Source organism: Oncorhynchus kisutch, linkage group LG8, assembly GCF_002021735.2.
Source record: "Oncorhynchus kisutch isolate 150728-3 linkage group LG8, Okis_V2, whole genome shotgun sequence".
NCBI lineage: Eukaryota > Metazoa > Chordata > Actinopteri > Salmoniformes > Salmonidae > Oncorhynchus > Oncorhynchus kisutch.
Window position 1 is genome coordinate 44002043 of NC_034181.2, and position 144179 is coordinate 44146221.

The 144179-nt window shown below is 42.5% G+C and overlaps 1 protein-coding gene across 1 annotated transcript; it reads right to left on the minus strand.

Annotated features, from left to right (window-relative positions):
- Positions 1-15632: 15632 nt before the first annotated feature.
- Positions 15633-100147, minus strand: vcana (versican a). The gene is made up of 11 exons (XM_020488525.2): positions 99784-100147; positions 97955-98129; positions 95960-96087; positions 93280-93573; positions 28651-28764; positions 28265-28378; positions 25534-25692; positions 24788-24870; positions 17273-17417; positions 16842-17024; positions 15633-16737 (listed from the first exon to the last, which is right to left on the minus strand). Exons 1-11 carry the CDS (start codon positions 100145-100147, stop codon positions 16574-16576), a joined length of 1923 nt encoding a protein of 640 aa, XP_020344114.1. The 3' UTR covers positions 15633-16573.
- Between the last annotated feature and the right edge of the window lie 44032 nt (positions 100148-144179).

The following is a 144179-nucleotide window of genomic DNA, read 5'->3' on the forward strand; positions in this document are numbered from 1 at the left end:
GACAGGATTGTGTAATGGCACAGATCTGGGGAAGACTCATCAAATAAATTCTGCATCATTGAATGTTCCCAAGAACACAGTGGCCTCCATCATTCTTAAATGGAAACGTTTGGAACCACCAAGACTCTTCCTAGAGCTTGACGCCCGGCCAAACTGAGCAATCGGGGGAGAAGGTCCTTGGTCAGGGAGGTGACCAACAATCCGATGGTCACTCTGACAGAGCTCTAGAATTCCTCTGTGGAGAAATTTCCAGAATGACATCCATATCTGCAGCACTCCACCAATCAGGCCTTTATGGTAGAGCGGCCAGACAGAAGCCACTCCTCAGTAAAAAGCACATGACAGCCAGCTTGGAGTTTGCCCAAAGGCACCTAAAGGACTCTCAGACCATGAGAAGCAAGATTCTCTGGTCTGATGAAATCAAGATTGAACACTTTGGCATGAATGCCAAGAATCACATCTGGAGGAAACCTGGCACCATTCCTACGGTGAAGCATGGTGGTGGCAGCATCATGCTGTGGGGATGTTTTTCAGCGACAGGGACTAGAAGACTAGTCAGGATCGAGGCAAAGATGAACGGAGCAAATTAGAGAGATCCTTGATGAAAAACATGCTCCAGAGCGATCAGGACCTCAGACTGGGGCATGGGTTCACCTTCCAACAGGACAACTACCCGAAGAACACAGCCAAGACAACGCAGGAGTGGCTTCGGGACAAGTCTCTGAATGTTGTTAAGTGGCCAAGTGGCCTAGCCAGAGCCCGGACTTGAACCCGATGAAACATCTCTGGAGAGACCTGAAAATAGCTGTCCACAATGCTTCCCATACAAACTGACAGAGCTTGAGAGGATCTGCAAAGAAGAATGTGAGAAACTCCCCAAATACAGATGTGCCAAGCTTGTAGCATCACACCCAAGAAGATGATGTAATCGCTGCCAAAGGTGCTTCAACAAAGTACTGAGTAAAGGTTCTGAACAGTCATGTAAATGTGATATTTCAGCTTATTTGCAAAAATGTACAAAATCCTGTTTTTGCTTTGCCATTATGGGTTATTGTGTGTAGATTGAGGGGAATTTTTTTTAAATATATTTTCTAAAAGGCTGTAACGTATCAAAATGTGGAAAAAGTTGTGTTCTGAATACTTTCCCGAAGGCACTGTAAAAGAAAGCTCTACTTTGTGCAACCCTGGCATGGATTTGACATAAAGCACTTAAATTGTGGAGGTTAGTGTGATCCATAATGAACTTGAAAAAATACAAAGTTATAAACATGTACATCTACATACTATCAAGACCAAACCTATAGGAAATATGTGTATTTCCCCTTTATCTCCTCTGACTGTTAATACTTCTCCATGGGAGACATGCCAGCTGTGCTTCAATTTACTCTTATCTAACAAGTGAGAAAGTAGGACAGACTACACTTCTACTTTCTTTGCTTTGGTAGGGAGCTTTATCTCCAAGTGGTTCTAACTGTGGTGAAACTGAATGGGGATACATTTGTGTTAGTGAAAAGAAAACCCAGAAGAATGTAAAAGGGTGTTAATTATATATATATTCTTTATAACTAGGCAAGTCAGGTAAGAACAGATTCTTATTTACAATGACGGCCTACCCCAGCCAAACCCTGACAACGCTGGGCCAATTGTGTGCTGCCGTATGGGACTCCTAATCACGGGATTTGATACAGCCTGGAATCGAACCAGGGACTGTAGTCTTGCACTCAGATGCAGTGCCTTACACTGCTGCACCACTCGGGAGCCCCTGTTTCATGCTCATCACTGAAATCCAGATTAAGGATGAGGAGATGCCACAGAAATGAATGAACAATGTACTCAGCGCGGGGGTGATCTTAAGATGGCGCCAACAGATATGGCATCTCTGCTTCCAGTTCATAAGGAACTTCGCAGTATTTAAAAAAAAAATAATGGTTCACAAGCATTTCGCAATAACATCTACTAAATATGTGTGTGACCAATTCAATTTGATTAGACTCAGGCGGAGACCTGAGACGACCAGGAAACCAGCGAACGCCAGAGCACATTTCCTTTCCAAAACAGAAGAGGTCCCAGAAAGCATCCGATATCCCAAAGAAACCAAGTGAGAGTCTTGTTTTCCGGAGCTTAACAGCGGGACATCTGCGTTTCATGATGGAGACCTGTAATCACAAATCAAGTCTGCTCTATTGACAGTGCAGCAGTCTACACAATGAGAACTTAACAAGCACCTTGTCATGGAGTGCATGTCCATGACTTGTAGACAATGACACTGAAACAAATTATTGGTTGAAGAAAGACTCTTTATTGTTTCTCTTCAAGGTATAGCCAAGGATCCTGAAACAAAAGATAATGTTGGATTGAGTAGTTGAGTAATCACGTTGGTAAAATTAGCTAAAATTAGCTATAACAAATAATTCCAACAGCACAGTCAACTTATTTTCCCCATTGGATCCAGTGTGTTCAGTTTGTTCCACGTAAGGCGTCAAAGTCAAGTGTTTGCTCTGCGTGCCATGTATAAACCTGCCCATTTAAACGTACATCTAGCAATGTGAAATATTACTAGAATAACGATTGAAGTGTTGGTAGAGTATAATCATATAATTTAACCTACCTCGCGGCGCTGTTTCCTTGTTGAAGTGCGGGTGTGCTTGAAGCAAATTAGTCTACTTCTTCTCCTGTGGGGTTTATTGGCGGTTGGCATCCAACGGTATGGTGCATTACTGCCACCTACTGTACTGGAGTGTGGGCCAGAGACGGGGGAAAATAATCCTACCTGACAGCCTCTTTTCTCTTAAAAAAAGATAACAAAATATTTGAGACTATATCTAATGATATCCTACTCAATATACTCTTTAAAATAATTTCCTGTATCCCCTTCTCCCTCAAACTAGACCTCAGCCTCTCTCTTTCCTTCTGATACTGCCCACACTGTAGCGATACATGCTCCACAGTCTCTGTTTCCTGGCAAAATTACACTTTCCTGTTGGATGCTTTCCTATCACATTTAAGGACTTATTCAACTGGCTGTGTCCCACCATTAATCTTGTAAGAATAGCCTCCTCTCTTCTGTCCCTGCCTGCCGTCCTCCCCTCCTTGACATTCCTCAGTACTTCAAATAAATGCCTGCCCTTAGTATCTCTGTTCCACGGCTCCTGCCATCTCTGCACCATCACTGTCCACATCAAGGCTTTTTGCGTCTGCCCTGCTCATTGAAACTATAACATCAACATCCCCACTTCTAAGTGCTTGTTTAGCCAGTATATCAACTGCCTCGTTCCTCTCCAACCCCAAATGGGCTGGGACCAAAGTAAATCTTATCTGTATATCTATCTGTCTAATCCTGCCATGGGGTTGTAGCACCTCATAAAGCAGGTCTTGTCTGCTACGTGACCTAAAGGACTGGAAAGGCACTAACACTGCACATGAATCAGAGCAAATAACTAATCTGTTTGGCTTGACTTCCTCCACCCACTGCAAAGCCAACCGTACGGCCATCAGTTCCGCTGTATATATACAGCCAGATGATCTGTAATACGTTTCCTGACTTCCATCCCACATTCCTGCACTACGAATGCTTAGCCAGTACGTGTCCTTGGATCTTTTGAACCATCTTTCTGTAGTCTCTCCAACACTTCTAGATCAACGACTGGAGGCGGGAGTAACCACGGTGGATTTACAGGAACAGATACCGTTGGACTAAACTCCCTTCCATACAGTCCCATCTCCTTCGCCTGGGTATTACCTACCCACCCAAAGCTCGTGTTTTGTCTTTGCTTATCTTCCCAGCATGCTTGTAAAATCCCTTTTGCAGGATGAGACACCCCATGTCCCTGTAGGTTGACCCAATAATGAATTGCCAGCTGCTGTCTCCTAATATGCAATGGCGTAGCCCCCATCTCCACCTGTAGTGCAGCCACTGGGGACGTCCGAAATACCACACTACATATTCTGAGTCCTTGTCGCTTGGTAAGGATGTCTGGGCTACTGAACCATACGCTATACTGCCCTAGTCTACTACAGATCGGATCAATGCAACATACATGGTCCTCAATGAGGAACGCCCAGCCCCCACATCCTTCCCCATCAGACAACGCATCACATTTAGCACCTTCTTACACTTTTCCACAGCTCTCTCAATGTGTTCTGCCCAGGTCAGTCTGGTTCTAGTGTCAAAGTACACCCCAAGGAACCTGAATCGCCCCCACCCTCTCTTAGTCTTGCCCATATAACCTCAAGCATACTTTATCTCCCACCTTCATCCTGGTAAAGAACACTGTCTGAGTTTTCTCTACAGAGAACCTGAATCCCCACATTAATGCCTAGCGTTCTACCTCATCAATTGCTTCATGTACCTTCCTGACTATGCACATTTATTCCCCTCTTCCATAAGACCCCATCATCTGCCCCATCAATAACGACCTCCCAATATCCGGTTGTACCTGAGAGTAAAAATCATTGATCATGATTGAGAACAACAAAGGACTAATCACTCTCCCCTACTATGGTGTACCGTTATCCACCAGGTGCCTGATAGTGACTTTCCCACCCTCACCTGGATAGATCTTCCAAACAGTAAATCCTTTATCCATTTGTAAGTTCTCCCTCCTACCCCCATAATATTAAGCTTGATTAACGATCCCTCTTTCCACATCATATCATACGCCTTCTCCACATCCTGACCTCTGTTTCTCAGCAGAGCACTGGGTCCATAGTTCCCCTTCCCTGCCTAAACCCACTCTGATGTGGTGTTACTAGCCCCCTGCTCTCCAGGAAGTAAGTTAGCCTCTCCCCGTAATCATACATTCCATAATCGTACATACATGTGATGTTAAAGCTATTGGCAGATAGCTTGTTGGCCTCATTGGGTCCTTCCCTAGCTTCCAGATTGGTACCACTACTGCCTCCTTCCAACTGTCTTGTAGTTTCCCCTCCTCCCACACTGTGATGTACAACACCAAAACCTTATCCAGTGCCTCATCACTAAGAAATGCAAACATAACGCATTATCTTTCCCAGGTGAAGTTAACACTGCCTTACCTATTGCCCTTTTGACCTCCTTTCCAGTACTTCAGGATGCTCCTCTCTCATTTTCTCTCTCCCCCTCTGCCCCTCCTCTGACAAATATCTAGAGCTATGCACTTCTACAAATGCGTTGGCCTTCATCTCTGCCTTCTCCTCGTCTGTTACTGCCACATCCTTCTCACTCGTGAACACTTTGCCTGACAGATGTTGGGCGTTATGCGTCATTTTCATTACTCTAAATGACCTGTCCCTACTCCTCACCATTTCCCCACACTCCTCCGTCCACCATGGGACTGCTTTCCTCCTCCTCCCCCTCCCTGAACTCTTAGGTGTAGTCTCAGTAGCTGCCCCCACTAATGCTGTTCTCAACCAGTTATTCATACTATCCAATGCCCACTCTACCCGAGGCCTCACATGCTCACTCAGCTCCTGAAACTGATCCCACTTTGCCCACCTCCCTCCGGCCTACTGGGCATAATATGGAGTAATGATCACTCCCTACTGTCGACTCCTCCCATACCTCCAACTCACAGATTCCTGGCATCGCACTAGATACCAGAGTGAGTTCCAAGGCAAACTCTTTCCTTGTGGCTACATCAATCCTGGTCCCTCGGCCATCATTCAAGCACACCAGATCTTTTTTTTCTATCACATTTTCTAACACTTGGCCATTTCCCTCCATCTGTTTCCTCCCCAGAGCGTGTTGAGGGCATTGAAATCCCCACACCATATTCTCTTACTTCTATCCTGCCCTCCACCCTCTCCAGCACTTCCAGGTCCAAATATCTGGATTATAGTAGTTCACTACCACTAGCACCACCACCACCACATACAGTAGTCCTGTTCAATACCTCTGCCTAGCATCCTGCAGGGAAGTCCTTGCTTTATGAAGGTGGCACCCCCCTCCCCTTACAGCTCTGTCCCTACTAACCACTACATATGATGATAAACTCCATATTCGGTTTGAGCAATGTTACCTAGACACAAAACACAGGTTTAGCTTGCATGTCTACAATGAACTGCTTGAATTCCTGCCCATTAGCCAACAGTCTTCGAGCATTCTATTGCAGTACTACCACTATAACTAAGATTCAGTAAAACATGACTCCACCCTCGGCTGATTGATGTCATCTCAAACCTCTTCCCATGTCAACGCTGTCATACTCAGATGTCTCCCAGCAGCTTTCACTATTTGGGTCAATATCACTAAAAGTGTTATTTTTTGTCCTCAAGATAAATCATTCAAAATTGTATATAAAAAATATACACTGGATCAAATTTCAAAAGTATCCTTATGTGTGTATGCCTTCATAACAATAGAAGCATAATGACATAGTCTTCAAAGTAAATTTGATACATTTTAGACTAGGGATGCACGATACAGTGCCTCCGCAAAAGTATTCACCCACTTGGCATTTTTCCTATTTTGTTGCGTTACAACCTGGATTTGGATTTGAATTTCATGTGATGGACATACACAAAATAGTCCAAATTGGTTAAAAAACAACTTGTTTAAAAAAATTCAGAGAAATTAAAAACGGAAAAGTGGTAGGTGCATATGTATTCACACCCTTTGCTATGAAGCCCTTAAATAAGATCTGGTGCAACCAATTACCATCAGAATTCACATAATTAGTTAAATAAAGTCCACCTGTGTGAAATCTAAGTGTCACATGATCTGTCACATGATCTCAGTATATATACACCTGTTCTGAAAGGCCCCAGAGTCTGCAACACCACTAAGCAAGGGGCACCACCACGAAGATCAAGGAGCTCTCCAAACAGGTCAGGGACAAAGTTGCGGAGAAGTACAGATCAGGGTTGCATTATAAAAAAATATCCAAAACTTTGAACATCCCACAGAGCACCATTAAATCCATTATTAAAAAATGGAAAGAATATGGCACCACAACACACCTGCCAAGAGAGGGCCGCCCACCAAAACCTCACGGACCAGGCAAGGAAGGCATTAATCAGAGAGATAACAAAGAGACCAAAGATAACCCTGAATGAGCTACAAAGCTCCACAGCGGAGATTGAAGTATCTGTCCACAGGACCATTTTAAGCCGTAAACGCCACAAAGCTGGGCTTTACAAAAGAGTGTCCAGAAAAAAGCCATTGCTTAAAGAAAAAAATAAGGTAACATGTTTGGTGTTCAATAAAAGGCATGTGCGGCCTCCCGGGTGGCGCAGTGGTTAACGGCGCTGTACTGCAGTGCCAGCTGTGCCACCAGAGACTCCAGAGTTTCCTCCGACACATTGGTGCGAATGGCTTCCGGGTTGGATGGCGCTGTGTTAAGAAGCAGTGCGGCTTGATTGGGTTGTGTATCGGAGGACGCATGACTTTCAACCTTGGTCTCTCCAGAGCCCATACGGGAGTTGTAACGATGAGACAAGATAGTAGCTACTAAACAATTGGATACCACGAAATTGGGGAGAAAAAAAAAAGGCATGTGGGAGACTCCCCAAACATATGGAAGAATGTACTCTGGTCAGATGAGACTAAAATTGAGCTTTCTGGCTATTTGTTTTTACCTTTAAAAAAGGTATAAGAACAAATTCTTATTTTCAATGACGGCCTAGGAACAATGGGTTAACTGCCTTGATCAGGGGCAGAATGACAGATTTTTACCTTGTCAGCTCGGGGATTCGATCGTGCAACCTTTCGATACTAGTCAAACACTCAAAACACAAGGCTACCCTGCCAGCCATCAAGGAAAATGCTATGTCTGGCGCAAACCCAACATCTCTCATCACCCCGAGAACACCATCTCCACAGTGAAGCATGGTGGTGGCAGCATCATGTTGTGGGGATGTTTTTCATCGGCAGGGACTGGGAAACTGGTCAGAATTGAAGGAATGATGGATGGTGCTAAATACAGGGAAATTCTTGATGGAAACCTGTTTCAGTCTTCCAGAGATTTGAGACTGGGATGGAGGTTCACCTTCCAGCAGGACAATGACCCTAAGCATACTGCTAAAACAACACTTGAGTGGTTTATAGTTATGCACGCTCAAGTTCAGTTTTTTTGTCTTATTTCTTGTCTTTCATAATGAAAAATATTTTGCATCTTCAAAGTGGTAGGCATGTTGTGTAAATCAAATGACACAGCAACCCCAACAATCTACTTTATTCCAGGTTGTATGGCATAAAATATAAAAAATCCAAGAGGGTTGAATACTTTCGCAAGCCACTGTATATTGGTGAACATATCGGAATCTGACAATATTAGCTAAAAATGCCAACATCGGTATCGGCCCGATGTGTAGTTACCGTGCATACCTATTTAACATAGGTACATGGGGTAATAATGGCAACACAGCATTCCTAACCTAGCCCACACAATGTCTGCTGTGTGGATCGAGCAGTCAACAGGGCAAAATCTATTAAAGCCAAGACTATGGAATTTGTTGCCCTTGACAATCAACCATTCTCTGTCATGGGTGATGTTGGATTTAGCCGACTGGTCGAGCACCGGTACACACTACCAAGTGCGCTATTTTTTCAGATGTTGCCCTACTGAAGATACACAGTAATAGCGTCACTGTATTAGCTTCTAAAACATACAGGTTAAGTCGGAAGTCGGATGTTTCACAATTCCTGACATATAAACCTAGTAAAAATTCCCTGTCTTAGGTCAGCTAGGATCACCACTTATTTTAAGAATGTGAAATGTCAGAATAATAGTAGAGAGAATGATTTATTTCAGATTTCATTTCTAAAATCACATTCAAAGAGGGTCAGAAGTTTACATACACTCAATTAGTATTTGGTAGCATTGCCTTTAAATTTTTAACTTGGGTCAAACATTTTGGGTAGCCTTCCACAAGCTTCCCACAATAAGTTGGGTGAATTTTGGCCTATTCCTCCTGACAGAGCTGGTGTAACTGAGTCCGGTTTGTAGGCCTCAATGCTCGCACACGCTTTTTCAGTTCTGCCCACAAATGTTCTATAGGATTGAGGTCAGGTCTTTGAGATGTTGACGCCAATACCTTGACTTTGTTGTCATTAAGCCATTTAGCCACAACTTTGGAAGTATGCTTGTGCTCATTGTCCATTTGGAAGACCCATTTGCGACCAAGCTTTAACTTCCTGACTGATGTCTTGAGTTCTTTCTTTAAAATATCTACATAATTTTCCTTTCCTCATGACGCCATCTATTTTGTGAAGTGCACCATTCCCTTCTGCAGCAAATAACCCCCACAACATGATGTTACCACCACCGTGCTTCGGGGTTGGGATGTTGTTCTTCGGCTTGCAAGCATCCCCCCTTTTCCTCCAAACATAACGATGGTCATTATTGCCAAACAGTTATATTTTTGTTTCATCAGACCAGAGGACATTTCTCCAAAAAGTATGTTCTTTGTCCCCATGTGCAGTTGCAAACCATAGACAGGCTTTTTTATGGTGGTTTTGGAGTAGTGGCTTCTTCCTTGCTGAGCTGCCTTTCAGGTTATGTCAATATAGGACTCGTTTTTTACTGTGGATATAGATACTTTTGTACCTGTTTCCTCCAGCATCTTCACAGGGTCCTTTGCTGTTGTTCTGGGATTGATTTGCACTTTTCGCACCAAAGTACGTTCATCTCTAGGAGACAGAACGCGTCTCCTTCCTGAGTGGTATGACGGCTGTATAGTTCCATGGTGTTTATACTTGTGTACTATTGTTTGTACAGATGAACGTGGTACCTTCAGGCTTTTGGAAATTGCTCCCAAGGATGAACTCAGACTTCTTCTGAGGTCTTGGCTGATTTCTTTTGATTTTCCTCTGACTTTGACAGTAGGCCTTGAAATACATTCATAGGTACACCTCCAATTGACTCACATTATGTAAATTAGCCTATCAGAAGCTTCTAAAGCCGTGACATCATTTTCTGGAATTTTCCAAGCAGTTTAAAGGCAGTCAACTTAGTGTATGTAAACTTCTGACCCACTGGAATTGTGATACAGGAATTATAAGTGAAATAATGACTGTAAACAATTGTTGAAAAAATGTATTGTGTCATGCACAAAGTAGGTGTCTTAACAGACTTGACAAATCTGTAGTTTGTTAATTAACAAGAAATTTGTGGAGTGGTTGAAAAACCATTTTTAATGACTCCAACATAATTGCATGTAAACTTCTGACTTCAACTGCACATACTAAAGATACAGTAGCACTGTCAAAGCTGTACAAAAAGTCTGAAATCAAGCAATCACCGGTTAAAAACAATGTGTTTACAATACCGCATTGGTAATAAAGCATAATTTGTTAAACTGCAACTTCTGGGGAAGCTAGCTTTAGCTTGGTACCTTTAGCTAGGTTGCCACTTGTTTTTCGCCTATTGCAATTGAACTTAAGGTCATGAAAATAAATAGCTAGCGAGCTACTTAACCCTGTTGCCCAAATCTAACGTTATAAGCAGCCAGCTAGGGTCAATTGGCTAGTGAGGCTCGACAGTTTCGTCTGGACTTAGTGCTCGAGCCTTGTGCATTTTGATTACTGGACTAAACGCGCAAACAAAACAAAAATGCCTGTGTTTTTCTGTGAGGTGCTGACCTAACATAATCGCATGGTGTGCTTTCGCAGTAAAGCCTTTTTGAAATTGGACACTGTGGTTGGATTTACAAGAAGCTTATCTTTAAAATGGAGTACAATACTTGTATGTTTGAGGAATTTTAATTATGAGATTTCTGTTGTTTTGAATTTGGCGCCCTGCAATTTCACTGGCTGTTGTCGAGGTGGGATGCTAGCGTCCCACTTGTACCAGAGAGGTTAAGAAAATATAAATTTTCTACAATGACATCACAAACAGGAAATTATATCACTTCCTTTGCGGGAAAACATCTGTGTTGAACCTGGTGAGTATCTAGATTTCATAGTATTACATTTTCATCATTATATGTTTGGTGAGGTGATGTGGGAAAGCATAACTTGTTATGCAAAAATACAAAAGACGTTAATCGAATTTCATAATTTCAAAATATTTTTGTCAAACAATGCAAATTCCTTTTCAAGTGGCAACCATTATCCTAGCTTCATCACAATCACTTGGAGCATAGTTGCTAATTTTAGCTCAAACTGTCCACACTGTTATTGTCCACCCTGTTATATATGTACTGTACACTGAACAGGGTGGACATTCACTCAAACAGGGTGGACAAATGGATATCTTGCATTAATGTGTTGCTAAATATGTGTTTTTTTCATAAATTGTGTTACATAATTAGAGTATACATAGCAGGTATAGTATTTTTAGAATAAATAAATATCAAATGAATCAGGTTTTTCTGAAGGAATGGCACCTCCTCTTAGTGCAGTTGAAAGTGGCTGTCAGGGAGTGTACGGGAGGTGAAGTCAGGTGCAGGAGAGCAGAGGATAGTTAACAGGCACACTTTTATTTTTGTTCCAAAACCGAGAGCACTACATAAATCAAACGAGCTCAAAACACAGAACATAACAAAAGTAAAGTGCGTAATAAAACATGAACATGAAACAATTACACACAAAGACATGATGGGAACCAGAGGGCTAAATGCATGTAGATTGATTGGGGAATGAAAACCAGGTGTGTATGGAACAAGACAAAACAAATAGACATGTGAAAAATGGAGCGTTGATTGGCTAGAAAGCTGGTGACTCCAGTTACCCAACTCATATACTGTTCTCTCTTGCTACCACATTACAAGCGGTAGCAGAATGGAAAAAGTTTTACACTGCTGCTACTCACTGTTTATTATCTATCCATAGTCACTTTACCTCTACCTACATGTACAAATGACCTCGTTAACCTGTACCCTCACACATTAACTCGGTAACGGTACCCCCTGTATACATCCTTGTTATAGTTATTATTATTTATTTATTTTACTTTTTTTTAAACTTGAGTTTATTACGTAAAGATTTTCTTAACTCTTTCTTGAACTGCATTGTTAGTTAAGGGCTTATAAGTAAGCATTTCAAGCATGTGACAAATAAAGCTTGATTTGATTTGATGTGGAGATGACTTGTGCTACAAAGTGTGAGGGGGTTGTTTTAGATTGTGAACTGTACAACAATACGGAGTCTTGCATTGGTAGCCATAACATTTCCTCTAATTAATTTGTTCTGTCATATCACTCGCATTTTAAAATACAATTTATTATGTACACCTTTCTAGTACTGGCTTGGACCCCCTTTTCCTCCAGAGCAGCCTGAATTCTTTGGGGTCCTTCTACAAGGTGTTGGAAGCATTCCACAGGGATGATGGTCCATGCTGACGCGATGGCATCACACAGTTGCTACAGATTGGACGGCGGTTCCATCTCATCCCAAAGCTGCTCAATTGGGTTGAGGTCTGTGGACTGTTCAGGCCACTCAAGTAAATTGGACTCGCTGTCATTCCAGGCAATGTATTTCCACTCCTTAATTGTCCAGAGTTGGTGATCGCGTGCACACAGGATGCGCTTCTTCTTGTTTTTAGCTGATAGGATTGGAACCCGGTGTTGTTGTCTGCTGCAATTGCCCGTCCTTGACAAGGATCGTCGAGATGTGAGTTCCGAGATGCCGCTCTGCACGGCAGTTGTACTGCGCCATTATTTGTCTGTTTGTGGCCCACCTGCTAGCTTGCAAAATTGTTGCCATTCTCCTTCGACCTCTCATTAATAAGCTGTTTTCACCCACAGGACTGCCGTTGACTGGATGTTTCTTTGTTGCACCATTCTCTTTAAACACTGTTGTGCATTAAAACATTCAGGCAGGAATAGAGTACCTCCTGGATACATGTTCAGGAGTTACTCAAGATTTTCAAGTGAAAGTAACTATCCCAGTTCATTGACAGTAGCTGTTCTTGTAAACAAAGATTTGAACAGTAAATGTCATGTCTTGCAACTACTGAAGTGCAAATGTTGAACAGTGCCACCAGTCTGTACTACTAACACAGAGTGGTCATGTTGACCAACAGATCAAAAAGGTCTAAGCTTAGTTCTGAACATTAATTAATGGTTTGGAATATGGTTTGAAACCTAGCCTCTACCAGACTGGTACTGAATGTAATGGTGGTGAGCTTCCAAACAAAAAGGAGCCTAAATAAAATTAACAAACATTTATTCTTTTTTCGGGGTGACGGAGAGCAGGTCTTGTTCTTAAAAAAAAAAAATCACAAACATCCCAGACATTAACATTGTAAAATAAAAGGTTATGCTATGAATATAAAACGTTATTATGTGCACTTTAATGCTAAATTGGCAAAACGAGACAAACATACATGACAAAAATGGTTTTAAAAAGCACAACTGTTGGGCACTCCATAAATTGATTACAGTCTTCAATTGTGCAACACAAAATCTCTACAAAGTGTTTGGTAATATTGTGACGAGGACAAGGCATAATCAGCTGTTTGAAGCCCTACACTTTGGTCCATTGTTGACCCCTAAATGTCAAACTATATGGTCAATTTAGTGTCGTGTGTAGTAAAGGAATATCTTCATCACATTGACTAATACTGTGATGATAGCTGTCTCCTGCAAAGCCTGTACAATACCTGTTCAAAGTATTGAGACTGCCGTCAGGCCAACTGATTGCATCATCAGAATATTTCACTGATGACATAATAGCATAGCAAGAAGAGGAAAAGCAGCTTGAAAAAATAAATTATATCGCATCTCTTGTTGAAAAAAGGTGTTTGTTCAGGTCTTTTGGAGTGTTTCACAGAGCAGATTCTCTCAATTGTCATTTTGCATTGACCTAAGAAAACGGCACCCATTATCAACGTATTATATATTCTATAAATATCTATTCATATACAGTTGAAGTCGGAAGTTTATATAAACTTAGGTTGAAGTCTTGTTATCAAACTATAGTTTTGGCAAGTCGGTTACGACATCTACTTTGTGTATGACACAAAGTAATTTTTCAAACAAATGTTTACAGACAGATTATTTCACTTATAATTCACTGTATCACAATTCCAGTGGGTCAGAAGTTTACATACACTAAGATGACTGTTCCGTTGGGTCAGAAGTTTACATACACTAAGTTGACTGTGCCTTTGAACAGCTTGGAAAATTCCAGAAAATGATGTCATGGCCTTAGAAGCTTCTGATAGGCTAATTGACATCATTTGTGTCAATTGGAGATGTACCTGTGGATGGATTTCAAGGCCTACCTTCAAACTCAGTGCCTCTTTGCTTGACATCATGGGAAAATCAAAAGAAATCAGCCAAGACCTCAGAAAAAAAGGTCTGGTTCATCCTTGGGAGCAATTTCCAAACGCCTGAAGGTACCACGTTCATCTGTACAAACAATAGTAAGCAAGAATAAACACCATGGGACCACGCAGCCGTCATACCGCTCAGGAAGGAGACGCGTTCTGTCTCCTAGAGATGAACGTACTTAGGTGCGAAAAGTGCAAATCAATCCCAGGACAACAGCAAAGGACCTTGTGAAGATGCTGGAGGAAACGGGCACAAAAGTATCTATAGCCACAGTAAAACGAGTCCTGAATCGACATAACCTGAAAGGCCGCTCAGCAAGGAAGAAGCTACTGCTCCAAAACCACCATTAAAAAAAAGCCAGACTACGGTTTGCAACTGCACATGTGGACAAATATCGTACTTGTTGGAGAAATGTCCTCTGGTTTGATGAAACAAAAGTAGAACTGTTTGGCCATCATGACCTTCGTTATGTTTGGAGGAAAAAGGGGGAGGCTTTCAAGCCAAAGAACACCATCCCAACCGTGGAGCACGGGGGTGGCAGCATCATGTTGTGGGGGTGCTTTGCTGCAGGAGCGACTGGTGCACTTCACAAAATAGATGGCATCATGAGGAAAGGAAAATGATGTGGTTATTTTGAAGACATCAGTCAGGAAGTTAAAGCTTGATTGCAAATGGGTCTTCCATATGGACAATGACCCCAATTATACTTCCAAAGTGGTGAGTCAAAATGGCTTACTGACAACAAAGTCAAGGTATTGGAGTGGCCATCACAAAGCCCTGACCTCAATCCTATATAAAATGTGTGGGCAGAACTGAGAAAACGTGTGCGAGCAAGGAGGCATACAAACCTGACTCAGTTGCACCAGCTCTGTCTGGAGGAATGGGCCAAAATTCACACAACTTATTCTGAGAAGCTTGTGGAAGGCTACCCGAAACATTTGACCCAAGTAAAACAATTTAAAGGCAATGCTACCAAACTTCTGACCCACTGGGAATGTGATGAAAGAAATAAAAGCTGAAATAAATAGTCTCGACTATTTCACATTCTTAAAATAAAGTGGTGATCTTAACTGACCTAAGACAGGGAATTTTTACTTGGATTAAATGTCAGGAATTGTGAAAAACTGAGTTTAAATGTATTTGTCTAAGGTGTATGTATTCTTCTGACTTCAACTGTAGGTGTTCCTTTTGTCGAGGTCGGAAAGGGCAGTGTGGAGTGCAATAGAGACTGCATCATCTGTGGATCTGTTTGGGCGGTATGCAAATTAGAGTGGGTCTAGGGTTTCTAGGATGATGGTGTTGATGTGAGCCATGACCAGCCATTCAAAGCACTTCATGGTGACAGACGTGAGTGCTATGTGTCAGTAGTCTTCTAGGCAGGTTACCTTATTGTTCTTTTAAAACATGTTGGTATTACAGACAAGGATGAAATGTCAGGAATTGTGAAAAACATAGTTTAAATGTATTTGGCTATGGTTTATTTAAACTTCCGACTTCAACTGTATATTTATCTTTACAACACACGGATGAGACGGGATGAAGGCTGCAGCTGATGATAAGGAACTGGTTATTTGTTCAAAGCTGACCTCACAAGCACTCTAAATTGATTGGCTCGGCATCCTCCATGTTTCTTTTCTCTTTCAGTGATCTGAAATCTGATTGGTCAGTGATGTGTGCCATCCAATAGTCTCAGGGCCTGCTCCGTTCCTCTGGTAAAGATGAAATCTTGGATGAAAAACGGCATAAAATACATAGAGTAATCATGTTTAACAACAGGAGCTCTTTTGATGTTAAACCCAAGGATAGATCCTCTTTCTTTGAAATTGTGTTTCCGGATTATGGAGAGGACCTTAATGGGAGATGTATTGGTTACTGTGGATTCATTTCAGCGTTAGGAGCTGCGTAGCACAGACTATTTGAAAATGTTTTGAATTCTTTTGCATAACACAAGCGTAATAATTTCACAAAAGCTGGTATTTGCCTGTATCTTTTTCACCATGTAAGAATTGAACAATCTTCAGTCTGTATAAAATAGAGGACTGTCTAATGAATGCACTATTTGGTTCGAAGTTCTTCCCCAGCACACTCATGAGAGGTTATTTTTCTTTCATTTCCAGTAGCCAGTGGAAGGTATCCACTTTGGCGTTGTTATAAATTAGTGTCCCTATATCAGAATATTCTTTGAAAAGGCACTTCATTCCAAGATTCCATCATCAAAATGGGTAAGAAAATTTCACATTTCCTTTGGGTTTGTTTTTTTTGTTCAAATGTATTTTTCTTTTTTCATTCGTAAAAAAAAAAACATCTCCACATGAGTGACAGTCATGCATTCCTAATTGTGCAGATTGTGAGCAGGCGCAACCTAGCCTAACCACGGCGATCACTGTCGTCTGTTTCGCCTGTTCACTGATCTCCTCAATCTCCTTCCTCGATGGTGAGGACGGTGTCGGGCCTCTGCCTCGTCGGACCGCCACTTGTAGTTATTACTGCTGAACAGGCTGTAGTTCTGGTGCCTCCTTGAGAATTCCCTTTGGGAGTTTGATGCTGAGGAAGAAACAATAGCACTTTGTTGGAAAATGTGGAGTGAAAACTAGTAAACAAAGGTATCCTCACTAGAATCAGTCAATTAATCAATCTATTGTACTTACGACTCATGCAAGCAATTTTGGGGATGTCCCATCGGCCATCTCCACGGCAACGGATGGTTGGCACATGCCTCTGGATGAAGCCGCCCTTACACTGATACCTCACCAGAGCATTGATCTCATAGCGTGACCTCTTCCTGCCGAAGGTCTGAGCATTCTGCACCAGAGGGGGCTGATTACAGGCCACTGAGGAGAACACACAGGGGTAGATGGAAGAATGGATGGCTGAATGGATTAATGGATGGATGGATTGATGAATGGATGGATGAATGAATAATGTACACAGTCAGTGGATTGAAATAGTTCTCAACAAGGCACTGCATGTTTTACATTGTGTAGTTGTGGTGAAAACACTCCCTTTTTTAAAATATGGCAAAAAGTATTGTTTTCAAAGAAAATAAAAATAAAAACGACAAAAAACAACTTTGTCTTACCTGTGCCTTTCTTGCAGGTGAAGGTGAGGTGATAATTACAGGGCACATCGTTCCACTGGCCGTCCTCGTGCCAGATCATCACCACACAGTCCTCTCCAGATGAGAAGAAACTGTCCGGCTGGTTGGGGCGCCAGTTTTCGTATTGCTGGTGGGGAGGGAAAGAAAGAACAGAAACAAACTATTATGAAAAGATCATCATCATCATCATCATCATCATCGTCGTCCTCATCACCTCCACCTCAGCATCATCAGGTTTAGGATTATGTTTATTTCAACATCTTGGAGAAACATATATAAAATATGATGCAATACAATATAAAACACAAGTCAAATATATGATCAGTGTATCATCAATAAATCATAAGTCATAAACAACCAATTGGAATACCACAAAATCAAATAGGATCAGACCAGGATCTCCGTAAATACACCTTAGAGATTTTCCACTAGCAAATGTCTCACTTTGTCCTACCCCATACAATACAGAAACACATACTCTGTCTCCCTAAGAACGACAGCTAACAGCATGCTGACCAACACTGCTTATCTCTGGGGTACAATTGGAACAGTAGATATGGTCAGTGATAGTCCAGTCTTAAGGCTACACAATCAGTACATTAACTATCACAGTAAATCACACATATTTCTTACCCCTAACATGACCCACCAGCTCCCCCTTGCTATTGCACATAAGTGTACCAAGTTAGATTCTATTGATAATAAAGGCACTTGGGCTTTTACCAATAATGTGTAAGATGCATTGTTTGATGCAGCAGGAGGGAGCAACACTGCTGTTGAAAATATAAAACAAATGCCATAGGTTTCACATTTTCAGTCTGTGTTACCAATAGCCTTTCAGTATGTACTGTATACTGAACAAAAATATTGCAACAATTTCAAAGATTTTACTGAGTTACAGTGTAACGCTCAATGAGTGAATGGGTGTGGAGTCAGGCGCAGAGAGCAAAGGATTCGGGAAAAACACACTTTAATGTCCAAAAATACACAGGAACAAAAATAGTATACCCAACACAGGAGTAACTATAAAACAAAATAGTCCCCTGATGTGAAATACTAGGACAGCGAGAAAACCCAACAAAAACACTAACACCTCTCAGACATACAGGACAACAAGCACGCACAAACAGAAGCGGGCTAAACGAACTTAAATAACCCCACCCTAACAACCAAACAATAAACAGGTGAAACCAATTAGACAAAACCAAACGAACACGGAACAAAGGATCGGTGGCAGCTAGTAGACCGGCGACGACGATGGCCGAGCGCCACCCGAACAAGAAGGGGAGCCACCTTCGGTAATATTCGTGACATATGAAGAAATCAGTCAATTTAAATCAATTCATTTGGCCCTAATCTATGGATTTCACATGACTGGGAATACAGATATGCATCTGTTGGTCACAGATACCTTAAAAGAAATGGGCTTCACAATGGGACTCAGGATCTGTTCACGATATTTCTGTGCGTTGAAATTGCCATCAATAAAATGTTCGTCGTCCGTAGCTTATGCCTGCCCATACAATAACCCCACCATCACCATAGGGCACTCTGTTCACAACGTTGACATCCACAAACAGCTCGCCCACAGGACGCCATACACGTGGTCTGCAGTTGTGAGGCCGGGTGGACGTACAGCCAAATTCTCTAAAACGACATTTCAGGTGGTTTATTGTAGACATTAAATTATCTGGCAACAGCTCTGGTGGACATTCCTGCAGTCAGCATGCCAATTGCACACTCCCTCAAAACTTGAGACACCTGTGTTGTGTGACAAAACTGCACATTTTAGAGTGGCCTTTTATTGTCCCCAGCACAAGGTGCACTTGTGTAATGATCATGATGTTTAATCAGCTTCTTGATATGCCACACCTGTCAGGGGGATGGATTATCTTAGCATAGGAGAAATGTTCACTAACAGTGATGTAAACAAATGTGTACATTTGAGAGAAATACGCTTTTGTGTGTATGAAACATTTCTGGGATCTTTTATTTCAGCTCTTTAGACATGGGACCAACACATTCCATGTTGCGTTTATATTTTTGTTCAGTGTAGTTAGGTTGGTGAGGCAATTTCTGAATGTGACTGCTGTATGTGATTCTTAGATTCCCCACACGGGGGCACTATTTTCCTTTTTCCTGTTCAGATCAATACAGACTTTTGACACATCTGTAACTATTATAGTAGTCATGTTGTGGCCCTATATACATCACAGCAAAAACATTTTAAAATTATATTTATTATTTAAACACGTGTTTACTTATGATATGTACTGTCACTTAGGGTAAGCTAAATAACTTTTCATTTTCCCCAACTTTCAAACTGACCCCTCTGTCTCTCTGACCACCCTCTTAGCCTCTATCCTAACCCCCTCCTCCCCTCGGCCTCTGTCCTTACCCCTCTCCACCCCTCTGTCCTTTATCCTCACCCCCTCCACCCCTGTCCTTCATCCTCACCCTCTCCACCTCTCTGTCCTCACCCCATCCACGCTGCTGCCTCAGAGACCCCAAAGGATACTGCAAGACCAGCTACACTATGACATAATTGAGTTTTCTGAGAGAGGCTTCACTTCAAAGCCAAACAAAGGAAGAGAAAAGAGGTCAAAACACAAAATAAACTGAGCATGTAAGCCCTGCTCAGATACACATTTACACTGCTTACAGAATTTGTGCTGTGCAGCATGGAAATAGTCATGAGAAATATAAGGTTTCTACTAGAAATACAACGTCATGCTGCCAATTTGTAAGATGGTGGACACAGATCCATTTTGGAATACAGAATATTATCAATTCATCTAAGTATATTCCAAATGCTACACCAACAATATAATGTTCCTAAATCAGGATTTTTTTTCCCAACAGGTGAGAGTGGGGTTAAGAGACGGAGGCTTCTCAATGCCTTGCTATCGTCACTGTACAATACAATCTTAGAAAAGAAAAGGTGCTATTTAGAACCTAATACTGTTCTTAGGCTGTTCCCGTAGAAGAACCCTTTGAAGAACCCTATTTTGAAAAATCTTTTCCAAAGAAGGTTCTACATGGAGCCAAAAAGGGTTCTACATGGAACCAAAATGGGTTCTCCTATGGGGACAGCTAAAGAACCTTTATGGAACACTTTTTTCTAAGAGTGTACACCAGAGGAGGCTGCTGAGGGGAGGACGGCTCAAAATAACGGCTGGAACAGAGCAAATGGAATGGATTCAAACCATGTGTGTGATGTATTTGATACCATTCCACCTATTCCACTCCAGGCATTACCACAAGCCTGTCCTCCCCAATTAAAGTGCCATCAACCTCCTGTCGTGGACACATTTCCAACAACATACAATAGTGTTATGTCATCACATCCCACATACAATATATGCCTGGAATAATTAACTCTGCTTCTAGACACTACAATGCGCACTCACACACACACACACACACACACACACACACACACACACACACACACACACACACACACACACACACACACACACACACACACACACACACATACAGTTGAAGTCAAAAGTTTACATGCACTTAGGTTGGAGTCATTAAAACTCGTTTTTCAACCACACCACACATTTCTTGTTAACAAACTATAGTTTTGGCAAGTTGGTTAGGACATCGACTTTGTACATGACACAAGTAATTTTTCCAACAATTGTTTTAGAGACAGATTATTTCACTTTATCAATTTATTTATAAATCACTGTCTTACAATTCCAGTGGGTCAGAAGTTAACATACACTAAGTTGACTGTGCCTTTAAAAAGCTTGGAAAATTCCAGAAAAAGTTTTTCATGGCTTCAGAAGCTTCTGATAGGCTAATTGACATAATTTGAGTCAATTGGAGGTGTACTTGTGGATGAATTTCAAGGCCTACCTTCAAACTCAGTGCCTCTTTGCTTGACATCATGGGAAAGTCTAAAAGAAATCATCCAAGACCTAAGAAAAAAATCCTTGGGAGAAAATTCCAAACCCCTGAAGGTACCACGTTCATCTGCACAAACAATAGTATGCAAGTATAAACACCATGGGTCCACGCAGCCGTCATACCGCTCAGAAAGGAGACGCGTTCTGTCTCCTAGAGATGAACATTCTGTGGTGCAAAAAGTGCAAATCAATCCCAGAACAAAAGCAAAAGACCTTGAGAAGATGCTGGGGGAAACAGGTACAAAAGTATCTATATCCACAGTAAAAGTCCTATATTGACATAACCCGAAAGGCCGCTAAGCAAGGAAGAAGCCACTGCTCCAAACTGCCAAATATAGAACTGTTTGGCCAAAATGACCATTGTAAAGTTTGGAGGAAAAGGAGGGATGCTGGCAAGCCGAAGAACACCATCCCAACCGTGAAGCACAGGGGTGGCAGCATCATGTTGTGGGGGTGCTTTGCTGCAGGAGGGACTGGTGCACTTCAAAAAATGGATGGCATCATGAGGAAAGGAAAATTGTGTGTATGTATTGAAGCAACATCTCAAGACATCAGTCAGGAAGTTAAAGCTTGGTCGCAAACGAGTCTTCCTATTGGACAATGACCCCAAGCATACTTCCAAAGTTGTGGCAAAATGGCTTAAGGACAACAAAGTCAAGGTATTGGAGTGGCCATCACAAACCCTGACCTCAATCCTATAGAACATTTGTGGGCAGAACTGAAAAAGTGTGTGCGAGCAAGGAGGCAGACAAACCTGACTCAGTTACACCAGCTCTGTCAGGAGGAATGGGTCAAAATTCACCCAACTTATTGTGGGAAGCTTGTGGAAGGCTACCCGAAACGTTTGACCCAAGATAAACAATTTAAAGGCAATGCTACCAAATACTAATTGTGATGAATGAAATAAAAGCTGGAACAAATCATTCTCTCTACTATTATTCTGACATTTCACATTCTTAAAATAAAGTGATGATCCTAACTGACCTAAGACAGGGAATTTTTACTAGGATTAAATGTCAGGAATTGTGAAAAACTGAGTTTAAATGTATTTGGCTAAGGTGTATGTAAACTTCCGACTTCAACTGTACATGTAGAGTATGTATTGACACAGCTTCAGAGCTGCTTGGAATGCACTGCTGCATTGATCAGAGCTACCATCTCTCAGCAAGGCTTTTTGTTCAAATAGTCTGTTCAAAGCTGTGACCCCCCCTCTCTCCCCATTCCTTCCCTAAGGCCCCATGCAGGGACCCTGTTATTACGGTTAGCAAACACATCAGCTTCCTGCTTTGCTGACTGACTCAACAAACACCCGCTTGGGCAACCCCACATCAGCCCCCTGCATCCTCCACAAAATAATCAAACAGGCTCTTCACCCCCCCCCCCCCCCCCCCACCCACACACACACACACATATTAGAATGTATACATGTCCTTACTTAATTGAGAATCAAGGCTGTGCGTGTTACAGTTGAACTCAGTTTTTCACAATTCCTGACATTTAATCCTAGTAAAAATTCCCTGTTTTAGGTCAGTTAGGATCACCACTTTATTTTAAGAATGTGAAATGTCAGATAATAGAGAGAGAGAGAATTATTCATTTCATCTTTTATTTCAAGAAGTGACTCAGGGATGCTGGCCTTCTAGGCAGAGTTCTTCTGTCCAGTGTGTGTGTTCTTTTACCCATCTTAATATTTAATTTTTATTGGTCAGTCTGATATATGTATTTTTCTTTGCAACTCTGCCTAGAAGGCCAGCATCCCGGAGTCGCCCCTTCACTGTTGACGTTGAGACAGGTGTATTGGGGTACTATTTAATGAAGCTGCCAGTTGAGGACTTGTGAGGCGCCTGTTTCTCAAACTATACACTCTAATGTACTTCTCCTCTTTCTCAGTTGTGCACTGGGGCCTCCCACTTCTCTTTCTATTCTGGTTAAAGCCAGTTTGCGCTGTTCTGTGAAGGGAGTAGTACACAGCGTTGTACGAGATCTTCAGTTTCTTGGCAATTTCTCAAATAGAATAGCTATCATTTCTCAGAACAAGAATAGACTGACAAGATTCAGAAGAAAGTTATTTGTTTTGAGCCTGTAATCGAATCCACAAATGCTGATGCTCCAGATAGTCAACTAGTCTAGAAGCCGGTTTTATTGCTTCTTTAATCATTACAACAGTTTTCAGCTGTGCAAACATAATTGCAAAAGGGATTTCTAATGATAAATTAGCCTTTAAAAATTCTAAACTTGGATTAGCTAACACATCGTGCCATTGGAACACAGGAGTGATGGTTGCTGATAATGGGCCTCTGTACGCCTAGGTACAGAGGCCCATTAGTCGGTAGCCGTTTCGAGCTACAATAGTCATTTACAACATTAACAATGTCTACCCTGTATTTCTGATCAATTACGTGCTTTTCTTTTTTTTTTAAATGACATTTCTAAGTGACCCCAAACTTTTGAAATGTAGTGTACTTCTAATGTGTTTTTTTCTTCTTCTGTCCAGCTTCTTAAGCAAGAGATTATTTAATACCAGTTATGTTAATACACTCTGCTCCCAGATAAAGCCGAGATACAGTAAAGCTGACCACCCACCCAGGCCCACTACCCTACTCCCCTCCTCCCCTCCCCTTCTCTCTATCTGCTGCCGTGCACAGGTGCTGCCCATCTGTGTGTCTGGCTGCTGGTTGGTGGCCCTTCCCCCGGGTGCCTGCTGTGCTTCCTGAGGAGAGGGAGGAGAGGGGGAGGCCTGTACCTGTCTGTGCCTGTCAGCTCCTCTCGATTCCGCATCACTGACACCTTCATTCCTATCTCTCTCAGCTGAGAGGGGATCCTGCTGCAAACGGACACAACTTATCTCCTGCCCCCCAGGCACTCTCTGTCCCTCCCCCTTCCAGCCTCCCCTGGTGATGGTGGGCTCTTATCTTTGAAGTGAAGAGTTAATCTGTTTAACGTAGCTGAAAGTAGTAATTAACCACTTTCCTGTTTCGTGAGGGGAATCTGCAGTAAGTTTACACAACCATAAACAAACACACTTCCACTTGAGCAGACGCATAACGCTACATACTGAGGCACACCTAGTGGCTCTTTTTTTTTATTGTTCAAATTTGTGAACGACAGAGATTGTTGTCATTGAGTGGCACCCGATGTCACTGGACATATAGTGTAGCGTGACACCAAGCCAGTGCGCTCAACAGGGTGTTGAGGACAAAGTAGTGTACGTCATGGGAAAGTGACCACAGTGAGTTTATTTTTTCACTACTTCAGGATAATATTTTTCAATGTAACCTTTCTTTAACTAGGCAAGTCAGTTAAGAACAAATTCTTATTCACAATGACGGCCTATGCCGGACAATCCCGGGCGACGCTGGGCCAATTGTACGCCGCCCTTTGGGACTCCGCAAGCACGGCCGGTTGTGATACAGCCTGGATTTGAACCAGGGTGTCTGTAGTGACGTTGAATTGCAGTGCCTTAGACCACTGCGCCACTCGGGTGATGGCCAACCAGACGGTGGTGTCAGCAACATATTTAACAGGATTCAACACTGTTTATTGAGGCAAAAAAAGTGTGAGAACCCCTTCTTACCATGGGCATGCTGTCGGTCCAGCGGAAGTCATTATCGTACATCTTATCGTTCAGGCCGATCCATTGGTAGTCCTGTCCAAGACCTGGCGTGCATGGCACAATGAAACACAGGAGGTCAATGATTTGATTCCACTGCCTCATTTAGGCGTCTTTCAGTCCCTCCATAAACAGAGAAAGGCATTTTTTAAATACATGCACCACTCTTCCTGTTCCAACTGCCTGCCTCCATTCTCTCTCTCTCTCTCTCTCTCTCTCTCTCTCTCTCTCTCTCTCTCTCTCTCTCTCGTCTACTCTGCTGGCGCTGCCAACCAGCCAGAAAACTACTGTAGTCATCCACTATGCCTCTTTAACTTTTGCTCCACAGCCCATATACACTGATGAGATGAGCAAATGCTGACTTTAAGGCGAGCAGCATGGGGATACATGTGTTGGAAATCCCCACCAGGGAAATCCCCTGGTGTTTCTGGTAATCCGTTCCAGATATATATATATATATAGGATAATCCTACTATTGGCTACTACCCTGCAGGGGTTGTGCCTTAGGAGGTATAATGTCTATGACATGCCGTAGAAGTAACTTACAGGTTGTTAATACTGTGTTATTGAGCATTCTTCTCTGCAAGAGTGTCTTTCTGCTTGCCTGTCCGGTAATGCAAATGCTTTGAACTACTATTTGGTTGTGTCTTGTGTGCAACTAACAGTGTTGTTTGTGTGTCGTGTACGTGCGTGTGTGATATCACACTTACGGTTGACAAACTGCTGCTCATCATGGGAGAGAATGCTGGTGAGGTGTGCCCCCTGTACCCGACACTCCTTCTCCGCTGTATCCCAGTTCCTCCTCTGGGGGATGTACTTGTAGCAGTGTCCCTGGAACTTATGCCAGCCGTAGTCACACGTCTGAGTGTCTGAGAGAGAGAGAGAGAGAGAGAGAGAGAGAGAGAGAGAGAGAGAGAGAGAGAGAGGTAATATGATTAGTAGATACAAAGGTTACACGTATTCCAATACCCTTTCATTATTATTTCACTGAAAAATATAGAGTCTGCCTTAAGATTTAAGAATGTCCAATCTGTACAACACCTGTCGGAGCCTGGTCCTATCTGCATGTTTATCTTTGTTTGTTACTAATCCTCCAGTGCATAACAAACAGATTAAGGAGATATTTGGGAGAAAGACAGAAAGCAGGGTACTGTGCGTCTGGCTCTGCAGCTATCTCGGACACACTAATTAGCGCTGTCGTTCTCACTGTACTTCTCTCTCTCAGGGTCAGGATATGTCCGCTGTCTCCTTTACCTCCCAGCACCACTAAACGAGTGGGGAGGTCAAACAAAGAAAGACACTCAGGGTCGACAACAGCAGGAGTGTCACACATCCTGGATAGCTGTGTGGACGGTGTCTTCCCCAAATCTCAGGTCGACGCTAAACAATTGTAAGGTTATTGTTCTCAGCATAGCTAATTAAACGTGAAATACTGTAAGACCACGGTTTTGGAATGTAATTGATATAGCTCTGCTAGGTGAATAGTTACAGGGGTTCACAGGTCACATTCTGCATATATGGATAATTGTGTTGGGAAACCCCTGAATTGGTACCAATTAATATTTTAGAATATAGTTGAGCATCAGCTGGCAATTCCTAATATAGATTAGCATCAGCTGGCGGTTCCTACAGCCGTTACTGTAATTGGAACCAAGCCAGGCGTTTAACCAAAATAAGAATCTAAGTATGAAGCATTACACATTGTTTAGCTATCAATCCCCTCAGTTTCTAACAGACATAGTGGAAGAATAACATCTCCTAACCTCATTACACAAGGGCTGCATTTACACAGGCAGCCCAATTCCGATCTTGTTTATACTTATTAGTCTTTTGGTCGGCTCGGAAAAAGATCTGATGGGATTGGTCCAAAAGCAATTTGTGGAGAAAAAAAATATCAGAATTGGACTGCCTGTGTAAAGCACCGTTTTTTCAATATCAGATTTCATGAACCATTTTGATTGTAACCCTGTCATGATGCAATCATGTGTGTGTGTGTGTGTGTGTTGTGTGCTTGTGTGTACTACTGTGACACGTCTATTTACTTCTATTTACTATTTACTCTCTCTCTCTTGTCGTGGTTACTCCCTCGATACAGCTGCACAACCCGATGGATTCATCGTGGCCTTTTCTCTGTTTGTCCAACCTTACTGTTTCTTCTCTGGCACGAGACCCTTAGAAAACAGCTGGGTCTTAGCACACAGGATCCGGTCCTGGCTCGCTGATGAGTGAAGGCAGCAACATTCGAGGTGTGGTCAGGACAAACTGGCCAATGTGGATGATGCCCTTGGTCAACACTCTAGGGTCAAAATGGGGTGCGGCGAAGCTATAGACTCGAATAAGAGGCTATGAGTTGGTCTGGATGGCATCATCCTTAGTTATCACACCCATCAATGTCAACGAGTGTCCCGACCCAGGTTCTGTGGAACAAATCCAGTAAGGTCTACTGATTCATTTCACATTCACTGCTTAAGGCCAGTGAATGATTGCATCATTGTTGAGCTGATTAAGACTAGCACACCTGTACTGGTAAATTCCTTTACAACTTGACTGGGTGGGCATCAACCAAATGTCTGTGATTTCTTTATTAGGCCATTGTGTTTCCAGTCATGTGGAATTTGTAGAGACTGTAGCCCCTGGCAATGTGTTTAGTAACACTACCCTATATCTTAATAGTATGAGTGCCTGAGGCCGACACTAAGGCCTGTAAAATGTGGATGTCCTGAAGACATAAATAAAGATGTTTATGACTCAGAGACTGTCTGTGAGTGGAACGCAGCAGGTGTTATGGAGAAGGCACTTGTCACGTAGAGTAGGCTAGATGGCTAAACTGGATAACCTAACCTCTATAAAAATAAAAAGATGGCGGAACTTTGTTAACTTATGGTATGAATATGCCCGCGGCCAGTGACGGACTTCTACGTCACAGCACTGAATGGAGCTGTACTGTGAGGTGGGAGGTGACCATCCCATTTCTACTCTAACTCCAGTGTTTTAATGACTCGGACTCATCGTCTCACTCTATTTCCCAAGGGCTCAGGTAACTGATCACATATTAAGATGGATCACACATACACACACACACAATATCTGGAGATACGTCACTTTTCTCAAAACAATGCCGAATGTCTTTCCTCTGTTACCTAAATTCAATGATGTGTGATGTATTTCGGTGTGAATTAGAAACCAGCGATGGAGCACCTCACACCATTGCTACGAACAATGACGTAGTTTATTTTACTCTGTCATATTCTCCCTTGTATGTACAAGTGCTCTAATGTGTGGATACAATGTAGGTTAGGACATAACATTTAAAAAGCCTGAAAGCCTGGAAGCCTGAAACAACCTAAAACCAATATCTGATCAAATGATTTGATTCAGATGATATGTTCGACACGGAGAGGATCATACTGACAGATCCCATGGAAATTATAACAAACATACCTTCATCACAATACAATCCAGCATAGCTTGGGAGGCAAACACAGGTGAAGGAATTTAGGCCATCAATGCAGGTACCTCCATTGCGACAGGGGTTGGATTGACATTCATCAATGTCTGAAAATAATTTAAAAATAACATGGGTAGATTACACTGCATAGGTAAACCAGAAAAATGGTGGGGTGGGGCAAATACATATTTCTGGAGAACTCTGAATTCAAATATTATGCAGATCCTACCATTCGTCAAATGTTGGCACATGGCTAATGCACCCAACGCTACACCAGTAAGCCACCAAAATGTGTCCTCTTTCAAATGTATTTCATTAGCATATTGAGAACTGATCATCACACTCTACAACACTTAGTAAAAAAACATTCTTGGCATACCTGTTTCACAATGATCCCCACTGTAGCCAGGGGCACAGCTGCAAGATTGGAAACGTCCGCTTCTGTAACAAGAGCCCCCGTTCAGACAAATGTTCTCAGTGCAGGAGTGGATGCCTGTGGGTTAGATCAAAAGTAAAATGAGAAAAACAAACATTCAATTGATATCACATTCTAGAAGAAGACAAATGTGAAATGACAAATGTTAAAAAGTATGATATGATGATATTATTTCCATTACACACAATAGCATTGTATCATTGACCACCATTTTTAAAATGACATACCTGCAATCTCAACAACAGTCATCTGGCCCAAATCCATTCCAGTCTCAGCTGAAGTGATAGTTTCCACTACCTTGATGGGGGGTTCACCCTCTACTAATGTAGGTCCTGATACATTATCATAGTCCACACTTTCCTCCTCCTCAGACACAGATGAAGGAGTGCTTTGGATCATAGAGACCGATTCTGTCTGGCTCTGTGTTTCAGCTGGCGATACAGTTGTGTACTCTGGCATTTCCCACATTGGCATCTTAGTGGCAGGAGTAACAACTTCAGAAGCCGTCTTTCCTTCGGGACTGCTCTCAGAACCCGCTGACTCAATTTCAGCCCTAGGATGCGTGAGAGAGTGTGAATCAGTGATGGCGGTTGCAAGTTCTGCCTGAGTAACAGAGAGGGATGGGGTGGTCTCCTCTGCTGTGTCACTCTCCGGCTTCACAGGGGAAACTATGGTCACCTTTTTCTCCAAGCCGCTTCCTGAGCTGCTTTCAGAGCTGGAGGAGGTCAATGCTGACTGAGTCACAGACGGGTTTGACACTTCCTCCGAGCTGCTCGATGAACTGCTCTCTGAACTTGATGACGCACGCTCAATCTTCTGAGCCTCCGTTGGGACACTGCTGAGCGTGGTCGCTTCTACCTCAGGTGTCGTGGTAGTTTCAATGAGGGAAGGTTTCGACTCCACCTGTAAGGGCTCTGTAATACTCTCATAGTCCACTTCTTCATCAACGTCTGTCGTGGGTGTTCTATAAACTTTAGTTTCTAACACTTTCTCGGTTAGAGGAGAGCCAATGGCAGAAATGTCTGTTTCTTTGACCTCGGCCTCTTGTTCGGAGCTGCCCTCTGCACTAGGAGAAGCATCCTCTGTTGTAGGTACCTGGCTTGAAGCTTCAACCTGTTCCTCTTCCTCTGATGTAGATGGTACAGCATCAGTCTTCACTGGAGAGGCAGTGGAGACACAATTTGATTCAGAGCACTGAGCGGGTGTTGTGTCAACAGACTGGCTTGAATCTTCCTCAGGCAGCATGGGTCTGGTTGTGGGCATTGCCGTTTCCTCAGAAAATATGTCCGGTTGGGAACGATGGGTAAATGCAATTTCAGACAGGCCCTCTTGGAGCAAAGCCTCAGGTGTTGTCAAGTCTGGTTTGGGGGAAAAATTTGCGACAAACTGGATCATCACATTGGCCTCCGTTGTCACCTTAGTGGAATGGACAGAGACAATTGGAGGGGCTGTACTAGCCAGGAGAGGAGCTTCTGGTGCAAAACCATCTGTGGTGAAACTCTCACTTGTCTGGTCTCCTGAGCTCTTGTCATCTGTAGAAGGTAAGACAGAGTTGCTTTCAGTATCATCAATAACTGACGGTTTCTCAGAGCCTGCTGGTCTCTCTGTTTGCTCAGTGACTTCACTCTCTGCTGTTACAGATTCCTGTGAAGATGTAGCTTTCTCAGTGCTATACATAGAAGAAACTGTAGTAGTTGGTGAGTCTTTGGTAAACATATGAGGAGTCTGGTCACCTGAGCTCTCCTCATCTGTATCAGATAGGACTGAGCTCACAGTGTTTTCCATTGAACTGGAAACACCAGATGGCTGTTCTATGCTTGTTGATTCCGTTTGTTTTGTTTCTTCACTTTCAGCAGTTATTTCAGCAGAGGCGAGGTCACTCATTGAGTCGGGTTTCTCTGTGCTGTACAGAGAAGACACTTTTGTAGCTGCCATCTTTTCACTATCTGCTCTTGTGATCATTACGTGTGGCATTGCTGTGGTTGTCACTTGTTCAGTGGCAGACTCTTTGGTAGACATATCAGGGGTTTGATCACCTGATCTACTTTTGTCTGTAGAGGAGAGGACTGGGCTTGTCTCCGTCTCATCAATAACAGGAGTAGATGACGGCTGTTTTGAGCCTGATGGCCTCTCTGTTTCTTCTGTGACTATAGTAGGTTTCCCAGTGCTATACAGCAATGAACCTAAAGTTGTGACAGACTCTTTGGTAAACATATCAGGAGTCTGGTCACCTGAACTCTCCTCATCTGTATCAGGTAGGACTGAGATCACAGTGCTTTTCATTGAACTGGGAATGTCTGATGGCTGTTCTGTGCTGGTTGATTCTGTCTGTTCTGTTTCTTCACTCTCACCAGTTATTTTAGCAGAGGTGAGGGCACTCGCATATTCAGAGACTGGTGATGTGGATGTCTGCAATGGCTTGGCTGTGCTACTGTGCACATGAGCTTCTGTTTCAAGAGACTCCTGGGTGGTCATTGGAGTTGCCCCTTCTACTGAACCTGTTTCTGTGTCATCAACACCTGAAGTAAAAGACTCCTCAGAGTCTGATGCTTTTGTGGTCTGATCAATAGCAGCACTCGCATCTGGTGATTTTGCTGTTGTCATTACATGTAGGACTGGGCTCGTCTCTGCCTCATCAGTAACAGGAGTAATTGCTGGTCCCTCGGTTTGGTATGTGCCTTCAGTCTCTGTTGTTACTGATTCCTGTAATAATGTTGTGAGTTTCTCTGAGCTAAACAGAGAAATAACTGTAGTTGTTGTAGTTGCATGCTTTTTGGTAAACATAGCAGGTTTCTGATCACCTGAGATCTCTTCATCGATGGAAGTGAGGACTGAACTTGTGTCAGAGGCAGTGCTGACAGCTGTAGGTTCTCCCTCTGGTTTTGTGGTTGTTTGAAGAGCAGGTTCAGATTCAACCTGTGACAGATCTGGAATATTTTCATGGTCCGCCTCTTCCTCAATGTCTGGCAAAGCAGATGTGACCACAGCGGAAGCAGGTGTACTGTAGGTGGCCTCTGCAGTTTTTTCAGATGAGATGTCAGTGAGAGGATGTTGGGTAAATTCAATCTCAGACCTGGCCTGATGGAAAGATTTCCCAGACATTGTCATGTCCACCTCGGGGACAAAGGTTGTGACAAACTGGACCACCACATCGGGCAGTACAGATGGCTCAACAGTAGAATGGACAGACAAACTCAGCTGGGAGTAAGCTTTCTCTGTGTTCTCAGTGCTAAACAGAGACGACACTGTGGTAGATGTAGTCTTTTCACTCTCTGCTATTGATTTTTCAGGTGACATTGTTGTGGCTGTTACCTGCTCCATTTTGACAGTACTGTCAAATGGAGAAACTGTGGTAGTTGCAGACTCTTTGGCAAACATATCAGGGGTCAGCTCACCTGAGCTCTCTTCATCTGCGGGGGCTATATCCGAAATGGAAGCAACTGAATGTTTCTCAGTGCTGTAGAGAGAAGAAGCTGAAGTTATAGCAGTCCTTGCAGTCTCATCTGTCACAGTTTCATTTGACGATGTTATTACTTGTCCTGGTTTCTCAGTGCTAAACAGAGAAGAAACTGTAGTTGTGGCTGTAATTTGTTCACTTACAGTAACAGACTCTTTGGAAAACGTTTCAGGGGTCAGGTCATCAGTGCTCTCTTCATGCATGGAGGTTATTTCTGAAATGGACACAACTGATGGTTTCTCTGCGCTATACAGAGAAGAAGCGGAAGTCGTAGCAGTCCTTGCAGTCTCATCTGCTACAGTTTCATGTGACATTGTTGTTACTTGTAATGGTTTCTCAGTGCTAAACAGAGAAGAAACTGTAGCTGTAGCAGTCTTTTCACTCTCTGCTGTTGCAGTCTCCTGTGACGCTGTAGTAGGTTTCTTAGTGCTATCCAGGGAAGAAACTGTAGTCACAGAGTCTTTGGTAAACATATCAGGGGTCTGGTCACCAGAGCGTTCTTCATCTGTGGAGGTTAAATTGGAAGTGGAAGCAACTGATGATTTATCTGTGCTATACAGAGAGGATGTGGTTTCAGAGAGTTTGGGTGTCCAAGTTGTCATTTCCTCCCCAGAGATGCCCTCCTCTGAGAATGAAGGTGCTGGAGTTGTAACCTCTGTCACTTCACCCTTCTCAGTAGCTGTTGAGCTCGTGTCTGGGGTGGGAGTTGTGGTTTGGGAGGTCTCCACTACAGAGGTGGAGGTTCCAGAGCCTTCAGAATTGTCATCTCCAGAAAACTCATCAACAGGCAGTGGACGGGTTGATTTCACAGTCTCTCTGTCTTCCTCAGTTGACACTGACGTCTGTTGTGTAGCAGTGAAAGACACCACGGTGGCTTGCTTGGAACTAGATAAAGTTGTTGTGTTCTCCACTTCAGAATCCTCATCAGAAGGGCCTTCTCCTGCAGATTCAATAGTAGTAGGAGAAGGGGTGGTGGATAATTCCATCTCATCTGTCAGGGATTCATCATCCGAACTGCTAACTGTGGTCTGTGTGCTTGCATCTATGGGGTGAGTTGATGCATGGGATGATACAGGGGCAGAAGGAGTAGTCTCTGTATTGGACTGCTCTTCAGTGACACCATCTCTGGAAAACTCATTAACAAATATATATGATGTGGTGAAGGCCGTCTGAGAGCTGGACTCTGTGAAAACAGTTGTGGCTTGAGTGGTTTGAGCTACAGTGGACATGACCTCTGAACTAGATGCCTCAACATACTCTACAGATGATGTGGTGGTTGTTATTACAGTCTCTGAACCTTCAACTTTTGTAGAGCTGCTTGTCGTCTCAGCACTTGCCTCTTCAGATATATTTACGGAGGTGACTGACGGAATATGTGTTGTAGCCAGACTCGGTGGGTCAATTGTGGAAGACAAGTAGTAATCGGGCCCAGACCCTTCAGGTTCCTCTGTCATTGCAATTGAGGAGTGTGGTGTCATGGTAAGGGCTGTGACTCCCCCTGCTTCCTCTGCAAATATGGTGGGGTGGAATTGTGAGGAGGGGTCCACCATTGTCACAGTATCAGCATCAATTATTGTGTCATCTTTAGTGATAATCTCAGGGGTTGTGGTCATGCTGTCCACAACAGTGGAGAACAGTTCGTCCTCATCTATGGCCTCTTCTGTAAATATGATAACTGGGCTTGTTGCTGGTTTTGTACCACGCAGCACCATGGTGGGGGTCTGGTTAGTTTTGGTTTGGCTGCTGGTTGAGGTGATGATCATAACCTGCTGGTCAGTGACACCCTGATAGATAATAGAGGGGATGGCAGTAGATATGGGTGACTGTGAACCAAAAGGCACTGTTGTATGGTCTCTGACAGTGGTGTGGTCCCTTGCTACAGTGTGGTCTCCAGTGGTTAAATGATCACTCATTGTATGGACTCTCATTGTAGTATGGTCTCTTTTGGTTGTAGGGAATTGGTGTGTTGTATGGTCACTCATAGTTGTACGATCACTCCCAGTAACAGTAACAGGGGGCTGTGTAGCCTCAGGAAAGATGGTGGTTTCTGTGTCAGGGCTGATATGACCTTCCTCATCTGGGCCTGGTGTGCTTGACACAATGGATTCTGTTTGACCTGTTGCCTCGCTGAATGTGTCTCTCTCAGTTGACGGTTGTTGTTTGGTTGTGAACGCCATCCGTTTTGATATGTCATCGACACCCGTTGTCTTGGGAGTGGCGTAGTCAGAGTGAGGTGATATGGAAGTCTGAGAAGCTTGCATTATTGTTGACATTGGTGTGGTCATGACTTGTTCTGTCTTGACAGTACTGACAAGAGAGGACAATGTTGCAGTGACAGACTCTTTGGTAAACATATCATGGGTCTGGTCACCTGAGCTTTCTTCATCTGTAGAGGAGACTACTAAGCTTGTCTCTGTGTTAGGGAGAACTCTGAATATGGTAGCTTCTCCCTCAGGTTTTGTGGTAGTTTGAACAGGTGAAGGTAAATAGTCCACCACTTCGTCAATATATGGCAAAGTGGATGGTGTGAAAGTGGCGGTAGTAACAAGTTGTTCTGAGCCTGATGTTTTCTCTGTAACTTCGCTCTCTCCTGTGGTCATTACAAATGGCGGTGCTGTGGTTGTCACTTGTTCTGCTTTGTCAGTGCTGTATATTGAAGTAACAGTTGCAGTGACAGACTCTTGCGTAAACATATCAATGGTAAAGTCACCAAAGCGCTCTTCATCCTTGGAGGTTAAATCTGAAATGGAATCAACTGATGTTTTTTCAGTGCTACACAGCGAAGAAGGTGAAGTTGGAGCAGATCCTGCAGGCTCAGCTGTGGTCAGTATTTGTGTTGGCTTGTCAGTGCTGAACATGGAAGTTCCTGTAGTTGTAGCAGTCTTTTCACTCTCTTCTGTTGCAGTTTCCTGTGACGTGGTGGTAGGTTTCTTAGTGCTATCCAGAGAAGAAACTGTAGTTACAGAGTATTTGGTAAACATATCAGGGGTCTGGTCACCAGAGCGTTCTTCATCTGTGGAGGTTAAATCTGAAATGGAAGCAATTGATGGTTTATCTGTGCTGTATAGAGAAGAAACAGAAGTTGTAGCCGTCCTTGCAGTATCATATATTGCAACTTTTAGTGACTTTATTGTCAATACTTTTCCTGGTTGCTCAGTGCTGAACAGAGAAGAATCTCTAGTCATGAATGTGTCATGTTCTGTTTTGTCTGTGCTGTATACAGAATAGAATTTTGCAGTGACAGACTCTTTGGTAAACATATCCGGAGTCTGGTCATCAGAGCTGGCTTTGTCTGTGAGTGAAATGGAAGCAACTGATGGTTTATCTGTCACATCACTTTCCAGGGCCTGAGCTTTGCTAGAAGTAACCTTTGCAGTTGTGCCAGATGATATAGTTACATCAAGCTCAACATCTGTTTCTTGGATTGTTTCAGTGCTGAAAGAAAATGTGTTAAAATCCTGCTTTGTTGTTGCTGTACTAGACAGGGGAGGAGAAGTTGTGCTTGCAGGTTGCCGAGTAGACACGTCAGAGATGTCTTCACCTGAACTCTCGTCCTCTGTCCCTTCAGCCTCAGCTGTAGAGTCTATTGTCAAGTCCCCACTACCCTGCCCTGTGAAAGAGGCTGTGGAAGCCTCTGTTGTATTATCTGTGCTTGACATGGAAGGAGATTGGATTAATGTGGATTTCTGGGACTGTGTGAACTCTGTTGAAGATTCAACACGAGGTGTTTCAGACGAGCTTTCAGTCTCTCTGATTTCAGTCTCATCGGTTACAACAGTGAAATGGTCCTGTGGTTCAGTGGTGGTCTGCACTTGTGCCTCCTCACCTGACTCTTCTGCTTGGATTTTCTTCTGGACACCATCTGTTGGTGAGATTTCAGAGACCTCCATGTCTACATAAGTGAAGGAAGTGACAAAGGGTTTTGATGTGCTTGCTAGTCCAGTTATTTGGTCCACAGAAGGCTCCAGAGTTTCAATGTCTGCAGCGGGAGTGTACAAGGGTGTTTCATATATTTCTTCTGTGGGTGTGATGACTGTTCCTACAGTTGTGCTTTGGAAGGGGTCACTGCTGATTATTGGGGAGGAAGATTTGGTCATCACAGCTTCTGACCCTAGTGATGTTGCTGTAGCAAATTCCTTGTTAAACATATCAGGTGTCAGGTAGCCAGAGCTCTCTTCATCTGTCAATGTGACCACTGAGGCCACCACATGTGAGTCAGAGCCAGCTGAATGTCCCTCGGTGCCTGTTAGTTCTTCTGTCTGTTCAACCACCTTGGTTCCATCAGTTACCTCTGTGCTTACTGATTTTGTAACCATTGAGTCTGTTGAAGATGATGTAGTATGCAGTGGGGCTGTTGTAACAGCATATGTGTCATCACCTGAACTCTCATCCTCTTTGCCCTCACTTTCTGAAGTAGAGGGTTCTGTGAAGTCTCCACTTCCCTGCTCAGGCAATGAAGCAGTGGCTGATTGTATTGTTTCAGCTGTGCTAGTGGAGACAGTATATTGGGATGACATAGATGCTTGGCTGATCTGTGTTGACCGTGTTGAGGATGCAACACTTGGAGCATCAGATGTACTCTCTGTCTCGTTGATTTCCGTCTCATCTGTGGCTACAGTGAACTGGTCCTGTGGATTAGTGGAGGTCTCCACTGGTACCTCTTCACCTGAACCCTCTGGCTGAGTTGTCTCTTGGTCTTCCTCTGTAGTTGATATACCAGATCTCTCCATGTCTATGGGTGTAGAGGTGCTGTGAGTAACCTGTGTTGAGGCCCCGGTTTGTTCTGTCACCTGTCCAGTTGATGAATGAGGAGTGGTATAACTACTGACAAACTCAATTATCGTAGCTTGCACCTTGCTAAACATATCAGGGGTCTGGTCACCAGAACTGTCTTCTTCTGTTGAGCTCACTGTTGTTCTTGATGTAGTGTACACACTAACTGACTCTGATGGGAATGCTGTAGTTGCAACAGATTCCTTGGTGAACATCTCAGTTGTGGCACCACTTGAGCTTATATCCTCTTCTGAAGTGAGGATGGCTATTGTCTCTGTTTCATCAATGATGAAAACAGCTGAGGACATTTCTGAGCCTGTTGGTTCTTCTGGCTGTTCTGTTCCAACTGTACTGTACACTGGGAGAAGAGGTGCTGCATCTGACTGTGTAGTAAACATATCAGGAGTCTGAACTCCTGAGATCTCCTCTGGGATGGTACTCTCAACATGAGCAATGGTACCTGTGCTACGTAGAGAAGGATCTGTAGTAGCAATAGCAATCCCTTTACATTCTGCTGTTGCAGTTCCCTGTGACGCTGAAGCCATTACATGTCCTGGTTTCTCAGTGCCGAAGAGGGAAGATGTCTTTTCACTCTCTGCTGATGCCCTTCCCTGTGATGCTGTGGTAGGTTTCTCAGTGCTAAACAGAGAGGAAGATGTGATGATTGTATTCTTTGAAGTCTCAGGGGTTACAATTTCATGGAATGCTGTAGTTACTAATTGTACTGGTTTCTCAGTGCTGAATAGAGAGGACTCTGTTGTGGTTGCAGTGTCTTTGGTAAAAATATCAGGGTTCTCGTCACCTGAGCTCTCTTCGTCTTTGTAAATGAGGACTGCACTTGTGTCAGGGGCAGTGCTGACGATTGTAGGTTCTCCCTCAGTTTTTGTGGTTGTTTGAATGGTAAATGGTATAGTTTCAACGAGTGGAGGCTCTACACTTATGTCATAGTCCACCTCTTCATCAATTTCTGGTGAAGTGGATGATGTGACAGTAATGGAAGCTAAATGTGTTTCTTCTGTGCTAAAATCCTGCTTTGTTGTTGCTGTACTAGACAAAGAAGATGTAGGTGCTAAGGAAGATGTATTGGTAAACATTTCAGTTGTCTGGTCACCTGAGCTTTCTTCATCTGTAGAGATGAGGAATGAACTTGATTCTGTGTCATCAGTAATATGGGTAACAAAATTATTTTCTGTTACTTGTCCTGGTTTCTCTGTGCTATGTAGAGATGAAGCTGCAGTAAAAGTCGTCTTTGAAGTCTCAGCTGTTGCAGATTCATGTGACAACGCCGACACTGTTTGGCTTGGTTTCTCTGTACTGAAAAGAGAGGAGACTGTCGTAGTTGCAATTTCTTTGGAATAAGTATCAAGGATTGAGCTTGTCTCTGTATCGCCAATGTTGGAAACACCTGATGTCTTTCCTGTTTGTCGAGTCGGTTCAGATTCTGTTATCTCAGTTACTGCTTCCTGCGAGGTGCCGATCACTGCAGCTGATGTCCCCATTGATTCCCATGTCTGATCTGTCAGGGTAACCCCGGGAGTCATTGATGATTCCTGGGTAAAGATTTCCTGGGTAAAGATGTCCGCTGAGCCCTCTGTGAGGGTGTATATGAAATATGCTGTTTTTTCGACATTTGCAGTGACTGATGGGTGGACAGTTGCATCTGTTGTCTTTGTGGTAACGTCCAAAGAAGTGGCGGCAGTACCTGCTGTGGTCGGGGACCCAAAAGGTGACACTGTCGATGCCCCATTAGCATGTCCACTGGGTCCAACGCTTGTTGATTTAGTAGACACCTCGTCCCTCATTGTGACTGTGCTGAACTTAGGAGATGCAGTTGTTGCAGATGCCACACCGGTGAACATTTCAGTTGTCTGACTGACTGGACTCTCTTCTTCAACTGATGTGAATCTTGTCTCTGCATCATCAATAATAGGAATAGATGTTGACTTCGAAGACTTTGTGACTGTGCTGAACAGAAGAGAGGCTTTTGTTGCAGAAGTCACACCGGTGAACATTTCATGGGTCTGTTTACCTGAGGTCTCTTCATCTGTAGAAGTTATTACTGGAGATGTAATAGTAGTGCCTGCCATAACAGGAGTAACTGAGAGTGTATCTTTGCTTGAGGTTTCTACTTTCTGCTCAGTCACACCCCTTATCACAATAGCTTCCTGTGTTGTGTATCTGCTGACTGAGTCTGATGGAGAGGGCATGATTGTCTTGATCATCTGAACAGTAGTGTACATTGGATACACTGTTGTCACTGTAGTCTCTTTGGTGGTCATCTCAGATGTATCTTCATCTATAGACCTGATGGCTGCATCATCAATAACTGGAGTTACTCTTCCTGTTTTCACTATCACTGTTGTCTCTATATCAGGCTGTGTTGTGGTTGTTTCCAGCTCTGTTTCGATTGTGCTTGAAGCCCTTTTTGTGGGGGATATATTAGGAGTCTGGTCACCTGAGCTCCCTGTAGTGGATGAAGAGGAAGTTGTTTCTGTGCCAGAAACAGGATAAACTGGACGTTTTTCTGTGACTGTGCTTTCTGCAATTCTTTCTGTGCTGTACTGAGAAGTTGCTGTGGTTGTAGTGACCTTTCCACTCTCTGCTGTTGCAGTTTTTTCTGATATTGTTGAAGGTTTCTCAGTGTTATACAGAGAAGAAGTTGCAGAGATTGTAATATTTGATACTGAAGTCGTTCCATGTTCTGGTATCTCAGCGCTGAACAGAGAATAAACTCTGGTAGTTGTGGTGTCTTTGGTAAACATTCCAGGTGTCTGATCACCTGAGCTCACTTTTTCTGTGGAGGTGAGGACTGAACTTGTAACAGGGGTGGTGCTGACGGTTGTAGGTTCTCCCTCAGGTTTTATGGTTGTTTGAACAGCGGAAGGTATAGATTCAAGAAGTGAAAGCTCTTCACTAGTGTCATAGTCCACCACTTCAATAATATCTGGCAACATGGATGATGTGACAGTAATGGAAACTAAACTTGTTGCTTCTGTTCTGTACAAAAAAGACGCAGGTGTCACGGAAGAAGTCTTTGTAAAAATCTCACTTGTTTGGTCACCTGAACTCTCTTCATTTGTAGTGTTTAAAGAGGAAGTTGTTTCTGTGCCATCAGAAACAGAAGTAACTGAAGGTTTATCTGTGGCTGTACTTTCTGCAGTTTTCTCTGTGCTGTAGAGAGATGTTGCTTTAGTTGTAGTGGTCTTTCCACTCTCTGCTCTTGCAGTTTCTCGTGACATTGTTGTAGGTTTCTCAGTGCTATACAAAGAATATGCTGCAGATATTGTCACCTTTGATGTCTCACCTGTTGCAGTTTCATGTGACAATGTAATCCCGACATGCCCTAGTTTCTCTGTACTGAACAGAGATAATACGTTGGTGGTTGCAGTGTCTTTGGTAAACATATCAAGGATTGAGCTTGACTCTGTGTCATCAATAATGGGAACACCGGATGTCCTTCCCGTTTCTTTGGTTGGTTTAGATTCTGTTATCTCAGTTAATACTTCCTCTGAGGTGTCGAACACTATAGCTGATGTCCCCATCGGTTCCCAAGTCTGATCTATGAGGGTCACCACGGGACTCATGGATGATTCTTGGGATGATTCTGTTGCAGTTTCATATGACGCTGTAGTCCCTACAAGTCCTAGTTTCTCTGTACTGAATAGAGAGGACACTGTGGTAGTTGCAGTGTCTTGGGTAAAAATATCAGGGGCCTGATCACCTGAGCTCTCCCCATCTGTAATGGTAAGTACTGATGCAATTGTCTGAACATCAGCACTCTTCTCACCAGTAGTGGAGGTGACTGAGCTTGTCTCTGTGTAACCAGTAACAGGGGTACCTGAAGGGTTTTCTGTGTTTGTGTGCCTCTCTGTGACTGCTGTGACAGTCTCCACTGTTGCAGTGTCTTGTGACATTGTTGTTTTCTTTGTGCTATATACAGAAATAATTGTGACGGTAGCGGTCTCAGTGTCAGCTGTTGCAGTTTCATGTGGTGCTGTAGTCACTGCATGTTTTGGTTTTTCAGTAATAAACAGAGAATGTGCTGTGGTTATTGTAGTCACAGAGTCTGTGGTATCACTTGTCTGGTCACCAGAGTTCTCTTCATCTGTAGAGGAGACTACTGTGCTCATCACTGCGTCACCAATGATAGGTGGAACTGATGGTGTTTCTGAGTCTGGTGGTTTCTCAGTCTGACCTGTAACTCCACTTTCTCCTTTTGGGATCGTTACGTCTGGCATGGCAGTGGTTTTCATTTGCTCTGCTTTGACTGTGCTATAAACAGAAGAAACCGCTGTATTGACAGGCTCTTTGGTAAACGTATCAGAAGGCTGGTCAACTGAGCTCTTTTCATCTGTTGCAGAGGGGATTGAGCTGGTCTCTGTATCAGTAGCAGAAGTTTCTGTGGCTTTACTTTCCTCTGTTTCATGTGACGTAGATATTACATCGTTTGGTTTCTCAGTGCTAAACAGATAGGAGACTGTGCTGGTTGGAGTGTGTTTGGTAGACATATCAGGTATCTGGTCTTCCGAGCTTGTCTCTGTTTCATCACTTATGTGGACAGTGGAGGGCTTTTCTGTGACTGATGTCTCTTCATTTGCAGCATCTCCGACTGTTATATCTACAGGTTGCTTAGTGGTCGTCATCTCAATCTCCTTTTTGATTGAGCTGAACAATGTAGCGCCACTTGTGGCTGTAGAATCGGTGGGGAACATATCAGGAGTCTGATCACCTGAGCTCTCTTCGTCTGTGGAATCAAGGACTGAACTTTTCTCTGTAACGGGAAAAGATGACGGTTTTTCTGAGCCTGACAGTTTCTCAGTCTGCTCTGTAACTGCACTCTCTGTAGTTTTATGTGACACTGTTGTAGTAATTACTGGTTTATCAGGACCATACAGAGACGACACTGTGTCAGTTGCAGTGTCTTCGGTGAAAACCTCACTTGCCTGGTCACCTGTCACTTCGTCTGTAGAGGATAAGGTTACATCTGTTACCTCAGTATCCATTGCAGAACCACTAGAAAAAGCTGTGCTGATAGTTACAGAAGGTGCGACTGTTGATGATAGATCAAACATTTCACTGGGTTCAATGCTTGATAATACTGTTGATCTATCATCCTCCTTTCTGCCCGTGCTAAACAAAGGAAATGATGTTGTCACAGGAGACTCCTTAGTGGACATCTGAGTTGTCTTTTCTCCAGAACTCTCTTCATCTTTAGAAGTGACGGTTGTGCTAGTCTCTGTGTCATCAATAACAGGAGTTGCTGATAGTTTCTCTGTAGCCTCGCTGGTTGCTGTTGAGGTTGTGGTCACATCCTCTTCTGTTTTGACTATACTATAAAGAGGAGAGAGATGTGTTTCAGTAGCTATGTTAGTAGACATATCAGGATCACCTGAACTTTCCTCCTCCATAAGATTTAGGGTAAGTGAAGGTTTATCTTTGCTTATGGTGTCTTCTGGTTTAGGTACCGCACTTGTCACAACTGTGCCCTGTGTGGTGTATCGGCTGACTAAGTTTAAGAGAGATGCCTTGGTTGTCTTAACCATCTGAATAGTACTATATATTGGAGAGACAGTTGTTGCAGGAGATTCTTTGGTTGGCATTGGAGATGTCACTGGACTCTTATGACTCTCTTTATCTGTGGAAGTGGAGGCTGAGCTTGTCTCAGTCTCATCAATGATAGTAACAACTGAATCTTTTTCTGTGCTTGTTGTGCCTTTGGTGAATGCTATTACCTCTCTTTCCATTGTTGCTTGTTGTGTAGTGTCTGCTGAACTTGTTCTTGGTGATGTTTTTGTGGATCCTAACAAAATCTGTTCTGTGCTGGATAATGGAGAGCTGGTTGTGGACATTTCAAGAGTTTGGTCTCCTGAGCTCTCCTCCCCTGGTACAGAAATTACACGTGTTGCAGTAGTGTATTTCACTGTGGGAGAAATTGAAGGAAGGCTAACCGTTATTCCATCTTGCTGGCTTGTCAAAGATTCAGCTGTGGTAGAGATCATTGAAGGTGATTCCGTGCTCCCTGCCTCTTTGGATGGCATCACCTCAGTCTTGATTGTTTCTACTAAATGTGTCTGGCCACTTGTCATTGAGGGAGGCAGAGTGATGCTAGCTAGTTCCTCAGGAGTGTGTGTGGCCTGTACTGATCCTTTCTCCTGGCCTGAGGTGGTGCCCTCAATGTCATTTATGGTCGCTGGCACTGATGCATCTTCAACATCACCAGAAGAGCGTGTAGAGAGAGACAGTAGAGGGGTTTGAATGGAGATGTCAAAATCCGGAAGAGCAGAGGTGCTTTTTGTTACGTCTGCAGTGTCATTGTCATCAGTGGCCACGTGTATTTCTTTTGTGGGTGAAACAGAGGGCTCTTCCCCTTCTGGCTGAGTCACCTCAGCATCCCTGTCATCATCTGGGGGTTGTATCCCTGACCCCTCCACCTCTTTGCCATACACAGAGGTGCTGATTTGTTGGTTTCCCTCAGGAGTCTTGGGTGCATGAGCTGTTTGGCTTTGGGTTCGTTCTGAAGTTTTACTCACTGCTGTGCCAGATATTGAAACAGTGGACACTGCTGCAGTGGATGTAGTTATGACGTCACTTGGTCCCTCTGTGGTCTCTGAAACAGATGATAGACCCTCAGCTCTTTGCTCCGTTTTGGACGGAGTGGTTCCCACCATTGTTGTGACAGGTGCAGAGGTTGCAGTCACATCTGTTTGCACAGTGCGGCCTTGTGTGGTTTCCTCAACCTGCTCTGGGGTTGTGGTAGGAGTTGACTCCACATGAACCACCTCAGGCCCATAGTCGTAAAAAAAAATATCCAGAGTGGACAGCGACAAAGGCAGTGGGGTACGCGAGAATGGGTCCCCCGTGGACTCCAAAGGGCTCTCCTCATGATCAGGCTTATCTGGTATAGTATCAGGTATCTCTATCAGAGAGTAATCAAACACAGTGGCGGTCACCTCCTCCTCACTGCCCCCCAGCGCTGTCACATTCTCCTCAAACTGGTCACCTCTTCCTCTCCCTGCTTCCTCCTCTACCTGTCTTCTCTCTTGCTCCAGGGTCACCTCGTGTTTGCCATTGATGAAGATCAGCGTTGGAGTCATGGTGATGGCAGCAGAGGAGAAGAAGTCAGGTTCTCCACGGCCCGGGAGAGGTTCACCGTCCACCAGGGAGGGGGAGGCCCGGTCAGGAACGACAGGGATGACAGGGAACTGACCCAGGTCAGGCACCTCTGGGAACACAGGGAACTGACTCAGAGTGTCTAAGATCGGCAGAGACATATCCACTGAAAAGAGAGAGGAAAATGGGGAGAAAAGATGAGAGAGTGAATGAAACACATGACAATGACACTATGATGAGCAATAGTGTGGCTAGCCTTAGTTAATGCATTCCTACAGTGGTCCATGCAGGCCAGACATTTTGATTGCTATACGCTTGCAGAAAGAGCATATTCCAAGATTTATAATGACGTTTTATGGTTGTCAAAAAACTCTACACATTACACTGATGGTCTCTGTTTCAATATATCACTTTTTCCTGGAATAACTGTGTCTCCTGTGAGTGTCCGTCATCTGAGTAGGCTACTGGTGACAATCAGCAATAGCCATTTGGGAAGAAATATCCTTTCTATTGTCTTCTGTTATATTCCATTATATTCTTACTGTAAAATATATGTGTGTTGTAGGGCCTGTGATGTCTGCTAAACGAACAAGATGATTTCATAGGCATGACGCAGCCATAGCCTCGGGTACGAAGCACAGATAAATGCTACTCAAAACGTGCTATTCTGTTCTCTTGGAATAAATTGACTTATAGCATGTTTTTTTTATGACCTTCCTAAACAAAATAGGATTGATTTCTTTGTGAATGTGCATATTAACACTAGAAAGTCAGAGCATCGTCATGATTCAAAATCAAGTTAAATATTTAATAGAGCATGGATTATCTACAGATGAACACATTTGATCTTGTGCGACAAGACATTCCTATGAATACATGAATTGAAAGGCATTTTCCCAAACCTCCACAGTTCTCCTGTCAGTGTTCAATGCCCTGGAGCTGTATTTAGCGGTATTCCCAAAAAAAACTAATCAATCCCATGTTTGTCCTACCTCCTGCATTTGAATTAACTCTCGTCAGCTCATTGCTTCACAATGTCATCTGGCCTACCTCACATTGTTTGGCACTGATGCTTCAATCAGGCTCTTAAGGGGAGCATTATTAATCCATACACACCTGCTCTTTTAATGACATAGACTGACCAGGTGAATCCAGGTGAAAGCGAGGATCCCTTATTGATGTCACCGGTTAAATCCCCTTTAATTAGTGTAGATGAAAGGGAGGTGACAGGTTAAAGAATGATTTTCAAGCCTTGAGACAATTGAGAGATGGATTGTGGACGTGTGCCATTCGGAGGGTGAATGAGCAAGACAAAAGATTTAAGTGCCTTTGAACGGGGTATGGTAGTAGCTGCCCGGTGCACCGATTTGAGTGTGTCAAAAACTACAATGCTGCTGGGTTTTTCATGCTCAACAGTTTCCCGTAATTATCAAGAATGATCCACCACCCAAAGGACATCCAGGCAACTTGACACAACTGTAGGAAGTATTGGAGACAACAGAGGCCAGTATCCCTCTGGAGTGCTTCCGAGACCTTGTAGAGTCCATGCCCCTATGAAGTGAGGTTGTTCTGAGGGCAAAAGGGGGTGCAACTTAATTATAGGTAGGTGTTCCTAATGTTTTGAACACTGATTGCCTACAGTGCATTCGGAAAGTATTCAGACACTTGTACATATTTTGTTATGTTACAGGCTTATTCTAAACTGGATTAAATAAATACAAAATCCTCACACACAATACCCCATAATGACAAAGCGAAAACAGTCTTTTACGGATTTTTGCGAAAAAAAATACTCAGGCCCTTTTCTATGAGACTCAAAATTGAGCTCAGGTGCACTCTGTTTCCATTGATCATCCTAGAGATGTTCCTACAACTTGATTGGAGTCAAATTCAATTGATTAGACATGATTTGGAAAGGAACACACCTGTCTATATAAGGTCTCACAGTTGACCGTGCATGTCAGAGCAAAAACCAAGCCACGAGATCGAAGAAATTGTCCGTAGAGCTCCGAGACAGAATTGTGTCGAGGCACAGATCTGGGGAAGGGTACCAAAAAATATCTGCAGCATTGAAGGTCCACAAGGTCCCCAAGGGGCCTCCATCATTCTTAAATGGAAGTAGTTTGGAACCACCAAGACCATTCCTAGAGCTGGCTGCCCGGCCTAACTGAGCAATCGGGGGAGAAGGGCCTTGGTCAGGGAGATCCAGAGTTCTTCTGTGGGGATGGGAGAACCTTCCAGAAGGACAACCATCTCTGCAGCACTCTGCAGCACAGTGGCCAGACACCCCACTTGAAGTTTGCCAAAAGGCATCTAAAGGACTCTTAGACCATAGAAACAAGATTCTCTGGTCTGATGAAACCAAGATTGAACTTTTTGACCTGAATGCCAAGCGTCATGTTTGTAGGAACCTGGTACCATCCCTACGGTGAAGCATGGTTGTGGCAGCATCATGCTGTGGGGGATGTTTTGAGTGGCCCAACCAGAGACTGGATTTGAACCAAATGTAACATCTCTGGAGAGACCTGAAAATAGCTGTGCAGTAACGCTCCCCATCCATCCTGACAGTGCTTGGAGGATCTGCAGGGAAGAATGGGAGAAACTCCCCAAATGCAGGTGTGCCAAGCTTGTAGTGTCATACCCAAGCTGACTCGAGGTTGTCAGGTGATTCAACAAAGTACACTGAGTAAAGTGTCTGAGTACTTATGTAAATGTGATATTTCAGTTTTTTTTATACTTATGCAAAAATGTTTTTGCTTTGTCTTTATGGGGTATTGTGTAGATTGATGAGGGAAAAAACAATTAAATACATTTTAGAATAAGGCTGCAAGGTAGCAAAATGTGGAAAAAATCAAGGGGTCTGAATACTTTCCGAATGTGCTGAATGCTCGGTGTAACACTGACCTTATTAAGCCCCTGCCCTTTGGGCTGAAAGGTCCCTCTCAGACCCCAAGTCAGCTTAGGCCCTGAGCAAAGATAGACATCCTGTTCCTGCCCTGAGCAAATCCACTGGATGTCAGTGTCTCCCTGGAGAGGAACATGCGCAACATCCGAAGATCGGCCCACACAACTGCCTAAAGCCTTTGGAAAAGAAGTGCTCACGCGTCCCCTTGAGGCGCACACTCCTGTTTTTTTTATTTTTCTCCCAATTTTTTAACAAACTTTGTGCTTCACTCCCTGTTCTGACAAAACTATAACTATCTATAAAGCAGGTGGCAAATGTCTTAACACAGAGCAGTGTTGTGGTCTCTCTGTTATAGTGAACAGCTCTGCATTCTTTGGCTTGTGACTTGCAATCCAACCAACGCCAGGGTAGGGGATAATGGTTATTCATTCACTATTCACTCCTCCTCCATCCATCTCTCTCTCCCCCATCTGAAAAGTGGAGTTTCCCACAAGCTGTGGCTCAGCTAGATTAGTGGCTGGGAGAGAGAACACCTGCAGGAGTCTGACACCTGTTTAAGGCCAGTGGAGCCTGGGAACACAAGAGAGCAATAACCCAACCCCTCACACACACACACACACACACACACACACACAACCCCCCTATTTAATCACCGCACCTTACCTCACTCGACAGCCCCAACTCACAACCACTCCCCTCCCCTTTCTACTCCCCACCACCACAATTGCCATGGCTCCCCGCTTCCCCCCTGTCCCTTCCATCCTCAGTTGCTCAGTGGCCGTTGCCCAAGCTCCTGGTGCCGTATTACGAATCTGTTCAAATAAAAACAGACGCCCACATAAACCCAGGCCAGCGGTGGCTCGGGAGGAAGAGCAGTGCTCCATGCTGAGGACAGGCACAAACGCTCTGTTGTGTGCAAATCATGAACTCAGCAACACAACTCACCAGCCCCACAGGGCCTTGTGTATCTCATTACTGCAATTCAATGGGCAGGTAGTTAATGTGGTTGCTTTGAAGGAATCGTTTTGCACTGGATAGCACATAATAAGGTTGGACCACACACTAAAACTTGACGATCAAATTATAAGTGGAAAATACCAATGTACACCAATAGAATCTGTTTGTTCTTTCTGATCTGGGAGATGTGAATGCTTTTTCTAACTTCTCAAGCCCTTTGTTTACTATGACTCCAGTGAGTGTACAAAATGGACAGTATCTTTCAGATAGCCAATTTCCATAAACCAGAGGTTTCTTCTGTGAACGTCCTGGTCGCACCAAACAATATGCCACTAAAACACCCGTCATCTCCCTCTCTAGTCAGGCCACCACAACACCAGCGTGTCACGTTCTGACCATCGTTCGTATGTGTTTTCCTTGTTTTAGTGTTGGTCAGGACGTGAGCTGGGTGGGCATTCTATGTTGTGTGTCTGGTTTGTCTATTTCTATGTTTGGCTTGATATGGTTCTCAATCAGAGGCAGGTGTTAGTCATTGTCTCTGATTGGGAACCATATTTAGGTAGCCTGTTTTGTGTTGGGTTTTGTGGATGATTGTTCCTGTCTCTGTGTTTGCACCAGATAGGGCTGTTTAGGTTTTCGCACGGTTATTGTTTTTGTTAGTTTATTCGTGTATAGTGTCTTTAATAATTAAACATGAATAACCACCACGCTGCATTTTGGTCCGCCTCTCTTTCACCAGAAGAAAACCGTTACACAGCGGCTCAGCTGTCCTTACAGAGCAACTAACTTCCACAGTCCCATGTCAGAATTAGACATTCATCCATGTTTCTCAAATGTCAAATTTAAAAGTTGTTGCAAACATCAAATTTCGAAGTGTTTAATGTCACGGTTAGGCATTAACTCCGAATGGTTAAGGTAAGAGTTAAGCTTTGGGATAGACTCAAAACATAAATCCCAAACAAACTTTTTATCGTTCGATTCAAACATGCGACCTTTGGCACCGGAGGCATATGTTTATCCATGTTTCTCAGACATCAAATGTCGAACCTTTGGCATCAGAGGCAGATGCTTAAGCCCATCCGCCATCCCTGTCCACAATGCCCTAGCAAAACTGAATCCTATTTGAAGGTAACAGTTGCCCCTGGTGGCCGGTTTCCACGTCTTCTCCCGAAGTCGTCAGATGTGGATGGATGTTGAATACTGTACCACAGGTGGCCTGGCTGCACAGAGAGGGGAGACTTTGCCTTAAATGTTTATCATAGTACAAAACGTGTACGAGTACACACAGCAGTGTTCTAGAATATTGAATATACTTCAAAGCAATTTCTCCAACTGTCAACACGTTCAAATTAATAGAAGACGTGTACCAGAGCGGCTTTGGTTGAGAATTGTAGGGAGGTGTCTTCGGGTGTGCGTCAGACTATGGAGTCTCAGCATCTGTGGACTATGCTTTACGCTTTAGTGGGGACATCACCCCTGAGTTGGTTTTCAGGCTGCAGTGTGATGACAGGCATCTGTGCTTAGTCAGGTAGGCTGCCAAGCCTCCTCCTTTGCTGCCAGGCTGGCAGAGAGAGTTACACATATACACACACACACACACAGAGGGTGTGGCCTTGGTCCTTGGTGTGGCTCCTCTGCACACAGCTTTGGCTCTCATCCCCAGGTTGCACCGGCAGGCCTGCACTCAGAGGGAGAGGGAGTCCAGATCACCAGTACCCAGGCTCCATGGCAGCCATCTGCCCATGGCAGTCCCAAACCATGTGTGTCTTGTAAGAGAGAATAGAGTAGATGTCACGGGTCAATATTTTGATTGATGACCCTATGTGAACTCTATGTGAACCCTATGTAGTGATGACGTGTGCATGTCTTCTGGTCAGGCAAGCCTGGTTAGGTGGGGGCTATGGGGTGAGTAAGGGTCCATTTGACAGGCCGTTAATGATTGATGACCCAAGCCTGATAGACAAGCCTGGTTAGGTGGGGGCTATGGGGTGAGTAAGGGTCCCTTTGACAGGCCGTTAATGATTGATGACCCAAGCCTGATTTATGACCCTATGTAATGATTTATGACCCTATGTCATGTAGAAGGGTGCATGCCCTGGGTTGAGTAAGTGACCATGTGTCAGGTCAACCTGTTACTGTTTCTCACGGTTTGGGTTGGTTAAGGCCCCTTATAAAGCCGCTGAACAATACCTGTTTAAGAGTGCACAAGATCTTAAGAATAACCATGGAATTTGGGATCGGTACCAAAGCAGTGATGACTGTAACAACTGAAACAGGCCTTCGGGTTGCCCATAGAGAAAGGGCAAAGTATCAACCAGCAATATATGATGCGCCAAAAAAACGTTTTTTAAATGTGTATAGAACCCAAATACCGCCAGCACATGCTCTGACAGATCAAGTGCTGATGTCTAATGGCCAGCAGTGGGGGTATCGGTTTGATTACCTGGCCTGTAGAGTGACCCTCTATACGGTAGATGAAGGAGAAGAATATACAGACCAGACTGTAGGCTTGGAATATGGTGTTGAAGACTGGTCGGTTTTTCGCAAGGTTGTGTGTCCTGAACTGAGCCTTATCACCAAGGGGTATAGTGTGTTCACGGGCCACGAGACCCGTTGGGAAGGTACCCCGGACTCCTCAGGACAAATATTTCACAGGGTGAAAATACAAAGAAAGAATGGCCGACCGTGCGGCAGCGTGGAGTTCTATATCGGCACCGAGGCAATCCGAAACCACAAACTTAGGGGTGGTGGCCTGACTGGGGATACCCGACTGCGTCTGCTTATTCCTTTTAACAGTTGGGATGTACTGGAATTGAAAATGTTGCAACCGTTGGATGCTCTCTTTGTACAGAGCCAACAGCGTCAGAGCCTTGTTCATTTAAAGAAGTGCATAATATATACGAATCGTAAAGATTACGATGCAAAAGAGCCTCAAGAAGATACAGCGTCAGAAGAAAACTAAGTAAGCGGATGCTTTAACCCCGCCCCCCCAGATACCCAAGGGCCTTGTTCTACAATAAAAAGAAAAAAAGCAGACAGTTCTTCATTTCAGCATACACCATGGATCTCCAGACCATCTACGAGGAAGCCACTACGTCATGGGGGCCCGACACTAAAGACTCTATGCCACGAAGCCCTACACTCTACGCACCCCTGGCAAGACCCGTGACACCCCCGACATTTACCCAGCCTGAGGATGTGTTTGATGGGGTGGCCAGTACTGTTTTTGTGGATACAATCAAGGCCTCTGTAGCTACACTTTTAAACGTGGTGATTGGCGAATATATACGAGAAAAATGCATCGGCTGTGAGATCAATCATCCCAGCCAGCGTCGTCATCCTTGCCTCTACGACCCTCCTAGATACTACTTTTTCAATCATTTTGAGGAGCTGGTGAAAAGACTGTGGTCCTGCCGTTTTATACCAGCGCTGGTCATCGCCCTGGAGTCTATGGGTATTGCGCCGTCTATCCCTAGAGTTTACGGGGTAACCGAAGCCTTCCTACATGAACTGAAGGAGGCCCTCTTCATCCATGAGAAACTCAAAGAAATCCGACACACCCTGGTGGACGACAACAAATACAGGGAAGCTGTGATGGCTGATGTGATGCTTTTCTGGCTCAATAAATCCCAAGAGACCGAGTGACATTTTGTTTATTTAGAGCTATGGGTAACTATGTGTCTACGATGTTTGAGCGAATAAATACATTTTTTCTTTTGAGAGACCTTACAAATGTTATGCATCAGATTATTGAAAATAAAGTGAACAATGTAAAGTTCTACACAACCCACAATACAGGGGTTATTGTAGAGCGTGTGTTAAAAATGGAGCAAATCATGAAACATGTCCGACATACGGGCGAGAGTTTACAATGGTCACATATGGTATCAAGGCTTGTTGAGGATTCTGAAGAACTAGAAATAACTTTGGCTAAGATTTTACATTATTTGTTTGAACCACCCTTTAATGTGAATGTGTATCATATTTGTTGTTTATATACTTATATATCAGACGTGTGTGTTTTAAAAATTCAGCGAAACAAACCTGTAAATCTAAACAATATATACAGGGTGTTGCATGCTGTGATTGTTGAGAAAACGGGGACTTGTATCTTGCAACAAATCCTGAATTGTCTGTATACGTAATAATTGTTGCATTCTTAAAATAAAAATTCACAAACTGAAATGTTGTCGTTATATGAAAGTGGCTCATTACAGTTATTGTACCTCAGAGAGGCAAGAAGGATGGCTGAGCAGCTGTTGAAAAACATATATTATAATCCCTCTAACCCCGGGTCTTATGGGGGTAAAGAGCGTTTACAGAGAGCTATAGTCGAAGAAACAGGGAGTCTGTTAAGCGATGCTAAAGTGAATGAATGGTTATCAGAGCAAGATGCCTACACTCTACATAAACCTGTAAGAAAACATTTTCCAAGAAATAGAGTTTTTTCTACGCATCCATTATCCCAATTTCAGGCGGATCTATGTGACATGCAGTCCCTTGCCGATAAAAATGATGGAAATCGCTACATGCTAACGGTTATAGATATTTTCTCTAAATTAGCCTATGTAAGGGTGTTAAAAAATAAGAGCGGGGCAGAGGTGACCAGGGCCTTTGAATCGATCTTGAAGGCAGGAGGCGCCCCCAAGAAAGTGCAGACGGATGGCGGAAAAGAATTTTTTAATAAAACATTTCAGAAGCTAATGAATAAGTATAATATAGTACATTTTGCTACAGGCTCTGATTTGAAAGCTTCGGTTGTGGAACGCTTTAATAGGACTTTGAAAGAGCGGATGTGGCGCTATTTTACAGCTCACAACACCAACCGATATACAGACATAGTTCAGGATTTAGTAAACGGTTACAACCACAGCTACCATAAGACTATACGTATGAAGCCCTCGGAGGTCTCTTCGGAAAACTCTTTTCAAGTCTTTAAAAATATGTATGGTTTGTTCCCACTTCGCCGTAAGAAAAAAATGACTTTTAAATTCCTAGTGGGTGACTTGGTGCGTATATCAAAGTTGAGGGGTGTTTTCGACAAAAAATACGAACAAGGCTTTAGCTCGGAGTTGTTTACCGTTACCGAATGTCTGCCACGCATTCCGCCGGTCTACAAATTAAAAGATTATGACGGGGATCTTATAGAGGGATCTTTTTATGAGAAGGAATTACAGAAGGTCCAGTTGGGTAAAGACAAAGTCTTTCACGTGGAGGAGATTCTAGATCAGAAGAGAGAAAAGGGTAAAAAATGGTTGCTGGTCCGCTGGAAAAACTGGCCTCAAAAGTTCAACAGTTGGGTATTGGAGCAGGATGTGGTGGAGGCAACGGGGGTTAATTTAAACCCCTAGTCATGATAACTAGCGCATCATTCGCGTGTACACAGTTGGGCATCATGGAACACAGCGGCTTCTACCTGACTCTCCCCAGTAATGCGTCGGCACAGATATATCGTAATAATCAGAGTTCGAAGTATACAACCAATTTTCCAAAGCCTATAGAGTTATCAGAGGCTTGGGAAGTAGGTCTCAGCGAGATTACATACCCCCATAGTTGGTATAATATCAAAGCTAAGGACCGTGATTTTTATTGCAAAAGGTTCTCGGAACCTGCGAAACTTATTAAGCTTAAAAAAGGTTTCTATAGAACCGTCGACAGGATCGTCTCAGAGTTGAATGAACACCTAACCCTGAACAAGATGGAAATATTCCTATTCTACAATCCAATCCATAAAAGGATACAAATCTCAGGGCCTGCTAACGGAGGTATAAAGACCAGCGGTAATTTATCCTACATGTTGGGGATGGGTCCCAATAAATGGACGTATGTGAACGATAAATTATTCCCATTCCCTGCGGATATACATGCAGGCTTTTACAACATATTTGTCTATACCGACATCATAACCTATCAAAGGGTCGGAGACAGCTGTGTCCCCCTCCTGCGAACAGTTCATATAGACGGCAAGGATGGGGACATCGTCACTGTCAATTATGACAAGCCGCACTACGTACATGTCAGCAAGAACTATATTGAAAACATTCTGGTTGAGCTTAAAACGGATCAGAACGAAAACATTGAATTTACTTATGGTAAAACGATTGTAAAACTCCACTTTAGACCCACCAAAACCTCTCTACATATATAATAGCTGTATTATATTTATAAACATAATACAAATAAAAGGGTTATGGAGCTCCATCAGCTCGACCCTAACCGTTATGTTTCATACTATGTGGATCAAGTGGGTAATGGACTACCAGGATATCATGGAGCGCCGACAATGTATGGTTCGGGGATAGGAGGTATATTCCGTAACCTCTTCAGGATGGTTTTACCGTTTATGAAGAGAGGCTTCAGCATAGCCAAACCACATTTAAAATCAGCGGCTAAAAATATAGTAAGTGAGGTTGTAGCCAATGCTATGACCCGAAGGGCGTCACCAGAGGTGGAGCATCAAGAAGGCTCGGGGCTTATGATATTGTCTCGAAGGCCAAAAAAGAGACCTCCTGGTTTAAGGCGTAGACCTGCACCTAAAAAGCGTCGGTTAACTGTTAAAAGAACCTCAGTAAGTCAAAGACGGGGTAAAGTGAGGAGGTCTGTACCAAAACAGGCTAAAAGAATACTAGGAAGTATTTTCTAAAAGAATAAGTGACATGGCTCTTTTACATCGAATGTCCTCTGAAGCTATAAAGACAGAACTTGATCTTTTCACGGCACCGTTAACGCAGCATTCAATAGATAGATCCAGTTATGTGGAGATAGCCCCTCTCTCTGCTATTACCGATAACGGGCCTATCGAATTTTTCATACCAGGCCATGGTGACAACTATCTGGACCTCAACAACACCTTGGTGCATTTACGTCTAAAAGTGACCAAAAGAGATGGGTCTAATATTGCAGACGATGCCAAAGTGAGTCTCATTAATTACCCCTTGGCCACCATTTTCTCCCAAGTTGATGTGACTTTGGGTGAACGCCTAATCAGTCAAAGCAGCGCTACATACCCTTATAGAGCCATCATGGAGTGTTTACTAAACTACTCCGAAGACACTCTCAAAACCCAATTTAGCGCCGGGCTGTTTAGCAAGGATACTGCAGGAGCCTCTATGGAATCGACAGACCCTTCCACCGGTGCAAACAAAGGACTAGCGGCACGAGCTCGCTACTGCGCCGAATCTCGAGAGTTTCATTTGCTAGGCCCTATACACTCTGACATTTTCTTTCAAGAACGGTTACTCTTAAATTCGGTTGATTTAAGATTAAAATTAACCAGGGCCAAGGATGATTTTTGCCTGATGTCTCCCCAAGACGGGGATTTTAGTTTGAAAGTGTTGGGGGCAACCCTTTTTATTAAAAAAGTATCTGTATCTCCGGCCGTGCGCCTGGGTCACTCACATGCTTTGATGAAAGGAAATGCCCTTTACCCTCTCCAAAGAATTACCATGAAAACCTTTAGCATACCTGTGGGCAGTAGAATCTGCAGTCAAGAAAACCTATTTCTAGGCCCTTTACCTAGATATGTGGTTATAGGTCTGGTTGATCACGCCTCTAATACGGGCAGTTTAGATAAAAACCCCTTTAATTTTCAGCACTTCAATGCAGAGTATGTAGCGCTCTGTCAGGACGGACGTCAGGTTCCGGCGAAGGCTTTCCAACCACAATTTAATAACAACATATCTGTGCGAGAATTTTACAATCTATTCCTGGCTACAGGGCGACATCTAAAAGATCTCTCTTTACCTATTGACAGAAATGATTTTGCAGAGGGTTACACATTGTATGCTTTCAATTTATCACCTGATGATGACACCTCAGGAAATCTGTCTGTGGTGTCCCAAGGTAACCTCAGGCTGGAAATGCGTTTCCGTACACCTTTAGCCTGTACAGTTAGCATGATTGTTTACGCATGCTCTGATTCAATCTTGGAAGTGAATGCCCGAAGACAGGTCTTAGTGGATTATTATTAAGGACCTTTGAACAAAGACATGAATACCCAAGAGTTGGACGGGCTCATGAGCCGCTTGATTGGAAAACAATTTTGTGGAGTGTTGGCTTGTGATGAATTACCTATGGAGATATGGTCTGAGAGGCCTGCAATGTTTATTGTCAATACCCATCCTAAACACATGCCTGGTGAACATTGGCTAGCTATGACATTAGAACAGGAAGGTGGACGAAAAATCTCAACTTTTTTTGATTCCTATGGCTTTCCCCCCGGTTTTTCACATTTCCCTAAATCTATTAAAGATTTTTTGACCCTAAACGGTACAAAGATCTACTACAACATCAAACAAGTGCAAGATAACCTTTCCACTACATGCGGTCACCACTGTGTATTTTACCTGTGCCAAAGAGCCCGGGGAGTTTCTTTTGAAGATGTTATGTCTCTTTATAAGGATGATTTAAGAAGTAATGATAACCTTGTATCTTGTTTTGTTAGAAAATATCAAAAGTGTTCAAATGTGTGTCCTTTAAGAACGCGTAATCAAGGCGTATGCTCACGTCATATGTTTCAAGAATGCCACAAATGTTAACTTGCTTATTTTTCAAATAAAAAATTTATTGAATTTAATCATAGTCATTCAAAAGTCATTTTCAAAAGTCTAACCACGCCGAGAGATCGGGTTTAGGAAAAGGTCCTGAGACGTTCATGGGAGTAAATGAGTTAGCATCATCGCTTTCATATGGGGCCGGTGTCGTTGGGGCATCTTTAGGGGTGCTGTATCTCGTTGAAGGCTTTTGTTTTAAAGCTTGAATCTGTTGACGAAGCTTATGGTTGGGTACACCGGAGAGGGGGATGTTGAGGATTGCCAGGGCCTTAAGAAACTGACGCCAGCCGGGAGGCCTTCGGTCATCAGCAACCTTGTGGGCAGCCGTGGTACTTTTAAGCAAGTCCTGCATATGGGACCCCCTAACCACAGAGCCCTGAAGGATAAACTCTCCAGAGTCGTTCCAAGCAGCTATCCCCTTTGAGTCTTTTATCTTGTTCATAATGTATTTAACATTCTTCCTGTTACGTAAAGGCACATGTGTCAGTAGGTCATGCATAACTTTATCTTCAAATGGCATTTGAGCTTCACCCGACATATTATCGCCACTAGGTAAGATCGACGGTACAGGCCTTACAGGGGCATGGCTATCGTTAGGTTCGACATCTGTTAAAGGGTCCGGTAGGGAAAGGGTTAAATGGTTAGTCTCTCTCTCCCCTTGCTTTACCCGAGTCAAATACCTTTGCATTAGGTTTGTGTATTTTTGAATCTTATCATAGGGGTTCAATCCTTTTCGGTTCAAAACATCCTTCATGGCCGTATCCAAATCATTTTCCGCTGTTTGTCTGATATCTTCAGGACCCTGCATTTGTTTTTTAAGTCTATCCAACTCTTGTTGAGGCACCAAGTACATTTTAGTGGCCATCACACCCACGTGTTCAACCACCACGTCTGGCCGCAATAAGGCTGGTGATGAAGGGCACGGCTATACTGAGTAAAGGTAGAAGAAAACCCCCAGACTGTTGTATACTATGTCTTTTCTTTTGAAGACTGGCCCTTTTATTGGCAAAGAGTTTGATCGCTGTCTTTTGTCTCCTTAATTTTTTCAATTGGTTCAGGGTGAGTGGAATGCGTCCTTTGAGAAGATTCAAAGCAATCTCACATAGGGCTAATATGAGATCTGAAGAACAGCGACCCAAGATGGCCTTCCGTTCTTTAGCTGTAGAACCTACTAGCCTTCTCAAGAGGGGGAGGTTTCTTTTTAAACGCAGAGACATAGCGTTTACTTTTTAGGAAGGTATGCAGCAGGCCTCTCCCCCGGAAACAGCCCTGTACGTAGCCTAAGGTGTTCTGGAGTATTTGCTTTTAAATCCACGATTAAATAAGAAAATGGCTCTTTGGTAGCGTCCTCATAGCTCTCCATAAAGTATGATTTCCGTCCAGGGTACATCTGCTGAGCTAGAGTGCTAATTTGCAGTTTATCTCTAGGATTTTTAAACAATACCATGTAGTTGGCATTCAAGCTAATGGTCCGACTATTTTTACCTTGGTGAAACACATTCTGGACCAAGTAAAGCACGGACAGGTTTCTATGATGAGTATATTGGGTAAAAGCTCGTGCAATTTCAGGGTGTTCGCTACCAGCAAATAGCATATCGTCCAAAACCAGCAGATTATTTACATGTGGGGGGAGAAGTTCATCATCAGACAGAGAATCGGGTATTCCTTCAACAAACTTGATTTTTATTGTCTTCAATAATTCATCATACAGAGGTTGGTAACATGAATAACACCATACAATATTGTCAGGCTTTTGAGATAACACATGTTCAGAATTCTCTAAAATACTTTTTACAAAAAAAGTTTTGCCACTGTTTGAAGGGCCGGCAATTAATGCTGAAAAAGGCAATTGTAGCCGGGGGTCAAAACCCTCGACAGCAGTCATAATATCTTAAGCTTTAAGACACACTGGGGCTTGTAGCATAAGTCAGTAGCCAAAGGGCAATGTGGTACCGTCAGGCAATAGCTGTCTCTTGTCATAGACTACCCTGAATCTTTTAGTGAGTGGTGCGTTTCTTAGATGGAACCCCTTTTTATCCCTCACTATTTTGTTGTAGGAGCTCAAAATCTCCAAGTCACTATTCTTGTCCTTTACGAACCCCTCGACCAAGCGCGTGATTGATTCCAAGTTTACACGCGGTGCATTTTCATAGTTTTGAGTCACGCCTTTGGCTTTCAACACCACGTGATTGGCTTTAGTCCTAAAAGCATAGCTTTTTGGACCACATGAGGACCATTCTGTAATATGGTCACCCTCTTCGAGTTCACTCGTTAAACCCCCAAGATAGTTGCTAAGTGGGGGGGGTCCAATCCCCCGGTTTGCTTACATAGACCACAGAGTCTGTGTCGTGGTAAAGAACCCGCCTCTGAAGCTGTTCCATGAGGGTGTACAGTTCAAGGCGGCCATAGGCTGTGGTAAATGCTGCAAGAAACACATTTACATTACCCGGGGGTAGAACCCACTTTTGGTGGCGCCTCCATTGCACCAAGGCAATGTCTTGACTCAAGAAGGAAAAATGTGAAATTTCGTATTGGTCCGAAAAAACAAATTCCAAAAATTCTTCGGGGTCTTTAATGATCGAAGTTGTTAGCATATTGCATCTCTGCGCTAATTTCCCCCAAAGGGAGTTCAAGTACAATTTCGACACATTTCTTTTGGTTTTGTTGACCTCTATTCTGTCAGGGTCAAGAAGTATGCCTTCTCTGTCATGGTAGTCTTGAATGTACTGGTCTTTACTTTCTTGATCTGTGACCGATGCAGGATAGCCTGAAGCCATCTGCTTGCATCTCAAGAAGGTTTTGATGTACTCTTTAAAAAGTGTGTCTGATTTCCTGGAAAAGTTCCACACTTCAAAGATTTTGGCCACACGATACCCCTTCTCTAAAGCCTTAGAGAATTCTACAGTGACCCATACACCGGTCAGGGCTCTTTCTTGATCTGTGTGATCACAGGGGTTTTCCTGGTTGTGGTTTTCACAGCATGTGCGACAAAGGGGAAAGAAAAGTTTTCCTTTAGGACCCTTGTAAGGCAACACAGGTATAAACAGCCCCCTAGGAGGGTAGACAGTCGCTTGATTAAACCAAAATAATTTTGGGGTTCGTCAAAGTCGCTGTGAATAATTTCAGGATGCCCTATAGGATAGAATGAGGAACTCATTACATGAGGATATAGGGATGTAAAATCTACATAGCCTATTGTCTCGTCGGGTTGAGCTACATAACGCAATGTCAAAGCATTGGTCCGGCCTCCAAACAAGGCCTGTCGCGGTTCCAGGGGCTCTGGAGGGTCATAATGGGTAAGGAAGGCCTTAACACTAGGATCTGCCTTTTTGAGGGCTGTCCATTCGTGCTCCCACAAAACCACAACTTTTAACCCGTAAGTAGCCTTTAAAGAATTCAGTTTGTCTTGAAACTCTTGGTACATTTCCCCAAAAGTCTTTTGGGTTAGGACACACAAGGTGTGGGGACAAAGCATAATTTACAACCGTGGAAGAAACAACCGTTGTACTCATACACTGTCTCAACCCCGTCAATCTGTGTGTATCCATCTACATGGTAAGGCCCAAAAGCCTTCTCCCCCCGATTCAAAGCATGTTGGATAAAAATATCTTTATCCTGGGCCAAGTACTCCAACCATTGAATGGAACCACTAGAGTAGGCCTTGAATTGGCGTCGGTAGTTGTCTGGCGATGGGATAGCTATAGATTCAGGAGTTAGATAGTGTGTACGATAGGTTTTCATGCACGCTGATGCAATAGTTGTACAGCTCCAGGGGTCAATGCCCGCATCTTTGATTACCTCTTCTCTGAATCTGAGGCATCCTTCACGAAGTATAACAACGTCATTGTCACAGTATGATTCCATCTCTTTATGGAAATCAAAAGTGCCATGTCTTACGGTCTCGTACCATGTCATGAATCTCTCACGCTCTTTGGGAGACATTTGATCACACCCGTACATTTCGGGGGCTGGATAAGATCCTATATAATGTAGATTCTCCTCAGATGTGAAGAAATGAGGGAAATAGCCTTTGACAGAGTTTTCAAAACCCAAGGCCTCTGGCATTTGAGCCAATCTCATGGGTAAGAAGCTTAAGCTGTCAATGTATCTCTGTTTGAAGGCGGGGTCAACAAAGCATAATATTTTACTCCCTTGAGCTATGACACTGGGTGCCACGCCTTGCTGTATCAAAGGGTTCAGAAGCAGATAGGAGTCATAGGCCCTAGCATTGTGAGCTATAAACGTGAAGTTTCTGTACTGGGCTTTTCTAAAATGTTTTAGAAAGAGTTGGGCACAATCGGGTCCCTCGGCCGACCATTTTTCACCCTTGAAAGTCATGGTTGACACAAAAATAGGCAAATGAACCCCTGATTGCTGAGTTGTCTCAAAATCATAAAACACATATTTCTCTGTATGTTCATCTTCAGCCAAGGGCTGAATGTAACACTCATGTGTTACTTCTTGAACTGCTTCCGCGTCTCTGCTTTTCAAAGGACCTTTACAGATTGGGCAGTGTATAATTCCACAAACATGAGGTTTAGGGCTATCTATTTTAAGGTTGTAATTGCAATGACATTTTGGACATTTCTTGTTAATGTCACAACTGCTTACAGATTTACATGCCTTGGGATGCCATGTTTCAGTTTTGTGTTTTCGTAACAGTAGGCCGAACGACATGTGCGGTGACAATCCGCACAGGGGGTCAAGTTTAGCGGCTGCATAGGGCAATGTTTATCCAGACATACTGAACAGTTGTAACGGCACGAGTGCCCCCCCATGCGTGTGTAGCCGGTATGACAGGCTGGACAGACATATGGCGCGCCTAAAAAGGCTGTGATGTTAGTTACGGCATAGTAATGCTCATTTTGCACATAAAAGTACATAGTCTTAGGATGTGGTTCGGGTATATTTGGAACTTGAGGAGAGCGTCATTAGCCCTACTGTGGTACAAAACCACAATCTTGATGTTCAGAAAGTTTTCAAATTTGACTATGTCTGAGAAAGCCACAGCATCCTGTATACCGAGACCCACCGCAGTTTGTAGCTCGAGAGCTTTATGTAACGCGGCTTGATCCGTACATCCGGGGCTGAGTAAGTGGGCCAAACCTATGGCAAAACATAGCTTATTACCTGGATTGTGAACGTTTATGAGATAGGCCCTTTTATTGCTTATGATTTCGGACTGCATTAAACTCTCGAGCTTTCGTCTCTGACCCCCGCCCCCTTGTGGTTGGCGTACTAATTGTACTACAAGTTCGAGGGTCCTATCTGCTAGCACGTTTAAATTTGACTGTACAAGGCGTTCTAGCAGTTTAACAAATTGTTCAAGCTCTGCTTCACCATTCTGTAAAATAAGCGAGACCTTGCTCTGTAGACTGTCTCCACAAATTTCCAACTGTAAGAGATCCCTAGGTTCGCTATAATCTCTGATCCTCGCTAACAGTTCATTCAAAGTGTCCATAAGCATTACGTAAAACACAGCATATTCCCGAATCTGACCCCCCCATGCGAAATTGAAAAAACTGGCGAACCTCAATATTGTTGAATTTATTTCGACGCAAAACATGTACACTTCGATCAGACCTCCCCCCTCCAGATTTTACTAGGCAATTGTCCAACTGTTCAAAAACATCGTATTGGGTTTCAGACTCTTCGGACATTGGTGTTAAAGGCTGATTTATAGGTGTCTGGGGGTGCCGAATTAAACCTAGCGCTCTCGTTCTGTACATCTGATCTCAAGACACCGCCCCCCTCCAGATTTGCTAGACATTTGTCCAACTGTTCCAAAACATCATATTGACTTTCAGACTCTTCGGACAATGTTGTTAAAGGCTGTCTTAGAGGTGTCTGTGGGGCCGAATTAAACCTAGGGCTCGCGTTAAGCTGGGTAATTAGAGATATGATGGTTTCGGGAATCTGTGTTACATGTTTTCTCGGAAGGCCCTGACTCATTCATACGTGTAATAATGTCTATGAGTTCGGAGGGAATCTGGGATAATAGATTTTCATCTATTGTCATTATGTCAATTACCCCCGAATCATTCATATGGTTAACTATATCTTGGAGCTCTGTAGGGATCCTGGCTAAGAGTGTTTCAATTGTCTCACTTTGGTCTATAGGGGGCGCCATCTGTCTAATTAAGGATGTGTGTGTGTGTGTGTGTGTTTACATGTGTGTTTTTAACGGCGGTATTTGCTTGTTTTAGCCCTAATGTTTTTTAACATACGGGGGTAGCTCGCTACGCCAGAATGACACATCCTGATTGTATTGATGCTCGAGTAGAATACACATGCGCCTCTGGAGTAGAGCCTTTCGTGATTTTAAACCCAGGGTAAACGCTTTGAAAAAAACGTTCTTGGTCTATTTCAGATCTGCTGTTTCCCCCACAGAATTGGCCGATTTCAAGAAGGTTGGCAGCTTCACAGAACATCAAATCGTCTAACCTCAGAAATGGTCATTTAAATCTTGACATCATCAGGTTCTCTGGTGTCTTTGGAGGCCTCCTCGGGGATGCTTGTCTGGGCATCCTCCGATGTTTGTGAGTTGTGTTCATAAGCCGGTGGGAGGTATGTCTGAAAATAAAAATAATACATACAACAAATAGGTTATTAACCCTAAAATATGTTAAAAATGCCAAATAATTTCAGATATAAGCCTATATTAACAATACATTAATTAAATACCTCGGCTTTTTTTGACGAGGGCTGTCTGAAGAAGCTCTGAAACAAGGGCTGTTGTGGTTTGTTCAACCTGTATTACAACATCTGCAGGTCCGGGGTAGATGGGGAGCCTGAAAAAAAACAAAAAAAAACAGCATTAGGCCTTGTTTTACATATTCCGCGCATAAAAAAAAAAATATATAATATTAAAATAATAATATATATAAATAATATATAATTGATTCATACCTAGTCTTGAACGACGTCTCGTGAATATCGGCCAAAGTAGAATTGTTCGGTGTGAAGCGGAACTGTGGATCTGAGCACTAATTATCCTTTGGTGTTTAGAAAATGGGGGACAACGTTGTCCTGGCCAAGGGAGTTGACCTGCCGTTTAAAGTCTCTGTTCGCTGCTTTTGGTAAATACATCCTGGGAGTAGGGCAGAATTGTCTCGTAGTCATATGCTTCGCAGAAACCGTTCAGGCTCCATAGGGCATCGTTTAACCTTCTTAGGCTTTAGGTCCTCTGTAAACATATAAAATAACTTTTAATATAAGATGCCCACACTTTTGTTTTTAAGGTATATAAATATTTTATGTATGGAATTCTTGGAGCTTACTTACGTTGACAATTCAGGGCAGGCGTTTGTTTCGGAGCCCCATGGGATGATTCGAGCTCAGTTATACCTCGGAGTATCTGCGTGAATGCTTCAGAATCTATAAAACATTCGACAATATTAAAGCTATAATCACTTTAGCTAATATTGCCTTGTTATACGGTAAGCATACTGATCCTAATGATGTTTAATATTTCTATAACATCCCACGCTTTTCAAACAATTCCCCAACAACAACCAAATCTAATAAAGATTTATTTCAAGAACTCACCTTGCGATAGATCCATTAGACTTTTCCCCGATTATCTTTTTTAACGCTTCAGTCCGATAACGATTCTTGGAGTTTCTGGAGGTGCTGTTTGCATCGGAACTAAAACGCTGCTAACATTGCCCATGGTTTCTAGCGCTTTTGTACCCTACGACCTAGAGAAAAACCCCTGAATGATTTTTTTACATAGCATTTGGGGTTGTCGTTTTTTTCGGGCTATACCCCCGCCCATGGTATATTTGACACATTTCAAACACATGGTATTGGGTGTGTCTAAACATTAGGATCCTTTGGAGCTTCTAAAATCTCCGGGGTGCTAGCACCTAGATGCATGGGTGTGTTGTTCTCGACATCGCTGGGATGAATGACTTTTTAGCCCCCTAAAAAAATATTTTATGAAAGGCCTTTAAGATTAGGAGTCGTAAGACACAATATTATTGGGGGGGTAGGCATCTGTTTTGCAGGCTAGTGTAAACCTTGGTTTCAACGACCCACCAGGCATGCAGGGGTATTTTTTAACAAAACAACCCGCCCCCCTTTTTCTGTTTTGAAAAACACACACACACACACACACACACACACACACACACACACACAGCCACTACAGAAAACTCCTCACGCACATGCGCGCGCACATGGCTTTTCCGCAGAGTTTTTCTCAGGGACAGACTGCGCTAAGAGTGAACAAACGCGAGAGTTCATAACGTGGTGAGATTCTGATTTTAAAACCATTTATTTCATTCAAAATATTTAGTACATACATTTTATATCGTTACATTCTTAAGGTATTTTACGATGCCTTTCTTACAGATCCTGGGAGCTTATGCAACCAACCGCCATTGTCCGTGTCGAGTTCACCCTCAAAAGGCAAGGCTCTCTTGCTATGTCCATCAACACATGGTAAGTTTTCACTCCAGGGGTAGATCCGCCGTCGGGCCTTTTGGTCTTGACTCTGTCTCAAGGAAAGCCTCGCCCAGCGCTTTAACTGTTCCCCATTTTGGAAGAGAATGTCCAGCTTATTCATAAGTGTTATGAAAATTGGATAATCCACCCATTTAAAACTAAACACAGGAATAAAAAAGTTTACATGTTTGCGGGCTCTGGAAGCTACCGGAGAATTGACAGACTTTGTAGCATTAGCCTTATCATAAAGGTCACAGGCTAAAATTGTCACTTTGTTGTCAGGGCTATAGTCCATTGAAGCAATTCTTAGAGCCTTGAGATCACTGCGCCCGCAGACCTGTTCTTCCAACGCATATCCTGGCACATTTGTAAACACTTAGGACCTGTTCAATTTTACAAAGAGCCAGCCTGATGTTTAGCCATTCTCTCATCCCCAGGCCGGGGGAAAACTCCCAGGTTTGCAGGATAAAGGGGGTTGGGTCCACGGTCTGTGAATATAAAGCAGACAGTTCTTCATTTCAGCATACACCATGGATCTCCCGACCATCTACGAGGAAGCCACTACGTCCATGGGGCCCGACACTAAAGACTCTATGCCACGAAGCCCTACACTCTACGCACCCCTGGCAAGACCCGTGACACCCCCCGACATTTACCCAGCCTGAGGATGTGTTTTGATGGGGTGGCCAGTACTGTTTTGTGGATACAATCAAGGCCTCTGTAGCTACACTTTTAAAACGTGGTGATTGGCGAATATATACGAGAAAAATGCATCGGCTGTGAGATCAATCATCCCAGCCAGCGTCGTCATCCTTGCCTCTACGACCCTCCTAGATACTACTTTTTCAATCATTTTGAGGAGCTGGTGAAAAGACTGTGGTCCTGCCGTTTTATACCAGCGCTGGTCATCGCCCTGGAGTCTATGGGTATTGCGCCGTCTATCCCTAGAGTTTACGGGGTAACCGAAGCCTTCCTACATGAACTGAAGGAGGCCCTCTTCATCCATGAGAAACTCAAAGAAATCCGACACACCCTGGTGGACGACAACAAATACAGGGAAGCTGTGATGGCTGATGTGATGCTTTTCTGGCTCAATAAATCCCAAGAGACCGAGTGACATTTTGTTTATTTAGAGCTATGGGTAACTATGTGTCTACGATGTTTGAGCGAATAAATACATTTTTTCTTTTGAGAGACCTTACAAATGTTATGCATCAGATTATTGAAAATAAGTGACAATGTAAAGTTCTACACAACCCACAATACAGGGGTTATTGTAGAGCGTGTGTTAAAAATGGAGCAAATCATGAAACATGTCCGACATACGGGCGAGAGTTTACAATGGTCACATATGGTATCAAGGCTTGTTGAGGATTCTGAAGAACTAGAAATAACTTTGGCTAAGATTTTACATTATTTGTTTGAACCACCCTTTAATGTGAATGTGTATCATATTTGTTGTTTATATACTTATATATCAGACGTGTGTGTTTAAAAATTCAGCGAAACAAACCTGTAAATCTAAACAATATATACAGGGTGTTGCATGCTGTGATTGTTGAGAAAACGGGGACTTGTATCTTGCAACAAATCCTGAATTGTCTGTATACGTAATAATTGTTGCATTCTTAAAATAAAAATTCACAAACTGAAATGTTGTCGTTATATGAAAGTGGCTCATTACAGTTATTGTACCTCAGAGAGGCAAGAAGGATGGCTGAGCAGCTGTTGAAAAACATATATTATAATCCCTCTAACCCCGGGTCTTATGGGGGTAAAGAGCGTTTACAGAGAGCTATAGTCGAAGAAACAGGGAGTCTGTTAAGCGATGCTAAAGTGAATGAATGGTTATCAGAGCAAGATGCCTACACTCTACATAAACCTGTAAGAAAACATTTTCCAAGAAATAGAGTTTTTTCTACGCATCCATTATCCCAATTTCAGGCGGATCTATGTGACATGCAGTCCCTTGCCGATAAAAATGATGGAAATCGCTACATGCTAACGGTTATAGATATTTTCTCTAAATTAGCCTATGTAAGGGTGTTAAAAAATAAGAGCGGGGCAGAGGTGACCAGGGCCTTTGAATCGATCTTGAAGGCAGGAGGCGCCCCCAAGAAAGTGCAGACGGATGGCGGAAAAGAATTTTTTAATAAAACATTTCAGAAGCTAATGAATAAGTATAATATAGTACATTTTGCTACAGGCTCTGATTTGAAAGCTTCGGTTGTGGAACGCTTTAATAGGACTTTGAAAGAGCGGATGTGGCGCTATTTTACAGCTCACAACACCAACCGATATACAGACATAGTTCAGGATTTAGTAAACGGTTACAACCACAGCTACCATAAGACTATACGTATGAAGCCCTCGGAGGTCTCTTCGGAAAACTCTTTTCAAGTCTTTAAAAATATGTATGGTTTGTTCCCACTTCGCCGTAAGAAAAAAATGACTTTTAAATTCCTAGTGGGTGACTTGGTGCGTATATCAAAGTTGAGGGGTGTTTTCGACAAAAAATACGAACAAGGCTTTAGCTCGGAGTTGTTTACCGTTACCGAATGTCTGCCACGCATTCCGCCGGTCTACAAATTAAAAGATTATGACGGGGATCTTATAGAGGGATCTTTTTATGAGAAGGAATTACAGAAGGTCCAGTTGGGTAAAGACAAAGTCTTTCACGTGGAGGAGATTCTAGATCAGAAGAGAGAAAAGGGTAAAAAATGGTTGCTGGTCCGCTGGAAAAACTGGCCTCAAAAGTTCAACAGTTGGGTATTGGAGCAGGATGTGGTGGAGGCAACGGGGGTTAATTTAAACCCCTAGTCATGATAACTAGCGCATCATTCGCGTGTACACAGTTGGGCATCATGGAACACAGCGGCTTCTACCTGACTCTCCCCAGTAATGCGTCGGCACAGATATATCGTAATAATCAGAGTTCGAAGTATACAACCAATTTTCCAAAGCCTATAGAGTTATCAGAGGCTTGGGAAGTAGGTCTCAGCGAGATTACATACCCCCATAGTTGGTATAATATCAAAGCTAAGGACCGTGATTTTTATTGCAAAAGGTTCTCGGAACCTGCGAAACTTATTAAGCTTAAAAAAGGTTTCTATAGAACCGTCGACAGGATCGTCTCAGAGTTGAATGAACACCTAACCCTGAACAAGATGGAAATATTCCTATTCTACAATCCAATCCATAAAAGGATACAAATCTCAGGGCCTGCTAACGGAGGTATAAAGACCAGCGGTAATTTATCCTACATGTTGGGGATGGGTCCCAATAAATGGACGTATGTGAACGATAAATTATTCCCATTCCCTGCGGATATACATGCAGGCTTTTACAACATATTTGTCTATACCGACATCATAACCTATCAAAGGGTCGGAGACAGCTGTGTCCCCCTCCTGCGAACAGTTCATATAGACGGCAAGGATGGGGACATCGTCACTGTCAATTATGACAAGCCGCACTACGTACATGTCAGCAAGAACTATATTGAAAACATTCTGGTTGAGCTTAAAACGGATCAGAACGAAAACATTGAATTTACTTATGGTAAAACGATTGTAAAACTCCACTTTAGACCCACCAAAACCTCTCTACATATATAATAGCTGTATTATATTTATAAACATAATACAAATAAAAGGGTTATGGAGCTCCATCAGCTCGACCCTAACCGTTATGTTTCATACTATGTGGATCAAGTGGGTAATGGACTACCAGGATATCATGGAGCGCCGACAATGTATGGTTCGGGGATAGGAGGTATATTCCGTAACCTCTTCAGGATGGTTTTACCGTTTATGAAGAGAGGCTTCAGCATAGCCAAACCACATTTAAAATCAGCGGCTAAAAATATAGTAAGTGAGGTTGTAGCCAATGCTATGACCCGAAGGGCGTCACCAGAGGTGGAGCATCAAGAAGGCTCGGGGCTTATGATATTGTCTCGAAGGCCAAAAAAGAGACCTCCTGGTTTAAGGCGTAGACCTGCACCTAAAAAGCGTCGGTTAACTGTTAAAAGAACCTCAGTAAGTCAAAGACGGGGTAAAGTGAGGAGGTCTGTACCAAAACAGGCTAAAAGAATACTAGGAAGTATTTTCTAAAAGAATAAGTGACATGGCTCTTTTACATCGAATGTCCTCTGAAGCTATAAAGACAGAACTTGATCTTTTCACGGCACCGTTAACGCAGCATTCAATAGATAGATCCAGTTATGTGGAGATAGCCCCTCTCTCTGCTATTACCGATAACGGGCCTATCGAATTTTTCATACCAGGCCATGGTGACAACTATCTGGACCTCAACAACACCTTGGTGCATTTACGTCTAAAAGTGACCAAAAGAGATGGGTCTAATATTGCAGACGATGCCAAAGTGAGTCTCATTAATTACCCCTTGGCCACCATTTTCTCCCAAGTTGATGTGACTTTGGGTGAACGCCTAATCAGTCAAAGCAGCGCTACATACCCTTATAGAGCCATCATGGAGTGTTTACTAAACTACTCCGAAGACACTCTCAAAACCCAATTTAGCGCCGGGCTGTTTAGCAAGGATACTGCAGGAGCCTCTATGGAATCGACAGACCCTTCCACCGGTGCAAACAAAGGACTAGCGGCACGAGCTCGCTACTGCGCCGAATCTCGAGAGTTTCATTTGCTAGGCCCTATACACTCTGACATTTTCTTTCAAGAACGGTTACTCTTAAATTCGGTTGATTTAAGATTAAAATTAACCAGGGCCAAGGATGATTTTTGCCTGATGTCTCCCCAAGACGGGGATTTTAGTTTGAAAGTGTTGGGGGCAACCCTTTTTATTAAAAAAGTATCTGTATCTCCGGCCGTGCGCCTGGGTCACTCACATGCTTTGATGAAAGGAAATGCCCTTTACCCTCTCCAAAGAATTACCATGAAAACCTTTAGCATACCTGTGGGCAGTAGAATCTGCAGTCAAGAAAACCTATTTCTAGGCCCTTTACCTAGATATGTGGTTATAGGTCTGGTTGATCACGCCTCTAATACGGGCAGTTTAGATAAAAACCCCTTTAATTTTCAGCACTTCAATGCAGAGTATGTAGCGCTCTGTCAGGACGGACGTCAGGTTCCGGCGAAGGCTTTCCAACCACAATTTAATAACAACATATCTGTGCGAGAATTTTACAATCTATTCCTGGCTACAGGGCGACATCTAAAAGATCTCTCTTTACCTATTGACAGAAATGATTTTGCAGAGGGTTACACATTGTATGCTTTCAATTTATCACCTGATGATGACACCTCAGGAAATCTGTCTGTGGTGTCCCAAGGTAACCTCAGGCTGGAAATGCGTTTCCGTACACCTTTAGCCTGTACAGTTAGCATGATTGTTTACGCATGCTCTGATTCAATCTTGGAAGTGAATGCCCGAAGACAGGTCTTAGTGGATTATTATTAAGGACCTTTGAACAAAGACATGAATACCCAAGAGTTGGACGGGCTCATGAGCCGCTTGATTGGAAAACAATTTTGTGGAGTGTTGGCTTGTGATGAATTACCTATGGAGATATGGTCTGAGAGGCCTGCAATGTTTATTGTCAATACCCATCCTAAACACATGCCTGGTGAACATTGGCTAGCTATGACATTAGAACAGGAAGGTGGACGAAAAATCTCAACTTTTTTGATTCCTATGGCTTTCCCCCCGGTTTTTCACATTTCCCTAAATCTATTAAAGATTTTTTGACCCTAAACGGTACAAAGATCTACTACAACATCAAACAAGTGCAAGATAACCTTTCCACTACATGCGGTCACCACTGTGTATTTTACCTGTGCCAAAGAGCCCGGGGAGTTTCTTTTGAAGATGTTATGTCTCTTTATAAGGATGATTTAAGAAGTAATGATAACCTTGTATCTTGTTTTGTTAGAAAATATCAAAAGTGTTCAAATGTGTGTCCTTTAAGAACGCGTAATCAAGGCGTATGCTCACGTCATATGTTTCAAGAATGCCACAAATGTTAACTTGCTTATTTTTCAAATAAAAAATTTATTGAATTTAATCATAGTCATTCAAAAGTCATTTTCAAAAGTCTAACCACGCCGAGAGATCGGGTTTAGGAAAAGGTCCTGAGACGTTCATGGGAGTAAATGAGTTAGCATCATCGCTTTCATATGGGGCCGGTGTCGTTGGGGCATCTTTAGGGGTGCTGTATCTCGTTGAAGGCTTTTGTTTTAAAGCTTGAATCTGTTGACGAAGCTTATGGTTGGGTACACCGGAGAGGGGGATGTTGAGGATTGCCAGGGCCTTAAGAAACTGACGCCAGCCGGGAGGCCTTCGGTCATCAGCAACCTTGTGGGCAGCCGTGGTACTTTTAAGCAAGTCCTGCATATGGGACCCCCTAACCACAGAGCCCTGAAGGATAAACTCTCCAGAGTCGTTCCAAGCAGCTATCCCCTTTGAGTCTTTTATCTTGTTCATAATGTATTTAACATTCTTCCTGTTACGTAAAGGCACATGTGTCAGTAGGTCATGCATAACTTTATCTTCAAATGGCATTTGAGCTTCACCCGACATATTATCGCCACTAGGTAAGATCGACGGTACAGGCCTTACAGGGGCATGGCTATCGTTAGGTTCGACATCTGTTAAAGGGTCCGGTAGGGAAAGGGTTAAATGGTTAGTCTCTCTCTCCCCTTGCTTTACCCGAGTCAAATACCTTTGCATTAGGTTTGTGTATTTTTGAATCTTATCATAGGGGTTCAATCCTTTTCGGTTCAAAACATCCTTCATGGCCGTATCCAAATCATTTTCCGCTGTTTGTCTGATATCTTCAGGACCCTGCATTTGTTTTTTAAGTCTATCCAACTCTTGTTGAGGCACCAAGTACATTTTAGTGGCCATCACACCCACGTGTTCAACCACCACGTCTGGCCGCAATAAGGCTGGTGATGAAGGGCACGGCTATACTGAGTAAAGGTAGAAGAAAACCCCCAGACTGTTGTATACTATGTCTTTTCTTTTGAAGACTGGCCCTTTTATTGGCAAAGAGTTTGATCGCTGTCTTTTGTCTCCTTAATTTTTTCAATTGGTTCAGGGTGAGTGGAATGCGTCCTTTGAGAAGATTCAAAGCAATCTCACATAGGGCTAATATGAGATCTGAAGAACAGCGACCCAAGATGGCCTTCCGTTCTTTAGCTGTAGAACCTACTAGCCTTCTCAAGAGGGGGAGGTTTCTTTTTAAACGCAGAGACATAGCGTTTACTTTTTAGGAAGGTATGCAGCAGGCCTCTCCCCCGGAAACAGCCCTGTACGTAGCCTAAGGTGTTCTGGAGTATTTGCTTTTAAATCCACGATTAAATAAGAAAATGGCTCTTTGGTAGCGTCCTCATAGCTCTCCATAAAGTATGATTTCCGTCCAGGGTACATCTGCTGAGCTAGAGTGCTAATTTGCAGTTTATCTCTAGGATTTTTAAACAATACCATGTAGTTGGCATTCAAGCTAATGGTCCGACTATTTTTACCTTGGTGAAACACATTCTGGACCAAGTAAAGCACGGACAGGTTTCTATGATGAGTATATTGGGTAAAAGCTCGTGCAATTTCAGGGTGTTCGCTACCAGCAAATAGCATATCGTCCAAAACCAGCAGATTATTTACATGTGGGGGGAGAAGTTCATCATCAGACAGAGAATCGGGTATTCCTTCAACAAACTTGATTTTTATTGTCTTCAATAATTCATCATACAGAGGTTGGTAACATGAATAACACCATACAATATTGTCAGGCTTTTGAGATAACACATGTTCAGAATTCTCTAAAATACTTTTTACAAAAAAAGTTTTGCCACTGTTTGAAGGGCCGGCAATTAATGCTGAAAAAGGCAATTGTAGCCGGGGGTCAAAACCCTCGACAGCAGTCATAATATCTTAAGCTTTAAGACACACTGGGGCTTGTAGCATAAGTCAGTAGCCAAAGGGCAATGTGGTACCGTCAGGCAATAGCTGTCTCTTGTCATAGACTACCCTGAATCTTTTAGTGAGTGGTGCGTTTCTTAGATGGAACCCCTTTTTATCCCTCACTATTTTGTTGTAGGAGCTCAAAATCTCCAAGTCACTATTCTTGTCCTTTACGAACCCCTCGACCAAGCGCGTGATTGATTCCAAGTTTACACGCGGTGCATTTTCATAGTTTTGAGTCACGCCTTTGGCTTTCAACACCACGTGATTGGCTTTAGTCCTAAAAGCATAGCTTTTTGGACCACATGAGGACCATTCTGTAATATGGTCACCCTCTTCGAGTTCACTCGTTAAACCCCCAAGATAGTTGCTAAGTGGGGGGGGTCCAATCCCCCGGTTTGCTTACATAGACCACAGAGTCTGTGTCGTGGTAAAGAACCCGCCTCTGAAGCTGTTCCATGAGGGTGTACAGTTCAAGGCGGCCATAGGCTGTGGTAAATGCTGCAAGAAACACATTTACATTACCCGGGGGTAGAACCCACTTTTGGTGGCGCCTCCATTGCACCAAGGCAATGTCTTGACTCAAGAAGGAAAAATGTGAAATTTCGTATTGGTCCGAAAAAACAAATTCCAAAAATTCTTCGGGGTCTTTAATGATCGAAGTTGTTAGCATATTGCATCTCTGCGCTAATTTCCCCCAAAGGGAGTTCAAGTACAATTTCGACACATTTCTTTTGGTTTTGTTGACCTCTATTCTGTCAGGGTCAAGAAGTATGCCTTCTCTGTCATGGTAGTCTTGAATGTACTGGTCTTTACTTTCTTGATCTGTGACCGATGCAGGATAGCCTGAAGCCATCTGCTTGCATCTCAAGAAGGTTTTGATGTACTCTTTAAAAAGTGTGTCTGATTTCCTGGAAAAGTTCCACACTTCAAAGATTTTGGCCACACGATACCCCTTCTCTAAAGCCTTAGAGAATTCTACAGTGACCCATACACCGGTCAGGGCTCTTTCTTGATCTGTGTGATCACAGGGGTTTTCCTGGTTGTGGTTTTCACAGCATGTGCGACAAAGGGGAAAGAAAAGTTTTCCTTTAGGACCCTTGTAAGGCAACACAGGTATAAACAGCCCCCTAGGAGGGTAGACAGTCGCTTTGATTAAACCAAAATAATTTTGGGGTTCGTCAAAGTCGCTGTGAATAATTTCAGGATGCCCTATAGGATAGAATGAGGAACTCATTACATGAGGATATAGGGATGTAAAATCTACATAGCCTATTGTCTCGTCGGGTTGAGCTACATAACGCAATGTCAAAGCATTGGTCCGGCCTCCAAACAAGGCCTGTCGCGGTTCCAGGGGCTCTGGAGGGTCATAATGGGTAAGGAAGGCCTTAACACTAGGATCTGCCTTTTTGAGGGCTGTCCATTCGTGCTCCCACAAAACCACAACTTTTAACCCGTAAGTAGCCTTTAAAGAATTCAGTTTGTCTTGAAACTCTTGGTACATTTCCCCAAAAGTCTTTTGGGTTAGGACACACAAGGTGTGGGGGACAAAGCATAATTTACAACCGTGGAAGAAACAACCGTTGTACTCATACACTGTCTCAACCCCGTCAATCTGTGTGTATCCATCTACATGGTAAGGCCCAAAAGCCTTCTCCCCCCGATTCAAAGCATGTTGGATAAAAATATCTTTATCCTGGGCCAAGTACTCCAACCATTGAATGGAACCACTAGAGTAGGCCTTGAATTGGCGTCGGTAGTTGTCTGGCGATGGGATAGCTATAGATTCAGGAGTTAGATAGTGTGTACGATAGGTTTTCATGCACGCTGATGCAATAGTTGTACAGCTCCAGGGGTCAATGCCCGCATCTTTGATTACCTCTTCTCTGAATCTGAGGCATCCTTCACGAAGTATAACAACGTCATTGTCACAGTATGATTCCATCTCTTTATGGAAATCAAAAGTGCCATGTCTTACGGTCTCGTACCATGTCATGAATCTCTCACGCTCTTTGGGAGACATTTGATCACACCCGTACATTTCGGGGGCTGGATAAGATCCTATATAATGTAGATTCTCCTCAGATGTGAAGAAATGAGGGAAATAGCCTTTGACAGAGTTTTCAAAACCCAAGGCCTCTGGCATTTGAGCCAATCTCATGGGTAAGAAGCTTAAGCTGTCAATGTATCTCTGTTTGAAGGCGGGGTCAACAAAGCATAATATTTTACTCCCTTGAGCTATGACACTGGGTGCCACGCCTTGCTGTATCAAAGGGTTCAGAAGCAGATAGGAGTCATAGGCCCTAGCATTGTGAGCTATAAACGTGAAGTTTCTGTACTGGGCTTTTCTAAAATGTTTTAGAAAGAGTTGGGCACAATCGGGTCCCTCGGCCGACCATTTTTCACCCTTGAAAGTCATGGTTGACACAAAAATAGGCAAATGAACCCCTGATTGCTGAGTTGTCTCAAAATCATAAAACACATATTTCTCTGTATGTTCATCTTCAGCCAAGGGCTGAATGTAACACTCATGTGTTACTTCTTGAACTGCTTCCGCGTCTCTGCTTTTCAAAGGACCTTTACAGATTGGGCAGTGTATAATTCCACAAACATGAGGTTTAGGGCTATCTATTTTAAGGTTGTAATTGCAATGACATTTTGGACATTTCTTGTTAATGTCACAACTGCTTACAGATTTACATGCCTTGGGATGCCATGTTTCAGTTTTGTGTTTTTCGTAACAGTAGGCCGAACGACATGTGCGGTGACAATCCGCACAGGGGGTCAAGTTTAGCGGCTGCATAGGGCAATGTTTATCCAGACATACTGAACAGTTGTAACGGCACGAGTGCCCCCCCATGCGTGTGTAGCCGGTATGACAGGCTGGACAGACATATGGCGCGCCTAAAAAGGCTGTGATGTTAGTTACGGCATAGTAATGCTCATTTTGCACATAAAAGTACATAGTCTTAGGATGTGGTTCGGGTATATTTTGGAACTTGAGGAGAGCGTCATTAGCCCTACTGTGGTACAAAACCACAATCTTGATGTTCAGAAAGTTTTCAAATTTGACTATGTCTGAGAAAGCCACAGCATCCTGTATACCGAGACCCACCGCAGTTTGTAGCTCGAGAGCTTTATGTAACGCGGCTTGATCCGTACATCCGGGGCTGAGTAAGTGGGCCAAACCTATGGCAAAACATAGCTTATTACCTGGATTGTGAACGTTTATGAGATAGGCCCTTTTATTGCTTATGATTTCGGACTGCATTAAACTCTCGAGCTTTCGTCTCTGACCCCCGCCCCCTTGTGGTTGGCGTACTAATTGTACTACAAGTTCGAGGGTCCTATCTGCTAGCACGTTTAAATTTGACTGTACAAGGCGTTCTAGCAGTTTAACAAATTGTTCAAGCTCTGCTTCACCATTCTGTAAAATAAGCGAGACCTTGCTCTGTAGACTGTCTCCACAAATTTCCAACTGTAAGAGATCCCTAGGTTCGCTATAATCTCTGATCCTCGCTAACAGTTCATTCAAAGTGTCCATAAGCATTACGTAAAACACAGCATATTCCCGAATCTGACCCCCCCATGCGAAATTGAAAAACTGGCGAACCTCAATATTGTTGAATTTATTTCGACGCAAAACATGTACACTTCGATCAAGACCTCCCCCCTCCAGATTTACTAGGCAATTGTCCAACTGTTCAAAAACATCGTATTGGGTTTCAGACTCTTCGGACATTGGTGTTAAAGGCTGATTTATAGGTGTCTGGGGTGCCGAATTAAACCTAGCGCTCTCGTTCTGTACACTGATCTCAAGACCGCCCCCCTCCAGATTTGCTAGACATTTGTCCAACTGTTCAAAAACATCATATTGACTTTCAGACTCTTCGGACAATGTTGTTAAAGGCTGTCTTAGAGGTGTCTGTGGGGCCGAATTAAACCTAGGGCTCGCGTTAAGCTGGGTAATTAGAGATATGATGGTTTCGGGAATCTGTGTTAACATGTTTTCCTCGGAAGGCCCTGACTCATTCATACGTGTAATAATGTCTATGAGTTCGGAGGGAATCTGGGATAATAGATTTTCATCTATTGTCATTATGTCAATTACCCCCGAATCATTCATATGGTTAACTATATCTTGGAGCTCTGTAGGGATCCTGGCTAAGAGTGTTTCAATTGTCTCACTTTGGTCTATAGGGGGCGCCATCTGTCTAATTAAGGATGTGTGTGTGTGTGTGTTTACATGTGTGTTTTTTAACGGCGGTATTTGCTTGTTTTAGCCCTAATGTTTTTTAACATACGGGGTAGCTCGCTACGCCAGAATGACACATCCTGATTGTATTGATGCTCGAGTAGAATACACATGCGCCTCTGGAGTAGAGCCTTTCGTGATTTTAAACCCAGGGTAAACGCTTTGAAAAAACGTTCTTGGTCTATTTCAGAATCTGCTGTTTCCCCCACAGAATTGGCCGATTCAAGAAGGTTGGCAGCTTCACAGAACATCAAATCGTCTACCTCAGAAATGTCATTTAAATCTTTGACATCATCAGGTTTCTCTGGTGTCTTTGGAGCCTCCTCGGGGATGCTTGTCTGGGCATCCTCCGATGTTTGTGCGTTGTGTTCATAAGCCGGTGAGGAGTCTGAAATAAAAATAATACATACACAAATAGGTTATTAACCCTAAAATATGTTAAAAATGCCAAATACATTTCAGATATAAGCCTATATATTAACAATACATTAATTAAATACCTCGGCTTTTTTGACGAGGGCTGTTCTGAAGAAGCTCTGAAACCAAGGGCTGTTGTGTTTGTTCAACCTGTATTACAACATCTGCAGGTCCGGTAGATGGGGAGCCTGAAAAAAACAAAAAAACAGCATTAGGCCTTGTTTTAACATATTCCGGCATAAAAAAAAAAATATATAAATATTAAAATAATAATATATATAAATAATAATATATAATTGATTCATACCTAGTCCTTGGAACGACGTCTCGTGAATATCGGCCAAGTAGAATTGTTCGGGTGAAGCGGAACTGTGGATCTGAGCACTAATTATCCTTTGGTGTTTAGAAATATGGGGGACAACGTTGTCCTGGCCAAGGGGAGTTGACCTGCCGTTTAAAGTCTCTGTTCGCTGCTTTTGGGTAAATACATCCTGGGAGTAGGGCAGAATTGTCTCGTAGTCATATGCTTCGCAGAAACCGTTCAGGCTCCATAGGGCATCGTTTAACCTTCTAGGCTTTAGGTCCTCTGTAAACATATAAAATAACTTTTAATATAAGATGCCCACACTTTTTGTTTTTAAGGTATAAATATTTTTATGTATGGAATTCTTGGAGCTTACTTACGTTGACAATTCAGGGCAGGCGTTTGTTTCGGAGACCCATGGGATGATTCGAGCTCAGTTATACCTCGGAGTATCTGCGTGAATGCTTCAGAATCTATAAAACATTCGACAATATTAAAGCTATAATCACTTTAGCTAATATTGCCTTGTTATACGGTAAGCATACTGATCCTAATGATTGTTTAATATTTCTATAACATCCCACGCTTTTCAAACAATTCCCCAACAACAACCAAATCTAATAAAGATTTATTTCAAGAACTCACCTTGTGATAGATCCATTAGACTTTTTTCCCCGATTATCTTTTTTAACGCTTCAGTCCGATAACGATTCTTGGAGTTTCTGGAGGTGCTGTTTGCATCGGAACTAAAACGCTGCTAACATTGCCCATGGTTTCTAGCGCTTTTGTACCCTACGACCTAGAGAAAAACCCCTGAATGATTTTTTTACATAGCATTTGGGGTTTGTCGTTTTTTTCGGGCTATACCCCCGCCCATGGTATATTTGACACATTTCAAACACATGGTATTGGGTGTGTCTAAACATTAGGATCCTTTTGGAGCTTCTAAAATCTCCGGGGTGCTAGCACCTAGATGCATGGGGTGTGTTGTTCTCGACATCGCTGGGATGAATGACTTTTTAGCCCCCCTAAAAAAATAGTTTTATGAAAGGCCTTTAAGATTAGGAGTCGTAAGACACAATATTATTGTTGGGGGGTAGGCATCTGTTTTGCAGGCTAGTGTAAACCTTGGTTTCAAACGACCCACCAGGCATGCAGGGGTATTTTTTTAACAAACAACCCGCCCCCCTTTTTCTGTTTTTGAAACACACACACACACACACACACACACACACACACACACACACAGCCACTACAGAAAACTCCCTCACGCACATGCGCGCGCACATGGCTTTTTCCGCAAGATTTTTCTCAGGGACAGACTGCGCTAAGAGTGAACAAACGCGAGAGTTCATAACGTGGTGAGATTCTGATTTTAAAACCATTTATTTCATTCAAAATATTTAGTACATACATTTTATATCGTTACATTCTTAAGGTATTTTACGATGCCTTTCTTACAGATCCTGGGAGCTTATGCAACCAACCGCAATTGTCCGTGTCGAGTTCACCCTCAAAAGGCAAGGCTCTCTTGCTATGTCCATCAACACATGGTAAGTTTTCACTCCAGGGGTAGATCCGCCGTCGGGCCTTTTGGTCTTGACTCTGTCTCAAGGAAAGCCTCGCCCAGCGCTTTAACTGTTCCCCATTTTGGAAGAGAATGTCCAGCTTATTCATAAGTGTTATGAAAATTGGATAATCCACCCATTTAAAACTAAACACAGGAATAAAAAAGTTTACATGTTTGCGGGCTCTGGAAGCTACCGGAGAATTGACAGACTTTGTAGCATTAGCCTTATCATAAAGGTCACAGGCTAAAATTGTCACTTTGTTGTCAGGGCTATAGTCCATTGAAGCAATTCTTAGAGCCTTGAGATCACTGCGGCCGCAGACCTGTTCTTCCAACGCATATCCTGGCACATTTGTAACACTTAGGACCTGTTCAATTTTACAAAGAGCCAGCCTGATGTTTAGCCATTCTCTCATCCCCAGAGCCGGGGGAAAACTCCCAGGTTTTGCAGGATAAAGGGGTTTGGGTCCACGGTCTGTGAATATCTTTACCGTAGAATCCTCCGGGTGGAATATGTAAGACATGTGGCCCTCACTCGTCCCCAAAAATCCTTTAAAACATTCTGGAGCTTCACACAGAACTTCTTCAAGGCTTTGGTCACTGGGTTCATGACAAGCCGAGCATAACATCCCTAAAATTGGCATAGGTGTCATTTTTGTTTAATATTCAGGGGGGTTATCATGTACAGTCTTAAACAGGTATTGTTCAGCGGCTTTATAAGGGGCCTTAACCAACCCAAACCGTGAGAAACAGTAACAGGTTGACCTGACACATGGTCACTTACTCAACCCAGGGCATGCACCCTTCTACATGACATAGGGTCATAAATCATTACATAGGGTCATAAATCAGGCTTGGGTCATCAATCATTAACGGCCTGTCAAAGGGACCCTTACTCACCCCATAGCCCCCACCTAACCAGGCTTGTCTATCAGGCTTGGGTCATCAATCATTAACGGCCTGTCAAAGGGACCCTTACTCACCCCATAGCCCCCACCTAACCAGGCTTGCCTGACCAGAAGACATGCACACGTCATCACTACATAGGGTTCACATAGAGTTCACATAGGGTCATCAATCAAAATATTGACCCGTGACATCTACTCTATTCTCTCTCTTGTACCACTGTGCCAGAACACTAGACTTATTTACAATTAGTGTAGCACCACATTAGGTCAGGAACGCTTGAGTGCATAGCTCTGGTTGGATGCTCACAGTTATAACATAGAGTAATTGCTGTGCTGGAAACCATGTATGTGCATGTATTCCTTCTCTCCTCATATTTCTCTACGTCAACTTTCTTCAAGACCAGCCATATCCTCTGACTCAAGGGGCAAAAGTATAAAACATTCCCATATACTCTAATGTGAAGTGGGTAAGGTAATGTTACAGACACATATTAAAAGGCCACTTCAGGAGAAACTACTGGCCTTACACTGAACAGTGGCATTATGACTCATGGTAAAATATTATAATTATGCTATCCTTTCTATACCCCAGCATTACTCAACAATTTTGAGTAATTTAGCCTGAGACACACTGCCACTCTGAGCAACCATCATCCAACCAATACCTGCCTACTAAGTCGTAAGACACTCCTGCTCACTAATCTCTCCACTGGCCGATTGACTGTGAGGTGAGTTGTGGAACTCAACACACCGCATTCCGTTGTCTTACACCATTGCGGCTGCCTCCATGAAGGAGAATACCAGAGATAGCGAAAACGAAAAGTGGGGGGAGTAAGCCTAAGCCATAATTTACATAACTGAGGTTCCGGAGGCCTCACTGTTATGCTGACCACAAGACCCTGTTAATACAATAAACAGCTGCATGCCGAGAGATTGTGGCCTTTTTCATTTTTCATTCAGTGTTTATTTCCCTATGACCCCCATGTCTGTCTGGACATCTGTTCAGCTGGACTGACTGACCGAGTTGAGGTGGTCCAGGCACTAAGCTGCAGTCTGTCAACGGATGTGGGAGGGAGGACCCACAGAGGAATTTGCGAGCTAGCTAGGGGGGATAGGAAAACAATAACAAAAAAACGGGTTTTGCAAGAGGTCCCTTGATAGGTCTGGAAGGGTGGACATGGAATATATATACCTGTTTACTATTATTTAATCCAACGACTTGATTAAAAGTCATGGTATTTATTTGTTTTTTGAGCTTTGTAACTACAGTGTATGATCATGTAAAAATCTGACAATAGGCTGATAGTCAGGGGCTTCTGTCATTTTCGAAGGGTCTTTTTAAATAGCCTACATGATTCTTGCTTGGTCTAAGGTATTTTTTAAAAAATACGCTAAAGTCGTTTATATAGAGTCAAATGTTGTGATGATTTTAATTAAGGCCAGACAACACACCCTAATAAGGTCATTTTCTCCCTTAATCATATCACAATCAACCTTTACCAGTTGAATGTGGACACAAATGTTTAACTTTTTTGTATTACAATTCATTTGAAATAGTGTGTGTAAAATATGCAAATGATGTGATTCCTCATTAAATATGTGCATATTTGTAGATCACACAAAATAAAAATAAAACATTCTGAACACTGGACGAAGTCAACCTAAATATTTTGGTTTCATTTTGTTAAGGTACTCTAGGACTGAATGTATACATAGCAGATTGTTAAAAGTTATGTAAAAATGCATTTTTGGTGTATCTTTTAGAAGACATCCCCAAAAATGTTTAGGACTACATATCAACCATACTCTATGCACGTCTGGAGACTATGTCTAAGGATAACCACACACAATTTGGTGAATGCAGAATGCAGAAAAAAGTTGTTGGCATGTGGGGAGAGTGTGTGGGAAGAGACTTTCGGTAAATGGCCGTTAAAGACAAGTACACTGACTTTAGACTACCAAACACCTATTTAGACCCAATCACCATCTCTTCAAAGTACGTTGCTACATACAGTATAGTCCAGTTTGTAAAATTCTCTATGAAATGGGTTTTTGAATTGTGTGTTTCAATTATGGGAATGATGAATGTCCAGTGGTGTTTGAAATTATTAACACCCTTGATAAAGATGAGCAATAATCACTGTAAAATTAAATAAATAGCTCATATACTGAGCTACATGTGTATTGTTTACTCCAATATACAATTATACGACATGAATACAATTGCTCAGGGATTTTGTTTAACAATTAATTCAAAAATTATTGACACACCTAAAGATTCTTATAAATAGATTAGTCAAAATTGGTATTTGGTCCGATATTGCTAGCACGTAATGACTACATCAAGCTTGTGACTACAAATTTGTTGGATACATTTACGGTTAGTTTTGGTTGTGTTTCAGATACTTTGTGCCCAAAGTAAATAATCCATTGTGTCATTTTGAAGTCACTCTTATTGTAAATAAGAATATAATATGTTTCTAAACACTTCTACATTGATGTGGATGCTACGATGATTGTGGATAATCCTGAATGAATCGTTAACAATGATGAGTGAGAAAGTTACAGAGATTCAATAATCATACCACCAAGACATGCTAACCTCTCACTATTACCAATAACATTTGGTTGTTACCACTCAATCCATTCTAGCAGCAGGCTACACAGAGAATGGAACATCTGGATAGTGGAAATAGCTTGATTCGCACAAAATGGAATATAACGTTGCAGACCATTTCATGTGTACAATCGTCTAAAGACCTGCATCACTCTACTGAGAGTGTTCCCATTTCTAAAAGGATGCATTTTGGGTATTCTTTGAGCATATGTCCATGTTTTTTTCAGAGCCCATGTACTGCACAACGAGAATGAGTAAATGAATCACTGGTGAAAGTGAAATAAATAAAAAGTGCCTGGATCCTTAAATTACAGCGCATTCAGAAAGTTGTCAGAACCATTGACATTTTCCACATTTTGTTACATTACAGCTTTATTCTAAAATATATTTAATAGTTTTCTCCCTCATCAATCTACACCCATAATGACAAAGCAAAATGTATATAAATGTATATTCCATTTTTTTACTGATATATAACATTGACGTAAGTATTCAGACCCTTTACTCAGCACTTTGTTGAAGCACCTTTGGCGGCGATTACAGTCTTGAGTTGTCTTGGGTATGAGGCTACAAGCTTGGCACACCTGCATTTGGGGAGTTTCTCCCATTCTTCTCTGCTGATCCTCTCAAGCTCTTGGCATTCAGGCCAAAGAGTTCAATCTTGGTTTCATCAGACCAGAGAATCTTGATTATCATAGTCTGAGAGTCCTTTAGGTGCCTTTTGACAAACTTCAAGCAGGCTGTCATGTGCCTTTTACTGAGGAGTGGCTTCCGTCTGGCCAATCTACCATAAAGGCCTGATTGGTAGAGTGCTGCAGAGATGGTTTTCCTTCTGTAAGTTTCTCCCATCTCCACAGAGGAACTCTGGAGCTCTGTCACCTTGTGAAGGGGTCTGAATACCTTCCAAATGCACTGTAACATCCCATTTACATAAAAGATAGAGATTTGGTTGTGGCACATTAATTCTACAGTATTTTAATGTGTTTGTTTCGGTAATGACAATCATACCGGCTGTATTTCTGTACTTTAAAAGCGATGTATCTTAAAAACATGATTGCTGACATGCAAAACTATTTGGGTCGATATCAACAATTGACTAATGAAAATCAAATACCAAAAGAACGTTTTTGGTCAGAGTTTTTCTTTAACTTTTTTAGATATTTTTTGGGGTGGGAATGCAATTTGCACCATGTGTGTAGAATCACCCATATACGTAGAGATACATGATAAACTAGATAGCTAACTGTGTTGTCACCCATGAAGATGTGTTCAATCATCTAGCATAGTTAGCACCCATGCTAAATCAGAACACTGTTAGCATATTCCAAAAGAGGAGAGCTTCACCATTTACAAAGCCAAAAAACTATAAATATTATATAGCTTTGGAAAAAACCTGATGAGATATGTTCCATAAAGGTACTGAAATGAACGACAACCAAACCAGATGCTGATGTAGCAACGTCTCTAAGCGTATGTCTGTGTGTGTGAGAGAGAAAGAGAGAGCAGCACATGCATTCTCCTTGGCTGAGAGTCAAAACCCCCACTTCAGGACCCTGGACAGCACATGGTCTTACTGTATCTGCCAAAAAACTCTCTACTGTACATTCATGTGCATTGGCGGAGAGCTGCAGCACAGTATGCTATAAGTGTTAACACATGCCTATGTTACAGACAACCACTCTCTGTCACATAGGGCCTAGGCCTAAACATAAAGAGCTGTTCTCCACAGTAAAACCAAAACATGTACTGTGCTTATGTTTTCAATAAGCTTTTTGGCAAGTCAACAGTTTGAAAGTGATCAAGTTGAAGTCACACCCCAGTAACAGTAACCTAACACATCTGACCTCCTACCAGAGCAGACATAAAGGATCCCAGGCAGGGGCTGATCTGAAGAACTAGTCCTTATGCACCACATTACTATGTAATAGGCCTAATCCTAATACAGAAAGTACTGGTCTTTCCAGGTGACATACAGCAAACTTTATCTACCGCAATTAACTCATGCAGACAAGATTACTGTCAGGAAAAGAGACCATCTGGAGAGATACTTGGAGTTTGACCTTCATATAACAAACGTTATATAGGTCTGAATTGTTACAGAGCAACGTTTACCTAAAATGTCTAGCCTATATCATATAATATAGTGAACAAGAGGTATTATTCTTACCTGACTCGTTTTGCTTCTGCTCGTCGGCATTGATGTTGATAACTTGGATGGGCAGTCCATCTGGGCCCACAGTGGCTGGAGCGCTGGTGGACGTCAAGGGAGCAAATGAGAAGTACTCTGTATCGATGTCTGTGGTGGTGTCCTGGACTTCAGTCAAGGTTTCACTGAGGGACTCAGGAAAGTGAGTGTTGGACTCTTCAATGACCTGATCACCTGAGCTCACATCCTCAGCTGACGTCTCACTGTCGATGAGAATGGCGGCTGCTGTTGGGTTCACTGAGGAAGGTTCCTTAGAGGTCACGGTTGCATGTGAAGTGGTGGTAGTGGGATCACTTGGTGGTTCCTGTGTTTGACTCGCATCCTCCTTGTACAGAATGGCTGGTGTCTCTACATCATGAGGAAGAGGTTTCTGTGTGGGCTCAGCTTTAGAAGCGCCTTCTGTCTCAGCCGGATGAGTGACAACTTGTATGATTGAGTATTGGGATGAGGGTGTGGTCGGGGCATCAGTTGCTGAGCCATCCAAAGGCTTTGATGATGACGTTGTTGGTATTGCTGATCTTGTACCTACTGATTGTGTTGGGGTGGTGGTCTCCATGCCGGTGTTGGGCTCTGTATCACACACGATGGTGGTAATCATGGTTGTTTCATCCATGACAGTGGTGGAAGAGGTGCTTGTTGAGGGATCGTCATGCACCGCTTGGGTTGGCGGAATGGGTGGTGTACCCTCTACAAATCCTGCAGTTCCAATCTCATCAACATAGTCTGGGGAGGGGGTCGATGAATGAAGGCCGTCAGAGTATGGCTCTCTTTCTGGGTACACCGTCGTGCCAGCGGGACTTGATGAATCAGTCTGGGGGCTAAGTGTGCTTCTGTCCTCAGTGTTTACTGCCACTGTAGATGATGACCTTGGTGTAGGTAACAAGGTGACTGCAGCAGTGGAGCCCAGGTCAACGATGGTTTCGGGACCCATTCCACTGCCCTCCACATCTTCAGTGAATAAGGTCACAACCATGCTGGGAGTGACAGTGTATATTGTGGGTGGGGTAGTTTCAGTGATGACTGCATTAGGGGAAATCTCAAGGACCTCTGCTGTTGTGGGTGGGGCCGTGACCTCGACTTCCCTATGATCAAAGGGTTGAGAAGTAGTTCCACTTACAGACGCATCTGGAGTGGCGGAGGCCATCACCATTGTGGAATCGTCTGCGGTTTCAAGAGTGGAGGGCTGTTCAGTTACACGTAGACTGGACTCATATGTAGTGTCCTCAGTACTAACAGGTTCATCTTTAGTTTTCTCAGTGGTGATTGGTTCAGTTGGTTCGGTTGTCAAAACAGATTGGGCGTCTATCAGATCAGAGGAAATCTCTGCAGTGATCCCTTCCAGGGTGGTTTCCTCTGCGTTTCCATGAGCAAACATGGGTTCTGTACTTGGAGAGGCCTCTAGAAGAATGTCAGGCTGAACTGTGCCCACTTCTATCACATAGTGATTCTCTGGTTCTTCTGTGGGCTCAGCCAATCTCTCCCCAGACACTGTGCTCGATGGCTGGTCCACGGCTATATCTACGGACACTTCAGGTGTGGCATCTTCTACCTGGATGACTGCAGTGGCCTGGGGGGGAGCAGGGAAGGTAGAATCACTAGGATGTGGACTTCCTGTTGTGGGTGGAGCTTGGAACGTGTCTCCACGGGGAGGGACCGACTCCACATGGCTTGGGCTTTCCTCAAAGTCATCAACATTGTAATCGGGGAAGGATGTTGTCGTGAAAATGTCACCTCCTTGTTTTGCAGTGGCAGTGGTGTGTGGCGAGGTCACCTCCTCAAGATCGCCTTCATGTGTTCCCGGGGTGGGGCGAGGCGATACCATGCTGGTTGAGAACATAGACGAAGGGGCCGCTGTTTCTGCTGATTCTCCGGTCTCTGAAACAAGTTCAAAACTTGGGGTCTGAGTAGTGCTGCCTCTGTCCAGGGGAGAGAGAGATGTGGTGGGACCAATGGCAGATGTGGCCAGAATGGGGGGGGATGTAGTAGCACCCTCCACAGACACTTCCACCCACGTCATCTGATTTATCCCCTTCTTCCTAGCTGAGGTTAGAGAAAGATAAATAAAGTGTATTACTGTCAAATAAATCCCCAGACAAAATAACAGCAGACCAAAATAAGCAATGACCAGCATAGGAAAATTTGTCCAGGCCCAAAAATACTTTGTTACATAAGATCAGAGTGATTAATAGACGGTAAATTAATATCCCAGCGTTTTATTTTTGGACCACATAACTATTTAATCTGGGATCTTTCATTCTATTTTCAAACTATCCAGTTCCTGTCTGAGGCTCCTTGGCTGGCACCAGAATGGCACGTTTGTCTTGGCTATACCTTGCCAACTCACTCAGTCCACCAGGTTTCACACAGCACTACCCACTCACAATGCAACACACACACTGGTATATGGCACAACGCCAGTATAGACTTCAGTATGAACCCTAGAGTGAGAAGTAGTCTTTAGAAATAACATGACACTTAGAGAGACATCATTGTCTTGTGGGACTTACCCACAAAGCTTTGATAGCTACTGTTTCTACCCCTGGTCCAACCATAAATTCACCCTCACTCTCTAAGAACTAATTATATAATTCTGAAATGGTATGGAGGGGACTCTCTGGAGCATCGGTTTTGGAAGGAGTTTCACAGTATCCACCCCCAGAGGCTTGTGACCATAGCAAGGGTGGACATTACCAAGCAATGGTCATAAACTGTGTCTTGAAGTCCAATATTATCATGTTGATCCACTCTGAACGTTCTTTTTCCCCCATTCCCACCACTAACACGGGCTAATTTACCTCGCTAAAGCAGATAATGTCGGTGAGGTCATTTTCAAAGCTTTCTATTTCGGTGCACACGTTGAACATTCCTTTTACATGTCCTACTGTGTCTACGGGCATTCACGGGGCCATTTAAGAGTCAATTTAACAGCATATAAACTTTTCGGCATCTTCTGGTATGGTTTTGTGGAGTGGCCCTGAGTCTTGTCTTCTGGTCTCTTCCATGCCTGTGTTCCCACAGTCTCTGTGTTTACTAGTGTTTCCCTCCCTGTGGTTCTGCTCCTGACTTTTATATGTATTTGTATTCGTGGTCACTTGGGCTGCTACTCCAGTATTCATATTAAATCGACTAATCATAATTATGATCCCTCCCTATAAGTTACAGCCCTGTATGAATAACAGAGGTTAAGCTGCTAAGAGACCAAGACTGAATTCCTCCCAGACTCCTCTGTGACTGGATCAAAGCTTGATTGTTCAGAAGGCACATCCTTGCTTGTTCTCACCCTGTCCCAATGTCTGACCCACTCGCACTCTCCACTCGCACTCTCTCTCACCCTCTCTCTCTCTCTCTCCCTCTCTCATATACCGTACAGACACAGGCACAGACAGTGTGACAGTTTCAGTATCCTCTCCTCGGTGGCGTGACACAGACTGCGTAAAGCAGAGAGCAACTGTTCAGCACTACGTACTTGCCCTCCTTCTCCACGCGGCTATCTCTAATGTAAGGTTTGAGAAACTTTTTTCACTAACAGTATAAATAGACCCTGGTCTATAAGAAAGCAGAGGGAGTGCATTATCTCACGGATGTTTGTGTGCGGTCACTTTTACTGGGGCCTTTGTTTTCTCCAGTCCAGGGACCAATTATCCCTCCATTTTCCTCCTCTGCCACTCTTTCATCTAACTGACTAATGTTTATACAACATCTTCTTTGGTGTTTTTGTGTTCCTTCAAGGGGAAATTGTGAAGAATTCCAGCCAATGGAAAAGGGGTTACTTGAAAAGCACTTAGGTGAGAACAAAACCAAAAAAAGCACAGAGAGCGCTAAAATGGAATACACAAAGCGGGAGGTCAGGGTGCCCTGTTTGTGTGACCTCCTAACCCTGTGGGGACTTATCACACGGAGAGCTAGCGTCTCTCAGGGAGACCCAATAGCCTGGTAGGGGGCAGCTTATCTCGCTGACCCTCTTTAAAAAAGATGGAAAGGCCAGGTCAGAGGTCACCGAGGCTGACTGGCTTTAGAAGTCCGGCCAGTAGCTTCGTCCATTAACCTAACGTCTGCTCCGATAACTACCAAGTGAGAGCGATGGAAAAGGGGAAACTCTGACAGCCGAAACAATCTGAAAGAGGAGGAAAGAGAGAGATAGCCTGACAGGTGCTGTATCTTCACTTTTAGTCACACAGATATAGTCATGTTTAGGTGCAGTTTATCTAACTTCGATCAGATAAGTACAGTGCCTTCAGAAAGTAATCATACCACTTGATTTATTTAACTTTTTTTTGGGGGGGGGGTGGATCAGCTTTAATGGATTGTGGCTTCTATCAATGTAATTGTCTGCATCATTTCTAATCCCCTATACATATGTTTTTATTAGTAAATTATTATTTCCATCTTTATTATTTTCCCCCTTAACCTACCACTCCTCCCCTAATTGGAGTAAACTAATTAAATATATTTTCCTTCTTTATTTTGTTGTGTGACACCCTGAATTCAAAATTGATTAAATCAAAACATTTTCACCCATCTACACACAATGCCAGATAATTACAAAGTGAAAACCCATTTTTAGACATTTACAAGTATTCATACCCCTGTGCACGATTTGCCCATTATTATTTTCAAAATTCTCCAAGCTCTGTCAAATTGGTTGTTGATCATTGCTAGACAACCATTTTCAGGTCTTGCCATAGATTTTCAAGTAGATTTAAGTCAAAACTGTAAGTCGGCCACTTAGGAATATTCGTTGCCTTCTTGGTAAGCAACTCCAGTGTAGATGTGGCCTTGTGTTTTAGGTTATGGTTCTGCTGAAAGGTGAATTCATCTGCCAGTGTCTGGTGGAAAGCAGACTGAAACAGGTTTTCCTTTAGGATTTTGCCTGTGTTTAGTTCCATTCCATTTCTTATTTATTCTGGAAAAATCCCCAGTCCTTAATGATTAGAAGCATACCCATAACATAGTGCAGCCACCACTATGCTTGAAAATATGAAGAGTGGTATTGGGTAATGTGTTGTCTTGGATTTGCCCCAAACATAACACTTTGTATTCAGGACAACAAGTTAATTGCTTTGCCACATTTTTTGCAGTATTACTTTAGCGCGTTGTTGCAAATACGATGCATGTTTAGGAATAGGTTTGTTCTTTACAGGCTTCCTATTTTTTCCCCTGTCAATTGGGTTAATATTGTGGAGTATTGTGGAGTAATTGGCATTTTCCCTATGTTGTTGCCTTACAACCTGGAATTAAAATAGATTTTGGGGGGGGTTGCATCATTTGATTTACACAACATGCCTACCACTTTGAATTTTTTTGTGTGTGTAAAACAAACAAGAAATATGACAAAAAAACTGAAAACATGATCGTGCATAACTTTTCACCCCCCCAAAGTCAATACTTTGTAGAGCCACCTTTTGCAGCAATTACAGCTGCAAGTACCTTGGGATATGTCTCTATAGGTATGGCACATCTAGCCACTGGGATTTTTGTCCAATCATCAAGGCAAAACTTCTCCAGCTCCTTCAAGTTGGATGGGTTCCGCTGGTATACAGCAATCTGTAAGTCATACCACAGGTTCTCAATTGGATTGAGGTCTGGGCTTTGACTAGGCCATTCCAAGACATTTAAATGTTTCCCCTTAAACCACTCAAGTGTTGCTTTAGCAGTATGCTTGGGGTCATTGTCCTGCTGGAAGTTGAACCTCCGTCCCAGTCTCAAATCTCTGGAAGACTGAAACAGGTTTCCCTCAATAATTTTCCTGTATTTAGCACCATCCATCATTCCTTCAATCCTGACCAGTTTCCCAGGTCCCTGCCTATGAAGACATACCCTACAGCATGATGCTGCCACCACCATGCTTCATTGTGGGGATGGTGTTCTCGGGGTGATGACAGGTGTTGGGTTTGCGCCAGACATTGCGTTTTCCTTGATGGCCAAAAAGCTAAATTCTAGTCTCATCTGACCAGAGTATCTTGTTCCATATGTTTGGGGAGTCTCCCACATGCCTTTTGGCGAAGACCAAACATGTTTGCTTATTTCTGGCCACTCTTCCGTAAAGCCCAGCTCTGTGGAGTGTACAGCTTAAAGTGGTCCTATGGACAGATACACCAATCTCCGCAGTGGAGCTTTGCAGCTCCTTCAGGGTTATCTCTGATTAAGGCCCTTCTAGCCTGGTCCATGAGTTTTGGTGGGTGGCCTTCTCTTGGCAGGTTTGTTGTGGTGCCATATTCTTTCTATTTTTTTAATAATGGATTTAATGGTGCTCCGTTGGATGTTCAAAGTTTCTGATATTTTTTATAACCCAACCCTGATCTGTACTCCCTGACCTGTTTGGTCTTCATGGTGCCCTTGCTTAGTGGTGCCCCTTGCTTGGTGGTGTTTCAGAACAGGTTTATATATACTGAGGTCATGTGACACTTAGATAGCACAAAGGTGGACTTTATTTAACTAATTATGTGACTTCTGAAGGTAATTGGTTGCACCAGATCTTATTTAGGGGCTTCAGAGCAAAGGAGGTGTATACATATGCACGCACCACTTTTCCATTTTTTGTTTATATATTTTTTTTAACAAGTTATTTTCAACAATTTGGACTATTTTATTTATGTCCATTACATGAAATCCAAATAAAAATACATTTAACTTACAGGTTGTAACGCAACAAAATAGGAAAAACGCCAAGGGGGATGAATACTTTTGCAAGGCACTGTACAATGTTGTTGATCCATCCTTAGTTTTCTCACATCACAGCCATTATACTCTGTAATGCTTTTAAAGTCAACATTGGCCTCAAGGTGAAATCCCTGAGCGGTCCCTTTCTTCACTGGCAACTGAGTAATTAAGAATGCCTGTATCTTTGTGACTGAGTTTATTTATACATTATCCAAGGTGTCATAAATAACGTCATCATGCTCAAAGGGTTATTTAATGTAAAAAAAATATTTAAAAAAATTACCCATCTACCAATAGTACCCTTCCATGCGAGGCATTCAAAAAACCTCCCGTGGTCTTTGTGGTTGAATCCATGTTTGAAATTCACTGCTAGAATGAGGGACCTTACAGATTATTGTATGTGTGGGGTACGGAGATGAGGTAGTCATTCATGCAACTTTTTATGTTACTTGTTACGAACATTTTTACTCCTGAACTTATTTAAGCTTGCCATAACAAAGAGGTTGAATACTCAAGACATTTCAGCTTTTCATTTTTTATTCATTTGTAAAAATCTGAAAAACACAATTCCACTGGCATTTGGGTGGTGTGTGTAGACTTATGACATAAATAAATCTACATTTTATCCATTTGAAATCCGGGCTGTAACACAACAAAATGTGGAAAAAGTGAAGGGGTGTGAATACTTCCTAAAGGGACCGTATACTATGAAGTATTTTAACAGCTTATATATTGTATATTTTATGAAGGAGTACGTGACTGTTTTCACTGCTCAACTGCGCCAATGAGGTTATCCAAGGCTAACCACAGAGAAAGGAAACAAAAACACTTGTCCTGCCTTGAAGTACAGTAATACAGGGGATAAACCCGGACAGATAATGATTGTGTCGGACTCTCCAATACACTATTGGTAAATAAATCTTCCATTAGTATCAGATTGAGCTATGCATCGAGTTCAAAGGCAGCATGAGTTTAGAATGATGATTTCACACTCCTGTGAGCCAATCCCAATTTTGGTTCCAGAGGTAACGGGCGGTAAACCCAAAAGCACATGCAGTGAGGTCAGTAATTCACTGTGCTGGGCTACATAGCCTAGCTCTAGCACAAAACGCACAACGCTCTGCATAGGGATGCGTTTCATCTGTTTTGTTGACGGTTTCTTCTATCAACAAACAAAAAGAAACACAAAAGTGACCATGCAAATAAACCTGACAGTTGATTCAAGATGAGTTATAGACATTATATTGCAAGAAGGCTGTTTTGTAGATATTTCTCTATTTGTGTCAGAGAGGTTGCTGCAAATATGAGTATTGGGGAGGGGTGCAGGAGCTACACCCTTAGAGGGTAACATCACAATTACTCACAGCGCTGGCCTTGAGCAAAAAATACTACACTCTATGAATAGTGTACTCGTAGAAAGCTCTTTCAAATCCAAAATGTAACATTTGCTCATAGACGAGAATATAACAGTAAAATGCCTATGTATGTTTACCTTTGAAGCAGTATGCTCCCAGCTGGGTGATGGGTTCTGGGAAGCCAGTCTGGTTCCTGTAGCGATACATGGTCCTGACGCCCAGCAGACCGCCGCCGCACTGCATTCTGGGTACCGCGACGGGGTGGCGAGCGCTGCCGTCGGCCAGCCAGCCGTAGTCACACCTGTCCAGACCCTGTCTCCAGGCGGAGTGGAGCTGACCCGGCGACGCCAGGACGGCGTTCCTGTTCTCACACTCCTCCTTTGCCTCCTCAAACGTCATCTTATGGGTCACAGGCGCGTAGTACACCTCACCTGAGACAAATAGGGGTTTCATGTAAAAGGCGACTTTCTAGTGACTGAGCATTAGGATGTTTTCATGCAAAGTCTATGTTTGCCATGAGTGATCTAGTGTGCTGAAATACTGATCTGTAACTGCTTACACTAACAATAGTGTTAACACTAAGTTATACCTACATTTGAGTTCAGTCCTCACTATTATAAGAATGTGGATTTACCTTTTCATAAACTTCTATGTGACAGTGCTTCAATATATCCAGTCAATATAGATATGGGGGGGGATTACTTATCATTCCAATTTTACCATGGTAGCAGTTGCATAGAGATATAGACCCATAATTACAACCTAGTGTCAATGCTGTGGAGGGCTCTGGGCCCAAACGTTCTCATTTGGGACTACAGAGCAGCATTCATTCCATTATCCTGAGGTGGGCTAGCAATGCTGACTATGTGTTTGCACTCACAAAGACAGTCTGTCTATCATGCCATTAGGTCCCCCACCGTGGGTGTGGCAGTCCATAGTTAATGTGGTCAAATTAATCTTTCAAAATGTAGGTTTCCCACTAAATGAAGATGACAACACTTATTGGCTGTGTGTTTAACTTGGCCAACATAATCAAACACATCAGAACAGACACCGTACTTGAGCAACTACATCTGCTCCTCAGCTGCCCCCCCCTCCCCCCGTCACACTGCATATAGATCAATACCACTAATACACCACCGTTACACATGCCAATGATATTATCGTACTCCTCGCTGACTGATCCAATGATCCAGAATGACATCCCCTTACCCATATGACCCTCAACCTGATGTGGTGGGGGATATATGTGGGCTAAATGTTGAGTAGCCCAAATATCTTTAATCTCACGCCTGCACTCTTAGAAAACAAGTGTTCCAGAAGGGTTTTTCAGCTGTCCCCATAGGAGAACCCTTTTTGGTTCAAGGTAGAACCCTTTTCCAAAGAGGGTTTTACCTGGAACCAAAAGGGTTCTTCTACCAAGGTTTCTCCTATCGAGACCTACTAAGAACCCGTTTCGGTTTTAGAAAGCGCTTTTCTTTCTAAAAGTGTGCCTTCAGTTTAGCGGCCTGAGGAGTGATGTTAGAGCTTATAAACGAGCAACGAGGCACGCTGCAACTGAGGTTCAATTTGTCATCAGGCTCAGCAAGGAGGATACACAGAGAGAGGATGAAGTGCATTGGCAGCTCTGAAGCTTTTCCTTTATGGTGCCAGAAGCATTTAAAGCTCCCATTATCACATAGTTTCTGGTGTCTTTTTTTAGAACCTTTTAGAGCCTGGTCCAATGTTGAGAGACTGACAGCTTGTCTCTGTTGATCGCTGTGATTAAGTAAGTTGGCGGTTGAAGATATCCTTCTAGTGGTTTGGGGGCTGTGCTTTGGCAAAGTGGGTGGGGTTATATCCTTCCTGTTTGGCCCTGTCCGGGGGTGTCCTTGGATGGGGCCACAGTGTCTCCTGACCCCTCCTGTCTCAGCCTCCAGTATTTATGCTGCAGTAGTTTATGTGTCGGGGGGCTAGGGTCAGTTTGTTATATCTGGAGTACTTCTCCTGTCCTATTCGGTGTCCTGTGTGAATCTAAGTGTGCGTTCTCTAATTCTCTCCTTCTCTCTTTCTTTCTCTCTCTCGGAGGACCTGAGCCCTAGGACCATGCCTCAGGACTACCTGACCTGATGACTCCTTGCTGTCCCCAGTCCACCTGGCCGTGCTGCTGCTCCAGTTTCAACTGTTCTGCCTTATTATTATTTGACCATGCTGGTAATTTATGAACATTTGAACATCTTGGCCATGTTCTGTTATAATCTCCACCCGGCACAGCCAGAAGAGGACTGGCCACCCCACATAGCCTGGTTCCTCTCTAGGTTTCTTCCTAGGTTTTGGCCTTTCTAGGGAGTTTTTCCTAGCCACCGTGCTTCTACACCTGCATTGCTTGCTGTTTGGGTGTTTTAGGCTGGGTTTCTGTACAGCACTTTGAGATATCAGCTGATGTACGAAGGGCTATATAAATACATTTGATTTGATTTGATTGTCAGGGGAAAAAAACGTTTGGCACTTTGCACTCTTTTACATAGAGTTACTGTACCTTTCACTCATTTCTATTTACATACCCCAAAATATGTTATAAACAGTCAACAAAACAAGAAGTAGCCCAGTAAATATTTGGAGAGGTGAATTTACTTGCTTACATTAAAATACCAGACAAAGACGTAAATTGTACATTGTCACCTCTTTCCATCTCCAGGTGTATAGAAACTCACTTCTCCCTTAACTAGCATCAGTGTACAGAGCACCTGTGCGTGGTTCCATTGGATGTGCTGATCTTGCATAGGTTTTCATTGTATGTATCACTAGGCCACTATGTCCCACATTTTGTTATCTTACCATTCAGCTTGTCCACATAACAGTACACATCATAGGTCTCTGTGGCCTTTCGGGGTCCATATGTCCTCACCCCAGGCTTCCCCTGCAGGTTTCCATAGCAGCCAGGTCTCGGTCTAGTGATTGGGTATCTAAACATGCAAAGAAAAGACAAGATAATGTAATTGATCTGCAACTGGAAATGTCATTGTGTCAGTCAACCTCACACCATAAAATGATGACAAAGACAAAAGGGACTGCCAGGTGAGTTAGAATACAGCTGGAACTGTCACTGGCTTGAACAATCTCAGTATATGTGCAGTTCACATTCAGGCCAATGACAACTATGGCAGAGTGGGTAAACCAAACAGTTTTATACTTTAGGCCCTGTAAAAACCAGTTACCAGTAACCTGGGAGCCAGTCCTTTTCTGATTAAACCAAAGATGTCTACTTTGTCTTCGACACAAATGGACTAGAATATATAATTGATGGTCATCTTTTTTTTTAGGGGGTATAGATCAGCTTAGTAGTGCAGATATATTGTAGCTTCCATCAATTGAATTGTCTACATCATTTCCAATTCCGAGCATGAAAAATGATTTATATACAAATATTTTCCTTTCTTATGTTCCCCTAACCCTACCACCCCTCCGATAATTTGGGTAAACGAATGGACAACAACACTTAAGCTTCTACTTCCAGCTTAAACATACTATATACATTTATGGACACAATGTATTTTAAAATAGTTGTCCTTTGTTTGTTTTAATCCCATCCTTCGGCTACCATCAACCCCTCCCATCTATCTCTGAAGACCGTCCAGTTGTATTATCTATTTTGCCATATATTTTTAACCGTGCGGTTTATCAAAAATTCGGAACCTATATACATTTTACAGACACAGTATATTTTTTATAAGTAATCTTCTTGTTTTTTTAATCCCACCCTTCAACTCCACAACCCCTCCCATCTATCTCGTAACACCATCCATTTTTGATTTGTATTTGGCGTGTATTTTTCAGCTGTGATGTTTCACAAAAGTTCTGAGCCTTTCTATTCTCATAGTTTCTCCGTATTGTAAATATAAAGATAAAGATATTTGCTAAAAGTTTGTTATGTTATTGATCGATTGACAATGACTTTTCAAATCACCCAGAAATGTTACCTGCAGAGTTATCTCCAGGTAAATGTTGCACTTCTTCAAACAGTCCTGGACCTGCGACCAAAAACAAGCTACATATGGACAGTACCAAAACAAAATGATCTAATAATTTGGTCTCTTCGCAGCAAATCTGCAAAGATGGGATGGTTGTATCCCCCATATATATATAAAACATTCTATTGGTTCCAAGAATTTAGCATAATAATTTAAATAGAAAAATTATACGTTTTGAATCCGCCGTTGTTTTGCCTACCAGTTCATAAACCATGTGGCATGGAATCGCTACATTGAAAATCTCTTCCCAACTATTTTGCAATATCTATGGCACAGCTGTCAATTTTTTGGTCCTGAAATAGAACTGGTATACTTTTTTATTTATCGCAATTTTCTTTCACTAATTTTGGTCTTTAATGCAGGGCCAAAAGATAAGTTCCTTACTTTTTCCCCTTTCTACTTGCCTCTTCTATTTTTGCAGTAATACGTGCTTCTACACCTGCATTGCTTGCTGTTTGGGGTTTTAGGCTGGGTTTCTGTACAGCACTTTGAGATATCAGCTGATGTACGAAGGGCTATATAAATACATTTGATTTGATTTGATTTGATTTACTGCAATTGGTTGGTTGTAAATGTGAGTAGAGCAGACATTTCCATATATTTTTGTTAGATGCGTGTGTGACATTACTCCACGGGTATTTATGATATAATTGAGTGTTTCTTTGTCAATTAGTATATTTGAGCTTAACCACAATATTTGTTCTGTCTTTTCTGGTGGATTAAACTGAAATCGCAACCACCTTTCTATTTCTTGTTTTAGAAATAGCGATATTTTGGAGATGATTTCTTTTCTTTTTTTTACCTAACTGACAGATCTGCGATCCAACCTGCATCGCAGTGGTCAAAGCCGTCCTCATACGCTGATTTCAGCTGGTCAGGCGTGGCAATGGAGGCTCCTATGGTTTGGCAGGCCTGGACAGCACTCTCATAGTTCATGGTGTACCTGCTGGTGCTTGCCCGGTAGTGAAACACAACACCTGGGAATAAAAACATACATACATGAAGACAAATGAGGTCCTGTGTAAAAAAAAATTGGTAAAAGAGTACAACTGAATCAGGGGTAATGTCTAAAAGCCTTGGTCACGTTGGCAGTTTGAAGTGACTCAGATCAACATTTTTGCATATCCAATTCGAATCTGTTCTTTTTCCTGCAGTCTGAACAGACAAAAATAGGATATTTCAAGACACATTTCAAACCACCTTCGTAGATGATTTGAAGTCAGATACAAATCTGATTCTGTCCATGGCAGGTATTGTTGTCACCTTAGCTTGCTACATAACTTCTGAGATATCAGCCTGCACTACTGCCCCCTCACTCGCCATTACTATGACACCTAGCGTAGCCATGTCAGCAAATTACTTCTCTCTGAACACACACAAATCCGATTTGGTTACTTGTAACTTGCTGATTGTACAGTCAGTATTCCCAAACTGATTTGAAAAACAAAAACAATTTGAGCATTAAGGCCTGGCAGTGTGAACAAGGCTAAATAGCACACGTGTGAAATAAATCAGGGTCTACATTTCTTGTGATGATACAGTATATTACAATTTAGTGGAAGATTACTAGAATCCTCGGCAATGACCACAAGATAACTCTGGATGATTTAAAGACAATGCCATGACAATGCCATGGCCCTGACTTCCCATATTTGTGTATTTGTGTAATTGATGCGAGTTGGAGAGATGAGCGGTTGGGTCTCTGTGAAAGCCAAAGCTATCCCATGTCAACCCATACCTGTTTTCAACATATCCCAAATTGGAGCTATGTCTCCCAGATAAAGTAACTCCCAAAATAAAGATGGGGGAATAGAGGCTTATTAAGTTAAGATTTACACCACAGTTCCCTACACAGTTAAATGACAGTGTCGCGGTAATCAGCGGTAATCAGTCTGGTAATATGAGACTACGGTGCAGATTTCATAGCTATGGAATTGTTCTACCCAACTTGGAACATGGACTATAAACAGCAAGGTTAAACTTTTATGGTAACACCTTATCGATGACTGACCGTAATGTGTGTGTCTTTGCTCTGATCATGCAGTTGTCCTGATGAGAAGACTCAACGAGCCCATCCACTACGCACTGTTTACAATCAGAAAAGGCCTTGAAGAAAACCCATACGAGATACATCTCTAGTGAGAATGTGTGCCTGAGGCACAAAATGCAGGAAACCCCTAGTCTCCAGTCAACACACGTGCTCCTTCATTTAATCTTTACTGATTGGCACGCCTGAGGGAAAGTGCTTTGATTTGTCACTCAAACGTATCCGCCACCGCCCACTACATTCAAAGCTTGGCTCATTAACTTCGGAAGTGTTCATATTTTTCCAACATGAACTTACCAGGGTGTCAATGTGCCGGGAGGATTTTTGCTCCAGCATAAGGGAACGAGCAGAGAAACTCACTATACTTATAACTGTAAATGTTTTGAGTGTGGATTAAGTAAGCATCAGCAAAACCGTTAATGCCAAATATAAGCGTCATGACAACAACAAAAAATCCATAGCACACAAGACTGAACTAGGCATACTATTATAAGGTTAACCTTCACTCGACCTCTTATACATTTTAGAGAGGCGTAAATAACAGTGGCAAAAAGAGACAGAAAAAAAAAACAGATGACACCAACCGTTGACATTGAGGTTGACCGTGTCCTGCGTGTCATCGATGCCGTACATGACCTCGCAGCGGTAGGTGCCGGCATCGCTGGCTCGGAGCTTCACCACGGTCAGAGAAGAATCCCCCACATCCTCTGGGTGGCTGGGCACCGACACACGGTTCCTGTAGGTGGAGCCTATTTTAATCTTGCCATTTTGGGCCACCAGCACTGTGGATTCCTTTTCCCCTTCAATTTTGGTCCATTTGATGCGCAGGTAGTCGGTGCTGGGGGTGGTGCCATTGGCGTAGATGGTGGGCATGGTAGTGGGTATGGTGGAGAAGTGGCACGGCAAAACTACCTTCCCCGAGAGAGAGCCACTCACGGGCCTCGCCATGGTTAATGTGTTGGAGACTGGGAAACAAAGCACAAAAAGTCTAGGTAAGGCAGTCAAAATAGATAGGATACTGAACAAGTGCATGCTTTTTCACAACCAATGGAATCAGAGAATAACAATGTTAGCTGTGGGCACAGTACCAGCATGGGTGATACTGGACAACAACAAAAAACACAATATGTTGATTCAAGTTTGTCCCCTTTGACCACACTACCTACGTTTTTATTCCATGTGTTTGTGACAAGATCTTTAATTAGGGGTTTAATTAGTCAAGTGGGTAACACTTTACATTAAGTTGCCCCTATTACTATGTAACTACACAGTAATGACTGTAGTAATGACGATGTAATCACATCGGTGTAAGTATGTAATTACATGTAACAAGGTTGTAGTGCTATCAGTTATTACGCAATTGGAACAGAATGTGTAATTACACATCCACTTGCTTGTATTACCATTGAATTCACATGTAAACAGGCTCCTGAAGGGATCTATCCCCAAGCCATGAGACTGCTAAATAGCTTACAAAATGGCTTCACAGTTTGACCCTTGTATTTATTTAAATGTTTGCACTGTCTCTATGCCCACTAATTGGACTCTACGCGCTCACGCACACTGACACTCCAACACACACATAACATGCACACACATTTATACTGATTCTACACACATACAATCTTCATTAACTCTGCTGCTACCCTGTTAATCATACATCCTGATGCCTAGTCACCTTACCCTGACACTGTAGATATCTACCTCTATCACTCCAGTATTCCTGCACATTGAAAATATGGTATTGGGACCGACCCTGTGTATAGCTTCTTACTCTCTCGTGTTCTTCTTATTTCTTATTTTTATTTGTCATGTGTAGGGCTGTGGCGGTCACAACATTTTGTCAACCGGTGATTGTCAGGCAAATAACTGTCAGTCTCATGGTAATTGACCGTTAATTAACATAAACACAATTAGCATCTCCTGGCATATGCACACTGATGCAGACCTTTGGAACGTCTACATTTAAAATCAAATAAGAAGTCGAATAAATCCCTGTAATATAGCCGACACCTTCACAATATCTCCATGATTTATTTTAGACAGGTCTAAAGAAGCATGATACGAAGAAAATGTATTCTATTTCAGAAGGATCTAATAGCATATTTTGAGTTGTCCTTATGTTAGGTCCTGATCTGGCTATTCCAAATGGCTGTGGGCTACGCTAGTTCATTTGGCAGACAAGATTTGCTTAGAATTCCATGGCATTATTTTATATTATTGTATAGTATGAAGAATACAATTGAACCAAGCTGAATAAAATATAAATCTTTTCTCTAAATTGGGCACATGTGGTTATTCTGTGTTGAGTGGTTAACACATAAATAGGTACTCCAATACCCTTAATTTGAAGTTACTCATGTAACTTTAGTTGTTCTACAAACATTGGGCTGTATGTTTAGATTTGTATATATATTGTAAGGTTGCATAGTGATGATTTGAAAAAAGTTACTTGAACGGCGAGAGCACTGCTTAGTTTTTTTGCGCAGGCTGTAAACACTTCCTCAGTCTTTCATTCACAATTTGACAAGAACTTGACAGTGCCTCGAATGTCACGGCGGCATCCCCTTTGTAGCCGTACAGCACAAAAATCCATGCCTTCTGGAGTGCTGCATGCTCCTAAGCACCTCTCACTCACATGGCTCTCCATCACGCGATCGGGTCTTTCTCATTGGCTCCAAGTGAAGACAGATAGATAGGGGACGCAACTGCACGCATCCTTATCTAATTCCGAGGTGCATATTGAAGATATTGGAAGAACTGTCCACATTTACTTTTTTTCAGCCAACAAGATGAGTAGGCCTAACGAAGAGCAAAATAACTAGCCTATGTCAATCTACTATCCCCCATAATACAAAGGTTTACCTAGTCTATTCTGTGCAAGAAATACATATTCCTTACATAGTCTGGGACATTTGTGGGATGCAATAGATCCCAAATTAATACAACCACTAGCATCAAAATACCTTTTTTACGCAATGTGGCAGAAGCAACAGATCAGAACATTTAGCTTAAAATGTTGAGAAACTATCAAGATATTTCTTCACATTATAAGCGCAGCAATGCGCACATGGCAGTAGGCTATAAACACGAATGTTCAATTAGCGTGAAAACACCATTGTCAAAAGTGACCGCAAATGTGATTATGCATGTAATGCTTTTATTATAAAGGTGCATTTTTATGGTGAAAATGATGTTCCCCAAAATTTTAAGAAGCTATTTGGCCACTTTAGTTGTGATACAAACCTTATCAAAACATATAGGCCTATGGGCTACGCTACATGAGTTTAACAAATATATATATATATTTCACCTTCATATAACTAGGCAAGTGGGTTAAGAGCAAATTCTTATTTACAATGACGGCCTACCAAAAGGTAAAAGGCCTCCTGTGGGGCTGGGGGCTGGGTTAAAAAATATAAATAAATTAAATAAAAATATAGGACAAAATACACACCACTACAACGAGAGACAACACAACACTACATAAAGAGAGACCTAAGATGACAACATAGCATGGCAGCTGCACATGAAAACACAGCATGGTAGCAACAAGTGTTGCTCTGATTTTAAAAAGTCACAAAAGGCAGTTTCTTATGTTTGGGCATCATTCACAAGTGATAATATATAAGTGATAGGCTAATATTGTCACACATCAGACTACTCTTGATTTAATCTTGTCTTTTACATTTACTAAATAATATACAGTACCAGTCAAAAGTTTGGACACACCTACTCATTAAAGGTTTTTCTTTATTTTTACTATTTTATACATTGTAGAAAAATAGTGAAGGCATCAAACTATGAAATAACATATATGAAATCATGTAGTAACCAAAACAGTGATTTTAGATTCTTCAAAGTAGCCACCCTTTGCCTTGATGACAGCTTTGCACACTTGTGAGCCTCTCAACCAGCCTCATGAGGTAGTCACCTGGAATGCTTTTCCAACAGTCTTGAAGGATTTCCCACATATGCTGAGCACTTGTTGGCTGCATTTCCTTCACTCTGCGGTCCAACTCATCCCAAACCATCTCAATTGGGTTGAGGTCTGGGTGATTGTGGAGGTGTTTCCTAACTTTTGATTTGGAATGGACCATTATCATGCACCTATCTCGAAACAGGGACAACGGGAAGAAATACATATCATCTAGGTACTAAAATAGGGAATGGAGGACGCTTTTACCATGGTTCATTTTCATACCAGTCGGGTAGGCTATACTCCTGTTGTAAAGATAAACTATGTGCTTAATATTAGGAAAGTTGAGAAATAAATATAGTAGGCCTAGCCTATGGAAAGCTAATGGGATCCTCCTCTTTTTAGTACAGGCCATCACTTTGTTTTCTGGGGCAATTGCATAGCCAATAGAAATGTTGCGCAACATGAGCTCATGGGCTCTCATGAAGTGTTTGATTAGAGTTTTGAACACATTTTCTTTGAAGTCAGAGTGATTAGAGGGTAAATAGAGTGCTGAATACCAGGCAGTTGGCAAGTTTGGTAGGCTACTAAAGACCATCTGCAGCATCAGAGCTTGGAGAAGCCGAATTACCATGAATGAAGGGCCACATGCAATTTGACTGCCTTCATGACTCGTGTAGTACTGTGTGGCAGTACCGTCTGTGTGGCAGTAATACGGTCACTGCAACAGCCCTAGTCATGTGTCTTTGTTCTACTTTATGATATTTGTAGTACTACATTGATTTTGATTACTGCATTTTTGGGTTTAGAGCTTGCAAGAATGGCATTTCACTGTACTTGTGTGCATGACATTAAAACTTGGAACTTAATAGCAGGGTTTGATAAATAGGCTAGGACCTGGCAGCAACAATTGTAACAAGGCATACCCTGTCGTTAACTACCGGTCATGTTCTATTTCATTATTTATACGTTATGACCTGGCTCAAAGGCTATACCGAATCAAGTGTAATGTAAGAACATTGTAGTTACATACGCGCATCTATGGCGTACATGCACCTACTCAGGAGCAAGCAACTTAATGTAAAGTGAAACCCAGTATGTTCACCTTTATGATGACTATGTAGTTACAATGTAACAACCTTTGCAGACAATAGGCTGACCAGGAGAAATTAGGAGACAGGAGAAAAATATGTATAACTATTTTTAATTACATTGCACTTACAATATAACAATCTTGACTAGTGACTAGGTGACAGGATAGATCATGAACAGTAGCAGCAAAGTACAGTATGTGATGAGCCAAAATAGTAGAGCAGGAGATTCCACGGTAATAAAGCTGTCGCGCTATCAGTAATTACACATGTGGAATAACCTTTGAATGTGTAATTACACATTCCCTGTTCATATTGTCTAATAACTGTTAGAGGCACAACCGTATTACATGTAATTACATAGAAACAGCGATGTAACTACTATGTTGTTACTACAGTTATTACTGTGTAGTTAAATATTAATAGGGGCAACTTAATGTAAAGTGTTACTGTCAAGGGCATTGCTATTTTGCTATGAACCTCCCATTCAATAACATACACAGAGGGTGTTACATTCACTCCAAGACTATATAGAAAAAAAACATGGATCATAGTACCAAACTGGCCCTTGGGAAGTCAATCATCATCCTCAACATGATGGGTGGGGAGCCTTCCAGTGAAATACTGTATATTCACAATGTGCTGTATAGAAAAAGTGTATTACATAAAATATATGTTCTCCACCCACAAAACAGAGGTCGAACAGGAAAGGCATGTCTCCATCCTTAAAAGTTGTTCCACAACTATACAACTTGTCCTGAACCGTAAGACCAACTGATTCCTTGTTCTTCCTGGGTATCAGCGCTAAAAAGATTGGCTGGTTTCCCAAACACAGATTATGCCTAGTCAGACTAAGAAGCACTTCCAGTGGAGAATGTAGGGTAAATGTAGAGGACGTGTGTCAGGTACATGGTTGCTCATGGTCTCGTGATTGGTAGCCATGCCTGAGACTTCAAAATGACTGTTGGCCCTCTGCCCAAAGTCTAACGGTCAAGAAGGTGGATTCTCCTGTGTGAGACCCGGGTTCAGATAATGCCTGTAAAATTAGCATCGCATCTGGTCATTCTAGACCAGTGTTTCCCAACTCCAGTCCCCGATTACCCCCAAACAGCACACATTTGTTGTGTTGCCCCGGACAAGCACACCTGATTCAACTTGTCAACTAATCATTAAGCCCTCAATGAGTTGAATTAGGTGAGTTTGTCTGGGGCAACAAAAATGTGTGCTTTTTGGGGGACTCGAGTACTGGAGTTGGGAAAACACTTTCAGGCTGCAGGTCAGACAGGCGAACAGTCCTCCAGATCAAGGTTATTCACAATTCCCTATCGTTAACTATTCCTTTGTATAAAGTTATCCACACAAAGTGACTCCCAGTCTCGGTCTATATGACAGTCAGAGCCACACTACACACAGTGCACACCCTCACAATGCCAGACGCAATGTCAGAGCAACAGGCTGAATCACCTAGGCCACCGGAACAGGATTATCCCATTGGAGGGAATCGACGAACGTTCCGAGCAACAAATGTTCCGAATGTTTTGTAAGTGGTGTGGGACAGCCCCTAAAGGCATGAGCCAGGGCTCTAAACAGAGGGACTTATTAGTGCTGAGATGTGAATCCAGCTGTTTTAGCCGAATCTAGACTGGGACCTGGGCTTGAAAGGTGTCCTGTCTGTACCCAGAGATAGGGCCAAGGACCTGAGGCTCTAGCTGCCAACTGTTGCCTAGCACAGGGCTGACCTCACCCTGCTAGGAGAGCAGGGCTGTGGGCTCACAGTCACTGACTTGGTGCAGTCTGCATCACTTGAAGACTGGGGTGAAACCTTACTGCTGTGAGACATGGGGTTGTAACAGCAATGATTACAGAATGGAAACCAATACAACATAGTAGTTCGCAATTGACTGGGGGTCAAAAAGTTGTGTCTGACCACTTGCAAAACACCCAGAGATAGAGGGAGAGAGAGTAGTAGTAGTAGTAGTAGTAGTAGTAGTAGTAGTAGTAGTAGGCTACACTTACCAAGCCCAGATACAGTTTGACACAGGCAGTATAACCACAGGATATGTTTTACATTCAGTATCATCTTGAGCCTGAAGGTGGGATGGAAACGCAATGCATTAATTGATAGTTATAATGAGACATACCCCCATCTGCTATAAGGTCTAGCAAGACCCAAGTGGGCCAAAAACACATTCATTACAGTGAAGATTTCATAAGATTGCCATGTCAGCACATTGAGAAGTGAGTGGGGAAGCTAACTGAATGATAAGGGAATCCTGATAGGGGGAAATTGGATGCAGTGTCATTTCACAGCCCAGAACAAGCGTCCATGGTCTCTCTACTGCTAGTATCATGCCCCAAAGGTGCTCTAAGGGTAATTTGTCAGTCTGGTCACTTCCTCCTAATGCGTGGGTGGTGAGATTGAGAACCCCATGGAGGTAGCCTCCTGTGGAGTCAAATCACAAACGTGTGGGATAAAGGGGGACGCTGAAGAGTGCCTGTGAGTGGCCTCATTTGCACTGTGGTTATGTAAACACAATTGAAAATGTTAAAGAAACACATTTATCTGATATCACTCTTTGAGTGGATTGCGGGAGAGTTCAGGGCGGGTAAACTCTTTGACATGTTAATTAGTGATACGAGTCTAGAGGTGAATCAATACACTCAACCCTAAAAAGAACAGTCCTCGAAAGAAACAGGCGACTTGTGTCTTTTTATTTGATTTTTTAGAGGGGGAGGGGGTAGTCAGTGAGTTGTAGCCTATGTATTAATCTGTAATCTGTCTGTCTGTGGCACGGCATCGCGTTCTGTCATTGATTTATCTATATTATTAGCCTCATTTCAAGGCAAAATTGCTAGAGAGCCGTCTGGGTGGACGAGATTATGCCTACTGTCTCATTAACCAGTGTATAGCGCGCAATCATTTGGATAGCCTTGTTTTACAATTTAAACTATTTTTTCAATAACAATTTACACTGTTTACAAATAGGTTTACATAGTGTGTGTTATTCGTTCTCCCTGCTTGTGCATAAAAGGGCATATGTGCAAGCATGCAGTTTATACAATTGTTGAAATCCTCAGTAGGTTTCTCAGTGTTTTGTGAAATTAAAATGCAGTCATGCTGGGTGAATAATATAAGAATACTGCATTAGCGTCACTCGACGGGTGTATAATTGGTTACAGGTGTTTGGCGCATATGAGGATAAAAGTGGGGTTGCCATTAAGCAGCTAGTGCTGTATGTCACTATAAAATGCACCTTGCTACGAGTTTGAACTGTGAAACAGATTATTTTAATTGTCAACCTTTCCCACTACGCTATATATGAAAACAGCTGTGGGCTACCCTATGTCAATGTTGCTTACATTTAAGGACTTGATATGACCAATACCATTAGAATATAAACTTTCAGAAAGGTGGCGCGTAACTGAGTGGAACGGTTTCACCTATCAGGCTACACAGTCTACAGAATAATACAACATTTAGTCTTCAAATGTGGACACACTTTGAGTTAGGCTACACGGACAAGGCAACGTTGCCTACAAAAGCTGCACGTACTTAACTGTGTTGTCCAATTAAGCTATCCTCCGCAAACGATGCTCAAATAAAACATCTGAAAATGTAACTTGTCGCTCTAGATTATTATTATTAAATCCCTGTTCCAAGGCAAATAGAGAAACACAATATGATAAACCCTGTAAAGGTCATCATAAAGGCTCATTAATGTTTATAACTCATTCTAAATCAAAGTACCTGGATGTTTTAAGTAAATTGAAACTTCTTGAGGATTTCAACAATTTCAACAAACCCTAAATAAAATGCTTAATTAAATCATATAAATTACAATAATAACAATACAAAGCATTACCTTAAACACGGTTTTAACTCCATGAAATAGAAAAAATAATCTGTTAATATCCTTACAATTCCAGTTACTACCATGCGTAAAAAAGTGCCCAAGAATATGTTATCCGCAAGTCCGGCGTTTAGCACTTATTTCCCGGGCGCGCTGTTCCTCTCCAATCACTGCTGCTGTGTTAATTTGTCAGTGTTTGAGAGGAGGAGCGCACTGCCCATCCGAAAATTGAGTGGAAACTTTAGGGAGGGAGAAAAAAAACAACATAATTAGACCCTCTGTCCAACAAGAACATCCTCATCCGATAAGATTGTTGCTACATCACACACATCACTTGCACTGGTCGGACCGTTCTCAATGGAACAGTTTGGAACACCGACGTACTCATCGGTACATTTTATAAATACAAAATAATGATGCACCGAGTGTACAAAACATTAAGAACACCTGCTCTGTCCATGACATCGACTGACCAGGTGAATCCAGACTAAAGTTGTTCCTTATTGATGTCACCTGTTAAATCCACTTCAATCAGTGTAGATGAAGGAGAGGATTCAGGTTAAATTGAATATTTTTTTTTGCCTTGAGACAAATGAGATATGGATTGTGTATGTGTGCAATTCAACCAGGTATGGTAGTAGGTGCCAGGCGCACCGGTTTTATTGTGTCAAGAACTGTAACGCTGCTGGGTTTTTCACGCTCAACAGTTTTGACATAACTGGGGGAAGCATAGGCGTCAACATGAGCCAGCATCCCTGTGGAACGCGTTCGACACCTTGTAGTCCATGTCCCGACAAATTGAGGCTGTTTTGAGGGCAGAAGGGATGCAACTCAATATTAGGAAGCTGTTCCTAATGTTTTGTACACTCAGTGTATGTTTCAATTAAACATCAAATTTATCAACCAGAGCCATTATATTTTTGTCCATACCTTGATCCAAGATATTCCGTAGATGATTAACGAATTCCTTTGGAATAAAACGGTGTCCAAAATTATGTTCAGCGGAGAGCGATGCTACGCAAGGCCGTACGCAAAGGAACAAAGGCTGAACAGATTAAACTGTCCCAATATAAACTGCCTTGTGCTAGCTAACCGGTTGGACACCACACTCACAACTGTAGAGGGAGATGGTCGCCCACTGGACAACATTTATATACAGCCCTATCGAACCAACTGTGCTCCAAATGCTGCAAAAACGTCAACATTTGCGCAACAGTTTTTCCTGCCACCATGCGGTCCGGGGAATTGATGATAATTAAACGAAATAATCTCATCTTCTGTACAGAAATATAAGAAGTTATTAAATTCACTAATAACTATTGCAGTATTTCATTAAGTTCAAAATGGACAACGCAAATAAAATGCCAGCGTTTATATTTGGGGCATTGTGGTTATCCAACTACAACTGTAGTTTAGGCTAATTTACAGCTCTGATTTGGTCTGGTAACTGAGACCGACCACTGACTTGACCCGACAGAGCCAGTGAGTGATCTGACAGTAAGTGAATTGCCCTTTCCCTGTGCTTCCACACAGCGGAGAGGCCGGACCACACTTAGTTACCTCCTGTCTGATAATCCCGTTCATTGGCTACTGCCAGATAAAAAGGCTGGATGGACCTCTGGGGAGGTGTGTGACCAAAACTGTTAAAAAGAGATTACATTGCGAAATCGTTGTCAGAGAAGCCTGTTCATTCTTAAATCCCTAATGGATTTCACATGCAGTCCTTCTCATGGTGCCTGTCGTCGATTTAACATTTCCTAAAATAGTTTATGATATGTGCACTATAACTTTTTTTGTTTGGGATAAATCATATATTTCTCAGGTGTAATATCCCACCTCTCCATAAAATATTTCATAATGGAAAAAATAGCGTGGCCAGGTTTAGGAACATGTTTATCAAAAATAGTTAAAAGTTCTTGTTTTTGAACCAATGACTCAACTAAAAAATAGTAAAGGTGATTTAATAGAACATGAATGTAATGATGTTTCACCTACCTTTGCATGACAACATGTTTTCGTGGGGGAAAATGGGACCACCACACCTGTTTATGTGCTTAGATGTGTTATTAGACTTGAATTTGGTATATGATCATTCATTAAATAAAACTGACATTTCACTCCATTATCATTACAGTGGATACACGGTGGGAATGTGTGTGTTCCTTCGCTGTAAAAAGTATGTGAATGATGTTGCCTACTTTTGCCCTGTATTCGCCTAGTCCGTTCTAGTGTGCTGACCGTTGTCTGAACATGCAAGGTTACATCTGTCTGGCATTGGAATGCTGATTTCCCCTTGCATGACATCTCAAACAAGCTGATTTGTCTCTAAACCTTTGACACTTCATGTGTTGTGTGAGACCTGCTTAAGTCAAACATAGAAGACATAAAAGCCATAGTGAATTTCTTACTAACATACACTTTATGTAAGCAGTTTATATGAGATAAGAAGAAATACAATTAAAATAAAAAGTGTTTGATCTGTATTATAATCAACTAACAAATCAATTGTTTCTGTTATAAAAACAGTGACATGTTTTTATGGGGTGAGTATTTCACAAATATTAACTTCCTCTTCCAAATTGTACAGTGCTATCCCCTTGACAAGAAACAACAAATCAAATCATATCAACTGGTTTTGTAGAATCTCTCTCAAAATCAATGCACTGCATTGACAGTGGTAAATCACTAGCTACATTTCCATCCTATTGGCGACAGATTTTCATGAGTATATTTGAAAATCATGTAAACAATATGCACATTTTCCCACAAAAGATGTGTTTCCATCAAATATACTTGTTGCGGATAAAAGGCTGTGTGTGATAACATGGCACGTAAAATACCTTTTGTGGTTATCATGTTTCAAGGTAAGACCCAGATGCAGACAACGTCGAATTAACAACAGTTTATTAATCCAACAGGGGCAGGAAAAAGACAGGTCAAGGGCAGGCAGGGGTCAGTAATCCAGATAGGTGGGGCAAAGGTACAGGACGGCATGCAGGCTCAGTGTCAGGGCAGGCAGAAAAGGTCAAAACTGGGAAAACTAGAAAACAGGAACAATCAAGAGACAGAAACAGAGGGGAAAACGCTGGTAGGCTTGACGAAACCAAACAAACTGGCAACAGACAAACAGAGAATACAGGTATACAGTGGGGCAAAACAAGTATTTAGTCAGCCACCAATTGTGCAAGTTCTCCCACTTAAAAAGATGAGAGGCCTGTAATTTTCATCATGGGTACACTTCAACTATGACAGACAAAATGAGAAAAAATAATCCAGAAAATCACATTGTAGGATTTTTAATGAATTTATTTGCAAATTATCGTGCTGCACCATGAGCTGGGCCATCTCATTGGCTGCGGGGTAGTTTGGGGAGAGGAATGAAGTGGGTGCTGCGCCTCCCAGACCTGTTTCCCTATACCCCAGCTGAGTGCCATCACCAGGCACGAGGTAGGAAGGATGGTCTCGGGCTCCGGGGTGGTAACCATGTGGCTATAGTGGCAAGTCTGGACCCCTGCCGGTAAGAGAAGGAAAAGGTGAACCAGGTAAACAGCAGGGACCATCTCGCTAGCCTGGAGTTGAGGTGCTTGGCGGTGCGGGGATATTACAGGTTTTTGTGGTTGGTCCACACAATGAACGGGAAAATCGGGAACTAGAAAACACAGGGAAAAATGCTGGTAGGCTTGATGAAACAAAACGAACTGGTAACCGACAAACAGAAAACACAGGTAAACATACACAGGGGATAATGGGGAAGATGGGCGACACCTGGAGGCGGGTGGAGACAATCACCAAGACAGTTGAAACAGATCAGGGTTTGACAGTGGTTAAATTCCCATGTACTGGACAAAAAATACAAGTCACATTTTTTACTATACTGATGGTTTCATTACAAAACAATGTTGTATTATATACCATATATATATATATATATAATGCAACATTGTTTTGTTGCAGACAACGTATGTATATACACCCTATCTCAGCTCACTGGTCACCATAACACCCACGCGTAGCACGCACTCCAGCAGGTATATCTCTTTTGGCTGCCTTTCCTTGTAGTTCTCTGCTGCCAATGACTGGAACCTATTGCAAAAATCGCTGAAGTTGGGGACTTATATCTCCCTCACTAACTTTAAGCATCAGCTATCTGAGCGAGCAGCTTACCGATCTGAGCAACCAGCCCATCTGTACCTCATCCCCATATTGCCTTTATTTACTTTTGCTCTTTTGCACACCAGTATTTCCACTTGCACATCATCATCTGCACATCTATCACTCCAGTGTTCATTTTCTAAATAGTAATTTCTTCGCTACTATGGCCTATTTATTGCCATTTGCACACACTGTATATAGAGTTTTTCTACTGTGTTATTGACTGTACGTTTGTTTATTCCATGTGTAACTCTGTGAAGTTGTTTGTGTAGCACTGCTTGGCTTTATTTTGGCCAGGTCGCAGTTGTAAATGAGAAGTTGTTCTCAACTGGCCTACTTGGTTAAATGAAATATATAGTGAGAGTGCCCACTATGTTATTAGCATGCGCTGTCTAGCCAACAGTTTAGATACATGTACTGTAGGTCTAGACTACATGATGAGATCATTTTTTATTTGTCAAAAGGCAGCCAAGCATCGATGATCATGCCACCAGAAGCAGACACTCGATATTTATTGGAAAGGACCATCAAGATCACTGTACACTTTATTTAAATTATTATTATTATCATGAGTTATTTAATCTGTAGCCTAATAAACTGCAAGAATTCCCAAGTCGTAGTAGCAGGACCACTCACCATATCATCGCGTTACTCCAGGTTTACTTCGATATGATGTTTATTATAACAATATTTGGGCATAAAATCGTGTCAAACGACATTTCTCACACAGTATATTTTACCAATCCTAAAATATCTCATCATGTCTTGCTATTTTGTTTTGTCTACATTTGTAAAGTTTGCCGATACATATTCTGTTACCACCAGGCCATTTTGTATTCGACATGTACTTTACTCAGATAAAACGGTTGGAAGAAATCCTGTTTATAGACAAAACCTCAGTTTGTCTGTGATGCTGCGAACATCCTCGAAAGCGCATCCAGATTGGCTGTCCACCACTGCAAATACAAAAGTCATATATCGTTTAGTTTCCTTGTGCAAAGTTAACACTAATGACAGCCCTTAAAAGCAGTCATTGAAAAGGGGCCTCTGTTAATCAAAGCTGACAGGCAGGTCTGGTTGGCAGGCTAGCTGTGCAGGCTAATTGTGTGAAAGCACTGCCTTGTCTGAGGGACTCCTCAGACCAGATGAGAGCTGGAGCAGAAGTTATCGGCCTGTTGTAGTGAAGATGGTCCTAGCCCCCTGGAGGCACTTTTAAAAGTGTTATGTGTCTTTTGCATGCATGTCTACACTGTAATCATCCCTGGGTTGACCTCCAGTTACCTACTATGCCCCCTCCCTACAGCTTTCTGGCCTAGACTGGTAAACCATGAAAACAGATGACGGTAGTTTGTGTGTTTTTTTTTTGTGGGGAGGGGGGTTGGGGATGTGAGGCAGGGGAGATGCAGATTTCTGCCCTGCTAAAGCTGCCCCGGTCAAGTGTACGTGCTGTTATTGTGAAGTGGAAACATCTCGGAGCAACAGCTGCTCAGCCGCGAATTGATCGGTCACACAAGCTCACAGAACGGGACCGTAGCGCGTAAAAATTGTCTGTCCTAGGTTGCTACTCTCACTACCGAGTTCCAAACTGCCTCTGGAAGCAACGTCAGCATAATTACTGTTCAACGTCAGCACAATGAAATGGGTTTCCATGGCCGAGCAGCCGCACACAAGCCTAAGATCACCATGGCAATGCTCAGCATCGGCTGGAGTGGTGTAAAGCTCGCAGCCATTGGACTCTGGACCAGTGGAAACGTGTTTTCTGCAGTGATGAATCATGCTTCACCCTCTGGCAGTCCGACGGACGAATCTGTGTTTGGCAGATGCCAGGAGAACGCCACCTGCCCCAATGCATAGTGGCAACAGTAAAGTTTGGTGTAGGAGGAATAATGGTCTAGGGCAGTTTTTCATGGTTCGGGCTAGGCCCCTTAGTTCCATTGAAGGGAAATCTTAAAACAGCATACAATGACATTCTAGATGATTCTGTCATTCCAAATTTGTGGCAACAGTTTGGGGTAAGCCCTTTCCTGTTTCTGCCTGACAATGCCCCCTGCCCAAAGCGAGGTCCGTAAAGAAATGGTTTGTCGAGATCGGTGTGGAAGAACTTGACTGGCCTTCACTGAGCCCTGACCTCAACCCCACCAAACACCTTTGGGATGAACTGGAATGCCGACCGTAAGACAGGCCTAATCGCCCAACATCAGTGCCCAACCTCACTAATGCTATTGTGTCTGAATGGAAGCAAGTCCCTGTAGCAATGTTCCAACAACTAGTGGAAAGCCTTCCCAGAAGAGTGGAGACTGTTATAGCAGCAAAAGGGGGACAAATTCCGTATTAAAGCCCATGATTTTGGATTGAGATGTTCGACGAGCAGGTGTCCACATACATTTGGTCATGTAGTGTATATTATTAATCATCACCCCCATATGCAATTGTTTATGTCACGAACCCCGCTTCCTGAGTCTGTGTTTGCCTGTGTTTCTGTCCTGGAGTGTGTTTCCGGTGTCCTGGAACGCACCCTGTCTGGTTGCCGGGCAGATTAGCTTGTTGGGAGATCGATGTTCACCCGCACCTGTATCCCATCAGTAATCTGCACACCTGTCCTGATCATCACCTCTCCCCTTCAAAAGCTCTGACCTGACATCCATTCCCTGCCGGATCGTTAGCCATGAACAGTATGTTGTGCCATAGTATCAGCCTCAAGTTGGATAGAATTTGTTTTGTTGTTTTGTACGTCTTGCTTGCCTTCAACTTACCTCCGTTTGTTCTGTCTTCAGTTACTCACCCGGATCATTTACCCCATTCCCGCCTGGTCATCGGAGGATTCCGTTTCCCCATTGGATCCACCTATTTACTCCCATCAACTCACCACCGCTGCCCGCTACGCCACCTGGATGTATCTACCCACTCACATTCACTTGTAAATAAATACTCACCTTCTTCCTACTCTCCTTGTCCTGGTCTGCTTCTGGGTTCGATTTTGAAGAAACGTGACAGTTTAATAATCAGTCTCCTCTTGCACTCTAAAAATAAAAGGTTCCTGGTGTATCCCTTAGGGGTTCTTCAAATTGAAACTGGGGGAACCCCTATAAGTTTTTGAATAACCATTTAAAAGTGTTCTTTAAAGAACCGCTTTTAATGGATCTTCGAATAACCTTTTGAGGTACATTTTTGACCTACCTCCCTCTCCTATTATTATTATTATTAATAGTAATAATAATAATACGCTTAAAAATACAAAAACCAAACTTTTAGTAGTCAGTTGTTTTTTATGATTTTAGTGGCAAAGCAGAATAAGAAACTATTCCAAATATGAGGTAAACTCCCAGCAGAGCACCAAGTCCAATGGGTATACCCTCTAGTGTGTTGATGTTAATGTGTTGACGTTCTCCATATCCTTAGCCAGAAATATTTTATAACAGGTTTCTTGTTATATTCATCAGTGGTGTAGTGAGGGTGAAGTCTGTGAATCCCCAAAGATAGTAATTATACAGATAATTAACAAAACATGCACATGACAGTATTCATACCTTGGTTTTTGTGGTAAAATGTGAATGAAAAAAACTGTTTTGATAATGGTTTTCATACACATACCTTGTCCATAATGTGGACGCCTATGGGATTTTCATTGAAGAGGTAAGGAACAGACACCTCACAAGTCCTCAACTGGCAGCTTCATTAAAAAGTACCTGCAAAACACCAGTCTCAACGTCAACAGTGAAGAGGCGACTCCGGGATGCTGGCCTTCTAGGCAGAGTTCCTATGTCCAGTGTCTGTGTTCTTTTTCCCATCTTAATCTTTTATTTTTATTGGCCAATCTGAGATATGGCTTTTTCTTTGCAACTTTGCTTAGAAGGCCAACATCCCGGAGTCGCCATTTCATTGTTGATGTTGAGACAGGTGTTTTGCGGGTACTATTTAATGAAGCTGTCAGTTGAGGACTTGTGAGGCGTCTGTTTCTCAAACTAGACGCTAATGTACTAATGTCCTCTTGCTCAGATGTGCACCGGGCCTCCCACTCCTCTTTATATTCTTGTTAGAGCCAGTTTGCGCTGTTCTGAGAAGGAAGTAGTACACAGCATTGTCTGAGATCTTCAGTTTCCAGCAATTTCTCGCATGGAATAGCCTTCATTTCTCAGAACAAGAATAGACTGACGAGCTTCAGAAGAAAGATCTTTGTTCCTGGCCATTTTGAGCCTGTAATCGAACCCACAAATGCTGATGCTCCAGATACTCAACTAGTCTAAAGAAGGCCAGTTTTATTGCTTCTTTAATCAGTACAACATTTTTCAGCTGTGCTAACATAATTGCAAAATGGTTTTCTAATGATCAATTAGCCTTTTAAAATGATAAACTTGGATTAGCTAACCCAGCATGCCATTGGAACACAGAGGTGATGGTTGCTGATAATGGGCCTCTGCATGCCTACGTAGATATTCCATTTAAAAAATCTGCCGTTTCTAGCTACAATAGTCAATTACAATATTAACAGTGTCTATACTGTATTTCTGATCAATTTGATGTTATTTTAATGGGCAAAAAAATGTGCTTCTCTCTCAAGGACATTTCTAAGTGACCCCAAACTTCTGAATGGTAGTGTATGTAAATGACATATTTCTGCAGTTCATTGTCAATGTGATGTAAGTGCCTTAAAATGTGTTTAGACCCCAGGAAGAGTAGCTAATTGGAATTGATAAATACAAATACATGTGAAAAAAATTGCATTCAGTTGCTTAGTCTTCTAACTAAAAACAACATGCCTGTTATCATAGAAGTATATTTCCTAGGGTAAAAATAAATTAACGATGATACTTGTCTACTACAAATGTGACTTTGGCTCTAGCAGCAAATAGCAAAACGTGTCAGCAAGCATTCAGAAACGTACACAGCTGGTTGGAGAGTAACAGTGTCAACGTCACCGGCCTGAATCAATTCTGTAGCTACAGTCCCCCTTTTAGCATATAAATTACTTCCAAACTAGAGAAAGTTATTTTTATTGCTATATGTGTATTGAGTTGATGAAACTTTGAAACTAAGTTCCAAGCTACCTTGGTAGCACGGTGTTGTAGAACGAGTGTCTTATGAAACACATTCTAGACACTGTCTCCTGCAATCTTGCCATAACTTATTTGACAAAGAAATATCAGCTAGATAGGCTACACATATGCAGCTAGCTGCTGTTAGCTTGGCTAAACACAAGGTCAGCGCAGGCTTTAGCCTACACAGAGAACTGAATCAGCTGACCATCGTGAGATGGCGAGTCAATCAGGAGGGGAGAAGTCTCTTAACTTTGTTCTTTCCAAAGCAAAGTTAGCTGTACTCACTTCTGTCTTAGTTTGTTGTGATTGAATGGCAAAGATACACAGAAGAAACACCCACATCAAACCATTGTTTCAGTTATGACCGTTAGCATTTCTTAATGACCGAGTTTCAAAACAAGGCCAAATCTGGAAGTTCAGTCTCCCTTTAAAAATATTTCAGAGGGAGAAAGAAAAGAGAAGATAAGTTGCTAGCAATTGCAAACAGGTGCTCAGAGGATGAGGGGAGCACGGCACAACTGTCTTGTGTCAATACCAGGTGTCAATCATAAGCGGAGGGTAGGCACCAGGTGTCAATCATAGGATAGGTGTCAATCATAGGAAAGGTGTTAATCACCTTTGGACAGCCAGTCAGTCATCAATAGTAACACAGAGGAGTTGCAGAGATGTTCAACAAAACCAATGACATGGGACTTCTGAAGTTTGAAACTTTGATTTTGGTAGCAAATGATCACTACCAACAAGGTTAGGATTTGGGTAAGGTGATCCTAGATCTGTGCCTGAAGTTAAACTGTAACCAGACCTCCTTGCTTATAGTGCTTTGCCATTGACCTTGTCCGCGCCACTACTCTACTCATCATTTCATTCTCCAGTCAACACACCACATGACTAGACAGGGGCTCACAGGGATTTTACAAGGGAGGCCCCTCTCTTCCCTCCCCCTAAAGTGATGGAGAGGCAGTGTCCAAACCCACCAGGGAGGGTTGTAACAGGGGAGTGAGATAAGGGCCTTTCTCAGACAGCTGCTCCAGGTTAGTGTGCTTCATGTTCAGACAGGCTGGACAACACTTAGCAGAGATCAGGTACAGATCATGCAACTTAAACAGGAAATGACCAAGGAAATGTAATTTTCTTCCAAAATACTGCAATAATTTTATTGATGGATACAATACATGTTTGGAAAGGTTGGTATACTGTATACCGATATACCTGTAAATTGTCCCTATGTAGTAAGTAATTGATGCTCAGTAGTTAACTGAAGAGTAAAATTAAATGTTTATTGTAAATATCCTGAATAGTAATCCCACAGGGATGACTAACCACCAAACCTGCATACTTCCACACAGTCACACACGCTTTTGTACCTTCCGATGAATCCTAGTGATTCCCAGTATAATCTTATGCGATTGAGTTTATCAATAATTTTACCCCCTACCAAGCTTTTGACATTTTCCTCTGAGAAAAAAGGCGTTTGATAACGAGAAACATGTTCTTTGCTGAGTGATAGACTTGAGTTAATTACAGTCAATAGTTTGTAAAAGTGTGGGAACCATTTCATTCCCTACCCCCTTGCTGTAAATAAGTGAATTAGTGCATACTGCTCCATAGGGGATTCAGAATCAAGTTTCAAAGTTTATTGTCATGTGCACAGGGTACAGCAGGTGAACAACAGTAAAGTGAAATACTTACTTGCGCCCTCTTTGCCAACAATGCAGTGAAAAAAAGTTATAATATAGATAAGAAAAACATGAAACATTTGAGAAGAAAACAAAAACACGACAATACAAGTTACAGTGCTGTAAAAAATCTCCCTTTCTGATGTTCTCTATTTTCTGTGGTTTGGGGATGCTTTGCTACCTCAGGACCTGGACGACTTGCCTTAATAGAAGGAATCATTTGTGTCAGAGAAGTCTACAGAAGAATGTCAGGCCATCCGTCTGTGAGCTGACGCTGAAGCACAGCTGGGTAACCGTAACCTTAGCCAGCAGTTGCTTATCAACAGATAGCTTTGTTAATAGTATGACCCTATGTAGATCATCTACAGATGGACTATCCAAATAAAGTGTTATCAAAACATTTAACACCAACAGACTTGGACTACCCATGTTGAAAGCCTGAGGTGTCAAAGCTTCAAATGTTTTGAAATTGTAATAGGGGCAATAAATATCTCGCAATGTTTTTTTCTTAGTCTCATTGAAGATGTTCAGTCAGTTGGTTTGTGAGAAACTCGGAGCACATATAGAATCCTGCTCGAGGCCACTCTGCAGCAAGGTTGTCATTAGCACACTTACTGGTCAACAAGACAGCACTAGAGTAGACCACAGAGCTCAGCTTCATTCACATTATTAGAGCAATTAGTTTACACTAGTGTCTCAGTAAAAATCAAGCCATTACTGGAAGTGAACGAACAAACTGTTTAAATGATGGGTTAAAACTAGAAGTGGTAACCTTTTTGTCTCAGAAAATGTATAATGACTGTCCTCTATCCTCATATATGAGCAAGAAAAGGACAGGGGATCTTGGGATCTTCATTTGGTTCCAATCATGGGGAGAGTTAACAAACTTCTGGTTTTATAAGGTCAGCTTTCCTATTGAGGATGGTAAAATCCCCAATAAAGACTAGAACTCCTTACCAGTTTATCCTCTAAATTCACGTAAAAATGTTTCCCACAAGAGGCACATTTATGACAATTTTACTAATAAGCATGCACCCATTAAGAAAAATGATTTAGAGACTGAGGGAAAAGGAATGGCAAATAAGTCTGACTGCACAACATATTGGCAAAAGTACTAAAAATTCAGAAATCATGTGACTAAACTGAATAAAAAGATTAAACTATACTATGCAACAAAGATAAATTATATAAAGATAGTAAAAAGCTATGGAGCACCCTAAATAAATTTTTGGACAAAAAGGAAAACTCAGTCACATCATTCATTGAATCAGATGGCTCATTTGTTACAATACCCACTAATATTGCCAACTACTTACGTTTTTTTATTGGCAAGATTAGCACATTTAGGTGCAACATGCCAGCAACAAACACCAACCCTACACATCCAAGTATAACTGACCAAATTATGAAAGGATTGTCATTTTGAATTCCGTAAAGTGATTGTGGAAGAGTTGAAAAAAGTATTGCTGTCTATCAACAATGACAAGCCACCAGGGTCTGACAACTTGGAGTTAAAATTACTGAGGCTAATAGTGGATGATATTGCCACTCCTATTTTCCATTTCTTCAATCTAAGCCTACAAGAAAGTGTGTGCCCTTAGGCCTGGAGGGAAGCTACAGTCATTCCGCTACCGGATAATTGTAAAAACCCCTTTACTGGCTCAAATAGCCAACCACTCAGCCTGTTACCAACCCTTAGTAAACTTTTGAAAGATATGGTGTTTGACCAGATACACTGCTATTTTACAGTAAACAAATTAACAACAGATGTTCAGCACGCTTATAAGGAAGGGCATTCAACATGCATGGCACTTACACAAATGACTGATGATTGGCTTGAGACAAATGTATGATAATAATGTTTTGGGAGCTGGTTTATTAGACTTCATTGCAGCATTTGACATTATCGATCATACCCTGCTGCTGAAAAACTTGGTGTATTACATCTTTACACCCACTGATATATTGTGTATGAAGAGTTACCGGTCTAGCAGAAGACAGAGGTTGTTCTTTAATAATGTAAGCCTCTCCAACATAATCCATAATACGACGTCCGGCTCCCGGCGCACGTCATATGTGGCAGGGATTGCAAACCATTACAGACTACAAAGGGAAGCCCAGCCGTGAGCTGCCCAGTGACACGAGCCTACCAGACGAGCTAAATCACTTCTATTCTTGTTTCGAGGCAAGAAACACTGAGGCATGCATGAGAGCATCAACTGTTCTGGATGACTGTGTGATCACGCTCTCCATAGCCGACGTGAGTAAGACCGTTAAACAGGTCAACATACACAAGGCTGCGGGGCCAGACGGACTACCAGGACGTGTGCTCCGGGTATGTGCTGACCAACTGGCAGGTGTCTTCACTGACATTTTCAACATGTCCCTTATTGAGTCTGTAATACCAACATGTTTCAAGCAGACCACCAAAGTCCCTGTGTCCAAGAACACAAAGTCAACCTGCCTAAATGACTACAGACCCGTAGCACTCACGTCCGTACCCATGAAGTGCTTTGAAAGGTTGGTAATGGCTCACATCAACACCATTATCCCAGAAACCCTAGACCCATTCCAATTTGCATACCGCCCAAACAGATCCACAGATGATGCAATCTCTTTTGCACTCCTCACAGCCCTTTCCCACCTGGACAAAATGAACACCTATGTGAGAATGCTAAGACTAAGGATATGATTGTGGTCTACAGTAAAAGGAGGATCGAGCATGCCCCCATTCTCATCAACGGAGCTGTAGTGGAGCAGGTTGAGAGCTTCAAGTTCCTTGATGTCCACATCACCAACAAACTAGAATGGTCCAAACACACCAAGACAGTCGTGAAGAGGGCATGACAAAGCCTATTCCCCCTCAGGAAACTAAAAAGATTTGGCATGGGTCCTGAGATCCTCAAAAGGCTCTACAGCTGCAACAACAAGAGCATCCTCACTGGTTGCATCACTGCCTGGTACGACAATTGCTCGGCTTCTGACCGCAAGGCACTACAGAGGGTAGTGCGTACAGCCTAGTACATCACTGGGGCTAAGCTGCCTGCCTTCCAGGACCTCTACACCAGGCGGTGTCAGAGGAAGGCCCTAAAAATTGTCAAACACCCCAGCCACCCCAGTCATAGACTGTTATCTCTACTACCGCATGGCAAGCGGTACCGGAGTGCCAAGTCTAGGACAAAAAGGCTTCTCAACAGTTTTTACCCCCAAGCCAAAGGACTCCTGAACAGGCAATCAAATGGCTACCCGGACTATTTGCATTGTGTGCCCCCCCAAAACCCTTTTTTACGCTGCTGCTACTCTCTGTTTGTCATATATGCATAGTCACTTTAACTATACATTCATGCACATACTACCTCAATTTGGCCGACCAACCAGTGCTCCCAAACATTGGCTAACCGGTCTATCTGCGTAGTGTACCATCCGCCACCCGCCAACCCCTCTTTTACGCTACTGGTACTCTCTGTTCATCATATATGCATAGTCACTTTAACCATATCTACATGTACATGACACCTTAATAAGCCTGACTAACTGGTGTCTGTATGTAGCCTCGCTAATTGTATAGCCTCGCTACTGTATATAGCCAGTTTTTTTACTGTTGTTTTATTTCTTTACCTACCGATTTTCACCTAATACCTTTTTTGCACTATTGGTTAGAGCCTGTAAGTAAGCATTTCACTGTAAGGTACAACTACACCTGTTGTATTCGGTGCTCTTGACAAATAAACTTTGACTTGACATGATTATGCCACAATGAAAGGTAATACATTTTAAACGTTAAATGACAAATCTTTACTGCTAGGCAAGCGCTTGCACATATACGATGTCCCGTACCAGGAAGACGTTAATTGTACTTCCATGGCTGGTTACATTACATTTGCCTACCAATGTAATAGTGGTCGTACAACATAAAATGAACTGTAGGATGTATAGTATCCTACGTCTTGATCGTTTAGCATGATATATTATGTTCGACTGCTTTAGTATGATATATTACATTGGACTGCTTTGGTATGATATGCGACGATATGTTAGGGATTAAGGTCAGAGTTAAGGTTAGGGTTAGAAATCGGGTAAATGGGTTAACCCTTTCAGCTGCCATGGATACTCTGGCTTTGACACATCAGTCATAATACAGTATCCAATGGAAGTCTAGCGTCTCTGGAGAAATCAAGGAAATCAAGTTCAAGTTCTCTCTTCCGATCTCTTTGTTATACTGTATATGTAGCAGATACTCTGAGGGAAGAAGAGTGTGACATTCCTGTGTGGATTAGGCTTAGTTTAGCCAGTGTATGGTGGGATTAGCAAAAGCATGGCCTCCTGCTGTCATTACCAGATGTGGGTATCATCAGGCCATAGAAAGCCAGTATTAGCATTTGCGGCCAGGATAGTATGAGTGGTGACAGGTGCGTGAGAAAAAATATACACTATTGTTCCAAAGTTTGGGGTCACTACCATCAACAACCATAAATACCACCAAATTTACTTCATACAATACTCAATTGTGTATTATTTCGAGCTTGGATTCAATTAAGTATATTATTTTTGCAGGATGGCGTCTTTGGTTTATTCCTTTTCATGATTTGAGTGCGAGTACTTTTGAACTCTACATACAGTACATTACCATTCAAAAGTTTGGGGTCAGTTAGCAATGTCCTTATTTTTTAAAGAAAAGCACATTTTTTGGTCATTAAAATAACACAAAATTTATCAGAAATACAGTGTAGACATTGTTAGTGTTGTAAATCACTATTATAGCTGGAAACGGCTGATTTTAATGGAATATCCACGCTCGAAAGAATTAAGTATTATATGAAGTATTTATTATTTTTGTATCTCTGTGCCCTTGGGTTATTCCCTTTTATAGTTTGAGTGTGAGTATGATCAGGGTGTGAGAATGATCAACGCATTGCAGGGGAGACAGGGGCCAGAGGTCAGACTGGCTCCTCAGACACAGGCTCCAAGTCCAAGTTGCTGTCATGCACAGGTCTGGGATCAGTTTACTCTCCCCAAATCTTAGCCATTATGTGGGGGGTGGATGCTAAACCCGAGACTTTGATCTGTGTCTAGTTGCATCATCATCTACTCTGCAGGGGGGCGAGGGATAAAAGTTCTGACTGACACAGAGCTTCATTGCCCCCTGTGTAAAGACATCTTGTGATGACCCTCTGGGAGGAGTGGTGCTAAGTGAGGTATACAAACTCAGACTCCATCTGGGGCATGTTGACCTCTCGGTAGCCCAGGCCGCTGAGGCACCATGGAGAGAGATAGAGGGGGATTGGACATCATGGCAGGTTTAGCACACCATGGCAGCCTTGTCATGAACTCTTGTCAGTGGATTAGATACATACAAAATGTTACTTTTTCTGAGACACACAACATTTGGTAGGTGACTAACAGACAGACCACAAGGGCAATGTGCATGCTGCTGGAACAATATATCACTTGTTGAGATGTATCATTATTTCCAAATCAAAAACGTGCAAGCCCCTCCACACCTTGTGGCAAGAAATAAGCATTAAAATAGGCAAGGCAATTGTCTTTGGAAATATCGACATCTGTGCCACATGATGCTGTTAAATTTTAAAAGTCTAGTCTCAGTGTTGTGACTAGATGGAGTACAGCTACATCCGGACAGGTTTGGAGAGCAATTTAGCTTACCCTAACCCTTTTCTTAACCTTAACGTCATTCTCCTATCTTGCTAAATTATTTTCTTGTTATATATTTGGAAAAATTACCGAGATCAGCCCATTGAGACCCAGAGTCTCTTTTTCAAGGAAGATTTGGCCAAGAAGTCAGCAACAATCAATACATTACAGAATTCAAAAAACACAACAATACAATTCAACAACATGCTCCAGCCTAAAGAAAGCATTTTACACTCCTCTGTAAGAGTCTCCCATCAAAAATGTCAATAAATTCAGTGGCCCTAACATATCTCAACTTGCTGCGTAAGTTATCCTAAACTGCTCCGAAAAGGCACTTCTGGTCATAGCTGTATTACACCTTGTCAGAACCAAGTCTTAGGGCTCCTAGTAAACACGTCAATTGTTTGTGTCACTATCTCTATGCGTTTGTACAGAGCGAATGCAGATGGTTCTGGTTTTGTAATCAAAATACCCTTTACTGAAGCACCCAAGACCCTTTATTGTACGTTCATGGTTTCTCTCTGTCAAATTAAATTCAAATCAAATCAAATGTATTTATATAGCCCTTCGTACATCAGCTGATATCTCAAAGTGCTGTACAGAAACCCAGCCTAAAACCCCAAACAGCAAGCAATGCAGGTGTAGAAGCACGGTGGCTAGGAAAAACTCCCTAGAAAGGCCAAAACCTAGGAAGAAACCTAGAGAGGAACCAGGCTATGTGGGGTGGCCAGTCCTCTTCTGGCTGTGCCGGGTGGAGATTATAACAGAACATGGCCAAGATGTTCAAATGTTCATAAATGACCAGCATGGTCGTATAATAATAAGGCAGAACAGTTGAAACTGGAGCAGCAGCACGGTCAGATGGACTGGGGACAGCAAGGAGTCATCATGTCAGGTAGTCCTGGGGCATGGTCCTAGGGCTCAGGTCCTCCAAGAGAGAGAAAGAAAGAGAGAAGGAGAGAATTAGAGAACGCACACTTAGATTCACACAGGACACCGAATAGGACAGGAGAAGTATTCCAGACACATAAACTACTGCAGCATAAATACTGGAGGCTGAGACTCTCTGTGTCATGTGTATGTCAGATTACTGTGGATCCTTTAAGATCATTATTTTAAAGAGGGAAAAATTAGGTGCTTTTCAGTTGCTATATCCATTTTTGACTGTATAAATGAATTATATGTACCCATTTATTATTGAAGTATATAACTTATAAATGCCTTACAAGCTTAGCTCAACTGGTGTGCCCCATCTATCAGGCATGAAGGTAAGACCCAGATGCAGACCACATCGAATAAACAATAGTTTAATATTCCACAGGGGCAAGCGATAGACAGGTCAAGACAGGCAGGGGTCAGTAAGCCAGAGGAGGGCAAGGTACAGGTCGGCAGGTAGGCTCAGGGTCAGGGGCAGGCAGAGTGGTCAGGCAGGCGGGCTCGGAATCAGGACAGGCAAGGGTCAAAACCAGGAGGGCAAGAAAAGAGATATAGTCCTTTCATCCATCCAGCTGTTTTGATGAATTGAGTGGTTACATTTCTTCAGCCCCATCCCTTAGGTTACTACAGAAACAGGTGTGTGGAGAAGGCTTTGTTATTGTTTCTACTGCTGATTGCCGCTTTAACAACAGTTCAGGTACAGCTGCTCATAATGTCTTTAAAACAATAGATTATTATAGATAGATAGCAATAGATTACGACAATTAATGCAAAAAATATTTTGCTGTAAGGTTTAAGAAAATCACCCAAGCAACACATTCAGACCTTTCTCCACATCTGAAATGATGCTACCTACTTAGCTTTACCATCTGTTTCAGATGGAGCCAGAACATTGGTGGCAGGTCTGAATGGCAGCAAATCATGTTAGCAGACTTGACAATACACCCTGTGAAGGGAGTGGTCTCCACGGTCTCTGACGTTCCTTCATGGGGTGCCTCTCTGCATGGTCTCACTCAAAACTCAGGCCTGGAAGCTCTTGAGAAATTGCTTCCATATCTTTGGACTCGAATTGTGACGGCGCCTTTCAAGTGGTAAACTCCCAATGCCATTACCAGGGAAGCACTGGAGGAAGATAAGTCACTGTCATCATAAAACCATGTTTAGCATGTTTTCACCGCAGCACTGTGTGGAGAACACAGCTGGAGGCATTTACAGTACGTAAGAAAGACGGGATGGCATCAAGTCAACCTTGTGACCTTTTTGATTGGATCAAGATGTACAAATTGCAGAAGGACAAGATGCAAGTTGTCAATACCACTGCCAGATAAGATTCTACTGAAAAATTAGGTATCAAAACTCTACAAGCCACAAAGATCAAACGGTAACAAACATGACCCGACGACATATCACTCAATATGAACGAATAATAAACTGAAAAGATGTGATCAAAATGGTGACGCAACTCCAGAAGACAGCTGCATAGTTGTCTATCATGGTGTGCGGATTCACTGGCCAATAGTGACCGGTCTCTGGTTGGAGAGGTTTCATGGCCTACAGGGAGTCATCCGAGCTGTGGCCTTTAACGCCTTGTTGGACATTCTGCTTCATGGAGTTCTGCTGCAGTACTCCTGTTTGTTTATTTACAGACACCTTGAGGAGGAAGTGATGGGCTCTCAAAAACAAGGCGAGAGGAAGTGATGCGATACAAATGAATTATAGAATTCAAGGCGGCAAGCCTAGAAGATAAACAACCCAACTACTTATTAAATCTTTAGAGTTGAGCAATTCACAGACTCATCTACAGTGGAAGACCAAAAATAATCTGTAAGTTTATATACACACTCAAATGTAACGATATGCAAACAGCAAACCATAACACATTTACATCCAGAAAGTGTGACTGACTCTGCCAGTAGCTAAGGACCATTGTTCAATGGTGATCCTTGCCAGAGAGCAATGATTTGCAAGTGTCCACACACCAACCACCAGACCACTCATTTGCTCTGCATGAAACCCCAAATTACTTATCTTCCAGATTGTTTTAACCCAAATTGGGGAATAGATAGACATTAATTTAAGGATATGGCCCTTTTTTTCAACATGTCAAACTTTGCTGTGGCCAGGGTCAAGAACGGTGATTTCAGCTATCCGAGTGCGCACGGCTTCTGAGTCAAGTGCGTCTACCGACAACAGCGCAACACGGACAATAAAAAAAGGAGCGCAAGACTTTACAGTTGTCTTTTCTACAGAAATGTTCGATGATCGACTGGGAATGCCTTGAAGATTGACTGGTTGGTGACCACTGACGTAGGGAAACAGGATGCCAGTGGTTGACCATTGAGCCACCCATAACAAATTACACATAGGTGAAGGGGTCTGAAGAATGGTTCTGTGCAAAGGTTCTGTAAAATGATTGAAATGGCCAAGCTACTAGTTTTGATGTAGGTTATCATTAAATGCTTTTCTGGTAGATATTCATTTAGGCTGTATGTATGAGTGTTCGGGGCTGATTTTATAGGCATGATTTTATACTGTCATAACTGGTTTTCAACTGCTAATAAAACCCCACATAACCTAATCATCATACATATTGATAAATGTATGATGGCTGTCAATGATAACACATTTATAATAATATGAATTGAATATAATGTTGACATGGATGTCAATGACAACACATTTATAATAATATGAATTGAATATAATGTTGACATGGATGTCAATGATAACACATTTATAATAAAATGAATTCAATATAATGTTGACATGGATGTCAATGATAACACATTTATAATAATATGAATTCAATATAATGTTGACTTGGCTGTCAATGATTACACGTTTGTAATAATATGAATTCAATATAATGTTGACATATTACATTTTGACAATAATAATTCTGGTAAGTAGGAATATGAATATGATGATCAAACTACTGTAGGGCTTCATTGGCTGCTTCACTAACCTGCAAGTTCACTTCTGGTCTGGAGAGGGTTTCTTGACTCGGGGCCCTGGGAATAACAGAGCCAAATCAAATCAAATCAAATTTATTTATATAGCCCTTCGTACATCAGCTGATATCTCAAAGTGCTGTACAGAAACCCAGCCTAAAACCCCAAACAGCAAGCAATGCAGGTGTAGAAGCACGGTGGCTAGGAAAAACTCCCTAGAAAGGCCAATACCTAGGAAGAAACCTAGAGAGGAACCAGGCTATGTGGGGTGGCCAGTCCTCTTCTGGCTGTGCCGGGTGGAGATTATAACAGAACATGGCCAAGATGTTCAAATGTTCATAAATGACCAGCATGGTCGTATAATAATAAGGCAGAACAGTTGAAACTAGAGCAGCAGCACAGTCAGGTGGAAGTTGAAACTGGAGCAGCAGCATGGCCAGGTGGACTGGGGACAGCAAGGAGTCATCATGTCAGGTAGTCCTGGGGCATGGTCCTAGGGCTCAGGTCCTCCGAGAGAGAGAAAGAAAGAGAGAAGGAGAGAATTAGAGAACGCACACTTAGATTCACACAGGACACCGAATAGGACAGGAGAAGTACTCCAGATATAACAAACTGACCCCAGCCCCCCGACACATAAACTACTGCAGCATAAATACTGGAGGCTGAGACAGGAGGGGTCAGGAGACACTGTGGCCCCATCCGAGGACACCCCCGGACAGGGCCAAACAGGAAGGATATAACCCCACCCACTTTGCCAAAGCACAGCCCCCACACCACTAGAGGGATATCTTCAACCACCAACTTACCATCCTGAGACAAGGCTGAGTATAGCCCACAAAGATCTCCGCCACGGCACAACCCAAGGGGGGGGGCGCCAACCCAGACAGGATGACCACAACAGTGAATCAACCCACTCAGGTGACGCACCCCCTCCAGGGACGGCATGAGAGAGCCCCAGCAAGCCAGTGACTCAGCCCCTGTAATAGGGTTAGAGGCAGAGAATCCCAGTGGAAAGAGGGGAACCGGCCAGGCAGAGACAGCAAGGGCGGTTCGTTGCTCCAGAGCCTTTCCGTTCACCTTCCCACTCCTGGGCCAGACTACACTCAATCATATGACCCACTGAAGAGATGAGTCTTCAGTAAAGACTTAAAGGTTGAGACCGAGTTTGCGTCTCTGACATGGGTAGGCAGACCGTTCCATAAAAATGGAGCTCTATAGGAGAAAGCCCTGCCTCCAGCTGTTTGCTTAGAAATTCTAGGGACAATTAGGAGGCCTGCGTCTTGTGACCGTAGCGTACGTGTAGGTATGTACGGCAGGACCAAATCAGAGAGATAGGTAGGAGCAAGCCCATGTAATGCTTTGTAGGTTAGCAGTAAAACCTTGAAATCAGCCCTTGCTTTGACAGGAAGCCAGTGTAGAGAGGCTAGCACTGGAGTAATATGATCACATTTTTTGGTTCTAGTCAGGATTCTAGCAGCCGTATTTAGCACTAACTGAAGTTTATTTAGTGCTTTATCCGGGTAGCCGGAAAATAGAGCATTGCAGTAGTCTAACCTAGAAGTGACAAAAGCATGGATTAATTTTTCTGCATCATTTTTGGACAGAAAGTTTCAGATTTTTGCAATGTTACGTAGATGGAAAAAAGCTGTCCTCGAAATGGTCTTGATATGTTCTTCAAAAGAGAGATCAGGGTCCAGAGTAACGCCGAGGTCCTTCACAGTTTTATTTGAGACGACTGTACAACCATTAAGATTAATTGTCAGATTCAACAGAAGATCTCTTTGTTTCTTGGGACCTAGAACAAGCATCTCTGTTTTGTCCGAGTTTAATAGTAGAAAGTTTGCAGCCATCCACTTCCTTATGTCTGAAACACATGCTTCTAGCGAGGGCAATTTTGGGGCTTCACCATGTTTCATTGAAATGTACAGCTGTGTGTCATCCGCATAGCAGTGAAAGTTTACATTATGTTTTCGAATAACATCCCCAAGAGGTAAAATATATAGTGAAAACAATAGTGGTCCTAAAACGGAACCTTGAGGAACACCGAAATTTACAGTTGATTTGTCAGAGGACAAACCATTCACAGAGACAAACTGATATCTTTCCGACAGATAAGATCTAAACCAGGCCAGAACATGTCCGTGTAGACCAATTTGGGTTTCCAATCTCTCCAAAAGAATGTGGTGATCGATGGTATCAAAAGCAGCACTAAGGTCTAGGAGCACGAGGACAGATGCAGAGCCTCAGTCCGATGCCATTAAAATGTCATTTACCACCTTCACAAGTGCCGTCTCAGTGCTATGATGGGGTCTAAAACCAGACTGAAGCATTTCGTATACATTGTTTGTCTTCAGGAAGGCAGTGAGTTGCTGCGCAACAGCCTTCTCTAAAATTTTTGAGAGGAATGGAAGATTCGATATAGGCCGATAGTTTTTTATATTTTCTGGGTCAAGGTTTGGCTTTTTCAAGAGAGGCTTTATTACTGCCACTTTTAGTGAGTTTGGTACACATCCAGTGGATAGAGAGCCGTTTATTATGTTCAACATAGGAGGGCCAAGCACAGGAAGCAGCTCTTTCAGTAGTTTAGTTGGAATAGGGTCCAGTATGCAGCTTGAAGGTTTAGAGGCCATGATTATTTTCATCATTGTGTCAAGAGATATAGTACTAAAACACTTGAGCGTCTCTCTTGATCCTAGGTCCTGGCAGAGTTGTGCAGACTCAGGACAACTGAGGTTTGGAGGAATACGCAGGTTTAAAGAGGAGTCCGTAATTTGCTTTCTAATAATCATAATCTTTTCCTCAAAGAAGTTCATGAATTTATCACTGCTAAAGTGAAAGTCATCCTCTCTTGAGGAATGCTGCTTTTTAGTTAGCTTTGCGACAGTATTAAAAAGGAATTTCGGATTGATCTTATTTTCCTCAATTAAGTTAGAAAAATAGGATGATCGAGCAGCAGTAAGGGCTCTACGGTACTGCACGGTACCGTCCTTCCAAGCTAGTCGGAAGACTTCCAGTTTGGTGTGGCGCCATTTCCGTTCCAATTTTCTGGAAGCTTGCTTCAGAGCTCGGGTATTTTCTGTGTACCAGGGAGCTAGTTTCTTATGAGACATTTTTTTTGTTTTTAGGGGTGCAACTGCATCTAGGGTATTGCGCAAGGTTAGATTGAGATCCTCAGTTAGGTGGTTAACTGATGATGAGCCAATGCTTGCGGCTAAGCAACACATAAGCAACACATCTTTGCTGTCACTCACAGTGTCCTTCATAGATCTTGTCCGTCTGGAAATGTCTGGGTGACACACACAACCACACATAATCTCAGTAAGCACCTACAAATTTCACACAAGACAAAATCTCAAATGTGTTGGTGGTGCCAGTAGTCAGAAGTGTATTAAGTGATTCAAGCTGGGTTTCTTGATAGTGAAACTGCCACGTCTGTTTTGGCTATCACAACAACAACAAAAAATAAGTTACTGCAAACAAACTCTCCCGCCCCCCTCGGACATCATTACACACGAGGTAGAAGAACAAAATATGTGCTACCATTTTTTTTAAACACTCTATTCACCTCTGGTTGGACGCTGCTCAGCTCTGTTTCGTAGACAAAATCAAAACAGCAAAGGGGGAGAATAGTGACGCTGCTTACCCTATTGCAGATTCCATCTTTAAGGAGTCATTACGGAGTCATTTAGTTGCAGGGCCATTCAGGGCCACATTCTGTTATGAGCTCATTCGGACACAATGGCAGAAAACACACCAAGGTCAAGAAAAGGTCTATGAAGTTTTTGGTTGCACTGAGACAGATTAAGTCTACTTGTGCAACTGCCCCTTGAGGTTGAATTCACATGTATCAGATCACATTTTATGGAGGATGACCTCAGGAAACCTCTTGACCACTTATATCCCATCCGGACATCCACTGACCCAGATCCGGACTAAAGATCTCACATTCCAGATAAGCCTATGTACAGTTGAAGTCGGAGGTTTACATACTTGAGTCATTAAACTCATTTTCCAACCACTCAACAACTTGTTAACAAACTATAGTCCGTGGCAAGTCCGTTAGGACATCTACTTTGTGCATGACATAAGACATTTTCCCAACAATTGTTTACAGACAGATTATTTTACTTATGTATTACAATTCCAGTGGGTCAGTAGTTGACATACACTAAGTTGACTGTGCCTTTAAACAGCTTGGAACATTTCAGAAAATGATGTCATGGCTTTAGAAGCTTCTGACAGGCTAATTGACATGATTTGAGTCAATTGGAGGTGAACCTGTGGATGTATTTCAAGGCCTAACTTCAAACTCAGTGCCTCCACAAGTCTGGTTCATCCTTGGAAGCAATTTCCAAACGCTGGAAGCTACCACGTTCATCTGTACAAACAATAGTACGCAAGTATAAACACTTTGGGACCATGCAGCCATCATACCACTCAGGAAGGAGACGCGTTCTGTCTCCTAGAGATGAATGTACTTTGGTGCGAAAAGTGAAAATCAATCCAAGAACAACAGCAAAGGTCCTTGTAAAGATGCTGGAGGAAACTGGTACAAAAGTATCTATATCCACAGTAAAACGAGTCCTATATCAACATAACTTGAAAGGCTGCTCAGCAAAGAAGAAGCCATTGCTCCAAAACCACAAAAAAAAAGCCAGACTACAGTTTGCAACTGCACATGGGGACAAAGATCGTACTTGTTGGAGAAATGTCCTCTGGTATGATGAAACAAAAATATAATTGTTTGGCCATATTGACCATCGTTATGTTTGGAGGAAAAAGGGGGAGGCTTGCAAGCCGAAGAACAACCTCCCACCCGTGAAGCACGGGGGTGGCAGCATCATTATGTGGGGGTGCTTTGCTGCAGGAGGGACTGGTGGGACAAATCCATTTTTTTTTTTTTGATAATTATAGTATGTAGATTTGATAATATTTTGCAAGAATCATTTTACTGGTTAAATAGCAATCCTTTAACACCACTCTCTTCTGCCTGGCTGCCTAGCTAGCTAGCTTCATATCTAATCACTAACTTTAGCCAGTTTGTTTTAGCTAGGTCTTGCTCATACCTAATGAGAAATGCTCTTCAAATTGTCAATATGAGTATTGTATTTTGTACAGTTATCAATGAAAACATTTACATCAAAAGGCAAGAGAATAGCTAAATCAAGTAGGCTAACTAGCTACCTTGCCACATTTTGGCGGAATGTCTACTCAGCTTGTAAATCAAATTTTCATTACACAGACTCATCTTATCAATCCGAAAAAAACATACTCTAAAGTACATATAATAATCACCAACATAGAGACAAATTGTATATAGTTTCCTGATCTCAATGACAGCTGTCAAAGTTGTGCAAAATATTTCAGGTCCAGTAGAGTTGAGGCACCTCCTGGTTTGGCAGCATTCATTTTCAGTCTCCAAGCCAAAACTCACAATCTGCTCACTCCTACTGATGATGGATAGGCCTAAGTCATTACTATGGCAATTCAAGATAATTCTTCCCAAAACTCTAAAAAAACATTGTTCAACATCAAAACACAAAAAATAGAGATGTTTCTATGTTACAAGCACATGTCTGGATTGAGTACATCTCTTTGGCCGGCTTTACTTCCTTAAGTGTTTCCATTCCTCTTTAAGGTCAGGGTTAAGGTTAGGAGTTAGGTTAAAGGGTTAAGGTTAGGGGAAGGCTTAGCTGACATGCAAAATAATTGCAACGTCGTTAAAATGTTAAAGTTGTCCGTGATGAGATTCAATCAAGCAACCTTTGGGTTGGTAGATGTTAACGTTATAAGCCCGCCCTTTTCCTCTCATCGCCCACTCTCGCCATCCATCTTTATTTCTCTTCGGGAGATGGATAAGAGGACTTTTCCAGGGGGATGATGTAGTGCCTAATATAATGTAGCCTACATGCAGTATAAACACAATGGGTGTGCATAGCAATGGGCATAAAGCAGTTGCCTGGGTTCAGTTGCCTGGGTTCAGAGGCCTTTAATTGTCTAAGGGACGTCCACACATCATCCCCACTTCCCTCTCTGCTCTCTCTACATTCCAATGCCTTTCAGACAGTCATTCTCACACTCCTTTCCTCCCTCCCTCCCCACTCTCTCATCCCTGACACGGTCTCCTTTGTTTAATCTCTGGAGATCTATGGGTCCTAGACCTGCTCCCTGTGAGAGAGTCAGGGAGTCATATTTAGACTTTTACAGAGCACAGAACAACTACAGGAAGATTATAGGGTAGACTTCTTCTTTCTCTGCAGCTTTTGTTTGTCATCCTACTCTCTCTTATCAGGCCCTAATCAAGAGGAAAACACAACCATGCCTTACACAGAGGGACATGGGTTAACTGGGGTCAAGTATGTCAAAACATCCACAAAAGACTACTCTGGACCAGGCATGTTCACAGACAAACACAGAAGGAGCTGACACACAGACAGTTACAGTGCTTCTACACCTGCATTGCTTGCTGTTTGGGGTTTTAGGCTGGGTTTCTGTACAGCACTTTGAGATATCAGCTGATGTACGAAGGGCTATATAAATACATTTGATTTGATTTGAAATTTGATTTGAGTTACAGTGTCTTCAGAAAGTATTCACACCCCTTGACTTTCTTCACATTTTCGTTGTGTTACAGCCTGGATTTAAAATGGATTCAATTAAGATGTCTTTGTCACTGGCCTACACACAATTCCCCATAATGTCAACATGGAATAGTGTTTTTAGAACTGTTTACAAATTAATTTAAAAAAGAAAAACTGAAATGTCTTCTGTCAACAAGTTTTCAACCTCTTATGGTATGCCTCAATAAGTTCAGGAGTAAAAATGTGCTTTAACAAGTCACATAAGTTGCATGGACTCAAAAAGTGTTTAATTTCATTTTTGAATGACTACCTCATCTCTTGAGCAATGAATTTCAAGCACAGATTCAACCACAAAGACCAGGGAGGTTTTCCAATGCCCTGCAAAGAATGGCAGGTATCGGTAGATGGGTAAACATTTAAAAAGTAGACATTGAATGTCCCTTTGAGCATGGAAAAGTTATTAATGACACTTTGGATGACTGCAAAGATACAGGCATCACTACAAAGAGACAGGCATCTTCCTAACTCAGTTGTTGGAGAGGAAGGAAACCGCTCAGGGAATTCACCATGAGGCCAATGGTGACTTTAAAACAGTTACAGAGTTTAATGACTGTGATAGGATAAAACTGAGGATGGATAAACAACCTTATGGTTACTTCACAATGCAAACCTAATCGACAGAGGGAAAAGAAGGAAGACTTTATAGAATAAAACTATTCCAAAACATGTTTTGGAAAAAGAAAAAAGTGTCATTAATAACTTTTCAATGTCTACTCTTTACATTTTTACCCATCTACCAACAGGTGCCCTTCTTTGCGAGGCATTGGAAAACCTTCCTGGTCTTCATGGTTGAAGCTGTGCTTGACATTTACTGCTCAACTGAGGGACCTTACAGATAATTTTATGTGTTGGGTAGAGAGATGAGGTAGTCATTCAAAAATCGAATGAAACACTACTTTGCAACTTATGTGACTTGTTAAGCGCATTTTTACTCCTGAACTTATTTGGGCATGCCATAAGAGATTGAAAATATATTGATAGAAGACATGTTTACTCCTGAACTTAAAAAAATAAATAAAAATGTATTCAGGCTGTAACAACAAAATGTGGAATAAGTCAAGGGGTATGAATACTTTCTGAAGGCATTGCATGTGCGTGCATAAACAAACACACAAACTGCAGCTGTCAGTTAGAGAACATTGTGGAAACAATGCTTTCACACACACACACACACACACACACACACACACACACACACACACACACACACACACACACACACACACACACACACACACACACACACACACACACACCTTTCACAACGACAAACACAGGCCTTTACACACATGCTTTAGTGCTCCTTCTATACCAACTACAGTGATCTCATGGTCCTCTAGAGTTTCAAGTTGCCTTCTTTGCATTGGCTCTCAATTACAGTAAGATTCACATAGCAGCCAAGGCATTGGTGATAGTGCATGGCCTGCTTCCTCCCACTTGCAGCTCATAGCCAAGAGAGGAACGCCTAGCAACTGTGGATTAGTTGGACAGCTAAATTACTGTAAACACTGTTGCGTTCGTGCTCACACACACACACACACACACACACACACACACACACACACACACACACACACACACACACACACACACACACAGAATAGACTGACCTGTTGGACAGAGAGAGCCACCACAACTAAGTCTGTACATATGTCAGATCCATGACTGTTACGTTTCACAACCGCCTGCTCCATCACTCTGCTGGGTTTGGACCAAGCATAAGCAGCCATTGCAAAAGGAGGCCCCGGTCCCCCCCCATAGAGACGGGAGGTATGACTCACACCCTGTGTGGCATCACACTGTCTTTCCCTGACGCAGAAAGGGAGACCACCTCTTATGCGGCCATGCTGAGCCCCTCCAGATCAGTGAAGACTTCACACGGAGGGTTCATGACTCAGTGCTTCCCAGACCTCCACTACCCCAGGGAATGGAGTTTAGCTCTAAACCTCTGTTCTAGGATAAGTTCTGTCACTATGTGGAGTTTATGGCTTAGTAAAAAATAACACGTGTGAACTCAGGAGCACACAGATATGGACTGGGAGAGCTTGACCTACATGTCATCACGTGATTCTAGGGCTGGGCGATATATAGAGTTAATTTACATAACTTTTTTGGCTCAAAAAGCCAAATGTCTGTATCGCAAGAACCAAGTTTTTTAATTTTTTTTACAAGGTTTTATGTAATAACGTGGGCAAATGTGGCATCTCACTGTCTGTCAGCACATAATTAACCGAACCATGTCCCAACTGAGTCACAGCACATGTACAAGATTTATCCAACAATCACAATCCTGAACAGTCTTTCCCAAGTTGTAACCATGCCCATGAAGTGAAGCGACAGGCATTCTAACAACATGGACAATGGGGAAACCTCTGCCTCTCGTGAGGATGAAATCATCCCCAAAAAGGCCAACGATGTTTGCTCTGTGATATGGAAGTGGTTTGGTTTTAAATGGTCAGATGTTCAACAAACCACTGTTCTGTGCAAAATGTGTTGAAAACTACTCTCTTCCAGCACCTGAGACAAAAGCATGCAGTGGAATGGAAGGAGTGCGTGAAACTATGAAATGCTGGCGCTTCCAGCAGTCCCACTACCAAAAGGTCTGGTCGTAGACAAATAACCATAGTCATATAATGTTCTAACGTAATCCCATAAAACAGGAAAAGTTTGCGTGGAAGGAGATCACAGATGCGGTGACACAGTAAATAGTTAAAGAGATTGTACCCATTTCCACAGTTGAAAAGTTTGACCACACATACCAGTTAGCAAGCTGCAAATATTTACCATATTGCTACCCGCAAAAAAAGTCACAGAGAAGCTGGCTAACTGTCTTACTTTCCACTACAACCGATCTATGGTTGAGCAGAACGTCAGAGCCATACCTAAACTCAGGGGCGCAACTTTGGTTTTAGAAGTGGATGGGCCATATATATATATATTTTTTTATCCTGTCGGATAAACACTCCAAACATCCTACCCGACTACTTGGAGGTGTCCGCACGGTCCTAAAACACCCTCGTTTTGTATCACATTCCAATGATAAAACTGGTGGGGGGCAATAATGCAATTTCAGAATATTGGGGGGGGGGGGGACATATCCCAGTGAAAGTTCTGTGCCTGCCTAAGCTAGACAGTCCACTACATAGATAAAGATTGGACATTGCAAAATGCATCATACTTCCCCGAATAATATCCCAGGGTCTCAAAGTGCACTGTAGTGGAAGCTGAGCAAAGACAGACAGGTGTTCATGACAACAGACAGAGGAAGCAACACGATAATCGCATTGGCGTTAAACAAGTGGACCCGCCTGCAGCGCTTTGGACACAAGCTTCACCTCGCAATCGGTAAGTGCCATTGGATAATGAACATTTTAAGTATATACAAAAAAAAAGATGTCCAGACCAGCTGTGATCTGTGTTTTTATCAGACCTACTATTGTTGTAATTCTACCATCTAATAACAAATTAACCACAAGCCTATTTAAATAATAACAACAGTATGGACAACATGTAATTGTTTGATTTAAATATATTTTCAATCAAAATGATAAAATATCTAAACATATGCAAACAGCTTCAGTGGTCAAACATTCGTGAACAATATAATAGACCGATGTGTGTGTGTGTGTGTTCCTACTTGTGTATGCATGCATAATATTATGTTACGACATTGGCCTGGGGGTAGGTTTATGACAGTCATAAATACCTCTCCCCCCTTTTTCCTCTCTCTACCCTACTGATGTAACATTTGAAAATCCTTTTGTTAACATAGAGATTCTGGGAACATCAGAAGGTGGGGGGAAATTAACTATATTCTGGTAATCCGACCAATTGAACATATGCGGTGGTACTTAATGAATATGATGTCAGTTTGGTTGCCATCTGAGACATTCTCATCAATGATAGGATGATATAAACTCTACAGTGGAAAGTCTGCACATTGTAGTTATCGGATTCACATGGAATTGTTGTTCAATTTAAATGTTTGAATATAAAATTATTGGTGAAAAGATTAAATGTAATTTTAGCTTCCAAATTAGAGATTTGGGTTTTCATAAGGTTAGGGCTCTGCTCAATCAGTGGCCTGCCCCTGTGAAGAGACATGGGTTATAAAACTTTTCAAACACACCCTTCTCGCTCCACTATATAAAGCCTTGATGTAAATGTGACCTCCTGTTCCGAGGATGTGAGGACAATGGTCCATACGTTAAAAGGACTAACATGTCAACTACAGAACTAAGCCAACTTGAGCGTGAGCTTTGGTTGCGAATGGTATGAACTTTGAACTCTTATTTACTACAGAAGTGATACCTCCTAGCCATTGAGTTAGCAACAGCAGCTGCAAATGTGGGCTAGGAAAGAACAGACAGAGAATCCCGTCTACCACACAACCACGTTGCTACAACATATCCAATTTACCACCAGAGACATTCTTCAAAGGACAAAGGACTCGGTTGGGCAACACGGCTTTCCATCGACCACCAACCTACACAAGCGCAGCTCAGAGTAAATATTTATTGCATTTTCCTTTTTCAAATGGGCGGTAATTTAGAATGCATAAGATACTGTATTTACGATAGAGACATCGCTTCTCCCTTTGTTCCTCAGTCTTCCTGCTCTTTCACTCACTTTCTTTGTGTAACCAGTGGTCATATCTATTCCCTCCACTAGGGACGTTTTCCTTCATGATATAATTTATAATCAAGGTATGATTCATTCTGTGTATATGTCATTCTGTGTGATTAGTTAGGTATTTAGCAAATAAATAATTAAACCCAATTTTGTATTGCTGATTCAACTTGTTAGCCAGGGTTCGTGAAGATAACCAATAATTTACAAGTTTCAGATGACACTGAAATAAGGTGACGATTAATATTGACTGCTATTGATGTAAAATATTACTAGATCTTTAAGAGTTTATTCAGAAGATAAAAGCTCTATAAACATTCTTTCGTGGTGCCCCGACTTCCTAGTTAATTACATTTACATGATTAGCTCAATCAGGTAATATTAATTACAGAGAAAGGATTTTATAGAATAGCATGTCATATCACTTAAACCGGCATAGCCAAACACACAACATTATGTAAGGTGAAACGTTTTGGCCCATGCTTTTTCTCTGTTAAGTAGAAATAAGGCTTATCAGGAAATGTTACATCACAATGTGTGAATGCTATACTTGTCACAATATTGAAAATGGTGCCATTCCAAATATCCTTTCGAAGTGCTTTTATTTATCTGGGTTTTGTACAGTGAAAGGTGTGAAAGACCCACGGATTAACTGTGCCATCGAGGTATGCAAGAAGGTTGTCAGCTGCTTCTCCTTCAGCTGCAAGAAGAGGAGATATGATTTTTGTACAGGCTAAGAAGTCTACCCATGCACCAGCTAATCAGAGTCCCCAACCAGGTGGGGTTCAAGACAGAAGATTGTTGAACGAGTCCTGTTGTACGACAAGGCCATAGCCCGGTTCCTGTGCTCAGGGAAGAAAAGCAGTCACCTGGTGTCCAGCTGGCAGGATATTGACGATGTCGGAGTGCCTTCAGAACTATTCACTCCCCTTCACCTATTCAACATTTTGTTTTGTTACAGCCTGAATTTAGAATGTATACAATTTAGATTTTGTGTCACTGGCCTACACACAATACACCATAATATCAAAGTGTGATTATGTTTTTTAAAATGTCATCAAATTAATAAAAAATTGAAGCTGAAATATCATGAGTCAATAAGTATTCAACCCTTTTGTGATAGCAAGTCTAAATACGTTCAGGAGTAAAAATGTGCTTAACAAGTCACATTATAAATAGCATGGACTCACTCTGTACCCCACATATACAATTATCTGTACGGTCCCTCAGTCGAGCAGTGAATTTCAAACACAGATTCAACCACAAAGACCAGGGACATTTTCAAATGCCTCGCAAAGAAGGGCACCTATTGGTAGATGGGTAAAAATGTCAAAATTAGACGTTGAATATCCTTTTGAGAATGGTGAAGTTATTAATTACACTTTGCAAATCTGAATTATTAAGGACTGGGGAGTTTTTCAGGATAAAAAAATGGAATAGAGCTAAACACAGGCAAAATCCTAGAGGGAGATTGGGAGATTAATTAATCTTTCAGCAGGACAATAACCTAAAACACAAGGCCAAATCTACACTGGAGTTGGTAAGACGATAGTGAATGTTCCCGAGTTACAGTTTTGACTTTAATCTACTTAAAAATCTATGGCAAGACGTAAAAATGGTTTTCTTGCAATGATCAACAACCAATTTGACAGAGTTTGAAGAATTTCAAAAATAATTTTGGGCAAATGTTTCACAATCCAGGTGTGGAAAGCTCATAGAAGCTTACCCAGAAAGACTCAGCTGTAATCGCTGGCTAAGTTCCATCTACAAAGTATTGACCCAGGGGTGTGAAAATGTATGTAAATGAAATATTTCTGTATTTTATTTCAATAAATTCGCTAACATTTCTAAAATCATGTTTTCACTTTGTCATTATGGGGTATTGTATGTAGGGTAGATAGGTAGGTGAGAAAAGAAATCTATTGAATCCATTTTGAATTCAGGCTGTAACACAACAACATGTGGAATAAGTCAAGGCTTGTGGATACTTTCTGAAGGCACTGCAGCCTGAGAAGGGTCAATCTCACACAAAAGAAAAAAAGAGCACCACGCTGGAGTATCTCAATGACAAGTACGATGACCCTGCCACAGATGACCTCTTGGATATGGCCTCACTAATGGATCCCCCGGTTCACGACAACATACATAGCAGACGACAAGGTTGAGGGCATCGAACAAAAGCGGTTTCAGAGCTGGGGTCTCTGTTAACTGAGAAAAGCCTACCTCAGCCTGGCATAGCTGTGCACGTGCACATCCACCAAGTAGAAGAAGCCGAAAATGTGGCTAAGGGCAAGAAAAAACTAGCTATCTTCTTCAGTCAGAGTACACCATCAAAACTGAGCTTTGAAACTCCTTGGTGTCCCCTCACAAAGATCCACTTGAGTGGTGGAAGCTCCATGAGGCCAACATCCAGAGACTGAGCAATCTTGCAAAGAAGTACCTTTGCATTCCTGCTATAAGTGCCCCATCGGAGAGAGCCTTCAGCACTGGTGGGAACATTGTAACATGCCACAGGGCATGCTTCAAGCCAGAGTCAGTAGACAGGCTTGTATTCCTCTCCAGAAACCTATAAGAGCAAAGTAACAGATATACTTATTTTTATTAATTTGGTCATTTTATTTAAAAATCTTACGTACAATGACAGCCTGGGAGGTGGTTAGTTTGTTTGCTTTGCACATACTGTATAGGCCTGGTTGATATCGAAAGACAAGCTGCATTGTTTATTTGTGTCACGTTCTGACCACAGTTCTGTTATTTTATCTTTGTTTTAGTATGGTCAGGGCGTGAGTTGGGAGGGCAGTCTATGTTTGTTTTTCTATGTTGGTTTTTGAGTTCGACATAGTATGGTTCTCAATCAGAGGCAGCTGTCAATTGTTGTCTCTGATTGAGAATCATACTTAGGTAGCCTGGGTTTCAGTTTTGGGTTGTGGGTGTTTGTCTTCCGTGTCAGTGTTTGTCGCCACATGGGACTATTTCGTTAATTTCACGTTTATTGTTTTGTATTTCGTAGTGTTCAGTTTATGTTTTAAAATAAACATTATGGACACTTACCACGCTGCGTGTTGGTCCTCCGATCCTTCTCGCTTCTCCTCCTCAGAAGAGGAGGACGAGGTCTGTTACAATTGTTTAGTTTTAATAAAGAAAATGCTCATTTAAACCATGTATTGATCTTTTTTTTAGCTGGTTTAGAGAGAAACAAGAAAAAACAAGATATATACTTCTGATAAAAAATTATCTAGAGATTACTTTTAGGCCATATCGCCCAGCAATCTATGACGTCACATCATGAGCAGTAACGGGGAATGGGCGAAAAATGAAACCCAGCTGAACACTGAACACCCCACCCAAACTGTTGCTCTGGGTGCTAGAGTGGAGTTTCGACAGAATGTTCCCACTATTGTAACTTAATAAGGTACACATGAGTCCGATTATACCACAGGGAGAAGCTGCTGTGTCAGGGTTCCAGAACTAGACAATGATCTAGAAGGCTATGGTTGAGGGTGCTTCTTGGCACCTCCCTGTGGGTGTCAGCCAAATGGCACTTCCACAGACAAACAAGGTGCAGTATTTGACTGCCGTTTTATGGATGGCAGAAATAATCCAAAATCATAACACACACACACACTCATCTTTCAGGAAGGGATCAATTGATCAGAGTGGGCCCATTGCCTGGAGAAAAGTGTTGTTTGTAATTTCATTGAGTAGTGAATGGACTGATCGTATAGAGATGATTCACGTTTGAGTACAAACACACAAATGTACACAGAGAGACAAGCAAGACACACACACACTCACACTCACACACACTGCTCAATTCGATTTGGCACTCGGGCCTCTGACTTACTTCAACATTCGGGTGGCTGTCTTTCTAGACAACCTGATAGAGAGACATGGGGGTCGAAGGACATACAGACAAAACAAGGAACCCAACGGTGTGTTGGAATGTGCGGTTGTTGTCTGTCCAACCTGTGGTTCTCCTGCTCCTCCAGCTCCACCCCATGTTGCGGCTGCTGTTGAAAGTATCTGATAGTGTCCTGCAGGCCTCTGATCTTGGCCTTCTTCTCATTGAGCACCATGACGAAACAAGAGAACGAGTCTCCCTGTCATCTCAATCTCCTGGACATGCTGCTCCAGCCTGAGGATCACACATCAGTTATTATCACATTCTTGGTGTGTGTGTCAGTAGAGGCTCCTCAGAGGAGGAAGGGGAGGACCATCCTCCTTAGTGAAATGTCATTATCCTTTTCAGATTAAACTATACTAAATATATTCACGTCACCAAATAATTGATTAAAATACACTACTTTGCAACGAAGATCAACAGTAACATCAACAGCACTGGCTGGGGTAGCACCATGGTATAGCCGGCATACAGCTAGCTTCCGTCCTCCTCTGAACACATTAACTTCAATACAAAACCTAGGAGGCTCGTAGGCCTCACCCCCT

Bases quoted from the DNA above. Each gene is read 5' to 3' on its own strand.
- vcana (XM_020488525.2), bottom strand. From the start codon at position 100,147: ATGGCGAGGCCCGTGAGTGGCTCTCTCTCGGGGAAGGTAGTTTTGCCG. The intron at 93,574-95,959 runs GTAAGATAACAA...TATTTGTCTCAG, and splicing joins TTATGTGGACAAGCTGAATG to GTGAGGTGTACTACGCGCCT. The intron at 17,025-17,272 runs GTAAGACAAAGT...TGTTCTCCTCAG, and splicing joins CACCTGCAAGAAAGGCACAG to TGGCCTGTAATCAGCCCCCT.